Source organism: Geotrypetes seraphini, chromosome 4 (genome assembly GCF_902459505.1).
Source record: "Geotrypetes seraphini chromosome 4, aGeoSer1.1, whole genome shotgun sequence".
NCBI lineage: Eukaryota > Metazoa > Chordata > Amphibia > Gymnophiona > Dermophiidae > Geotrypetes > Geotrypetes seraphini.
Genome location: NC_047087.1, coordinates 291,290,619 through 291,434,797, shown reverse-complemented (window position 1 = coordinate 291,434,797; position 144,179 = coordinate 291,290,619). Strand labels below are relative to the sequence as shown.

At 44.7% G+C, this 144,179-nt stretch overlaps 1 protein-coding gene across 1 annotated transcript; it reads left to right on the top strand.

The window, feature by feature from the left end:
• Positions 1–24,756: 24,756 nt before the first annotated feature.
• KAZALD1 (Kazal type serine peptidase inhibitor domain 1) lies at positions 24,757–92,065 on the top strand. The gene is made up of 5 exons (XM_033942513.1): positions 24,757–24,888; positions 48,337–48,932; positions 64,448–64,608; positions 85,782–85,929; positions 91,071–92,065. The coding sequence occupies exons 1-5, from the start codon at positions 24,815–24,817 to the stop codon at positions 91,163–91,165; spliced, it is 1,074 nt and encodes a 357-aa protein (XP_033798404.1). The 5' UTR covers positions 24,757–24,814; the 3' UTR covers positions 91,166–92,065.
• The last annotated feature ends 52,114 nt before the right edge of the window (positions 92,066–144,179 follow it).

Here is a 144,179-nt window from a genome sequence, read left to right as displayed (position 1 = left end):
CTCTCTGACATCACTTCTGGAACCCGTGCCTAGGAGGTGGCATCAGAGAGAGCACCGAAGCTGACGCAGACAGCAAGTTGGTGGCTGCTCGTGCCGAAGTTAAAAAGGGGGAAGGGTCGCGCACATGGCAGAGGGCGGGAGAGGGGCGCCGCTCATCCTCGCTATGCCACTTCTCCTTCTGCCCACCGGGATCCATCATTTTTCCATGACAAGTGGCCTCTAGAATAGAACCCCCCCCCCCCCCTCTGTTGGATCAAAGTTCCACACATTTGCTGAGTATCTCTTGGGACAAATGAATTATCTATAGGCAATTCCGGTCCTAGAGAGCCACAGGCAGGTCAGGTTTTCAGGATATCCACAATAAATATGCATGACATAGATTTGCATCTCAAGGAGGCAGGGCATGCAAATCCATCTCATACATATTCATTGTGGATATCCTAAAAACCTGACCTGCCTGTGGCTCTCAAGGACCGGAATTGCCTACCCCTGCTCTAGGAAATGGCACATGCCATATGAGAGCAGAAAGGCCTGTGCCACTGATGCTGAAATAAAGCACTTGCCTACTTTTGATATAAGAACATAAGAAGTTGCCTCCGCTGGGTCAGACCAGAGGTCCATTACGCCTAGCAGTCCACTCCCACGGCGGCCCATCAGGTCCATGACCTGTAAGGTGAGGCTTGTCTAAATCATTTAATCCCCCTTGTCCTTCTATCTATACCCTATCATAACCTATCTCTACTTCTATCTGTATCCCTCAATCCCCTTATCCTTCAGGAATTTATCCAATCCTTCTTTGAAACCCGAGTGTGTACTCTGTCCTATCATAGCCTCCGGAAGCGCATTCCAGGTGTCCACCACCCTCTGAGTGAAAAAGAATTTCCTAGCATTGGTTCTAAACCTGTCCCCTTTCAATTTCTCTGAGTGCCCCTTTGTTCTAGTGGTTCCCAGTAGGCTAAAGAATCTGTCCCTTTCTACCTTCTCTATGCCCTTCATGATCTTGAAGGTCTCTATCATGTCTCCTCAGAGTCTCCGCTTTTCCAGGGAGAACAGCCCCAGCCTTTCTAACCTGTCTGCGTATGAAAGGTTTTCCATACCTTTTATCATTTTCGTCGCTCTTCTCTGAACCCTCTCAAATATCGCCATGTCTTTCTTGATATCTTTTCTTTTGTCCTCAGAAAAGCCATAATAAAGTTTCTTCTACCCATCCGTCACAGTTTTCCATACTTTTCCTTTCAGGTACTCCTTCAAACCTCTGAAATTTGTTTTTAATTGCAAAAATCTAAAAGTAAGAAATGCTAAGTCTTGAGCCTGCCATGTTCACCCTGCAACTACTTACCCTTTGCAAAAGATCAGCCCCATATACCACCAGATTTCTGGAATTTAGTTGGGGGAGGGGAGGGGGTTAGCCCTGCAGTACTGGAAGCAGGGTTCTGGGACCTATTACAGAGTGGGTGGCTTTGTGACAAATCCCCCTTCCCTCCACAATATACCAAAAAGCAGACAGTGTTCGACAACAGTTTTACTGGCGTATAATGGTATTTTAAAAGAACATAAAGAATCAGGTTGTTCATTAAACAAACATTAGCATAAAGTATTCAAAGCAGTTTTAAACAGAAAAAGAACTCTGGCCTTGCAGAGTGGAGTGCATTCTTAGCCAAGTTACTCAATAAAATAATTGGCGACCACAAGAAGTGAAGAAAACAGATCTTTCTGCAGCTGAGTGCAGAAATACAAGAGTGCATTAAAGTGGACAAGTCTTGAAGATGAAGTGAGAAACCTTTTAATCATGTGAATGAAAATGTTATGACTGGGTACCTCTGTTTAGGCGCCTTGATGCCATGCAGTGGGAGCTTATTTTATAATGCAGTGTCTCACAAACTTTGTCAAGCCGCAGCACACTAAATGTGGTGGCTGCGGCTCGAGACATCTGGAAGGGAGTGGAGGGTGGGGCAGGCGCCTTCAAGGCAGGAGGCAGTGGGCATCCCTCCTGCCGTTTTATTAGGGGGGGGAGGTAGCGCCTTCGTAGCAGGAGGGAGTGAGCATCCTTCCTGCCATTTGTTTTAGGGTCGGGGGGGGGGGGCGCAATTGTTAGGGGTCATTGTGGGAGGGCTGTTGGCAGAAGTGGGGGGGGGGATCCCCATTTTTTTTATGGGCAAATATTTTGCTTGTTTAATACATGCAAAATATCTGTGCCATTAAAAAAAATGAAAAAACAAAACAAAACCCAAAACCGGCAGACTTGTCGGTAACACAGTCGGGTTTTAGGATCATTAAACCCAATGCAAAATAGCCAAGCAAATGTTAGTGGATCAATCGCTTGGCTATTTTGCATGGGATTTTACAAATTTGCATGGCCAGATCGGGAAATGGGCGATCGAGGGGGAAAACACGCGGTGGGCCGTTCTGCGAATCAGATCGGTTAGCAGTGATCATGGCTAAACCTGTGAAAACAGGTTTAGCAACAATAGCTGACTTTAGTGAATCAGGGCCAAGGTCTTTGTTAAGTAGGAGACAGAGAGGTAACAAAGCAGTTTAAATTTCTTTGTATTTTGAAAGGAAGCTGAGGCCTTTGATATGTCCTGTCTGACAGGTATCAAAATATTTCATCATTTTCATTTCAAAGGTCTTACGTTATTGGATTTTCTTAAAATTTCCTTTTAGTATTCTCCTAATAATAAATTATGGAATAATTTATCTTCGCTTTGGCGCTATAAATCATATATTTTGTTACTTTGTCACCATTTCTTATTTAAACTTCAATTAATATTTCATATAAATCTCTAAATTATATGTGAATTTTTGTGAAGTGCTCAGACCCTCAACCAATAGTGCTTAGTGATAAAACACAGCTCTGGTTGTCAGCGAGACCATCATAGCCTTCACAGTCTTAACCACTGAAATATTATACATCAAAGAACATTCCTATTCCAATACTTTGTTAGCACTTATCTGTGTCTCATTGGCGGCCTTGTAGTCTGCTATGACAACTTGTGCTCGATACTAATATCTTATATGCTCTGTCCCTGTCTGGTCGACCCCCCTGACTTTTAGTATTCTTACCATCTCACCATAAAATCATTGGTGCAGTGATCAGCTTTTCCAAAGTGTTGTCCAACACAGGCAACATCCTGGTTGGTATTTCAATTAGCTTTGCAGCTTGCCACACTGCAAGGATGTGTGCCATTCTCTTCTTTGTGGGTTTGTATAGGGAGTTTGCTTCTTATCGGTTTCTGTTTCAGACTAGGTGGCTGACGGAAGGCCAGCACAGGTGGAGCTGGGAATATTTATTTTAATAATTCATCTTCTTGGAATGATGGTTGTAGATCTCATAATTTTTCTTAGTTTTTCCAGCTTTGGATAGTATGTCACTACCATGGGGGTCCTTTCTGTTGTTTTCTTGTCCTTGTGGTGCAATAGGCTTTCTCTGGGTGTTTTAAGGGATGAGGCAATATTCTTGGAGATTACAGTGGAACCTCGGTTTGCGAGTAACCCGGTTTGCGAGTGTTTTGCAAGACAAGCAAAACACTCAGCAAACTTTTGACTCGCAAACCGAGCACTGCCCCGATAAACGAGCACTTACAGTCCAGGAAGCGCCGCTTCGGGGGATTCCTCTTCCGTCTTCTGGCCAGCCTTCCACATTGGGTGCCTTCCGCAGGTTGGAGGACCTCTGTCTGGGCCTGCGCGGCCGGGTGCCGTCCCGCCTGCGTGTTGCGTGTAACACGCACAGCGTCAATCATCGGCATTGTGCGTGTAGTGCGCGGCGTGCGGGTGGGGCGGCGCTCGGCTGCGTGGGATCGGGTGGGGGCTCTCCAGCATGCGAGGGGCATCCGAAGTGGAGGTCTGGCCGGCGGATGGAGGAGGCATCCTTCTGAAGCAGCACTTCGGGGTTCTCCGGCTGCTGGCAGACATTAGAGGCATCCCCCCCCGAAGCGGCACTGTGGGGTTCTTCTTTGGATGACGGACGGAGGAGACGGCGCTGCAGCACCCCGCACCCAACAGGTACAGACCCTGGGTTCTGGAACGAATCGTTGCTGTTGCCACTATTTTCTATGGTGAACTTTGCTTTGATAAACGAGCATTTTGGATTGCAAGCATTCTCCTGGAACGGATTATGCTCGTAATCCAATGTACCACTGTATTTTAGGGTTGTATTCTTTCTAGGTGTTTATCTCTGTCTCTTGGGTCAGAGCAGATACAGTGGTATCGTGTGGCTTGTTTGTGTATAATGGATCTTTTTATATGTGAGGGGTAGAAGCTAGAGTTCTGGAGGTAGCTGCATCTCTCTGTAAGTTTCTTGTCTATAGATGTTTGGATGGAACCATTGTTGATAGAGACTGTGGTGTCTAGAAAATTGACTTTTTCTGGGGAATAGTCAATTTTGAATTTGATTGTAGGGTGGTATGTGTTGAAAGAGTTGTACAATTGTTTTGAGAATTTCTTCTCCATCAGTCCAAATCATAAAAATGTCATCAATATACCGATAGCATTTCAGGGATTTCATCTGATATATATTTAGAAATGTCTCCTCTAGTTCTGCCATGAAGAGGTTTGCATATTGTGGTGCCATCCTGCTGCCCATAGCAGTGCCTGTGATTTGCAAATAGATGTCATTGTTAAAGCAGAAATAGTTGTGAGTTAGGCCATTTTCACCTAAAGACTAGTGTAACTCAGTTTTAACAGGATTTTGACATAAGTTTGCAGCTCCCAGGTCAAACCAAAGCTGAGATGAATTTAAGTTAAGTATGAAATTCATAGTTTAAACAATATATTATATATTTATCTTTTTGATACTGAAGATGAATGGTCAAAATATTTTAATAGAGAAAAAATAATAATCAATGCATCTATAAAAAGTAAGACTGAATTAAGGCCGGTGAGCAATATTTTACACCGTAATTCCCACCAGATACAAATCTATTATCAATAAATAATAATAATAATAACTTTATTTTTTCTATACCGCCATAATCTTGTGACAGCTAGGCGGTTCACAGTGAAGAGAGCTGTACAATCAGCGAATTACATAGTAACATAGTAACATAGTAGATGATGGCAGATAAAGACCCGAATGGTCCATCCAGTCTGCCCAACCTGATTCAATTTAAATTTTTTTTTTTTTTTTTTTCTTTTTAGCTATTTCTGGGCGAGAATCCAAAGCTTTACCCGGTACTGTGCTTGGGTTCCAACTGCCGAAATCTCTGTTAAGACTTACTCCAGCCCATCTACAACCTCCCAGCCATTGAAGCCCTCCCCTGCCCATCCTCCTCCAAACGGCCATACACAGACGCAGACCGTACAAGTCTGCCCAGTAACTGGCCTAGTTCAATCTTTAATATTATTTTCTGATTCTAAATCTTCTGTGTTCATCCCACGCTTCTTTGAACTCAGTCACAGTTTTACTCTCCACCACCTCTCTCGGGAGCGCATTCCAGGCATCCACCACCCTCTCCGTAAAGTAGAATTTCCTAACATTGCCCCTGAATCTACCACCCCTCAACCTCAAATTATTTCCTCTGGTTTTACCATTTTCCTTTCTCTGGAAAAGATTTTGTTCTACGTTAATACCCTTTAAGTATTTGAACGTCTGAATCATATCTCCCCTGTCTCTCCTTTCCTCTAGGGTATACATTCAGGGCTTCCAGTCTCTCCTCATACGTCTTCTGGCGCAAGCCTCCTATCATTTTCGTCGCCCTCCTCTGGACCGCCTCACAAATAGAGAAAGATGTCACTGAGCAGTCAGTGATTATAGAGTACAGAATAGTAAGAATTATAATATTTGTAAGTTACAATATAATATTAACATGTTACAGTGAAGGGGGCTGGATAGCCAGCGAATTTCAGAGTACAGTTCGTGATGAAGTCACTGAACGTTTAGTGAATACAGGTACAATTAGAGAGAATACGCAGTATCAACATGATGAGTATTAGGTTTAAAAAAAAGGAGAGAGTTGTCTAACTAGGTAATAAATCTATTGAACAGAGCGGTCTTAATTTCTTTCCAGAAAGCGCCGTAGGTCGAACTGGCTTTATCAATGAAGTTGCCTAGCCAGGATTGCTGTCTACCAGTTTGAAACTTAAAAGTTCTGTCCAGAAAGGTCCTGTATTTGCAATCAGTGATCTTCAGATAGGCAAAGAGGTTGAGATTTCTGGTTGTCCTTTTGGGGGTGTATAGTTCGAAGTGAGGTAAGAGATAGGTGGGGGACATTCCCCACACTAGTTTGTAGCAAAAGCAGGGCAGAGGAGGTATTTCTGAGGCTTTTCTTCCATACAAGAATATTGGCACATTTATGAAGTTTGATTGTATAAAAAAAAATAACAAAAATTGAGTTAAATTGAGTAATTGGATACTCGGATGTTGGACTGAGAATTCATGCGTGATACCATCCGGGTAAATGAATTTTTGCACACAAATTTGTGAGACCATCTATAGTGTGAACGTACAGTTGCCTTTAGAAACATGATATAACACCGGTTATTGAGAGTCAACACAGCCTCCTTGACTGATTCAGATTGCAATTTATTAATAATATTTAAGGCAGCCTACTTGGAAGATAGGTTAGCATGTTACATCACTACATGAGTTTATGCAATTATTACAAGGTAATTTGTTGACGATCCCAGCCCCCGAGGTAGGTAAAATGCTGCTGTATGAATAAATGTTCTCAGAAATAATTCTGTTTGGTGGAACTCATTGCCAATTGATTTACATTTTTCTCCTGTTTCTTATCAATTTCATAGAGAAATTAAGTGTACAGGACACTATTTAAACACCACATTTGACATTTATTTTAAACATCCAAAGCACTGAGATCATTCATATACATTCATTACTGTTAACTATGTAGCAAGTGGTACAGAATATATTGTACACATGGAAGTCAGCATCACCGCTGAATGGATAGCACCAATATCCAGTCCACTCACTGTATAGTTATCTGGATATACTTAGGACAGCCTTTTTAAGGGGTAATTATACTGAGAGCGGACTGGATATCGCCTCTCTCTATACCAGCATTTCCGAGCTAACCTCATTGGGTTTTCAGGTTACCCACCATGATTACTCATGAGTTACATTTGCATGAAACTGAGGAAGTGCCTGCAGATCTCTCTCATGTATATTCATTGTGATTATCCTGAAAACCCATTGGAACTAGGTGTGCCCGGTAGACCAGGTTGGGAACGGGTGTTCTACACAGTTGGGCAAAATGGCCACGCTCTATCCTCATTCCAGCCTGGTATTATCTGGATGTTTATATTTATTGGCATTTGATGTACAATCGTATTTTGGAGAGAACTCAGGATTGTATAACATTTTTTATCAGGTGCTCTAAGTATTTCCCTGTATACTCCAGCAGGCTCACATTTTAACTATGGTACTTGGGGCAAGGAAAGGTTAAGTGACTTTCCCAGGGTCACAAGGCGCAGCACCGGGATCAAACCCACAACCTCAGGGTGCTGAGGCAACAGATCTAATCACTAGGCCACTCTGGATAGTGCTGAGGTGGTCTGTAAAGATTTCCAGTGGCAGTATCTACATTGGAGAAATTCTATCAGCAGGCGCCTCTGTTATTGCATGGTGACAGCCTATTCTGTAATGGCATCTGGGTACCATACTCCATTATCAAATACTAGTGTAGCCCAGTAAGAGCAGGCTTTACATTTAGGCATCCACAGTTACAGTACCCAAAGACCTGATGCAGTTGCCCAAATGTGGGAAAGGTGCACGTAACTTGCTGCAAGTTGCATATGCAAATGGAAGCTCCACAGTACCGATCCCATGCTCCGCCAATGCAAACTCTTCACTTGCATTTTTGGACTATTGTATTGATTTATATATATTCCGCATATCCTAAAATTCTATGCGGATCGCAAATTATTCAGGTCCTCAAGCATTTTCCCTATCTGCCCCGGTGGGCTCACACTCTATCTAATGTACCTGGGGCACTGGGGGAATTAAGTGACTTGCCCAGGGTCACAAGGAGCAGTGCGGGATTTGAACCTACAACCCCAGGGTGCTGGAGCTGGAGCTCTAACCACTGCACCACACACTCCCCGCTTAAAGCTCACCCTTACATATTAGTGATTCATTCCGTTTTCTATACCGTTCTCCCAGGGGAGCTCAGAACGGTTTACAAGCATTTATTCAGGTACTCAAGCATTTTTCCCTGTCTGTCCCGGTGGGCTCACAATCTCTCTAATGTACCTGGGGCAATGGGGGGATTAAGTGACTTGCCCAGGGTCACAAGGAGCAGCGTGGATTTGAACCCACAACCTCAGGGTGCTGAGGCTGTAGCTTTAACCACTGCGCCACACTCTCCCCTGTAAGTGTGCGCAAACCCCATGAAAGTGACCGTATTCTGTACACTTATATACCCAAGTGGAATGGGGGAGGGGGGAGGGGACCTGTTACAGAATTAGGCAGACAGTACTGCTGAAAATTAATGGATAAGGCCACCTAAAGTACTTATCTTGATAGCGACTGCTATTATTCAGCTAACTTTCTTTGAATATTGGGGGCTCCCTGGTTCGTTTGTAGTGGTCTTTGGAGGTTAATGCACATATTGTGTGTATTATGAAGATAAAGTCAAGTGAAGCTAAAGCAATATTTGATAACAGATTTTGGCTTGGTAATTTATGGCCGAATAATGGGTTTTAGTCCTATTTGATCATTTAGGGCCTCATCTATTAAACTGTGCTAGCAGTTTCTAGCGCGGGGAGCCATGCTGAATGGCCCGCGCTGCTCCCGACGCTCATAGAGTTCCTATGAGCGTCGAGAGCAGCACGGGCCATTCAGCGCGGCTCTCTGGGCTAGAAACTGCTAGCGCAGTTTAATAGAAGAGGGGGGTTAAAGTATCAATAATTGTTCACCGAGTAAGATGGACCCTAAGCACAGTATCGGCTAGAGCTTTGGATTCTTGCCCAGAAATAGCTAAGAGGAAGAAAAAAATTAAATTGAATCAGGTTGGGGCAGACTGAACGGACCATTTGGGTCTTTATCTGCCGTCATCTACTATGTTACTATTATGATAGATCACACTAAGGGCTCCGTTTACTAAGCTGCGATAACGTTTTTAGCGCGCGCTACGCAGCTAGAACTAACACCAGTTCAAATCGCTAGCGCAAAGGAGCCCTAAATGAAATGTGCTAAAAGCAAACTAAAACTGACTGACATGAAAATGTTCATCCCTACTGAAAGCCAAGCCCATTTCCCCTGCCCCCTCCCCCCCCCCCCCGATAGAATCTCTTCCCAGGGGGTCTTAATCCATGCATATTCTTCAGGCATGTTAATGGCATTCCAGCCCTACACATTCGGACATTTTAATCTGGATTCTGTCATTCTGAAGGGACAGCTGCAACAGCGCATTGCTTACGATTCTTGGCAGACAAACACGTATTTTTTTTTTTTTTTTATTGCTTTTCAAGTCTGGTTTGAGTAGACAAATCCTTAGTTATAGTTTTCTCATATCCCTGTGTGTCTGGGAACATTTATTTCATCAATGTATCACTCAAGTGTGCAGTAACATGTTCTGCTCAGCAGGGATGGTGGGTTGTTGCTTTGGTTCGGTTGTGAGACATACCTGAGCTCTTAAATCTTACATCGTCTTTGTGCTGCTTCTGGGTGCTGGAGGTTTGCTGTGTCAGAGGCTAGCTCTTAACTTTAATATGCGAGTTAACGGAAGAGTAGGCCATAGCAAGAAAGGCATTTAACAAAGTATCTCATGAAAGGCTCCTGAGGAAATTAGAAAGTCATGGGATAGCAGATAATGTCCTTTGATGGATTAAGAACTGGTTGAAAGACAGAAAACAGGGAGTGAGTTTACATGGTCAATATTCTCAATGGAGAAGGGTAAATAGTGGGGTTCCCCAGGGGTCTGTGCTGGGACCACTACTTTTTAACATATTTATCAATGATCTAGAGATGGGAATAAGTAGTGAGATAATAAAATTTGCCGATGCCACAAAGTTGTTCAAAGTTGTTAAATCGCAAGAGGACTGTGAAAAATTGCACAAGGACCTTGTGAGATTGGGCGTCAAAATGGCAGATGACGTTTAAGGTGAGCAAAGGGCAAAGCGATGCAAGTGGGAAAGAAGAACCCGAACTTTAGCCTCGTGATGCTGGGTTCTATGAGTCACTGCCCAGGAAAAAGATCTAGGTGTCATTGTTGAGGATACGTTGAAACCCTCAGCTCAATGTGCGGTAGCTGTTGCGCTAACCAATTTAGCATGTGCTAAAGATTAAGAACATAAGAACATAAGAAGTTGCCTCCACTGGATCAGACCAGAGGTCCATCGTGCCCAGCGGTCCGCTCCCGCGGCGGCCCATCAGGTCTATGACCTGTGAAGTGGTTCCTGACCACTTCTGTAACCTACCTCTATTTCTATCTGTACCCCTCAATCCTCTTATCTTTTAGGAACCTATCTAGACCCTCCTTGAACCCCTGTAGCGTGCTCCGGCCTATCACAACCTCCGGAAGCGCGTTCCATGTGTCCACCACCCTCTGAGTGAAAAAGAACTTCCTAGCATTTGTTCTAAACCTGTCCTTTTTCAATTTCTCCGAGTGCCCCCTTGTACTAAATGCTAAGGCGCCCATTATATTCTATGGGCGTCTTAGCATTTAGCGCATGATAATCTTTAGTATGCGCTAAATCAATTAGCGCGTCTCAGTATAAGGACCCCAGAATGTTAGAAATGATCAGGAAAGGAATAGAAAACAAAGATGGAAATGTTATAAATGCCCTTGTATCGCTCGAATACTGGGTGTAGTTCTGGTCGCCGTATCTCAAAAAAGATATAGCAGAATTAAAAAAGGTACAAAGAAGGGCAACAAAATGATAAAAGGGATGGAATGACTTCCCTATGAGGAAAGGCTAAAGCAGCTAGGGCCCTTCCGCCTGGAGAAGAGACGGCTCAGGGTGAGATGACAGAGGTCTATAAAATAATGAGTGGAGCGGAAAGGGTAGCTGTGAATTGCTTGCTCACTTTTTCAAAAAAATACCAGGACTAGGGGACATGCGATGAAGCTACTAGGTAGTAGATTTAAAACAACAAAATAACTAGTATTCCACCAACAAAGCTAAGAAATTAAAGCACAAAATGGAGCACAAGTTTCCGGGTGTCCAGGAAATATTATTTATTAATCTGTTTCTCAAGACAAAGTCAAGTCTAAAGACAAGTCAAAGGAGCCTCAGGATTTATATAGGTACACACAGAGTCATTGATAGTACATGCCAATGTTGGATTTCCCTCTAATGTCACTTCCTGGCCCCAGGAAGTGACATCAGAGGGGAAGTGATTACTGGCTCCAGGAAGTGATTCAGAGGGGAACCAGGCTGGCACGAGCGAAGATAATACAGAAGTATGGGGTGGGGGGAGGGATGGAATGAGTGTGGCAGAGAAGAACCAGTGCCCCCACTGACTTGGTACCTGGGGCAGTTCACACCCCCTTTACTACTCCACTGTTTCCATTGTCTTTCTGTTCATTCTGGCCAAGCACCTCCACTGCTTCTCTCCTCTTTCTCACATGGATTTTCAATCCATAAGAATTCAACAGTGCATTTTTGTTTCCTGTAAAACCTTTTATCTTGTTTGACTCAATGCCCTCTCTACAATATAGCACCACCACCGGTTTGATCTATCCTATCATTGTGATTTAACTGGTACCCTGGTATCATGGTGTCTCCATTGGTTATCCCCCTTCCATCAAGTCTCTGAGATGCCAATTATGTCTACCTTTTCATTCAGTGCTATACAATCTAACTCTCTCATTTTATTTTTAAGACTTCTAGCATTTGTATACAGCCATTTCAAAGAAAGATTTTGTTTGTATGAACAACCTGCATATCAGTTGATGAGTAATTTGGAATCTTTCAACTCTGTTCTTTACTTAAAGGCACTAGGGCTACTTTTGTCTTTATTGCAACCTCTCAATCAGGAGTCCCTAATTTCCCCTGTTTTGTCAGTATCCTTCACCAGCTAGATCATTCTGAACTACGCCCTTCTCAGTGACTCTCTCTAGTCTCAAATGACGGTGCAAAACGGGGTACCGCAAACTATGTGTCGCAATGAGATTCTGGATGTGCCGCAAGACGTTGGCGAGAAGGAGAGGCGCCGGTGCCGGCCGACTACTTACAGGACATGCCTCACATGGTGAGAGGCACATCCTGTAGCCCCCAACGGCATGGTCGTTGCAAGCTCAGGGCCTGCCTGGAGGGCCTCCGCGCATTCACAGATGTCAACGTGATTTTGACATGTTTGCGCATTGGTTCATAGTCTAAAGCGCGCGAGGACAAAGGCGTGCTGACAACCGAGCACGGACAACTGAGCGCAGGACTTCATTGCGCCGAAGAAAAACCTTATTTTAAAGGGCTCCGAAGGGGGGTGTTGGTGGGGAACCCCCCCACTTTACTTAATAGAGATCGCGTTGGCATTATGGGGGGTTTGGGGGGTTGTAACCCCCCTCATTATACTGGAAACTTAACTTTTTCCCTGTTTTTTAGGGAAAACGTTAAGTTTTCAGTATAATGTGGGGGGGTTACACCCCCCACACTCCCCAACATGGCAGCGTGAGGCAGCGCGATCCCTATTAAGTAGAGTAGGGGGATTCCCCCCCACACCCCCCATCAAAATACAGGTTTTCTTCGGCGCGATTAAGCCCTGCGCTCAGTTGTCCGCGCTTGGTTGTCGGCGCACCTTTGTCCTCGTGCGCTTTTGACCCATCACCGTGCGCATGACACCATTGCATTGACATCCGCCCATTTCTAGATACCCTCCAGCCACGACCCTGCGTTTAGTATGCCATGGCTTTAAACAGTTTGTGGGACACTAGTGTAGACATTACAATATTTTGGTAGGTCCTTCTCTGGACCACCTCCACTATAGTCTAATCTTCAATTTCTGCATCGCACTATACCGATAAAGGTTCAGAGTGATTTACAATAAAAAAAAGCCCATCCAAACAATATGAAAATGTATAACCTAATACCCATCTTGAACAAATCAATAAAATCCGTTAAATAAAAAAGTTTATCATTTCTTAAGAAATCTCATATAGCTAGGCTCTATCCTAATAGTTGTGGGCAAACTATTCCAAACTTTAGTAGCCAAATAAGTAAACAAGGAGTGGAACAGTCACTTACACAGGTACAAGATTCTTTATCCAAAATTCTACAAAACCAAAAAGCTCCAAAAAACAAATTTTTTTGTAATATTCTTCCATTACTAATTTGTACCAAAAAAGCTTACTTTCAGCATCAAAAGTGAAACCTGACACCAGTTCACTATACACCAGTGGTCTCAAACTCAAACCCTTTGCAGGGCCACATTTTGGATTTGTAGGTACTTGAAGGGCCTCAGAAAAAAATAGTTAATATCTTATTAAAGAAATGACAATTTTGCATGAGGTAAAACTCTTTATACAGTAGTTTATAAATCTTTCCTTTTGGCTAAGTCTTAATAATAATATTGTCTTTTATAGCTAAAGAAACATGTAATCAAGAAACGGTTTTATTTTACTTTTGTGATTATGATAAACATACCGAGGGCCTCAAAATAGTACCTAGCGGGCCACATTTGGTCCCAGGGCCGCGAGTTTGAGACCACTGCTCTACACTGATAGTAGGTATGTTTTTTCATCTTACCTCACACTGGTGTACCTCTGAGGTGTTGCCGGTGGCCACAGCGGTTTGTATTCATTGTCTGCTGCAGCCCTTCAGGTTTCTCTGTCACATCCAGCCAGGAAGGAAAGTGGAAATAATGTCAGCAAGGAAGGAGGCAGCAGAGAGAAGCCTGCAGGACTGCTGCAGGCAGTGAATCAGTGCTGTAGTAAGGAGGGGGGTGGGGGTGGGGGGCGGTTTGCCCCGGGCACCGTCTTGGTGAGGGCGCAAGCACCCTTCCTCCTCTCTACCCTCCCTGCTCCTTCCCTCCCCCCACTGCTGCGCTGTGGTGTGTCAGGGCCTTCAGGGGATTTGCCCCACCCCCTAAAGGCCCTGAGGGCACTACTCTGAATTTGATTGGTTGAGTAGGCAACAGGCAGATGCTGCTTAGCCAATCAGATCAGTACTATCAGGCTCTTCAGGGAGTTCAGAGAATCCTCAGCCCAAAACACCTGCTTTTCTATGGTTTACTGTTTTTTTGAAGCAGTTTGACTGGTTGAGCAGGTTGCCTACTGAACCAATCACATTGCATCAAGCAAAAAAGTAAACAAAAAGTAAAAAAGCAGGGTTGTGGAGCCCTCACCGCACACCACTGATTGTCTAATAGGCATCAAAATAAGGAACAACCAATACCGTCAGCACACTGCAAGTGCCTTGGATCCTCCACTCATCCTTCAGAAATAACAAATGGGATAACGAGCCCTGGAAAGGGAAACTGAATGCTGAGTGATAATTGTACTATAGGACACGGGGCACAGTCAAATATGCCTTCCAGAATGTAATATTTTATGGGGGGGGGGAGGGGAAGGCATCTTGACTGGAAAGTTGAATACTGGTCAGCAGTACTTGGAGTCTTGGTTATAACCATGTATCATCCTCATCATGTTTGGCTGCCTAAATGGCTAGCATGATGGTGACTTCACAACCAGCATTTAAATATGAATGACTGCGGTACAGCTCTGGTCACCTTGTTGAGCAGACTGAATAAATTGTAAGGCAAGACGGGATTAATTCTTCGATGGGCCCTAGGTACAAAAGTATACTGGGCCTAGGGTTACCAGATGTCTGGATTTACCCAGACATGTCCTCTTTTTAGAGAACTTTCCAGGCATCCGGACGGCTTTTTCAAAACCCGTCAGCTGCACTGGTTGCCAATGGAAGCAAGAGTACTTTTCAAATTTGCTTGTATTTGCTATAAGATGTTATTTGGATTAGCTCCGTTATATCTCTTCTCTAATTTTGAATTGTACTGTTGTCTACTCAGCGCACTGGTTTATTCACTTTTCCTAATCCCAAAAATTGCCGTTATAAAAAGTGTTTTGATTGATCTTTGACTTATCAAGCAGGTAAAGTTCAAGTATGGTTGGACGATCTGATTCAACAATCTGCATCTTATTGCACCTTTAGAAAACTGGTTAAGACCTATTTGTTCAAAACAATTGTTACTTGATTGATGACTAGTTTCATACTATATTTTTTCATTATTGAAATATTGTACTGCTTTTCTGAGTGCTTTGTAGCATCACTGGAATGTCCAGTCCTTTTTATTCTGTAAACCGCCTAGAATTTTTTAGGGGTCGGTGGTATAGAAAAATAAAGTTATTATTATTATTATTTTGTCTCGGTTTTGAAAAGCTTCCAGCTCGGGACCACGTCAGGAGGGCATCTGCGCAGACATGGATGCAATGCGGTGACATCACTTGCATGCGCATATACATGTGATGTCATCATGTCACAACTGTGGATGTCCAGATGCCCTCCTGATGTGGCTCCGAGCACAAGAAGAGATTGGAGGGATGGGGCTGGGGCAGAATGGGGCATGACTTGGGTAGAACTGGGTGGGGCTGGGGGTGGGGCCATGGGTTCAGAACTGGCCCCCTGGCCCCGCCCTACCATGCCCATGCCACCTCCCACCACCTCTTTGCCCCCATTTATTTATTTATTTACCTGCTTTTCCTTATTTACTTCTTTGTTTACTTCCACTTTTCTTTTCTTTTTTTCTTTATTTCAGAGCATGAGATTCAGCCCCAGGCAGGAGAATCTCATGCTACAGGGGCTGAGAGAGAGAGAATTTCTCTTCTTCTCAGCCACAAGCAGTATGGGATTCTGCCTAAGCCCGGTGTGGGGGGCCAGTGTCTGAATTTGAAAGCTGGAGGGTTTTATTAACATTGGTCAGCCTCTGCAACTGTCTGCGGTCCGGTAGTGCTGCCTCCCTCCAGCTGCTGCCATGCATGATGCATGTGCACTTCCCAGCTGGCTCAGCCTGATCCGGGATGGATTCCAATTCCAACGAAGCAAAGAGGAAGGAAGTGCAGCAAGCCTGCATCAGGGGGTGGGGCTAGAGATCACACTTGCCAATCGCCAGTCACCATATGCCCGTGCCTGATGATTGGTGAGTGCAACTTCCTGGACCATCTAACTTTACTGAGCCTGATGCAGAATTGAAGGGCCAAATGCAGAGTGAGAAACAACCACCATTTGGACTTTTTAATGAAATAAAGGTGGGGGGGGTGGGAGGGGGAAGCACAAAATAAAAAAGCAGGACTTGCTTAGAATTTGGAAACAGTAGAATTCAGAAAATTGGTCTGTCTCAGGCTCCCACAGGTGATGCTGACCCCTCACTGGGCCATCTATCTTTACTGAGTCTGATGCAGAACTGATGGGTCAAATGCAGAGTGAGAAACAACCACCATTTGGACTTTTTAATGAACTAATGGCCTTTTTTACAAAGTCGCACAGCAACAACCCCAAAGTCCTTTAAATCTCTATGGGCTTCAGGGCCATTAGCGCAGCGCGGCTTTGTAAAAAAGGCCGTAAATGAAAAAAGGGAAAAAAGCACAAAATAAGAAAGCAAGTCAAATTCAGCAGTATGGTAATTTAGAGCAGTGATGGAGAGTAGGAAAATAGCTGGGGGGGGGGTTCTTTTTTTTCATAATGGCCCATGAGGTGTCAAATTTTGTAATCCGTTCTGGGCTCCTTTGGGAGGATGGGATAATTGCTTTGTTTTATTGTGTTTTATACTGGTTTTTTGAATGTTTTTATCTTATGATTATGTTTGTTTTTCCTGTAATCCGCTTGGATATAAGTGGAATATAATTTTTTTTAAAATAAATAAATTGATTGAATGAGTGAATGAATTATACTACCTTTTTCTATGCAGTGGCTCTCTGGATCTCATTATAGAGATCCTGCAAAGAAAAATCACATAGGCTAGAGCAGGGGGTCTCCAAACTTTTCACCATGAGGCCCACATTGGACACTTCAGCACTTTTCAGCTGGATGTAGTAAATTAAAAAAAAAAAAAGATAAATAACTCTAGATTTATGAATTTTATTGAAAGCAGAAAATGTTATAAACTAATTACGGAGTATGTGAGATTAAATTATCGTATATTAATGACGACAAACAGTAAAAGCAAATTCTCATATTTTCATCACAAATTACAATAAAACCATTAATGTGAATGATGGAACTGTTTTTATGTTTTACAAAATCTTATTAAACTGAGGTTCAAATTTTGAATTGGCGCATTTCCGCACAATTCTTCTGCGGGCCGGATAAAATCATATTGCGGGCTATACCTTGGAGACCCCTGGGCTAGAGTATAAATGCATCTACCAACTTATACCCAAACGTTCCCAAAAAGAAATTTTTCAAAACAGTCAAGAAGTAGAGCACGGGACACATTAGCCCTTCTGTGAGTGATCAAAACTATTTAAGCATAGGCTTGGAAATTAACACTTTGGTAAACCACCAGTTGCTTCCCTTGCTGAGGAGACAAATCCCAGATAATGATGCAGCTAGAAGGCAAAAGCTGTGGTTCCAGCAATGGTTTTGCTTATTTATAGAAAAACAGCAATTACTCAGTCCAATCTACAGGTGGCTTTGGAGTAAATGCTTCTTCCTCCATGAAGACTTTGAGCTGTTGTCAGCTAAACTGACATCAAAACAGTTCGTTACAACGCATTGCTTATACGTTCTCTGCAGTTACCAGAGCCAGTCATATCTTGGATGTCACTGTCATAACAGGAAATAAAATTTCTGAAAAATCTAAGAAGGTTCTTTAAAATATGAATGGAAGTTCTTGATACAAATTAAAGGACCCTTTTACTACTCCACACTAGGATCCAGCCTTGGCAAGCTCCACTTGCCCGAGTACCAAGGTCAGATTCATCATTACATCATTGCAGGCTTTGGAGGTTTTTCCCACGTGCTAAGGCCATTTTTACTGCAGCTGGAAATGTCCGATTTTTCTATTTTCTGAATTAATGCCATAAGCTAATGTTGCCATTAGTGTGTGGCTATGACGAAAAATTAGCTATATCTTTTTTGAGATACGACGACCAGAACTGCACACAGTATTCACGGTGTGGCCGTACAATGGAGTGACACAAGGGCGTTATAACATTTCCATCTTTGTTTTCCATTCCTTTCCTGATAATTCCTAAAATTCTATTTAGTTTTGTAGCTGCTGTCGCACATTAAGCTGAGGGTTTCAACGTATCCTCAACAATGACACTTAGATCCTTTTCCAGGGCAGTGACTCCTAACATAGAACCCTGCATCACGTAGCTATAGTTCCTCTTTTCCACATGCATCACTTTGCCCTTGCTCACATTAAACGTCATCTGCCATTTTGACACCCTGTCTCACAAGGTCATCTTGCAATTTTTCACAATCCTCTTGCGATTTAACAACTTTGAACAACTTTGTGTCTTCAGCAAATTTAATTATCTCACTACTTATTCCCATCTCTAGATCATTAATAAATATGTTAGAAAGCAGCAGTCCCAGCACAGACCCCTATTTACCTTTCTCCATTGAGAATATTGACCATTTCATCCTTACGCACATCTGAGAAGCTGAAAGCTATGCTGTTGGTAGTTTCACTACCAGCAGGACCTCCCAAGGCAGAGAGGTTTCAGCGGAGATGTCAGCGTTGGAGGCGGAGGATCGCATTTGATGTGACAATGGCGACAACATCAAATTTATACTGTGCAGAATAAAGGCCCGACAATCTGCTTCTGTATTCTGCCATGGAAACTTCATGATGCTCAGCAAGTCGCTAGGACTTGGAACATGAGTCGATGGCACCTAACATCAAGTTCATGCTAGCGTTTACCGTGACTTAGTAAAAGGAGCCAATTTAAGGAACAGAAGTTTCTCAACAGCAAAGAGAGTTCTTCTGATTGAAGAGGGAGAAAATTGCCCCATAATCTATTCACTGGCATACTATTGTATTTAGATATACCCCTCCCCCCTTATACTAAACCGTGATTAGCATAGGGAGCCATGCTGAATGCTCTGCGCAGCTCCCGACGCTCGTAGGAACTCTATGAGCGTTGAGAGCAGCGCGGAGCATTCAGCGTGGCTCCCTGCGCTAATGACCACTATCACGGTTTAGTAAAAGGGGGGAGGGATAGTTAGGAGGCTATTATTTTTGGATACAGTTGTGACTTCATTATTCAGCTGGACACTATGGGAAAAGTCAATTTTAGATCTCTGCCAGCTCAGCAGCTGTCGGTAAAGATAAATTAGAGGACCTGGAAAGAGTTAGTTTATTTGTCAGAATGAGATTTTCTACAACATAAAATAATTGCTTGGGATTCATATGATGTTTTGCAATTAATGAAGAATAATAGCCTTCTTTTAGCTGTTATCAATTGGCTTTTGTCGTTATTAATTGATTTTTTTTACCACAGTGAAGTTATGCCAATGTATTTCTCAGACTCAGAGGATATTTAAGTTCCTGTCTCCAGGAGCTGGGGAGATTTCAGCCTGCCTTTCTGAGAATTCTAGAAATTTCAGTTGTTATAGTTTAAGAGGTTTATATCCTACTCATATGCCAACAACAAAAGATATTACTCACAGTTCTCCTATGCAGACTTCCCAACAGTGGAAACAGTGGCATAGAAAGGGATGTGGTGGTGGTTAGTCTCAATTCATTGGTGTGTGCTGCACAGTTGTCACACAGCATTACAATGTGCCTCCTATGCCTTCTCATCAGATTGTCAAGCTTCTGCAACCATTCAATCCACAGTGTCGCTGTCATCCTTGGATTTTTTTTGCTCTTAGATTCAACAGGCAGGCGTTTAATGTTTTTGAAGCACTGAGGATTTCGATTCTTCCCAATCACCAGTGGCTTAAGCTTTTCACTACCATCCATTTAAAACTGAGCAGCAATGTCAATCGTTCCTTTGGCACCTTGAAGTCAACAGTTTCATTGCGTTTGGAAGCCAATGTTCTATCAGGGATGGCACGCCAGTACAAGCCCATCTCATCAGCGTTGAAAACGTCACATGGTTCATATCCACCAATGACTGATGGCAACACTTCCATGTCCCATCTTTCTGCACCAAACTCATCTGTGTTTTGTTTTTCACCATGCTGCTTCTTAAATTTTATGCCGATACGAACTTTCCACCTCTCTGATTTGAAGTTTTCTATGCCCAGTTCTTCGGATAGCTGTGTTGCTTTCTCCATCAAGAGACACCCACTGATTGGCAGTTGACGACTTCTAGCTTCAGCAAACCATCACAGAAATGCCTGTTCAACATCTCCAGCCTTCCCAATTCTTTCCATTTTCTGGTAGGATTGCTGTTGTTTTGCCAGTCTTTTAATATGGCTTGCTTTTTTTTTGTAAATCTGAGAAATCTGTCTAGGATGAACGCTGTAATGTTTTGCAATAGAGACCTGACTTTCCCATTGGTCAAGTCTCTTTAAGACATGGACATGTTCAGGAAAAGACAAAGATTTTTGACAATGCGATGCCATAGTGCAGTTCCAAAAATTCTGGCCAGGCCTAGACTGCTGATCCGAAACATGTGGTTCATCCATGTGAGAACGTGATTGTTTTTAACTGGAGTGAATGTAACGTCAACGAATAGAGGTGGGACCTATAACATCAGTGCGCATAAGTGGATTGTGTGCTTATCAGAATTACAATTATCCAGTTTACGCCCATTGACTTTAATGTAAAAAAAAAACGGGACCATGATGGTAGGCTGCGAAGTGTGCGCTTAACCGACGTGCACTTAGGTGGAGTCGACTGTATTCACAAATGAATATCTATGAGATAAATTTGCATGCACGGCTTCCATTCTATGAAATCTATTTCATCACCATGCCATGTGACCCTCCCACTCTTCCACGCCACACGGGCGCCCCTTCCCTGCCCCCCATACCTTTCGAAACGTACACCAGGATGAGCAGCATCATCTACCTGCTGCTCGTGCCAGCCCCGGCTCCCTTCTGACTTCATGTCCTAGATCCACGACCACTTAGCGATGTCAGAAGTGAGCTGAGGCCGGCATGAGCAGCGAGTGGAAGTTGCTGCTCATGCCAGTGAACATTTCAAGAGGAGGGAGGACGAAAGGCACCAGCTCCGTTGTCCCCCATGAAGAAGGCGTCCAAGGCATTTCCCCCCCCCACTTACTAGGCAACTGATTATGGGTATCCTGAAAACCTGACTGGCTGGGTGTGTCCCAAAGACTGGGCTTAAAACCCCTTTCTAAGAGGCGTAGGTGCGAGTGCGGCCTAGGAGCGAGATGAGAAGCTGAAATCTTCCAAGATGCAACAGGAGCTGATCTAATGAGATGCTGCTGCTTCAGGTCCCATCTGCAGCGAAAATAACGCTAGAAGTTCCCTGACATGGACAAAAGATCTCTTACTCCTGCTGTATTCTTGTATCTTTTATGGGGGAGGGGGAGTTTGTAATATGGATACATAGTTAAAACCAAAGCCGGGCCGACAATCACGCGCAGGACATCAACGCGCCGGATTTAAACTCAATTTGAAAGCGCTCCGAGGGGGGTTGTGTATGGGGGAACCACTACACTTAACTTAGTAGTGTTGGTGCTGCCGTTGGGGGAGTGTTGTGGGGGGGAACCTCCATTATAGAGGAAAAAGGCTTTTTCCCTATTTTTTAGGGAAAAAGTTCAGTTTCGTCTGTAATGTGTGTGTGTGTGGGGGGGGGGGTTCCCCCCACACCTCCCCTCAGAGTGCTTGCAAATTGAGTTTAAATCTGGCACGCTGATGTCCTGCGCGCAATTGTCGGCCCGGCTTTGCGTGTGGTTTTGATGCGTCACCGTGATATGAGTGCTTTGTAAATCACTGCTGTTAATTGAGCAGACTGGGTGTATGGGGTAGTAAAAGTGGTGGTACCTTGCAGTGGTGTAGTGAAAGTGCATGGCACCCCTCCCCTGCCTTATTCTCCGCTCCCCTCACTCCTTCCCGCCCCCCCTGCCGCGCACCCCTTCTCTTAAGAACATAAGAACTGCCATCTCCGGATCAGACCTTCGGTCCATCAAGTCTGGCGATCCGCACACGCGGAGGCCCAGCCAGGTGTACACCTGGCGTAATTTTAGTCAACCATATCCCTCTATGGTAAGGAGATGTGCATCTAATTTGCTTTTAAATCCTAGAATGGTGGATTCCGCAATAACCTCCTCTGGGAGAGCATTTCAGGTGACCACCAATCGTTGCGTGAAGCAGAACTTCCTGATATTTGTCCTGGACTTGTCCCCGTTAGCTTTAGTCCATGTCCTCTTGTCCGTGTCACATTGGACATTGTAAATAATTTTTTTTCCTGCTCTATTTTGTCGATTCCTTTCAGTATTTTGAAAGTCTCGATCATATCCCCTCGCAGTCTCTTTTTCTCAAGGGAGAACAATCCCAGTCTCTTAAGTCGTTCCTCGTATTCCAAGTTCTTCATACCTTTTATTAGCTTTGTTGCCTGTCTTTACACCCTCTCCAGCAGTTTTATATCCTTCTTTAGGTTGGGAGACCAATATTGGACACAGTATTCCAAGTGTGGTCTGACCATTGCCTGCACGAGCAGCGCTATGAACTTGCTGCTCGCATCATGTCGGCTATCCCTCTAATGTCGCTTCATAGGCAAAGAGCCCGGAAGTGACATCAGAGAGAGGCGACACTAATATGGGCAGCAAGTTCATAATGCTGCTCGCCCAGGGAAAATGAAAGTGGCACGAGGGAAGCGAACGGGTGCACGTGCACAGTAGGGGAGGGTTTGAGAAAGAGCGAGGGCTGGGAGCAGAAAAGAGGATGGATGCCCGGGTCCCTTACAAAGACCACGTCCAGGGAGGACTAACCCCCTCCCCCCGCACCCCCAGTTACTATGCCACTGGGACCATGCAGGTCTTCATCTTCCGTGATCTACTGTCTTCCTTAGGGGCCGTTTTACTAAGCCACATTAGTACATGGGTTTAGCGCCTTCAAGCATGGATCTTTCCAATACACTAAGCCCATTTCTAGTGCAACTGTAAATTCAGTCCTGTTAAATCAGGGTTATCATATGGCTCCAGAAAAAGGAGGATGGATTGAAACAGGTTTGGTGACACCATGTTTCCCAGCCACACTTAAGTTGTTCAAGAATTCCTCTTGCAACTTGCCTTGAGCTGTTGCTTAAAAAATAAGAGCTATATCCAAATAAATGGACGGATGCGGTGGGGCTGAACCAGTCAAGCGCTTAACATATTTATTTAAAAAAAATGTGCAGCCCGTCTAAAACCTAAGTGGGTTCCAATATATATGCATAAACAAATAGTTTTGCATATAAAAAAAAAAATAAAAATGCAAATGCTGCAAGTTATATGATGTTAGTCCACTTGGATTTGTAGAAATAAAGGCCAACATGCATGTGGTAGGTAATAGCCTTCTCAAGATATTTGTGACTAGCGTTGGAGAGCTTGTTCCATGATTTTATTTATTAATTCATTCATTTTTATAGCCTGACCTCCGCAGGAGCCCAGAATGGGTTACAAGGATACATACACAAAGGGCTCCTTTTACAAAGGTGCGCTAGCGGTTTAAGCGCACGCTAAAATGCCGCACGCGCTAGCCACTACCGCCTCCTTTTAAGCAGGCGGTAGTTTTTCGGCTATCGCGCGCTAATCCAGTGCGTGCACTAAAAATGCTAGCACACCTTTGTAAAAGGGGTCCAATGTTTTCAGGAACAGAGCTACGTACATTACAGAGTCAATAACATGCTAGAGGATCAAAAACTTACAACTTATGTAGAATGTGACCAAGGACACATGCTTTGCAGAATCTAAGAAAATAAATCATAGAGTCACGAATGGGTATTAACATATCTGCAGTGAACAGTAGAAGAACTGGTTAGCAGGCTCAGGTGTTCTGAGGTAAGGTACTGTCAAAGTTTTGAGATACTGTATATATATATTACATTACATTAGAGATTTCTATTCCGCCATTGCCTTGCGCTTCAAGGCGGATTACAAAAGAATTACAAAAAACGTATTACAAGAAGATTTCTAGAGGAGATAAAGAGTAGATGAGGTTGCTTTGGGGAATTGGGAAAGTATTGGAAATGGGAAGGAGCTAGTGGTATTAAGTCATTTGTAGGAATTTCTTGAAAAGTAGGGTCTTTATTTATTTTCTAAATGTTTTGTAGTCTGGGGTCATAATCAGTAGATTGGAGATTTCGTTGTCGAGTTTTGCTGCTTGGGTGTCTAGGAGGCCATCATATATATATATGATGGCCTCCTAGACTCCTATATATATATATACATAGGTCTACTACATTTACTTTATGACACTTGTACTGTGTCACAATATAATAACCATTCCACCCCTCAAATGTGTTTCAAATGCTCTTCCACTGAAGGCTACACAGAAAGGAGATGCATCGATACAATCGGTTGTAAAATGTTTCTTGACATGAGGTTAAAAAAAAAGAAAAAAAAAAGATACGGACAGGATTCAGGGGTCTCTGACAGCAGCAGTCCTAAGATGCCTTATTCTAACTTTCATGATAGGGGGATGTTTGCTGCTGGGACTTTTCGCGGTGAAATGCAAAGCCAAGAGAAGAGTAAAGTTGCAAACAAAGAGGGGGAGGGGAGGGGGCTTAAGAATTCACGCGCTCTTGTTTGAAACCGAAAACAAACTGTCAGCGAGTAACTTGAGGGGGCGGAGGGGGTGGGGGAGGCGGGAGAGCAAAGGTTGAGGATGGAAGGCATCATATTTCATTCTGACATCACTGGTCCTCGTGCTGAGAGGAGACAGGGTGGGAGCGCCTTGGGGAAAAAAAAAAAAAAAAAAAAGCAACCTCTTACAGCAGAGGTTATAACCGGTCGGCGGGCGCATCGGCACTTGTCTTGCATTCTCTCTGAGGGTTTTCATGCGAGGACGGCAGCAGGACTCCCCCGATCCCAAGGGCTCTGACTCCAGGAGTTTGCAAAATAAGGTTGCAAGGTAAGCGCTTGCTTTGTTCAGAGGTGACGTGCAGACAGACGAAGTCCCCCGACCTTCCTGCAAAAGACGTGGGATGCTTTCCCCCTGCGATCCCAGTTTTTGTATTTCTTGCACCCTGTAGTAACTGTCACTTATGTCTAGCGTTTGCTACCTGAGAAGTAGTGTAATATGCACGGCTCGCAACATCTACTTTCTTGTTTTCAGAAGCACATTTCTTTACTGTTTTGCTTTCTCCTTTTTTTTTTTTTTTCCTATAATTGACGTGTATAAATTTAAGGAATTGTCCACCAGTAGTTTCTGTATCCCATTGTGTTAGTAAGCATAAACAATCCACAACAGAGCTGCATCATCTGGGGACATCTTGTGAACTTGACCAGAAAACTAAGAACCATGTTTCAAAGTTTCAAGTGAAAAAAAAAAATATTTTTTTTTCCAATACATTAACTTTCTATTGTATCCTGAGATTTCATGTCCTACGGCGATTCAGATTAGATCAGGGATCTCAAAGTCCCTCCTTGAGGGCCGCAATCCAGTTGGGTTTTCAGGATTTCTCCAATGAATATGCATTGAAAGCAGTGCATGCACATAGATCTCATGCATATTCATTGGGGAAATCCTGAAAACCCGACTGGATTGTGGCCCTCAAGGAGGGACTTTGAGATCCCTGGATTAGATGGTCCTAGCCAGTGACGTAGTGAGGGTGAGAGACGCCCCTCCCTTGCCCTCTTCTCTGCATCCCCACCTCCACACTGCCACACGCACACTGCTTCCCTTCCCCCGTATCTCTGTTACATTTTTGGCGTGAGCAGCAACCCCCAACCTGCTGTTGCACCAGTGTCAGCTCTTCCTCTGATGTCACTTCCTAGACGTGACATCAGAAGAAGAGTCAACGCTGACGTAACAGCAGGTTGGGCGCTGCTACTCACGGGACAGGAACGTTACAGAGGTATGGGGGAAGGGAAGCAGCTTGCACATGGCAGTAGAGGTGGGGGGCATGGAAGGAGCGAGGGGGACAGAAAGGAGAACAGGGTGCCTGCAACCTCAGCAGAACCCCCCCTCCCCCCGTCTTTACTATGCCACTGTTCCTAGCAGTTTGTTTAAAAGGTAAAGGGTCATGGATTTGATATATTGGTTTTCTGTGGTTCAATCAAAGTGGGTTACATATACAGTACTCCCCCAATATTCGCGGGGGTTCCGTTCCAGGAACCCCCGCGAATGCTGAAAACCTTGAATACGGTTTTTAGCGGGGAAGATAGGATAGGGCACCCGGAGAGGCAGGAGAGAGCAGCCGGAGCGCCGGCGAGTGAAGGAAATCACTCGCGGTATGCTCCTCCTGCCTCTTCCTGCACTAAAGTCAGGCCTCACCAATCAGAAGCTGCTTTGACACGCAGCTCCTGATTGGTGAGGCCCGACTTTAGTGCAGGAAGAGGCAGGCGGAGCATACTGCGAGTGATTTCCTTTACTCGCCGGCACTCTGGCTGCTCTCTCCTGCCCCTGCGGCTGCCCGGAAATTCGCAGTCAGAAAATCCGCGAATGTCCGGGACCGCGAATCGCGAATGGGGGAACACTGTATTGTTTGCAGTTACTTTTGTCCCTAGTGGGCTCACAATCTATGTTTTGTACCTGGAGCAATGGAGGGTTAAGAGTGGTTGACCGTTGGAATGAGCTTCCAGCGCAGGTGATCGAGGCCAGCAGCGTGCTGGACTTTAAGAATAAATGGGATACCTACGAGGGTCGAACTGGAATATCGGTCGCTAGACTTAAGAGGATGGGTCAGTAGGGTGGGCAGACTTGATGGGCTATAGCCCTTTTCTGCCGTCATCTTCTATGTTTCTATGTTTAGTTATTGGTTTGATAGTTTAGTTAAATATTTCATAAGTTCATATGTCAGCAGCAGTAGCATAGTCTCTAGAGCAGGGGTCTCAAAGTCCCTCCTTGAGGGCCGCAATCCAGTCGGGTTTTCAGGATTTCCCCAATGAATATGCATGAGATCTTTGTGCATGCACTGCTTTCAATGTATATTCATTGAGAAAATCCTGAAAACCCAACCGGATTGCAGCCCTCGAGGAGGGACTTTGATATCCCTGCTCTAGAGGGACCTTGGGGGCCTAGGCCTTCCCCCCCCAGTTTTCAGACCCCCTTAAGAAATTGCAGCGCCAGATTCACAGCTATCAGTGTTCCTCGAGCCCTGCCAGCCAATGACGATTTGTGGCCCAAGCAGCAGGAAACCAGCGGGGGTGCTCCGGCCACTGATGCCAGAACTTCTGCTCGTACTCATTTCATGAACTGAGCACGTGCAGAAATGCCGGCCTCATAGGTTGGAGCATTCTACTGACTTTCTCAGGTCCTCAGCGGCGTGAGTGAGAGCTCTAGCAGATAATCTCCAGCTAACCTAAGAATGGACAATTCCTGCAACCTGCTTATTCCATTCACTTTAATGAATACCAACTGCTTTTAAGAAGCGCAATCCCCCTCCTATGTTTTTCCCTCCCCTCTTACCACCCTTTTTTATTTATTTTATCTCGATGTATTTATTTATTTTATCTCGATGTATTTTACTCTTGCCTCCCCCTTGACCACTTGTTTCTGTTCTTCTATATGCCTTACCTATTGAACTTGTATATACTGTATATATAATTTTTTTTTCAATCTAGTTTTAATATTTTTTAGCATTGTAAACTGTCTAGGTACTAGTTGATAGATGGTATATAAAGTGTTGAATAAACTTGGAAACTTGAGCATCTCTGCCAGCAATGGTATGGTGGTGAAACTGAAGAGAAATGCTTGGTCCCAGGGGCCCCCCCCAAAAAACCAAAAATGAGTTCTGGCTATGCCTCTGATCACTGGGTGAGCTCTCCTGGTCTGAATGTTTGGGATGGTGAAGCTTGCTGTTTACAGGGAGAAACTGTGGCTTTAAAAAAGCTCTATTCCATATGTAAATGTCAGCATGTAGATATGTATAACTCAAACATACCAATTTTAGAAAGCCTCTATTTACTTCTGAAATCTTTATTACATGTAGATTGAAAGAGATTGTGGTTTGGGTGGGACTTGAGCAGAACCAAAGGCTTAAGTGCATTCCCCACTTTACAAAGGGAATACATGTGTATAGGGATAATATTACACAACGGATTCTATAGCTGTTCACCCATTGTCCCCTCTAACCTGATTGGGGGTTCATGAGTTCCCATGAAAGGTCATGGCAGCCATTTTGAAAGACCACCGTGAGGGGGCAGGAGCGAGGATGTTGAGCTCCTGCCCCCAGAAACCCTTGCTGGTCCTCCACGAATATAAATAGGACCAGAGGGCCAACCTACACTGTGGGTGAGTTAGAGGGAGTGGGGGGGCCTTCTTGCAGGGGGGGGAGGGTTGTCACCAGCTGCAGTCTGGGGAGAGGGGAAGGCAAGGGGGCAGCTTTGGGAGGTTTTTTTTTATTAAAGAAAAATGTTATATGGATATCGGCCCAATATTCAGTGCCGGCATTCACATAACGAAGTGGGCAGATTTAGGACAGCTCAAAAGCTCTCCAGTGCCAACCCTAGTGCCACCCCTGACCTGTTCACTTTTTTCTTGGGCAGTCTGAAGGGATATTCAGTGGTACTCTAATTAAGTGCCACTGAATATCCCCATTTCAGTTGGCGCAAGTAGTTTAAGGGGACATAAGAGCCTGCTGCCTACATAAATCACTCTGAAAATTGCCTTCTATGTTTAAGGAAGTCAGACTCCCTAATCCCAGGTAGTTTTTAACCACCTCCAAAATGAAGCCATGTTAGAATAAAATGATAAACACAGTGGACCACTACAAAGAAAAAAGATAATCAAATTAAAACAAAACTTAAATGACCTCATAACCACAGCAAGCTATGATGGCAGCTTCACAGGCTGGGAAGTAGGACCGATGACGGACAGACATCTATGGTCTGGGTCCTGGCAAAAAAACCAAATCAGGATCAAAGCTGGAATGGGCTTCGGTAGCTGGGCAGACTTCTATGGCTTGTGTCCAAAACTTAGGAACAGAAGAATGGGTTCAATAAGGAATCAGACTCCTAGCTGTTGTGAGAACCCGCTGAGAGGCACATTGCCCAATTGTTGTTTGGCAACGAATAATAGAGGTCTCCCTTGAAGAATATCCATGTGATTGAAATGCTGAAGTGCAACCTTCAAAGATAAATGTTTCCATTTTTAAAAAAAAAATTTTTTTTAGAAGTTTTGAAACAGACATTCTTGATACTCTGCTCTCTTGTAATTTTTTTCACTTAATCAAATGGTTGCCATTGTGAGTTAACAAAGGGATTAGGTATTATAGGACTTGGACTAAAAATACTTAACACGACCATTTATTTTTTTCATCAAAACGGGACATCTACTGATTTTCAGTCCCGCCTCCCCATCCTGCCCTAACCCTTCCCCCAATTTCTTCCATTCATTTTTAATGTACACACAATATCTTATTAATTCATAATGGTAACCCTAACATTTATTAAAAAACACAAAGCACTGTATGCAGAGAAAATGTTAATTATCATTTATATTTGGGGGGGGGGGGTTCAAAGATGTCAAGGCAGATGACTTTAAAATATGCAATATCACCTCAGTAACAACTATAGAAAAATAGACAAATATAGTGCAACATATAGACAACAAATATAAATTTTCAAAACTGACACATTTTGATCACTAAATTGAAAATAAAATAATTTTTCCTATCTTTGTTGCACTTACCTCTAACTGTGCATCCTTTCTTTCTTTCTGTCTTTCTTTCTCCCTTCCCCCTTCTTTCTTTTTCTCTCCCTGCCCTCCCCAGCCAGCCTCCCTGCCCCCCCAAAAGCCACCTCCACCACACTACCCTAACTTTTGCTTTCTCCCTCCATGCCTCCCCCACGCCACCGCCGATGACAATTTCTCCCTGCTTCCCAGATGCTGACGCTGACGCAGCAACAAGGCGAGGCGAGTGCAGTGACTGCACAACGGCGGGCCCAGAAGCCTTCCCACGACGTCAATTCTGGCTGACCCAGATCTTCCTCTCCAACATCAGAATTGATGTTGGTGAGAAGACTTCTAGTCGCTGCACTTGCCTGGGGTTCATAGACAAAATCGTGGAAGACAAAGGTGCACGCCGACAACTGAGCGCAAGACGGAGGCGCACGCCAAAGAAAATGACAGTTTTTAGGGGCTCCGACGGGGGTTTTTGTTGGGGAGCCCCCCCACTTTACTTAATACAGATCGCGGCGGCGTTGTGGGTGGTTTGGGGGGTTGTAACCCCCCTCATTATACTGTAAACTTAACTTTTTCCCTGTTTTTAGGGAAAAAGTGAAGTCCCGCTAAGCTGCGCTGGGGTGCGCTGGCGCACAAAATATTACCTCGCAGCGCACAAGTTTCTCGTCTCAGCGCACGTAGTGTAGAGCACAGTTCTTCAACCGCCGGTCCGCAAACAAAATCTTGCCGGTCCGCGAAGGATTCGGTCCCCGCCGCAACGAAAGGCCGGCGTCAGCTGACTTGCAACTTCCTGTTGCAGTCGCTGTGCCGGGACTCCTGCCTTCGCCGGGACTCCTGCCTTCCACCGCGTTTGCCTCCTGCCTTGTCTCCGCACCTCCAGACCAGCAGCGGCAGCTGTGTATGCTTTTAACTTCGGCACAGAGCTGCCCCTAATCAATAGTTTAGCGCGGTTTCATAAGGCAGCCTCGGGGCCTTTGCTAGGCCGGCCCACATCGCATCATCGAAGCGGGCCGGCTATCAAAGGCCCCGAGGCTGCCTCATGAAACCGCGCTAAACTATTGATTAGGGGCAGCTCTGTGCCGAAGTTAAAAGCATACAGAGCTGCCGCTGCTGGTCTGAACTCTTGGGCCGCTGAAGGAGGGCAAAAAGCAGCTGTCCTGGAGGTTTCCCTTCCTCTCGCCTTTACAGGTTCCTTTTTTCCACCTTTTTTTTTTTTCCTTCAAACGGCAACGGGCCCCAGCATCGACATCAATCAAGTAAGTTCCACTGTCAATCAAGCGGTTCTGCTCGGCCAAAGCTTCCCCTGTGACATGAGCCACCCTCAGGGGAAAGAAAGTGACCCACAAAGGTGAGGGAAAGGGGGGCAGATGATGGAAGTTGGGGGGGGGGAGAGAGAGAGAGAGAGAGAAGGGGCAGATGATGGAATGGAGGAGATGAGAGAGAGAGAGAAGGGGACAGATGATGGAAGTGAGAAGAAGGGAGAGAGAGCAGAAGGCAGATGGATGTCAGTTGAGAAGGGAGAGCAGATGCTGAATGGAAGTGGGGAAAGAACACATACTGGATGGAAGGAGGAGATAAATAAAGGGGGAAGAAAATAGTAAGATAATGGAGGGGTGAGGGAAAGGGGTGACAAGCTGTGTGTAGACACAGTGAAAAGAGGGAAACGGGACTAAATAGTAAGAAAGAATTTAATTTAGATGGAGGCAGAAAATAGAGAAGGAAGACCAGAGAAGAAAAGGGAAGAGAGAGCAGAGAATGATCAGATCTGAGTGGAGGAAATGAGAAGAGAGATATGCTAAAAACCACAGGGGGGAGGGAAGGATAGAGATGCCAGACCATGACGGGAACAGAAGGAAGATGATGGATGCTAGACCAAATTGGGGGGTGGGGGGGGGGGCAGGAGGAGAGATGGCAGGGAAAGACAGACAGTGAATGGAAGGGGCAGATGCTGGACTGAAGAGAGAGAAGGTTATCATGCTGCTGTACCGGGCCATGGTACGCCCTCACCTGGAGTACTGCGTCCAGCACTGGTACTTTAAGAAGGACACGGTACTACTCGAAAGGATCCAGAGAAGAGCAACTAAAATGGTTAAGGGGCTGGAGGAGTTGCCGTACAGCGAAAGATTAGAGAAACTGGGCCTCTTCTCCCTTGAGCAGAGGAGATTGAGAGGGGACATGATAGAAACATTCAAGGTACTGAAGGGAATAGACTTAGTAGCTAAGGCAGGGAGAACGAGAGGGCACTCTCTAAAGTTGAAAGGGGATAGATTCCATACAAACGTAAGGAAGTTCTGTGGTAGAAAGCAACATATTTATTTGGCTCATAACTTGCTGGCGCCCGATATTTTTAGCTCACAGTGAAAAAAGTTTGCTCACAACACCCGCCCGCTTAGAGGGAACACTGGTTAAAACCCCTCAACGCCCCCACAACGCGGCACGATCTGTATAAAGTAAAGTGGGGGTTCCCCCCACACACCCCTGTCGGAGCCCCTAAAAACAGTTATTTTCTTCGGTGCGCACCTCCGCGCTGCGCTCAGTTGTCGGCGCGCGCCTTTGTCTTCCGCAGTTTTGACCTGACACCCTCGCCTGGCCTGGCCCTGTTGCTATGTAAGCGGCGGGGAAGCAGGGAGAGAATCCAGGCTCCACAATCGCCTATTCCATTGTCCCCATGCACAGCTTCGGGATGCTGTCTCTGAAAACGGGACATTTTGGTGACGATGAGACAGAGGATCTAAAAACAGGACAGTCCCATTCAAAACGGGACGTATGGTCACATTAAGTATACTGTATATGATTAGAGCTAAGATCCCAACTTGTGAATCTGAAATAACATATGTTATAAGAGATCCTATGATCTGAGTACAGTGTGCACTATGATATACCCACCCTGGTAGCTGATGGTCACCTGTGGAAATAATTTTTTGAAAACAAAGAATTTTTGGGGACTGAATTGAAATCTCTTAAATGATAAATATTTGACATCACAATTAATGCGTGAATTAAGTTTGCTTCTTTGACTGGGTAACAAGAAAGTTGGACTTGGGAGAGTCTTTGGACGTCGTGTACCTGGACTTCAGTAAAGCTTTTGACAGTGTCCCACACCGCAGGCTGCTAAGCAAGATGGAATCGATGGGGTTAGGAGAGACACTAACTGCATGGGTCAATGATTGGCTGAGTGGCAGACTTCAGAGGGTGGTGGTTAATGGTACCCTCTCTAAAACATTGGAGGTGACCAGTGGAGTGCCGCAGGGCTCGGTCCTGGGTCCACTCCTTTTCAACATATTCATAGGGGATCTGACTCAAGGGCTTCAAGGTAAAATAACACTATTCGCCGATGACGCCAAACTATGTAATATAGTAAGTGAATGCAGTTTACAGAATTATATGGCGCAGGACCTGTTTACATTGGAAAGTTGGTCCTCAACCTGGCAGCTAGGCTTCAATGCTAAGAAATGTAAGGTCATGCACCTCGGAAGTGGAAATCCATGCAGGACGTACTTCTTGAACGGAGAAACTTTAACTAGGACTTCAGCAGAACGAGATTTAGGAGTAATCATCAGTGCAGACACGAAAACTGCCAATCAAGTGGAGAAGGCTTCATCTAAGGCAAGGCAGATATTGGGTTGTATCAATAGAAGTTTCGTCAGCCGAAAGCCTGAAGTCATAATGCCGTTGTACAGGGCCATGGTGAGACCTCACCTGGAGTACTGTGTGCATTTCTGGAGGCCACATTACAGTAAAGATGTGCGCAGAATTGAATCGGTTCAGCGGACGGCCACCAGGATGATCTCGAGGCTCAAGGGTCTCTCGTACGAAGAGAGACTGAACAAATTGCAGCTCTACACTCTCGAGGAACGTAGGGAGAGGGGAGACATGATCGAAACATTTAAGTACCTCACGGGACGTATCGAAGTGGAAGATGATATTTTCTTTCTCAAGGGACCCTCGGCCACAAGAGGGCACCCGCTCAAACTCGGGGGCGGAAAATTTCATGGCGACACCAGAAAGTATTTCTTCACAGAGAGAGTGGTTGATCATTGGAACAAGCTTCCAGTGCAGGTGATCGAGGCAGACAGCGTGCTAGACTTTAAGAATAAATGGGATACCCATGTGGGATCCCTACGAGGGTCAAGATAAGGAAATTGGGTCATTAGGGCATAGACAGGGGGTGGGTAAGCAGAGTGGGCAGACTTGATGGGCTGTAGCCCTTTTCTGCCATCTTCTTCTATGTTTCTATGTTGTGTCCAAAACTTGGCAGGGAGAAATAGAGATTAAGTATACCAGTGTTTAATCATGAAGTGGAACCTATGCAGAGTGGCAAATTTAACTCTGACTATCTTGTTGTGCAGTCTGGATATTATTATTATTACTAGTCTTTAAGCCCGTTACATTAACGGGTGCTAGAATATATGTGTGTGTCTGTCTTTCTTTCTCTCTCTCTCTCTCCTTGGATGCTGTCTGTCTTTTTTTCTTTGTCTCTCTCTCTCCTTGGCCACTGTCTGTCCATCTTTTTTTCTTTGTCTCTCTCTCTCTCCTTGGATGCTGTCTGTCTGTCTTCCTTTCTGTCTGTCTCTCTGGCCCCCTGTCTGTCTGTCATTCTTTCTGTCTGTGTCTCTCCCTAGCCCCCTGTCTGTCTGTCATTCCCCTTTCCCTCTCCCCTCGCCCCCTGTTGTGCCATGCCTGCCTGCTCTGTGGCCCCCTTCTGTTCCCCCCCCTCCCAGAGCAAAGCATGATTGCTGTCTGCCCCCCAGCACACCCCTTCACCCAAAGCAGCCCCTTTTCCCTTTCCCTTTCCCTCTCACCCTGGCCCCCTGCCTGCCTGTATTGCTCCCAAACCCGGCTTTCTGCTCTCTTCTGACCCACAAGCATGAACTGCTGCCACCATTGCTGCTCTTCTTCAAACCAGCCTGCTGAGGATCGCTGGCCAGCTGTAGCGAACCTCGCAGGCCGCTCTCCACCTCGGTAGCACGTTCCCTCTGATGTGATCCCGTCCCTTCTCTGACGTACGGGATTGCATCAGAGGGAACATGCTACCGAGGTGGAAAGCAGCCTGCGAGGTTCGTTACAGCCGGCCAGCGATCCTCAGCAGGCTTTGAAGAAGAGCAGCAGCGGCGAATTTTGAACACCCCGTGGGCCTAACAGTGAATGAGGGTGGGAGGGGAAAGTCGTCAGCGTGTTCCCTGCTTCCGTGTTCGAAAATGGAATTCAGCATGGAGGGACACATCATGCTGTCAGGGAACACGCCGTCCTAAGTGCGCATGCGCGCTTAGGGTTTTATTATAGAGGATTATTTATTTGCTGACATTTACTATGTTACTATGTAATTGGAAGAACCTACATGTGTATGTTTGCAAAATGGGGAACCTACACGTGTTTGGGTTGGCGCTTTACATGGAAGTTGTGACTCACCCCTTCTACATGTTTAAGACGCCAGGTCTGTGCCATTCATATTTTCTTAAAATCTGTCTTTGCAAATTGTCTGCTCCTCTGCACGCAGTGGCGTTGTAGGGGGAGGGACAGTCTGCCCCGGGCGCTGTGTGCTCTGCCCTGCTCCTCCCCCTGCCATGCACACGCCTCTTCCTTTCCCCTGTACCTTTTAAACTTCCTCGGCATGAACAGCATCACCAATTTGCAGCCTGTGTCAGGGCTCTCTCCGAAGTCACTTCCGGATCCCGCACCTAGGAAGTGACGTCAAATGGAGAGCTGATGCAGGCAGTAAGTAGGTGATGCTGGTCGTGCTGGGGACGTTAAAAAGGTATGGGTAAAGGGAAGGAGTGTGCATGGGTGGGGGGAGAAGAGGTGGGAGGGGCACCTCTCACCCTCGTTACGCCACTGTCTGCACGTCCTAGAGAATACACATGCAGCCTTGTATGCAGTTTCGAAATGGTTCTACACCGGCAGATCTTTTTCTAAAATAATATGGGAATGGTGCAAATTCTTACCTTGACATCTCAGTTCTATTTAAAATGGGTCTTCACATCAAATTTCTGTCAAGAGGAATTTTATCCCATGGGTTGCAACTAAGTCATGCAGATTCTTCTTCCGAGTCTGTAAAAAGTACTTACTGCTCTCCTGTATTATCTGTGTGTGTAGGTGAGTATTTATTAACACTGTGCTGCGTGCCTAGTCGGTGCTCTAGCATCAAATAGCAACCACAATGCAATCTTAAAACTTCAGCAATTTAGAAATGTTCATTTTTGCTTCAGGCATTTGCTGTTCCACGTCAGGTTCAAACAGAGAGCAAGCTCTGTGGCGCCATGTTCCAACTGGACCCAACAATGTAATATGTAGCAGTAAATCCGCTTTACTGATTTATTTATTTATTTTTTTTCATTTTCACTGATTGTAGGCCATTGGCTTTAAATGCTACCGGACTCTTCCTGTCAGAGAAGCTATGTTACAGACCCCAGCTTTGAATAAGAAGTGCTGCCGTATTCAATAACTTCATGCAGCTTCCCTTTGCTTGGGATCAGAGCTCAGTTAAATATACAGTAATGTAATATATACTGTAAATACAGTGCTTTATTAAAGTGTGAATCACCTTTGCACAGTTTTCACATTCTGCAGTTAGTTTTGGGACCTATTTACTAACAATGTGCATTAACAAATATTGGCAATGTGAAATAGCTGAACTACAAATATAGCCAGGATACACTTTGTAGGTGAACAAAAGGTTTATTTACTGAGCCTCTTTCTTCACAGGTTCAGGTAACAATAATACTTTTCAAGGACCCAAAAGCCAAAAGTAAGGTTCTGAGTTACAAAACAAAAGTATACTTCTTTTTAGCAACTGCCATGTTCCAAACATAGGGTTAGCAGAATTCTTTCTAGCAGCCAGGTCTGGCTTTAGCCTGGCACTGGAATAAAGTTCACAACTTCAAGAAATTAGTGACTTACTTCTGCCAGGCAGTATGTGAAAACAGTTTATAGCCTCCAGCCAGAACCCTCTTCTGCTACCTTTCTCTGGGCTTCCATTTTTTTTTCTCTCTCTAGCCCTGGCTTTTATGTTTCTCAGAGCTACTTCTATTTTCATCCTCCCCTCCCCCTTCCTGAGAATGGCTCACCTTTCCTACAATTGCTCTGTGAGGAATTGTCCAGCAGGGGGAGTCTCAAACTCAAACCCTTTGCAGGGCCAAATTTTGGATTTGTAGGTACTTGGAGGGCTGCAGAAAAAATAGTTAATATCTTATTAAAGAAATGACAACTTTTCATGAGGTGAAACTCGTTATAGTTTATAAATCTTTCCCTAATTGCTTCTGATAATTTCAGCTATACACAGCTGAAAGCAGTGCAACATGCAGAAAGTCGTCTAGGCTTTTTTGTAGAGCGGAGAATCAATATCCAACTTGTGCCTGGAAAACATGTGCCCTAAGTGTCTGGTGGTCACGTCCGCAACCGCCTTCAGCTCTCACCTCCTCCAGCACTGGACACTAGTGCTGCCCGATTCACGATTCAAATCGGTTCACCGATTCACTTCGGATGAATCAATTTGAATCGATTTAAATTTTTTTAAAAATCTGCTTCCTGATTCGGACCCTCCTTCCTCGCCCCCTAAAGCAGGAGCGGCAGCGCTGCTCTTGCTGGTCAGCCACTGCCGCATCTGCTTTAGAGGGCAGGAGGGAGGGTCAGTCGGGAAGTGCTGCTGTCGGCTTCCCCCCTGGCCTCCCCGAAGGACTGCACATCACATCGCATCCCCCCCCCCCCGTGTTCCCTCTGGCCTCCCCGCAGCGTTTACCTTATAGTTGCAGCCTGCAGCGAAAATCGCGGTTACAGCGTCTTTGTAAACTTGCTTTCAGTCGTTTCCTCTGCCCCGATCCTGCCTTTGATGTCAGAGGAGGGGCGGGACCGCAGCAGAGGAAACAGCTGAAAGCAAGTTTACAAAGACACTGTAACCGTGATTTTCGCTGCAGGCTGCAGCTATAAGGTAAACGCCAAGCCAGGGATGGTGGCATAGGCCTTCAGGGGGGATAGGCAGGCCTTAAGGGATGGGGAGACAGGCCTTCAGGGATGGGGGGACAGGCCTTCAGGGGGAGGTGCAGGCCTTCAGGGGGGACAGACCTTCAGGGGGGGGGCCCTGGTGTAGAAGTACACGGAGGGAAGGAAGGGGGGTTCAAAGAGACGTGCATATGCCGGACTTTGGGGGGAAGAAATAATGGGTCTAAAAATAGAGGAGAGGGAGAGAGATGATGGACAATGGGATTTAGGGAGGGAAGGAACAGAAAGGGAGAGAAGTTGGACACAAGGGATGGTGTGGAGGGGGGATAGAGATACTGGATAGAAGGGTAGTTGGGAAAAGAAAGGGAGAGATGGTGGATCCTGGTATGGTGGGGAAGGAGGAAGAGATGCTGGATGAAAGGGTAGTTAAGAAAAGGTGGATCTGTGGATGGAGACGAAAAAAAAAAGAAAGATGCCAGACCTCCGGGGGAGGGAAGGGAAACGGAAGGGGAGATCAGAGATGGCAGATGGATGGTTAGAACAGAGAAAGAAGAAAGAAGGAGATCCTGGCAAGCAAGTTATCAGAAGACAACCAGAGCCTGGGACCAACAAGATTTGAATAATGACCAGACAACAAAAGGTAGAAAAACTAATTTTATTTTCAATTTTATGATTACAATATGTCGGATTTGAAACGTGTATCCTGCCAGAGCTGGTGTTAGACTGCAAACGTGAGCTAGGATTTAAGAGAGAGAGGAAAAGTCTTTTTTTGTTTGTTTATTTTGTTTACACCATAGCGCCAGTGTGTTTAGGAGCAGGCAAAGGGAGTGAAGAGGCTATAAAAGGGGTGAAGAGGCTATAAAAACATCCAATTGGGCAGGAAAATCGAATCGAAAAACCAATTCAATAGGCTGAATCGAATCAAATTTTTTTTCCTGAATCGGGCAGCACTACTGGACCCCGATTGTCTTTTTCACTCCACCTCACAATTGCATATAGACACAGGAAAGCGCTTGCGTGAGGTTACAGCAGTGAGGTGGGCAACGTTCCAGAACAATGGTAACATACTGAGGGCCTCAAAATAGTACCTGGCGGGCCACGAGTGTGAAACCACTGTTCTATATATTCCTCAACAGGCAATTAGACTCCTAAATAAAATATTTGTGGTAGTTCATACTGTTTTGTAAAAGTAGACTTTAACCAGCCAATATTCTAAGTAATTTAAGCTGGTAGGAGAAGTATATGTCTTATGTTCTTATGGTACATGTATTAAACAGAGCTATGCCGAAGAAAAAAAATGTGGTTGTGTGTGTGTGTGTGGGTTAAAACCAGGAAGCTATGTGTAGGGTAGATTGGGACTTCCACTGGCCTCCAAGCCTTGCAGTAAAGAACACTGCCTTATGTTAAAAGGCATGCTTCCTGGAATTTAGGATGAAACTTTTATTTCTTCAATAATATCCACAGTGAATGCTTCTACGGATTCAGGAGAGATTCTCCTGACATATAAACCATTTTTTCTGTCATCAGTACAAGAAGCTTTTCAGTACCTAAGGCAGGAAAAATAAGTTGATACCTTTACAGTGCTTCCAGCTGTGATTGAACTTTGTGTGTCCAATTTAATTCAACAGGACCTTCCAAGGCTTCCGGAATATCTGGAAGATGTTTTATGAGTTTGTGGATATCATTAACACAACGGCGCACAAGTAGGGAGGCCCATGGAAGAAGGGGCCCACTTGCGACACCTTTTCTTTTTCCCTGATGTATTACAACCATTACCAAATGTTTGCCTACCATAGTCATCAAGAAGAATGTTTTAATACTTTACTTTTATTTAAAAAGTCACTTAACTGAATAAGGCCTCAGTGCTGAAAAGCTTGCCATGCAAATAAGACTGGTTAAAGCCTGTCTTACTTGCAAGCTAGCTCAGCCTCCAATGCTCTAAAGCTGTGGTCTCAAACTCAAACCCTTTGCGGGGCCACATTTTGGATTTGTAGGTACTTGGAGGGCCGCAGAAAAAAATAGTTAATGTCTTATTAAAGAAATGACAATTTTGCATGAGTTAAAACTCTTTATAGTTTATAAAACTTTCCTTTAACAGTTAAAAGGAAAGATATATAAACTATAAAGAGTTTTACCTCATGCAAAATTGTCATTTCTTTAATAAGACATTAACTATTTTTTCTGCGGCCCTCCAAGTACACTATTTTTTTCTGCAGCACTCACATTTAAAGTTCAATATTTTTTCTTTCTCAAAACTGGCACATTTCAATCACTAAATTGAAAATAAAATCATTTTTCTACCTTTGTTCAAGTTTAAGTTTCAAGTTTTATTTATATTTGATTAATCGCTTAATTAAAATTGTTTCTAAGCGAATTACAATATATAGAAGTGACACATAAGATACTATAAAACTAGCAATTTATACAATAAATACAATTTTTAAAAAAAGGCAGCGATTGGCTAGCCAGAACGTCCTCTCGATGTCAGAATTGACGTCGGGCCGCGAGAGTTGGTCGGCCCCGCAGGGAAGAGAAGCAGGGAGATCAAAGAACACGGTGCTGGCCTGATCCCCGATGGCAGCAGTGAGAAGGGAAGGGAAGCAGGTTCGGCACCGCTACTCTAGACGAGCCGCACTCTAGGGAGAACAGTGGACTGCCCCCTCCTTGGTACGCCACTGGAGCAGCAGCGTGTCTTGCCGGCTCGTTCGTTCAAAGCCGCAGGTGGCGGCTCCTTGCGAGATCCGTGCCTGCGTCTGAAGCCTTTCTGATGTTGTGACATCAGAGAGGCTTCCGATGCAGGAGTGGATAGCGCAAGGAGCCGCCAACCCGCGGCTTTGAACGAACGAGCCGGCTGCTGCTCCAAAAGGAAGAGAACGATGCCTCCAGACCGCGGGCCGCAAATAAAACCTGGAGAGCCACATGCGGCCCGTGGGCCGCGTGTTTGAGACCGCTGCTGTAAAGGGTTCTCTCTGGGGCTTTTGCCAATCATGGTAGCAGCCCACCGAGAACCCTGTGCAAATGCATTACAAGGAGCTCATTAGTATTAAAATGAGTGTTCCTTGTGATACACAGAAAGGAATGCTCACCTTTCACTCGGTCGTATTTACTATCAGGTCTGAACTCTGAAGCTGCCAGTAGCACTTTGTATGTGTGGATGTTCCACACCTATGGTCAGAACACAGCTGTTAGGTGTGAGACACATACTAAGAACAGCTGCATTCGAATCACTCTAATACTTGCCCAGGATCAAACCCACAATCTCAAGGTGCTGAGGCAGCAGCTCTAACCACTAAGCCACTCCTCCACACTGTGCAGGGCTGTGCTCATGGAGCTCTGGTAAGTAGTAGCAAACAAAACAACATTCCATTCTCAGTTGAAGCCTCTTTTGCTGTGGCAAGCTCGGAAGTCTTGTTTGTTTGCTGTTGATTATCAAAGCTCCTGAGCGTAGCCCTGCACAGTGTGGAAGAGTGGCTGCTGCTTCAACACCCTAAGATTGTGAGTTTCATCCTGGGCACATCACTCTCCATCAAGCCCACTAGGAAAGATAGGGAAAATACTGATTTAAAAGTTGCTGTACACCTACATGCAAGAGCTGTGCCTAACGATCAGCTTTAGTTCCTTCCCCTTTCACCGGCATACTCAGCACAAATAGTGTGCATATAATTTGCCTGCTATTTGTTCTGAGCATCGCCAGAAAAATGAAACTTGCTCCCAACTCAGTGTTTTCCACCAGGATACTGGATCTCTGTGCATCTGGCCCTGAGTCTTTAAGTGGGCAATTCTATAAATGAGCGCCTCCATAGGGGGTGGCCTAAGGGATCTGACCAATCAGAATATTAGGCCACTCCCAGGACATCCCAGAATGTACTGGGAGAGAGGCCTAAGATTCCGGTTGTCCCATGTGCCTAAGGCCCCTCCCATGATGCACTGGGAAGGGGCAGGCCCGACATTCAGTGGAGTCGGGCCTGCCGGCCAGAGGGAAGAAGCATCACTTTGGCCGGCAAACTTAAAAAATGTACTGTGGGGTTCGGGGGGGCATGCCCTTTGGGCGGTTCTGGCAGGAGAGACTGGGCATCCCTCTTGTCGATGATCTTGGGGGGGAAGGGTTCCAGGAAGAGGAACGCTGGGGGGTGGGGGATTTCTGGCAGGAAGGAGTGGGCATCCCTCCTGCTGGGGGATGTTTTTTTGGGGGGAGAGTGGCAGGAGGAATTAGGCACTCCTCATCCTGCAGACATTCAGGGGGGGGGACATTCGTGGGATCTGGCAGGAGAGACTGTGCATCCCTCCTGTCAGTAGTCTTCGCAGGGGGTACGGGTTCCCTGCCATGGCCACTAAACTGATTGTGGCAGGGAAATTCCCTTGCTGCGATCAGCTTGGCGGCAACCTGATTCTCTAACTGGCACTTAGGTGGCGTCCTATACAGAATTGCTTAACACCATGATTCTCGAACCGGCGTCCATGTCACAAGTGCCATTTAGAGAATCAGGTTGCCGCCGAGCTGATTGCGGCAAGGGAATTTCCCTTCCACGATCAGTTTAGTGGCCACGGCAGAGAACCTGCCCCCCCCCCCTTATTGTTCAATAACTCATTGCACCTTATCATTAGCTCTTATCTCAAACCAGCTTTCAACACACCTTTCAACATATTCAAAGCACAATAGTTTACTTTTAAATGTTTTTACTTAAGCATTTTTTAGTCCGTTGGCCAGGGGGAACATAACCAACATGTTTCGCCTTAAAATAGCTTTTTCAAGGATTTCCCCTGCAATGAAACAGAACAGTTATTTCCCTGCTTTTATACTATCTTACGTTTCCTTTCTTCAAAACTTTTTCCCACCTTATCCTGCTGAAAACCATATACCCCAGCTTTTTATGGACCAAAATGGCCCCGCCTCATCTTGCTAAATCTTATGTCCCCTAGTCTTTGTAATTTTTGACAGAGTGAAAAATTGATCCACTTGTACCCACTTTGCATATGATTAATGTACCATATTGGTGGGCAAAACTTTCTTGTTACATTTGCATTAGAAGCCAAGCACTTGGCCATCTTTTTATGGCTTTGAGCATTGGTCCCTGAATTGTACCAATTTCTTAATGTTATGTATATGTACTGCCACCTGTTGTCTTGGGAACTTGGAAACTTCTGCCCAACCACAGCATTTACAATGTCCTCCTTTCCCTAAGAGATCCCACGGATCTGTCCCACTTTTATTTCTAAGAAAAATAAAATCATGAGTGAAGTGAAACGGGGAAACTCAGAATGGTTATTTACTCCTTCATAAAGTGCAAAGAGTAGGGAACGCTCAATGAAATTACTAAGCAGCATGTTTAAATTGGAGAAAATGTTTTTATACTCAACACACAATTAAGCTCTGGAAATCATTGCCAGAGGATATGGCAAAAGCAGTTAGCTTAGCTCAGCTGAAAAGTCTGGACAAGTTCCTGAAAGAAAAGTGCATAAACTGTTTTTAATCAAATAGATTTGGGCAAAGTCACTTTTTATTACCAGGTATAGGCAGCAAGGAATGTATGTATTTTTCGGCATCCTGCCATGTCCGTGTGACCTGGATTGGCACGCTGTTGAAAACAAAATACCGGGTTTGATGGATGTTCGGTCTGACAATTCTTATGCTCGTAAGATTTTGCTGTTTTTAAAATACTGAACAGAAAAATAGAACTCCCTTTTTATAAATTCAAATATGTTTCCAGTTAATTTATTTCCACTTTCAGACAAGACATTCAGGGGCAGACTGCAAGAAAATATCAGCCCAGGGGATTGGGTTTTTTTTTTTTTCATACCTGCCCATGGGGTATTAATTGAGACAGATCTCATAACCCCTAAATCTACATTAATAAAGGTTTTCCCATCTTTTGACTGGATATGATGTGCTTTCAGCAGTAGCCATGAATGCAGAAACAAGACATAAGCACAGTTCATCTACTGAAAGCTATCCAGTGAAATATTGAGTTCACAGAGATCAGTGGATTTAAAAATGTTGGTTGCAGTGGGGGAGAGGGAGGGGGTGGAATCCAGATATTCAGTGGCGATCTCTGGAGAGCAGCTGCCATTGTACATCTGGATACAGCTGTACAGTGCTGGCACTATCCAGATAGTTATGATATTCCGTTGATATCCAACTAATTTATCTGGATAACACGTATTCAGATAAATTCCCCTAGGTTTTATATGACATATATGTCTGCATATGTGGCTGACCTGCACATGTTGGCTCTCCAAGCTAGCAGTTCAGCCGCATATGCAGATTTTATACGAAGTAGTACTTTCCATGATGAGTAAAAGAGCATTGTGATTCTGTCTATCACGATTTAACTACAAGACTCCTGAGGCAGGCCCCTTGTGGGCTGAAACATGATTGTGTCGAGTCAATCGCAATAAAAAGAGACTGAACACCATTGGTCACCTTTGTTGGGTTTTTTTCTTATTGATACATAACCAGTTCTTCCATCTGGTGAGTGACCCTGTGTGCACTTGCAGCTTTCTTCATTGTCTTCGGAACAAGAAAAAGTCATGTCCGCATGTTGTATGTCTTGTGGAGCAACAAAGTAGTATCGGCCCCCTTTTATTTTCTGGGTTCATATAGTGGTAGGGCTACCAGATGTCTGGGAAAACCCGGACATATCCTCTTTTTAGAAGACTGGGTGCCTGGAGGGATTTCCAAAACCCAGCAGTTTTTCCGGGTTTTGGAAGACTCGGGGCTAGGCTGGAGGGCCTCTGTGCATGCGTGGATGTTGATGTGATGATGTCACATGCATGCATGTGCGTGATGTCATTATTCCAATGTCTGTGCGTGCATGGAGGTCCTCAAGATACAGCCTCGAGCTCGGGGAATGAGGTTCATGTTGGGGGGGGCTGGTGGGGGGGGGGGGGGCAGAGTAAGATGAGGCTGGGGAGGAATAGGCCAGGGTCAAGTGTCCTCTCTTTTTAGAGAGGAAATCTGGTAACCCTTTATAGTGGGAGCAATATTCAGCTGGTTGTGACCAGCGGATTTTGTGCATGCGGCTGAATTAGACGAAGATATTCAGTGCTGGCTCCTGCCCCTTCCTTCCCCTTCCATGCAAGAAATTCTTCAAATGTGAACTTTGCTGAGGTCATGCTGAACCGACTGCTGCTGTCTCAGGTCAGACTAGGAAAATGGTGATCTCCCAAGACAGCTGACAGCTGGTATTCCAAGTGGCACGAGGAGAAGAGACCCTTCATTACCTAATGGAGAAGCAATGAGGTCTGGCTGTCGTCTGGTAGTTGCTCAGCTGTTTGGCTTTGCTGACAGCAAGAAGGATTTTAGAGTTAGAACATCTAGCAAGACAGGTGCCCTGATTGTCGGGACAGAAATAATCCAGGCCACATTTAAGGACCAAATAACCACAAGCTCCACAGCCAGCTACAAAGAAAGTACATGAGGTAGAAGACAATTCTATAAATGGGTGCCTCCATCTAGATGTCCTGATGCTGCTCAGTGAAAACCTAGTCCACTAAGGTGTTTGGCTGCCTAGATTCCATTCTAGAATATTAGTGTGATCCAGTGGCATACCTGCGTTTGTCTACGGTTTGGTGGGTGCAACTGTTGGCTCTGCTGGTCCCCTGCCGCGGATCAGGAAGTTGACATCAGAGGGGGCAGGGATTGGTGGAGTCAGCAGCCATGCATACCAGACCACAACCCCGCGGCTTCTCATTGCAAGCCCTTATTTTCTTCCCCTCTGCATCAGGGTATTCTTAACAGCAGCTTACTTTTTGCTTTCGTCCGTGACGCGATCTAATCTAATCCTTAGGTTTGTATACCGCATGGTGCTTTTCTGGTTCAGTCGCCAAAAGTTAAGCTGAGGTAAGAATACCCTGATGCAGTGGGGGAGAAAATAATATCCACGAAACGCAGGCTGTGTTGGTTGATGAAAAGCGGCTTCAAAAGTATAACTAAAGATGAATCAAGGAATCGCGAGAAGCAAACACTAAAGGCTCCTTTTTTCTAAGGTGCGCTAGCGGTTTTAGCGTGAGCTACAATGCCGTGCACGATAAACGCTAACGCCTCCATAGAGCTTGCATTAGTATTTTTCATTTTGTGCGTGCTAATCTTTAGCACGTGCTAAAAATGCTAGCGTACCTTAGTAAAAGGAGCCCTAAAGCGAAGTTACATTTTTTTTCTCCATTGAAATATATGCTTGCTTAATGTTATTTTCTCAACATAAGGGATGATAATATAGGGATTTTAAATAATAATCAAAATATGCATGGATCACAGTAAATGTAGTTTTACAATTATGAAATATTTAAGCAATAAAAGAAAAAAATATATATAATAAAGTTTTTTTTGCCAATGACTGCATTGTGAGCTGAGTGAAATATCACTTATGTGACCTGTATAGGCGAATTGGCTCTGACTCTAACCCCCCTCTTCTACGAAACCGCACTAGCGTTTTTTAGCGCCGAGAGCCATGCTGAATGGCCCACACTGCTCCCGATGCTTACTGAGTTCCTATGAGCATCGGGAGCAGCGAGGGCCATTCAGTGCGGCTCTCTGCGCTAAAAACCGCTAGCATGGTTTCGTAGAAGTGGGGGGTAAGAATTTTTCCCCTATGGAATAAAAGAGAGGATAATAATCTGAATAACCCCCTGTTGAGTGATAACATAATTATAGTGGGTCAGTTTATGATATTATAGTATGATTTTGAGCGCTAGGTCTTATTTACAAGTATCTTTGTGCATGCACTAATGTCACCATTAGTGTGCAGTCATTGATGCGTGAACCCATACCGCCACCCATTTTGTACGTGACAAGGGCTGATGTGGTAATCCTGCGCTAATCAGTTTGGAGGAAATTCTGTAAGGGCTGCCTAAAGTTATGCGGCGGTAGGCGTCTGAGGCATGCCCATCCTAATTGTTTTTAATCAGCTTTAAATGGCACGATAACTGAACATGTTGTCAAAAGTATGTCCTGGTCAATTCTTGCTTGGATTTAGGATCATCAAAGGTGAGCCTCATATATCACATTCACGAAAATCGGTTCACCATTCCATCTTCATTGATCCAATATTTATTACAATAAAGATATTTTTTTTGCTTATTTTTTTATATTGTATTTTTTTATATTGTATACTTATATTTTTTTATACTTATTTTTTATATTTCTTAACGTGCTTAATCTTATTGACTTATAAATGCCTTAGGGGTCTTTTACTAAGGCGCACTAGCCGACTTAGCGCGTGCTAAATGCTAATGCATCCCTAGAATATAATGGGTGCGTTAGCATTTAGCATGCACTAAATCGGCTAACACGCCTTAGTAAAGACCCCCTTAATTCTTTATAAAATTTATCTCATGTCAAAGGGGGTCATCATCATTAATATGAATTCACGTCACGTGGTAAAACTGTTTCAAAGTATAATCCCCTCCTCAATATCCTGTATCATTCTTGTAAGTTCTCAAGTTCCCAATTTACAAGCTTGTTAGCTAGTTCGAGAATCTGTTTTCTTCCCTGACACGTTTTAAACTATTATAATGTGGTTCTTAATGTCCAGCGTATCAGGTGCAACTCGCTGTAAAATAATGATCTATGTCACCTATAAATAGCTGATTAATACGTAAAAAGATGTTAATTCAGCTTGCTTTATCCATGTTACTATGTTCTCCTTTATTTGGAACTTTTGATACCAAGTGGTATGTTCTGATGTACTGCGAGGAGTCGGATGTCGCAATTTTCCAACAGGGGAACACGAGAGCAGGAGGAAGTGGGGGTTCACGTCTATCTGCTAGGAAGCCGTGACTTTTAGGAAGAGTTTGGGGTCTTTGGTGAGAGGGAGTAGAGGGGTCGTGGGTGAGACACTTCCAGATTTTGTAGGTAGGTGGCGGCATCACACACACAGGGAGCCCTGGATAGGGCCTGGGATCGGAGGTTCTTGAGTTACTAACCCACTACTGAGTTGAGGTGGTGGGTTTTTAGTTTCGTGTCACGTAAGGGCATAGGGATGAACTTTTTGCTCTTTACAGACACCAGTCCCCCTTCAAAAGTACCATGCTCCGGGTGATATTCCTGGCTGCAGTAGCTTGCAGTTTAATGATGGGAATTTTTCAAGTACCTTTCTTATTTCTAATCTTAATGTATATTTTCTGTAAACCGCTTAGAACCTAACGGATGTAGCGGTATATAAGAAATAAATTACATTACATTTTATTTAATTTTCTATACCGTTCTCCCAGGGGAGCTCAAAACTGTTTACATGCATTTATTCGAGCATTTTTCCCTGTCCTGGCAGGCTCACAATCTATCTAATGTACCTGGGGCAATGGGAGAAGGATTAAGTGACTTGCCCAGGGTCACAAGCAGCAGCGTGGGTTTGAACCCACAACTTCAGGGTGCTGAGGCTGTAGCTTTAACCACTGTGCCACACTCTCCCCTTAGGTACCACATGTTAGTAAAGTATTCCACATCGGAAACTAGTGATATATTTCTACCTTTTAGTAAATGGGCCTATAAAATGCGTATCTCAGGTATAGTGGAGCAGGGGAGGGGACAATGTATCTTGCCCAAGATCACAGTCTCAATGGGAAACATGGGACTTGCCCCCTAATTCTCGGTCCACAGCTCTAACCACTGAACATGACCAACCTAAATGTTGGTTTTTAATTCAGCTGTGGGATGGCAGCTACCAGATAATTGGGAAGTTTTAGAAAATATTTTCCGTGTGTAAAGCAATTTATAGCGAAAGGATTTGTAGGAAAAACAAAGTAAAAGAGATGAAGCCAATTCTCTGTGTTAATCAGTAACAGATTTGCCTTTCCTTTCAGTTTGGCGGCGCTGCTGACCAGTGGAAGGAGTTATTTTCGGGAGCGGTGTCTAAGTGATGGAGTTTGGGTGCAGAGACCTGAAGAACTCCTGAAAATGCAGACATCTTTTCCCCCCTGGCTCTGCCCTGCACTGCTTTTCTCTTTGTGCTCGATCTGGATTTTTATATCGCCTCTCTTGGCGCTGCCTGGCGCCTCGGAATACCTACATCGTGGCTGGCAAAGACTGCTGGAAGAAGGAGAGAGTTGCGCAGACTGCCTCTCAGAGGAATGCCCGACCCCTCGGGGCTGTCTAGCAGGGGTGGTGAAAGACACGTGCGACTGCTGCTTCGAATGCGCCAACCTGGAGGGGCAGATCTGTGACTTGGACAACACCAATCACTTTTACGGGAAATGTGGAGATAACTTAGAGTGCCAGTTGGATATGGGGGACCTCGGGCACGGCGAAGTTCCTGAACCCCAGTGCATCTGCTTGTCCGGCACGGCCATCTGTGGGTCTGATGGAAAGACACACTCCCAGATCTGTAAATTTATGGAGGTAGTTAACGCTCATCCAGAGGCAAACCTCACGGTGATCCACGAAGGGCCGTGTGAATCGGGTATGGTTGAGCACCCCTTCTCTTTTCGTTCTTTCTTAGCATGCTGAGCTTTTTTTCATTTTTGTATACTATGGGGTCCTTTCAGTAAAATGGGGTGGGGTGGGGGGACTGCCACGAGCGCCATCTTCACGGGGGGTTCAAGTTCAATTTAATATACCACGAATATAATACCAAGGGTAAATCTAAGCAGTTTACAATAAAGTTTAAAATAAGTAAATATACAAATTAAATAGGGTAGGAAACATAAAATACAATTAAACTAGGAAATAAGAGGAAAGAATGGAGTCTGTAGGTTACAATAAGCAAAAAAAGGTTGGGGAAAGGGAAGGAATGAACAATATGGCAAGGGAAAAAACTAAAGTTAGGGCTCCTTTTACGAAGCCGCGCTAGCTGCTTTATCGCACGCACATTTTTAGCGCGTGCTAACCTCCGCACTAGCCGAAAAAACTGCCCGCTCAAGAGGAGGTGGTAGTGGCTAGCGCGGCCGGCAAATTAGCGCATGCTATTGCACGCGTTAAACCGCCGACATGGCTTTGTAAAAGGAGCCCTTAGTTCTGCCCACATTAGTTGACCTAAAGCCAAAGACGGAACCTTAGAGAGAGAGGTTACCTAGAAGATTGAGAACAGAAAGCCGAGGAGAAGTGGTTTGCCTTTAGTTGTGTCTTGAAATTCGCAAATGATTTTTCTGAACGGAGATAAAAAGGCAAGAGAATTCCAGAGAGTGGGAGCCATGACAGAAAACAAAGAATTCCTATGAAAATCGAAGAAGAGTTGGCGGAATGACGGAACGACTAATAACTGGTGCCGGTGCCTCTTCTCCTCCCCGCACCCCCCACATACCTCTTTAAATGCTTGCTGGAGCGAGCAGCATCTCCCACTTGATACTTGCACTGGCGTTGGCTCCCTTCTGATGTCACGGGACCAGGATATGATGTCAGAAGGGAGCCGATGCCGACACGAGCAGCAGGTGAAAGATGCTGCTTGCACCAGGAAACATTTCAAGAGGTACATGGGGGGAGCGCTGAAGGGGCGGGGGTGGGCACTTGCCCAGGCAGAAGAGAAGAGTGTGTGTGTGTGTGTGTGTGTGGGGGGGGAAGGGGGTTGGTGCACATGGCGTAACAGTGCCTGGCGCCACTGCTCCGGGCGCCAACCTCCCTCGCTACATCACTGAGTGCAGTAAGCAGCTAATGCATGAATTAATGCACAGTAACTGTTACTGTGCAAATGTGATGTGTTGCTGTGTCGACACGACAGATGGGAGTAGATTCAATAAATGGCACCCAGTTAGGTGGCAGGATGATCTGTGCTCTGGTGTAGTAAGGGGGGTGCAGGGAGGTGATACACCCTGGATGCCCTTTTGATGGGGCGCTGGAACCTGTCCTCTCCGTTGCCGTCACTCCTTTCTGAACCCCCCTCCCCGCCTTGTGCGTGCATGTGCCCCTTCCTTTCCCCATACCTCTTTAATTTTCCCAGGGTGAGCAGTATCACAAACTTGCTGCCCACAACGTCATTTCCTGGTCCCACGCATAGGAAGTGATGTCAGAGGGAGCCGACACGACGTGGGCAGCAAGTTTGTAATGCTGCTATCCTTGGGAAAATTAAAGAGGTATAGGGAAAGGAAAGGGGGAAGCAAGCATGGCAGTAGGGGTGGGAAGGAGAGCACCATCATCCCAAGAGCTATCACCCTCGCTCCACCACTGCCTGCGCTATGCTAATATTCTGTAAAGGCCACTCCTTGGAGTGTCCATTATAAAAAACTAGCTTAGCATGCATTTTGTATCAAACTTTGGGCACGAGCCAAAGGCTGGTATAAATGCTGGCGCAGAAATGCAGGTATTCGATAACATTGCACCTAATATCTGGGAATGCCCCTGACCTGCACATGCCCCTCTCGTGGCTGCATCCGCTTTAGAGTTGTGTGCTGTGAAATTTACGCGCATTTTCTAGGACAGGGCATAGGGCAGATGCATGTAACTCCTAATTACTGCCAATTGGGTGCTTGTTAACGCTCATAATTGATTGTCAGCTCCTAATTAACTAATTAGTTTACAGGTGGATCTGGGATCCATGTGACCTATACAGAATCCGGAGGTTGGCGCATACTGACTCAAGAAGCTGCATGTTGTGTTAGTGGGTGTGTTAGCATATGTGGGTGACAGGTGGTAGTTGTCACTTGCGCAGTTAGCATGGGTTTACATACTGCTTCCCCTTCATGCTAATTGCAAACAGGTTTAATGTATCCTAAAGGTATGGTTACCAGATTTTTGCCCAGAGAAACCAGGTTACATGGCCCCACCCTGTTCTGCCCCTAGCCTTGCCCCCCACAAAGCCTTGTCTTTGTTTCCCAACCTCTGGGCCGCATCTGGAGGGTATCCTAGCACAGTGGTTCCCAATCCTGTCTTGGAGGACCCCAAACCAGTCAGTCAGGTTTTTAGGATAGCCCTAATGAATATGCATGGATCAGATTGCATGCCTGTCACCTACCATTGGCCCGGAGCCCTAAATGCTCTGACGCTCATGGAATTCCTATTGAGCGCTCCAGGCTGCGGTAGAAACCTCTGCTGCAGCTTAGTAAAAGAGGGCCTTATTTATTCATATTTTTTACATATATAATTTATGTATGTATTATTTATTATAATGCCAATTTATCTGGGAAAGTGAACAGGAATAATACACCTTTGATCAAAACTTCGACAATTGTCTTGAACATATTTGCTCGTCTTGACTTTTTCAGTTATCTGATGAATTTAGTCTTTGTTTCTTCTTGGCATCCCGAACTTGCCAGTAAAAACAGATATGAAAAAAGATGACCGCCCATACAATTGGCATCATAGTACGGGAGACGTCCTGGTATCTGCTGTTCTCATTAAAAAGAGATCAATGAAGTTTCCAGTTAAGCTCTTTGTTTCCTGACAGGGAGTTCACTATTTGTACCAAGCCAATTTTCCTGGGAATGAGAGAAGTTGCCTTCCTTTTTCCAACTGTCATTTTCCTTCTCTTTTCGCTGACAAGTGTTGCCTGCTGTTTTTACCTCCATACAGAAATAGAGCTTCCTCTGAGGTTTAAGGAATGGTTAACCGCTCTACTCTGAGGGTTCATAAATTGAAAATACATGAACGCACAAAGACATTTAAAAATGGATGTGTTTAGATTGCATTTTTAAAACGACCATTACCACCTATGATGTCTGCCTGCGCCGCTTTAGAATTCTTCAGTTCCTTCTAAAAGTGAATTCTGTTTCCAGGATTGCTTTGGTCTGGTGGCCTGATCTCATTAACACTGTCAGATATTTTTCCACTGGATGCCCTCGCATAGTTTAAAAGCAAATTTAACAGGTCAAGAAACTTATTGCATTTTAAGCCCCCCCCCGGACCGCTATAAATGCCGGCTTTTCCTTATTATGACCGTGATAGTCATGCAAATGATTACTCGCAATTGGAAGAATTGGGAACACCGTAGTTTTCCTTTTTGGTGGGCGAGCTTATGTTTAACTTATAAATATGAGAAAATGAATGCTGACATGCTGGGGCATAATAAGATATTCAAATTAGTTTGGGGTCCATTGACGTCTTTTGTAGATTTGTTGATTCAGGGAATACCTATTTCTTTAGTGTTAATAATAATAGCTTTATTTATATCCCATCATGCCTTTCAGTTCAAGATGGTTTAAGACAGTGGTTTCAAACTCGTGGCCCAGGAGCCACATGCGGCCCGCCAGGTACTATTTTGAGGCCCTTGGTATGTTTATCATTATTACAAAAGTAAAATAAAACAGTTTCTTGATCAAATATCTCTTTAGCTATAAATGACAATATTATTATTAAGACTTAGCCAAAAGGAAAGATTTATAAACTATAAAGAGTTTTACCTCATGCAAAATTGTCATTTCTTTAATAAGACATTAACTATTTTTTTCTGAGGTCCTCCAAGTACCTACAAATCCAAAATGTGGCCCTGCAAAGGGTTTGAGTTTGAGACCACTGGTTTACAAGAGAGGCTGCAGGAATGCAGCGAAGTTACATCATGAGCATGAAGTAAGAATAAACAAACAGGCGTATAACATAATTATATATATCAGAGGGCAGGAGCAGCATTAACTATTTTTGGTACAGAGAGAGATTTTCTATTGGGTGCTTCATTTTTAAGAAAATGTTGTGTTTGTATCATTGAAAGCTCTGTTATTGTGTTTTTCTTATAAGACAAAAGATGTTAATATATGAGTTGTTTTTCAGTGTTCAGGTTAAATTGCCGTTTTGGCACTTTGCGATAAATAGGTGGGTTTTGGGTTGCCGTTTGGGCACTCTGTCTTTAAAAGGTTCACCATCACTGCTCTAGAGGGATATAATAGAGACATTTAAATCCCTAAATTCATTAATAATACTTAAGAAGCAAATTTTTTTTTCAATGCAAAGTAAGTTTTAATATAGTAACAGAGCAGGTGATGACAGATAAAGACCAAATCTGTCCTATAAGACGATGTGAGTTGTAACTGCCACTCTGTGTTGGGCCGCAGTCCTGTTTTCTTAGAAGTGCAACAAAACTCAGCTCACTACTGTTTTGAACCAAAGCGCTCAGGGTCTGATTCTTGAAACACACGCCCCAGTTGCAGGCAGCCGTAGTGTGTCTATGGAGACGCACAGGGGTGCTTAAGCACATCCAAGGCAGGGCGTGGGTGTGATTTCGCCCGGAAGTGGCCTCGGGCGTGTTTAAGTGTCCCTAAGCATCTCCGCAGGTGCAAGACAGGCATCTTAAATGCAGGCCTGCAAAATGCTGGCCCACATTTAAGGCATCTGTTCAGCGACATAGACGTGAGTTTTCTTGAGGACGCCGACGCGTGGTTGCCACGCAATCAGCGGCGGCCTTGCAGGCGGCCATTGAGATCAGCATCCTATAGCACCAACATTATGGAACTCCCTCCCCATCAATTTAAGACAAGAACATGGCGTTTCTAAATTCAAACCAGCTCTTAAAAGCTTCCTATTCCACAACGCCTTGGCTCCCATTTGATGTCATGTCCTGGTCCTGTGACCGAGGGGTGGCGTCGGAAGGGAGCCGGGGTCGGCGTGGGTTGGAGTCGGAGGTTGCTGCTTGTACTGGTGAACATTTCAAGAGGTACATGGGGATGCAGAGAGGAGGAGAGGCTCCATTCCCCCATCTGCCAAGACAACGCCCGGGGTGGTCCGCAACCCCATCCCACTTACTTCACTACTAGGTATACCTCTATTTGAGTCAAGCTCAATGAATCTTGTCTAACCATTGGACTCGGTATACAGGGAATCTCAGGTCTTTTCTGTTTTAATGAAGTTCTTTTCTTTTAATATATTATGTTGTAAACCACCATGAACAGTGGTATGCTTTGGCAGTATATCAGATTTTAATAAAGAAACATTTAGGCCCAGATTCTGTAAACTGTGTCCCGATTGTAGGCAGCTGTAGGTGTCCTACAGCTGTCAAACCAGTCAATCGGGATGCGCGTTTTTTTTAAAAAAAGATCCCCAGGCAGGCCGCCTATATTGGAGGCGCCTCTGGGAGCATAGGGAGGCCCGCAAGCATGCCTAAGCTTACCTAAGGCTAGGCGTAGCCTTAGGCGAACTTAGGCGGCCGTATGTGTCTCCCTAGGCCAGCAGGAGAAGCGTACAATGTAGGTCAGCAAAATGCTGGCCTACATTGTAAGTAGACACGGCCGCTACACTTATTGTGGCAAGGGATCACCTTGCTGCGATAAGTATAGCGACCGCAGCTGCCAGTCCCCTCCCCCCCCGAACGAATGCGGCAGGAGGGCTGCCCAATCCCTCCTGCCAGAACACCCCCCTGAAGATCGTGGAAACTCCCCCACCCTCCCCGGACCTCCCCAACAACTCCCCCCAACCCCCCTCCCTGGTCCCCCTGCTAATCTTTAAAGATGGCTGGCCGGCTGGCAGGCCTACCTCCGTCAGAATGAGGCAGGCCTACCCCTTTCCAGTGCATTGTGGGATGCATCGGGGAGGGGCCTAAGGCCTGATTGACCTAGGCGAACTTCAGTGGGGGTGTTCCGGCAGAAGGGATTGGGCACCCTCCTGCCGGTGACCTTCGGGGGCGAGGGGAATGTTCCAGCAGGAGGGTTTGGGCATCCCTCCTGCCGTGTTCGTTTGGGGCAGATGGGCTGGTGGGGGTGTTCTAGGCAGGAGGGATTGGGCATCCCTCCTGCCGCATTCATTCTGGGGGGGTGGGAGGACTGGTGGCCGCAGCCACGGCCGCTATACTTATCGCGGCAGGGAGATCCTTTGCTGAAATAAGTGTAGCGGCTGCGTCTACAATAACCTGATTGTCTAACCGGCGTCTGTAACCTGGATTTCGGTTACAGAATCAGATTTATTTTAGGCGGCCTTAGGCCCGATTCTATATAGAACGCCCGTCAACTTCTGAGACCTGGCGTCCTATACAGAATCCAGGCCTTAGTGTTTAAAGTATGTTTCCCCCACCTTTGAATTCTAGTCTTAAGTATTTGGTTCAGTCACGCTTGGCCTTAGCTGCCTTCCCCTTTATCCCTTCCTTCAGATATCTTTACCACCCTCTTGGTTGGTCCCTTCCCCCTTCCTAAATTTATATGATGTATCCTTTGACCGTGTCTCCTTTTGTATACAATGATACCCTATAGTGTGTCATTACTTCTTTGTATTTTTATTAGAAACATTTGTACAAATGTTTTCATTTTATGTAAACCGTCTAAGTTTATAGGTGGTATATCAAATGCAATACACTTCCCCCTCCCCATTCGCGGTTTCTCCATTCGCGGTTTCATATAATCGCAATTTTTTTCTGGGGAGGGGGAAAATTAAAAAAGCAGTCTTAATTTTAAAATAACCCATATTTTTTTCCTCCCTGCCACCTTCCCAGCCTTACCTGGTGGTCTAGAGGGCTTTTGGGGCAGGAGCGATCTTCCTACGCTCCTGCCCTGTGCAGATCGCCATGAGGAAATGGCTGCTGTGAGTTCCCGTAGTCTCTCGAGACTACGTCGGAAACTCCCTACAGCCATTTCCTCATGGCGATCTGCACAGGGCAGGAGCGTAGGAAGATCGCTCCTGCCCCAAAAGCCCTCTAGACCACCAGGTAAGGCCGGGAAGGCGGCAGGGAGGTGGGGGTAGGTCAGAGCCGGATAATTGCGGTTTTTCACCATTCGCGGTCCGGCTCTGCCCGTATCCCCCGCGAATGACGAGGGAGAAGTGTAAACTTGAACTTAGAATCAGGTCCCCAGTGCTTGGGTTTGATCCTCTTGTGATTAAGAGAATTATGTGTGATTATTCCAGGCCTTTTTGAATTCCATTGCCACTTTTGTCTCCCCCAGTACTTCTGAGAAGGCATTCCAGTAACGAATCACCCTTTCCACATTGCTCATGAGTTTACCTCCTTGAAGCCTCAAATCATGCCCCCTAGTTGTAAAGCTTTCTTTTCTTGGAAAGGAGTTGTTTCTTCTACCCCAATGTGTTATTTCCCATGAGCGTCGGGAGCAGTACAGGCCGTTCAGCGCGGCTCTCTGCGCAGTTTCGTAGCAGAGGGGGGGTCAGCGATGAACTGAGATCACAAAGGAGACGAAGTGGCTTTTTCTCAGCATGCCCTGCTACCAGCATGGCGAAACCATTAAAGCAGTTTGTACTTGTAGCCCCACTGTGTAAATGCCCTATTTCCATCCTGCCATAATTTGCGCTGTCCTCCAGTCATCACCAGCTGCAGAGCTGGTGTGTGAGTCCCTAGGACTGGCTTTCCCGTGAAGTAGTTTAGCAGCCCAGAGAACCTTCTCCCTGAGGCTTATCCCACTGCTGTTCACGGATCCTCACTGACAGCGCTTTTGCCCCTGAATGTTTCAGGACTCTTATTTCTGGCATCCGTACGGTGTTATTTGATGCGGTTGGGATTTTGCTGGGCACAGAATAGCAATTAAGAGTGGGACTAATTTCTGTCTTCAACTATTGTGGATTTGAAGGCCCTTATATTCATGCTGTACAGTTTAGGGTATGTAAAATGTGGTCTAAGATTCTTACAAAAATTGTTTAGCTGTGTTTTTTAAAAGAACACCACAAAATATAGCATTCTGTTTCGTCTTTGTGATTTATATATATATAAATCTCTAAACCAAACATTAGTCAAAGTCATTTTGCTGCCCATTTCCTCAAAATGGGTACTTGGCCTAGTTGTTGCTTCCTTAGGAAGGGCTGTGGCTCACTGGTTAAGCTGCTGCTGTTGCACCCAGAGGTTGTGAGATCAAATCCCAGTGCTGCTCCCTGTGACCCTGGGCAAGTCACCCAATCCTCCAGTGCCCACCACTTTGAATGTCAGCTTTGAAATGCCAAAGCAGTATACAATTTCCTTCCCTTTTAACTAAGGAATTGTAAGAACATAAGAATAGCCTTACTGGGTCAGACCAAAGGTCCATCAAGCCCAGTAGCCTGTTCTCACAGTGGCCAATCCAGGTCCCTAGTCCCTGGCCAAAACCCAAAGAATAGTAACGTTCCATGCTACCGATTCAGGGCAGCAGAGGCTTCCCCCATGTCTTAATAACAGCCCATGAACTTTTCCTCCAGGAATTTGTTGGTAATTTCTTTGTTTTCACATGCTAAGCACACATTAACTTTCCCTCCCCCCCAGTGTCATGAGAAGAGAGCATTACAATTACTGCACACTATCACTCAAATTCTATAAAGCCCGCCTAAAGTTAGTTGCCTACATCGGCACAACTAGGCTTAATCGGCACTGATAATTGGCAATTGTTAGGTGCCATCGACTCGTGTTCAAGTCCTAGTGACTTGAAAATGATATCAAGTTTTTGTGGCAGAATACACAAACAGATTGCCGGGCCTTCTGTGCAGTATAAATTCAATGCTGCCACCGGTGTCGCATCAAATGCGATCCTCCATCTCCAACACTCCTCATCTGCTGCTGCCCAGATGGGCGGTACTTCGTTAGACTGATATCTCTGTTGAAACCTGTCCACTATGGGAGGCCCTGCTGGTAGTGAAACTACCAATGGCATAGCTTTCAGCTTGTTAATTTCAGTCCAGGATATACAGTAAAGTAGACCCAACACAGTACAGTGCTCCCCTGTGAATTTGCGGTCGGCAGTTTGCGGTCCCAGTCATTTGCGATATTTTCCAACCACGAATGGCCAGGCAGGAGAAGGCAGCCGGAGTGCCGCCGAGTGAAGGAAATCACTAGTTGTATGCTCCGACCGCCTCTTCCTGTACTAAAGTCAGGCCTCACCAATCAGGAGCTGCTTTGACACGCAGCTCCTGATTGGCAAGGCCCGCGAATTTCGGGGGAGTACTGTACTGTGCTTCGGCGAACCAAACCGCCTGCATCAGGAGTCACTAATATAATCAAAACAAAGAAAACTAAATTAACAATCTAATAAACATGCATACAGTAAACCAAAATTGTATAATACCTAGATACCCAGAAATAAAAAAATTAAATGCAAACAGAGGAATAAAGAGCAATAAAGACAGCAAAGTGAATACCATAGACACACCTGTATTTGGGACTTCAATGAATAATAACATCGCATAAGAATAAATCCAAAAAACAAGCACCGTGTGTGCAAATATCACTATAAAAACAGTTTGGCTCGCTGAAACAGTACTGTGTCGGGTCTACTTTACTGTATATCCTGGACTGAAATAAACAAGCTTTGTTTTATCCTGCTGGCTCCCATAGATTGTTCATTGTCCGTTCCCACTTGTTTCCCTGTCTGCTTTGCTTCCGTGGGTTCGTGTCCTGTTGGACTTCTGGTGGTGGTTTAGCTTTCAGCTTCACAGGTGCACGCAAGCCCCAGTGGCATGACAAGCCCATGTCGGGGGTGGCTGTGTACTCAGCGTTGCTCTTTGCATTTGGGTTTGGCTCCCTGCCTGTTGCTTTCTTCCTCTTGACAAAGATTTCATCGAAACACGGCCTGTGTTGAGGAAGTGAGGAAGTGTGAGGAGATGTTAGAAGATTGGTTGCCTGTTATGGCATTTCACCTCTGCTTGTGAAGACTTTGAAAATGCTCTCTGTCTTCTTGGTTTGAGACTTTTTTGATTATTTTACTTATTATACTGTTTACTGACAGCATGTTTGCACTAGCACCTGCATTTTGTGATATGGAAGTTGGATTTGAACTCTAATCTGTTTGGGATGTTGGTTTTTTGATTTTTTCCTTTCTGGATGGCCCACAATCATCTTGCTTGCTTCATTCCTCGTGGACACTGTTCCAGGAAGACTTCGAACTCTCAAGCTACCATATTTTCACGCATATAACGCACGCGTTATACACAATTTTACAAACCGTGCACGTTATACGTGTGAGCGCGTTTTACAACTTTTTTTTTCAATCCGATCGGCATCCCCCCTGCAAACCGGCATCCTCCCCCCCCGCTCGCGTCACCCCCCCTTCCCCACGATCCTACATCCCCCCCAGCACCGCAAAACATGTCTTACCCGATTGGGCACTGGCACCAGCACCAATGCACAGGATGTGCCAGTGCCAGTGCCCGAAGATCCTCCTGGTCTCGAGACCAGAAGGCTTTGAGCATGCGCAAATGCTGAAAGCCTAGTCCAGCCCGGCGCAGGAAGAAGGAGGATCTCTCCTGCACCGCACCGCCCAGCCCAGCCCAAACCAACCCAAACCAACGAGGGAGAATCTTCGGGCACTGGCACATCCTGTGCATTGGTGCTGGTGCCGGTGCCCAATCGGGTAAGACATGTTTTGCGGTGCTGGGGGGGATGTAGGATCGCGGGGGAGGGGGGTGACGCGAGCGGGGGGGAGGAGGATGCCGGTTCGTAGGGGGGATGCCGGATCGGATTGAAAAAAAAAAGTTGTAAAATGCGGATAAGCGAGCGGGTGGGAGGATGCCGGTTCGGAGTAGGCGGGAGGAGGTTTTAACATGCGCGGTATACGCGTGTGCGCGCTATATTAATTTTTTTTTACATAGATTTGTGTTCCCCGTGCGCTATACCCATGTGCGCGTTTTACACGGGTGCGCGCTATCTACGTGAAAATACGGTAAGTGATTTATGAACTTTTGAACACAGCTATATTTATATATCATTGTATGATTTTTTGTGTGGCCTTTTCCAGCTTGGTTTGATAGTGCTTGTTATATGTTATATGTTGTTATACCTTGTCTGGTTTGTTTGGTTTGTTTGTAATGTTTGTATGGTGTTCTTTGTGTGCGATTCTATGAAAATTTTGTGACAGTTTTGCAAATTTTAAATTAATAAATATGTATAATATTTCTAACTTTGTAATTTGAGTACATTGCTCTGATATTATAGTATTGTTCTGTGGTATATACCCTTCAGGGATTTCTTTTTCTTATCTATGACAAGCCCATGTACCATAACAGGAGCATTTGCAATTAACAACTCATAACTGATGTTAATTGGACTTAATTGAAAGGTAGGCGCATAACTTGGCAGGTGCATTGCACAAAATGGTATGAGGCTAGTCTAGAGCGCCTTCCTAAAAATGGGTGAGTTTCTGGGTTATGCACCTGTTTTTGACGTAGGCGTCATGTGCACAAGTTAGGTATATACATTTAGGCCAAGAAAACCCTGGTATAAATAGGCTGTGCCTACAAGTTAGTGTGCATAGCACTGCCTAATTCCGCTAAGCAGCGCTAAGCCGGATTTCATATGGCGCATCTAACTTTTATAGAAGGCGCCAATTTTTTTAGGCGCTATATATAGAATACAGAAAAAACAGGGGAAAACAACACCACAACCTCAAATATGCACAAAACAGAGTGTATAAGAAGACGAAAGGTGGTAATAGAAATCTCCCGTATGTATTGTGGGATGACATTCCTTTCTGATTGATTGTTGGTCATATATCTTCTTGAGTATCAGTATATTTCTTATTAGATCATCATTCATACTTCTAAGACTCCTGAGGCAGGCCTTGATGGCCGAAACATATACATGTCGTGTCGATGAATGTGTTTTATTGATGTTTGGACAATAATAATAATAATAACTTTATTTTTGTATAACGCAGTACCAGAATAGTTCAGAGTGGTTTACATGACATCTACAGCGAAATTTACAAATAAGTCAATCAATCAATATAACAGCGAGTCGGGAGCAGGCAAGAAGGAGATAGAGAGGTTATAAACAAGTCAATCGGCGTGGCTTAGGAAGTCGGGTGCAGGTAGGTGGGAGGTGCAGGTAGGGAGAAGGCAGGTAGGTGGGAGGTGCAGGAAGGTGGGAGGTACAAGGCATAGTTAAAAGTAGAGTTACAAGGAGGGCGGGAGTCAGAGATATTTGTCAAAGAGATAAGTTTTGATTGACTTCCTGAAAGTTTGGTAGGAGGGAGAATTAGAGATGAGAGTGGATAGACATTTGTTCCATTTGCATGCCTGGAATGCCAGGGATCTGTCGAGGAATCTCTTGTAGATGCAGCACTTTAGGGACGGGAAGGCAAACAAGTGGGCATTACGTGTGCGGGTGGGTCCCGGACGGACAGTCATCAGACACATTGGAGGATACTTTTTTAGTGCACATCATTTTCTTCTGGACAATTCCACTCTGTTTTGTGGATATATATAGAATTGCATAACACTAGGGTAAGCTAGGAGCACTTAACACCCCCTAAATAGGAATTAGATACCACATGCTACTGGAACCATTTCCACACATGTAAAAAAGAAAATGCCTGAGTTTAATGCCATAGTAAATCTGGGCTTAGCATGTAAGAAAGTCCCGTGATAGATACGTGCTAAGCCCAGATTTCCACCATAATGTAGTGGTTAGAATGTCTTAAAGTAGGTTTACTAGACGTCTGGACTTCCCTGGACATGTCCTCCTTTTGAGGACATGACCGGGGATCCGGACGTCTATTCAAAACCCGGCACTTTGTCTGATTTTGAAAAGCCTCCTCAAATCGCGTCGGGCAGGGAGGAAGTCCGCGTGACAGCATCGCGTGGCATCCGTGCATGCGCGGACTTCCTCCCTGCCTGAGAAGAGCAGGGCTAGGGTGGGACTTGGGGGCAGGATTAGGGCGTTACAGGGCGGCAATGGGTGGAACTGGGCGGGCCTGGGAGCGGGTCTAGGGGTCCAGATTTGCCAATTGGAAAATCTGGCAACCTTATCTTAAGGTCCTGACTCCTCCTCTTTATGGCTCATTAGCTCATCCACCAGGCTACTTAAAACACTTAAATGATTCTCTACTAACCTTTTTTATACCAAATGCTGTTGTTCTACAGACAGGTTGTAATGTTTTATTCAGATTTTAGGAGGGTGTGAGTACACCAAAACGCACCAAAATCCTACTACTGCCATATAAGTGCCACCTGCAGCCATAAGGGCTATAGGGGTGGTAGATAGGAATATAGTAGGTTTGGGGGGAGTTTGGGAGGGATAACTATGCATTTCACGGTGATTATGGTGAGATGTACTTCTGGCACCCTTTATGTGAAGTTCACAGCAGTGCCCTCCAAGATGCTAGGGTTACAAGACATCCGGATTTCCCCGGACGTGTCCTTTTGAGGACACGCCCGGGGGTCCGGATGGCTTTTCAAAACCTGGCACTGTGTCTGGGTTTTGAAAAGCTTCCGACGTCGGGACGGCATCCGCGAACGCGCGGATGCCATGCGATGATGTCACGTGCAGATGCGCAACATCATCACATTGCATGCACAGATGCCGTCTCGATGCACGAACAGGTTAGGGGGGTGAGGCTGGGAGCAGGACGCAGGCGGAACTGGGCGGGCCTTGGGGGCGTAGTCATGGGCCTGGATTTTCCTTTGGGAAAATCTGGTAACCTTAAAGATGCCTATCGGGATGTCTCTGTGGCTGTTCGATTACAACACTGGCCCCTCCTACAGCTAAATGGTCTAGATTTGGACATTTCTAACTTGGACGTTTCTGTGGTCTAAAATAGCGAAAAAAGTTGTCCAAATAGGCAATTTAAAGAAACAAACAAAAAAATCGGGACGTCCAGTTCAAAAATAGCCAAATTCTCTGCTTCTGACTGGATGTTTTGTGAGAAATGTCCAAAGTTGGACATAGACGTCCATTTGAAAATGGCCCTCCACATGTTAGCTGGATCCACAAACCAAGAAATTCCAGTAACCAGAAATGACATAGCATCGAATTTCCAAATTTAGCACCTGCAGTGTTCAGGTTTTTGGTGCCAATATAATCTGTATATTAATAATAATAATAATAATAATAATAATAATTTATATACCGCAGGACCTTGAAGTTCTATGCGGTTTACAATGATTAAAAATGCTACAAATTAAGTGGAACTAACAAAGTTAAAAGCTAGTGACTAACAGCTTTAGAGATCAGTTATTGTGGAATAAGATTGTACAGGTCAGTTGCCTAAATACTTCAGGAACAGATATGTTTTTAGGTGTTTCATAAATTCCCCATAAGTTGTGAGCATAAGCAATTGTTCCAGATCTTTACCCCATAATGCTGCCTGATGTGAGAAAAGATGTTGATGACTTTTGAATTTATATCCACTAACCAGTGGAGAAACAAAATTCAAATGTGAGCTTCTCTTATGTCTGTTTCACAGTAGTAATGTTCTTATCTTCTCTTGATATACTACAGGCTGGCAAAAATGGCATCATACAATGAAAAGATAAAACACAAGTTTACATCAAAACAGCAGAATACATCAAAGAAAACAACATAAGTAACAATAAACAGTGGTATCTAGTCAACTAGGAGACACAGATTACATGAAAGAATTGACAAGTAAAAGACAACCAAGAGCAAAATTTTGCAGCTAATTCCTTCTCAGGTTTTTTGTTTTTTTGGTGGGAGGGGGCGGGTGGGAGAGACTCATTAAAGTGTGGGATAAAACATTAACTGAAGAAATGGTATTACAGAGAGATGGTCAAACCAGGGCTGCCCAAGTCCGGACCTTGAGATCTACTGGCAGGCAAGGTTTTCAGCATAACCACAATGAATATGCATGAGAGAGATTTGCCTGCACTGCCTTCTTGGTATGCAAATCTCTCTCATGCATATTCATTGTGGATATCCTGAAAACCTGGCCCTGCCAGTAGATCTCAAGGACCGGACTTGGGCAGCCCTGGTCTATACTCTTTCAAATGAAAAAAACTATATGATGGCCTCCTAGCCACTCAAGCAGCCAAACTAAACAACCAAATTGCCAATCTACTGATGGCATCCCTAGACTACAAGACTTTTAGAAAATAAATAAAGACCATACTCTTTAAGAAATCCCTGAAAAAAGAAATAACACAGCAAGTTTCAAACACTACCTCTCACTAAAGCCAACTACCCCAAACAAATAACCATACTCATTTCTTACTCTCTTTGAAAATGACCAAATTTCTTTTTTTTTTTTTTTTGTAAGTTCTTGTTGTAATACTTCCTTGATAATTCTTTTGTAATCCGCCTTGAACTGCAAGGTAATGGCGGAATAGAAATCCCTAATGTAATGTAATATAATATGAGGGAGAGAAAATGTATGTACCTCACTGTGAATGAACTTCCTCCTTACTCCTTTCCGTGCAATATTTCTACAGCACCTCAGATCCTGTCCCCTCCCTACGACATCTGGAACGTCACTGGGCAGGATGTGATTTTTGGCTGCGAAGTCTTTGCCTATCCCATGGCATTCATTGAATGGAGAAAGGATGGGACTGACATGCTCTTACCAGGCGATGATCCCCATATTTCAGTACAGGTACAGTAGTGGTTTGTTAGAACATAAGAATTGCCCAGCAGTCTGCTCCCGCGGGCGGCCCTTTGATCAAAGACCAGTGCCCTAACTGAGTCTAGCCTTACCTGCGTACTTTCTGGTTCGGCAGGAACTTGTGTAATTTTGTCTTGAATCCCTGAAGGGTGTTTTCCCCTAGAACAGCCTCCGGAAGAGCGTTCCAGATTTCTACCACTCTCTTCTATCAAACTGTGCTAGCAGTTTTTAGCACGGTTAACCGCGCTGAATGGCCTGCGCTGCTCCCGATGCTCATCGCAGTTTGATAGAAGAGGGCATTAGTGAAGAGCAATGCAATCAATAAGTATGTTCTCTACAAAGACTATGAGCTCCTTTTACTAAGCTAACCCCCGCGCTACACGGAAAAACTAACGCCAAGTCTATGGAGGCATTAGCATCTAGTGTGCGCGGCATTGTACCGCGTGCTAAACCGCTAGCGCAGGTTAGTAAAAGGAGCCCTATAGTTGCTTGTCGTTAGGTGAATTTAGGGCCTATTTTATAAAGTCGCGCTAGCGGCTGCAGCATGGTAACAGCCCCGAAACCCATAGAGATTTAAAGGGCTTCGGGGCTGTTGCCGCACGGCATTGTAAAACAGGCCCTTAGTATATATTTTTATGTTTATTAAAATCTTTATGTACCGCATATACAGCCAAGAAGGATCAAAGCAGTTTACAATAAAATTTAAATCAAAATTATGAAAAGAACTCCATTTAAATAGAAAAGAAAAAGAAAAGGAATAACATTTCTAAAACATAACATCCAAATTAATAAAATTAAATTAAAAATTAGTTAATATATTAATTAATACAAATAAAAAATTATAAAAATGTATAAATGCAGACTGCAGTCCCGAATTCATATCCTGTCATACACAGTAACATAGTAGATGACGGCAGATAAAGATCCTAATGGTCCATCCAGTCTGCCCAATTTCAATTTCAATTTTTTTTTTTTTTTTCCTTCTTAGCTATTTCTGGGCAAGAATCCAAAGCTTTACCCGGTACTGTGCTTGGGTTCCAACTGCCAAAATCTCTGTTAAGACTTATTCCAGCCCATCTACACCCTCCCAGCCATTGAAGCCCTCCCCTGCCCATCCTCCACCAAACGGCCATATACAGACACAGACCGTGCAAGTCTGCCCAATTTTAAAAGGCCAGGTGAAAAAAATATGCCTTTAAATGTCTTGAAATTTTGAAAAGATTCTTCCTTTCTCAATTCTACAGGCAAGCTGTTCCATAATATTGGGTCTGAATTAAAAAAAAAAATGCACTTATACAAAGTGATTGAAGAGAATAGGTCAGGGCAGTCAGGCAGAACCAATGTATAGAACTGTACACATTGAGGTACATTTTCAAAGATTTAGGTGTCTTTTTTGTAAACCACGTTAGCGGTTGGCGAGCCCTAACAATTGAAATGAGCATTGAATTCATCATCACTGGGAAGCAAAAAAGTGTCATATGTGAAATATTAGCAGGAAATGAGACAGACATATACTTCAGCACACTGCTGTAAAAGCTTCTTAAATGCCAAATTCAGAGGCCGCATCGCAAATTAAAAAATGTAAATGTCATATTATTGATGATTTATAATAAGCACATTAAACTTCAGTTCTCATTTTCTCTGTTTCACGTCAAGTGCACATATAACATTATTGCTCTCAGGCGATGTAATAGATAACACAGCATCTTAGCATATGCTAATTTCAGTGTTAAACTCCTAATACGAAAGAGATGGGAAATAGCTGTAGGGTTACCATATGGCTCCAGAAAAAAGGAGGATGGATTGAGACATCCGGGTTTTACTCCCATTGCTTTCAATGGAAGTAAAATCCAAATATCCCAATACATAGAAACATAGGAACATGATGGCAGATAAAGGCCAAAGGCCCATCCACAGTAACCATTATCTCTTCTTTACTCTAACAGATCCCAGGTGCCTATCCCAGACTTTCTTGAATTCAGACACAATCTCTATCTTCACCAGTTCCTCTGGGAGACTGTTCCTTGCATCTACCACCCTTTTTGTGAAAAAGTATTTCCTTAGATTACTCCTGAGCCTATCACCTCTTAACTTCATCCTATGTCCTCTCATTGCAGTTTCCTTTCAAATGAAAGAGACTCAACTCATGTGCTTTTACGCCATCATCTCTATCATATCTCTCCTCTCCCGCTTTCTTCCAAAGTAGAGAATGACACGGGGAAAAAATCTGTCCCTGTCACTGCCCTCTCACCGGACCACCGTCCCCTTCACCGCTCCATCCCTGCTGTCCCCTTCACCGCCCCGTCCCCGCAGCATCCTCCCTTCCCTCTCGCCACCTCACCGCCCTTAAGCAGCCCGAGAATCTCCCTCCATCCCCTTACCTTCGCAGTGCGTTAGTAATACTGTATTTCTAGCACTTGAAAATTGCCTTTGAATTCCCTCCTCTCTGAAGTAAAAAGGGAACAGACATGTCAGGCTGGGCCCACAAAAGCGAGAGAACAACCCCCCCCAACATACACACAAATCGAGGCGAATTTGAACCTGCCTTTGTGTAACTGCAGCGGCAGCACCAGGGCCTGAGACGCGGCGAGTAAACGGCGGTCTGAGGAGGGAGCGGCGAAAAGAGAAGCCTTTATGTGAGGAAAAAGAAAAAGATCTTCTCGGCCCATACTGGTTGTTGTTGTTTTTATTATTTATTCTGGATTTTTGTCCTTGTTAAACACAGTTGGGTATTTTTTTTTTCTTTCCTCCTCATTGGGATTTACCGCGATTTTGTCTAAAAAATGTGAAGCCAGAAGACGACTTCATCTCGGCCACGTCTTGATCCCTGTGCTTCAGTGTGAAATTTGTGTTAATTGTCAGGGGGGGATCAGAGAGGTGTTTGGCTTTCTCTCTCTTTTATATATTTTTTTTTTTGCCACTTCCCCCTTTCTTCCTCAGTTGTCTTTGCTCTCACCCCCTTCTCTTCTGTGTGTTTACTGAGGAGTTGCTTTTTTTTATTACTATTTTTTATTTGTCTGCTGGTTTCTACCTCTTTTTTTTTTCTTCTTTCCTTTCCTCCATGCTGGATGTGTTTGGGCCTCAGGACAGAGCCTCCTCTTCTTCCCACCATAACAGCCCACCATAACAGTATTTTATTTAACAATTTATTTTAGTCTTTACTGAAAAGAAAGAAAGAAAGAAAGAAAGAGAAAACACAAAAAGGAAGGGAAGGCGCGCAGTCACCGATCGCGCGCGCGGCCCCCCTCCTTTCCTAACTACCTATGGCCAAATCTATCTCCCTTCTTCCCCCTTACCTTTGTGGCGCTTTAGTAAAAAAAGTTACTGAAGCCGGCGAAGCCTGCCTGTGCCTGCAGTTGCGTGTGTGTGGGCGGAAGCTTCTCCTGTGATGCAACTGGAAGTTGTGTCAGAGGAGAAGCTTCCGTACACACATACGCGACTGCAGGCAGGCAGGCTTCGCCAGCTTCAGTGTTTCTTTACTAAAGCGTCGTGAAGGTAAGGGGGAGGGATGGAGATGGATTTGGCCATAGGTATGTAGGGAGGGAGGGGGCCGCGCGCCTTTTCTCCCTTAATTGCAGGGACAAGGCCATTCACCACTCCACGGGGCAGTGGATGGTCTTGTCCCCGTGCCCGCAGTGAGCACTTTTTTCCCTCTACCGTTTTGACGGGTTATCCGCGACTAGCCACCATGCCACCATGTCATTCTCTACTCCAAAGTATATAGATTGAGATATTTAAGTCTGTCCCCATACGCCTTATGACGAAAACCACACACCATTTTAGTAGCCTTCCTCCGAACTGACTCCTTACTTCCTTTGCTTTCAGTAGAAGTAAAACCCGGATGTCTCAATCCATCCTCTTTTTTTCTGGAGCCATATGGTAACACTAGGAATAGTTGGGAATTGTGCTTTAGAGTTCAATTCCACTGTAGCTCCTTGTGCAAGTCATTTAACCTTTCATTGCTCCAGGTACAACACCCCCCCCCCCCCCCCCCGTTAAGATTGTAAGCCTACTAAGGACAGGGAAAGTACCTGCATATAATGTGTACAGCGCTGTGTACGTCTAATAGCACTATAGAAATGATTTGTAGTACTAGTACAGTTAACATGAAGGTAGATGCCACATTTTAAGGGTTAACGCAGATAACATGGTGCGCTTAGCTAGAACAATAACAATTTTTATAGCACTACAAGGTGCACACAACACTGTACATTGTACATGCAAGAGACGGTCCCTGCTCAGGAGAGCTTACAATCTAATTATGACAGACACACAGAGGGGGCTAAAAGGTGGTAGAGGCCTATTAAAGGAATGACAGACCTGAATAGATGTAGCCAGTGAAATAGTAAGGTGGTGGGAGGGGTGGTCCTCCCCAGGCATGGCACCCCTCCTCCTTTCCGCTCCCTCCACTGCTCCTCTCCTTGCCATGCGCACACCTTGCCTTCACTCATACCTTTTTTTTACTTTCCCAGTGCGAGGTTGCTGTCCACATTGGCATCAACACTCTCTGATGTCACTTCTGGGACCCACCCCTAGGAAGTGACATCAAAGGGCGAGCTAACACCAACATTGGAGAAGTTAAAAAGGTATGGGGAATGGGAAGTGGGCGGGGAAGACAGCGGGGGAGCAGCACCACTGGATGTTGCTAACTCCACTGATGTTATCTAGAATAGAAAATGCAGGGTAAAGAACTTTAACTCTGTGCCAAACAAATGGCCAGTTCTTGGGATCGCCTCCAATAGTTAACCCAGATCATTTTCATCTACTGCATATCTGGCACCAGATTCAGTAAATGGTATTCAAATTTGGGCCAGTAAAAAAATCAACGCTGTATATTGAATAATGAGTAGCGCCATGTCCTGTGCCTAAAATTAGGTGTCAGGACTTATCACGGTGTGCGCGTTCCCACGATTCTGTAACGCTGCATGTCATTTTTAGGAACGCTCATGCCCTTCCCATACCCTGCCCCATTTTGGGTTGCAGCTACAAATTAGTGTCAGTTGTCACCAATAATTGACTGTTAGCAGACAAATATTGAGCGTTAATGGTACATTAACTAATTTAGGGGCGTTGCTGTTATCCGGGTCTCACCACGTCTGGGTAGGTAGAACCGACGGTTCACGCGAGGCCCAGACAACAGCAACAATCATGATGCCAGCAGTGGAAACCTAAGAGAACATAATTTAGGGCCTCTTTTATCAAGCTGCACTAGAGGCTTTTAGCATGAGCCGGTGTGGTACATGCTCCAATGCTGATAGAATTCTTATGAGCGTTGAAGCACTTACCTCGCCAGCCTGTGCTAAAAACCTCTAGTGCAGCTTCAGGATCGGGCCTAAATCTGGGCACCCAAATTTGGGTTCATAGAGAACGACGCGAAAGACAGGCGCGCCCAGACAATTGAGCCCAGCGCGGAGGTGCGCGCCGCTCTAAATTACTGTTTTTAGGGCTCTGACGGGGGGGGTGTGGGGGGGTAACCCCCCCCACTTTACTTAATAGACATTGCGCCGGCGTTATGGGGGGTTTGGGGGGTTGTAACCCTCCACATTTTACTGTAAACTTAACTTTTTCCCTAAAAACAGGGAAAAAGTGAAGTTTTCAGTAAAATGTGGGGGGTTACAACCCCCCAAACCCCCCACAATGCGTTGCGATGTCTATTAAGTAAAGTGGGGGGTTCCCCCCCCACGCCCCCCCCGTCGGAGCCCTAAAAACAGTAATTTAGAGCGGCGCACGCCTCTGCGCTGCGCTCAATTGTCTGGGCGCGCCTTTGTCCCGGCGCACTTTTGACCTGACACCCAAATTTGGATGACATGTATAGAATCTTGGGGTAAGAGGCTTCTGTGGATTGGTGTTAATCTAATCTAATCTTTGGTTTATATACCGGGTCATCTCCCAGTGGAGCTCGACTTGGTTCACATATAATTAAGACTAGAGTACATAGCAGAAAACATAGGAGAAAGAAGAACTAATTAAAAACTAAAGTACATAAGAAAAATAACTATAATATTATCATTTCGTTGAGACTGTAGTTAAACCATTTAAAAATTGCGAGAACAACAAAGTTTTCAGGAATTTACGAAATAATTGCAGCTGGCCTAAAAGCCTAATGGAGTCAGGAAGTTCATTCTAGATCTCTACAAGCTTGAAAACAAAAGATCGACTGGTATTTTCCTTGTTTGTGTGAAGTACCCTGGGCTGAGAGTGGGCATTCTTGCACGATCAAGCTAGTGCATTAGGATTAGCTCACGCTAACTAGATCAGGCAGGATTAGCAAGGAGCCTCTTTGAGCCTCCTAAATTGGAGGCAGTAAGTGCCATGTTAATTTTTTGTAGGTACTGCGAAAAAATAAATAAAAAAGCCATACAATAATGGCTTAGAGCACAGGAAAATCCTGTGTTAGAACACGATAAACCCAGGTTTTGCTACACCTTAGTAAAATGGCCCCTAATTTTGGTTATTAACCCACAGTAGCTGTGAAACATTACTGAAAGTAGCAAATAGACCCTTTAGGGGCCTTTGTAGTAAACTTTAGCTGCACATTAAGGTTTTCTTTTGCATACTAAAAAATAGTAAGTTCTGCTAAAGAAAACAATGGAGGCCATTGTAAAAATATCTAGCTGTCTAAATGGTACAAACTGAAAGTCCAGACCCTTATATTCAGATCCCTCAAGAAAATGGAATTCATGCAGATTTAAATTGGAGTTCATTTAAGAAACCAAATTGGGCAGATTATAGGAAACTGTATCAAAAGTTTACAAATTCATTTTGTGTTTTGGATCCTTGTCCTCCAACTACATTTTCAACTTGCTCTGTTGAACTATTTGACTAGTTTACTAGAATCTGGTCAATTCACTTTAATGGAAGGACACATTATAATCACGCCTATACCTAAAAACCCTAAAGAATCCATAGCAACAATCACAAATTAAAGGCCATTCCATTCCTTTTTTTGTGACAATATTGGAAGGTTTAGTTCATTCTCAGTTATTAGAATACTTGGAACATCACTCCCTTCTGCATGAAACGCAATCAGGTTTTAGACAGAACTGAGACAGTGATTGTTGCAATCCTAGACAATTTGTATAAACTGTTCAATAAGGGTTTTAATGCCCTTATAATGCAGTTTGACCTGAGCTCTGCCTTTGATTTAGTTGATCATGCAAAGTTATTAGAGTGTCTGGCAGCTATAGGCATTTGTGATAAAGTTTTGGATTGGTTCAAGGGTTTTCTTACATTGCACACCTATTATCCCAGGACAAGCAGGCATGATATTCTCACATGTGGGTGACATCATCTACGGAGCCCCGATGTGGAAGCATTTTCAAGCAAACTTGATTGAAGATTTAAGTTTGCTCTGCTGCTCCACGCATGCGTGCCTTCCTGCTCCACTAGGGGGCGCATCGCCTTGTGGTCTCCAGTTCAAAATTTTCCGCTGAGCCTAGAAGTCGTGTTTTTCAGGCTCTGCCCCAACTGCCTTCTAGCACCGCGATTTTTTCTTGTTTTTTCTTGATTAAGTCGCTGTGCGCGAATTCTTTACTTTTCAACTTGATTCCTGCTTCGTTTTTGACGACCCGGAGGCTTCCGGGTCCCCGTGGCCACATGGCTACTCGAGCTGCGGCTACTTTCGATTCTATGTCCCGGCCTTTGACCGGCTTTAAAAAGTGCACCCGGTGTGAGCGGCTTCTTTCCATCACAGACCCGCATCGCCGGTGCATCCTCTGCCTGGGGGCGGCTCATCCAACCGACTCCTGCCCCCAGTGCGCTACTTTCCAGAACCGGGCCTTCCGTCGAAGAAAAGCCCGCATGGCGGACCTTTTCGCCCCGGACCAACCCTCTACCTCGGCCTCGAGGTCGGCCCCGGCCTCGGCCCCGGCCTTGACCTCGGCCCCGAATACCTCGGCATCACCCCGAGACCCGAATCCGAAGCCCTCGGGACAGCAGAAAGCCTCGGCCCCGGGTAAGTCCCCTCTTCCTTCTTCAGGTTCCGTAACATCGAAGAAGCCAGCCTCGGGGACACCGTCAACGCATGGCGGAAGCCCCATGCTTACAGCCCCGGCTAAGCCCTCCAAGCCTTCGGGCCGTGCGTCCACCACACGGGAATACTCTGATACGAGGTCGCCCCCGGTGGAGTGCACCGAGGCAGTGGACATGCCTTCGATGCTGTCCGTGCCCGTCTTCCAGGACCTACTCCGAGCGATGATCTCGTCGGAGCTGTCCGCTGCAATGGCCCAGTTACAATCGGCCTCGACCTCGACCCCGCAGGTGCCAGACCAGCCTGAGCCTCGCATTGAGCAACCTCGGGGAAAAGTGCGCAAGCTTCGCCGCATCCCATCCTCCTCGGACTCCTCACCGAGGCGCCCGAGACGCTCTCCCTCCGCAGACCGCCGCGGGGCAAAACGTTGTGCTAAAACGACAGAAACCTCGAACCGCCGTACCTCCAAGAAGGCCTGAGGTTCACCAACTCTACGAGGCCGTTCTCCTACACCTCGTACGGGACCACTAAGGGTGGCTGAGTTATCACTCTCCAACCCGCACATCCTCCGAACCCCCCCTCGGACCGGGACCCCGACCCAAGGTTGCAGGTATTCTCCGAGGGAGTCCGGGTTGAGGTCTCCGATTCGACATCGATCGGTACCCCGAACCCCGGCATCGTCTCCAAGGGGCTCCTCGAGATGCCGAAGATCGACGACCCCGGAACACTCCCACAGTGCTTCCCCGGTCTCGGAGCGTGGATCGGAGCAGGAACCTCGATACTCGAGGGAAGCCTCCCCATCCTTCTCCACCCGACGGATGTCTCATTCACCGACCCCGCACGGGGCCCCGGGAACATCCCGCCCATCCTTCACTCGCTTTGTCCAGGACATGGGCCACGCTTTGGACTTAGACCTCCAGTCCGACTCCAGATACTCTAAGGCAGTGTTTTTCAACCGCTGTTCCGCGGCACACTAGTGTGCCGTGAGATGTTGCCTGGTGTGCCGTACGGTCAGGGCCGCCATCAGGGCAGTACCACCAGTCTAGGGAGAGGGGCTGTCCGCCCCACGTGGACAGGAGAGAGCTGAACGGGGGACCCGCGGAGTTCAATACATCTCGAGCCGCGAGGCTCGTCTTCTGTTCCTGCCTGCCCTAACATATAGCCGATCGCAAGCGTTCCCCGATGTCAGCGCTGACGTCGGAGGGAGGGCTTAAGCAAAGCCTGCCCTCCGACGTCAGCGCTGACGTCGGAGAATACTTCCGTTCGGCTATTTGTGTGCGGCAGCGCAGGCAGGAAGCAGAAGACAAGCCTCGCGGCTTGAGCTTCGTTTTGCTGAGAAAGTTGCAAAGATGGGCTGGGAGGCAAACACGGAACACAAAAGGGGGGAGGGAGTGCGTTTTGGACACAAGGCATGAACTTGGGAGAGAGGAAGGGAGGGAAAGAGATGCTGAGGTGGGGGAGGGAATGGGTTTTTGGACACAGAAGGCATGGACTTGGGAGAGAGGAAGGGAGGGAAAGAGATGCTGAGGTGGGGGAGGGAATGCGTTTTTGGACACAGAAGAAATGGACTTGAGAGAGAGGAAGGGAGGGAAAGAGATGCTGAGGGGGGGGAGGGAATGCGTTTTTGGACACAGAAGAAATGGACTTGGGAGAGAGGAAGGGAGGGAAAGAGATGCTGAGGTGGGGGAGGGAATGCGTTTTTGGACACAGAAGAAATGGACTTGGGAGAGAGGAAGGGAGGGAAAGAGATGCTGAGGTGGGGGAGGGAATGCGTTTTTGGACACAGAAGAAATGGACTTGGGAAAGAGGAAGGGAGGGAAAGAGATGCTGAGGTGGGGGAGGGAATGCGTTTTTGGACACAGAAGAAATGGACTTGGGAGAGAGGAAGGGAGGGAAAGAGATGCTGAGGTGGGGGAGGGAATGCGTTTTTGGACACAGAAGAAATGGACTTGGGAGAGAGGAAGGGAGGGAAAGAGATGCTGAGGTGGGGGAGGGAATGCGTTTTTGGACACAGAAGAAATGGACTTGGGAGAGAGGAAGGGAGGGAAAGAGATGCTGAGGTGGGGGAGGGAATGAGTGTTTGGACACAGAAGGCATGGACTTTGGAGAGAGGAAGGGAGGGAAAGAGATAGTTGTGTACACGGGGAATAGAAGAAAGGAGAATTTTTGGTCATAGGGAGGGAGTGAGGTACAGATAGTGGCATACCAGGGTGGGGGGAGGGCGGTCTGCCCTACCCCGGGTTTACGTCCCAAGGGGGTGCACAGCTGGCCACCCTCCAGTGTTGTCCCTAGGCCGGCAAACTGCGGCTCTTTAGCCACTTGAGTGCCACCGCCGCCAACGGTGTTGTTGGCGGTGGCAGCATTATAAAATACTTTCTTTGTGTTTATTTGATTCCTATTCAAGAGAATTACTTTATATATAGTCAATATAGGCACAGAGTTAAATTTTTTAACATTTTCTAATGGTGGTGTGCCTCGTGATTTTTTTCATGAAACAAGTGTGCCTTTGCCCAAAAAAGGTTGAAAAACACTGCTCTAAGGAGTACCTAGCGGAGCTGGATATGCCATCACTGCCCAGAGAGTCCCTCCGCTTACCACCTAACCCGGTACTCCAACAGGCCTTCTTCAGGAACCTGGAGACCCCCTACATGGTCACAGCCGTACCCTCCAAAATGGAGGCCAAGTACCGCACAGTACCCTACCCGGGATTCGAACAACCACAGCTCTCCCATCAGTCGCTGCTAGTAGAATCCTCCTTGAAAAAGGCTCACCCATCCCGGGTCTCAGCTGCGGTCCCCCCCTGGACAAGTTCGGCAGGAGACTATATCAAAATGCAATGATGGCCTCCAGGGTGCAAAGCTACACTTTCACCTTCACATCCTACCTCAAACACCTCATTGGACTATTGAGAGCCTTTGAGACTGACCTACCGGCCTCCCGGCAAGGAGCGTTTGGCCTACTTTTAGAGTCCCTCTCCAACCTGCGCCTCCATTTATTCCACGCGGCCTACGATGGCTTCGAACTCTCCTCCAGAGAGGCAGCCTTTGCTATCGCCATGCGCCGACTAGCTTGGCTGCGCCTGGTCGACATGGACCCCAACTTGCAGGACCGGTTGGCTAACCTCCCCTGCGTGGGAAAAGAACTGTTCGATGACACTATCGAGGCGGCTACAAAACGCCTCTCCGAACACGAACGTTCGTTCGCCTCCCTCGTCCGGCAAAAGCCTAAACCGCCCGCGTCCAGGCCGTACATGGCCCCTCCGCGCCGCTACCCACAAAAATCCACCCCTGCCTTCTCGCGGCCTCCACCCAGGCGTCCGCAAGCCCACCACCGGGCCATGCCCAAGTCCCAACCGCCTGCGACTACCAAACTATCCCCGTCCTTTTGACGGGATATGCGGAAGGGGGCGGGCCCCCTCCGCCATAGTCCCAGGCCTCCTTCCCTTCGGGGGTCGCCTCAAAGCCTTTTACCCTCGCTGGGAACAAATCACGTCGGACGCATGGGTCCTTGGCGTGATCTCATCAGGATACTCTCTCAACTTTCGGGCCATTCCTCCGGACAACCCCCCAAGGAATTGCCCTCCCAACCGGACGCAGCTACCCCTGCTCCTCTCCGAAGCCCGAGACCTGCTTCGCCTGAGAGCAGTGGAGGAGGTTCCCCCCGACCAACGGGGGAAGGGCTTCTACTCCCGTTACTTCCTGGTACCGAAAAAAACGGGAGACCTACGCCCGATACTAGACTTGAGACGCCTCAACAAATTCCTAGTACAGGAAAAATTTTGGATGCTTTCCCTACCGACCCTCTACCCCCTGATCGACGAGGGCGACTGGCTCTGCTCCCTCGATCTGAAGGAGGCGTACGCACATGTCCCAGTGCACCCCGCTCACCGCAAGTTCTTGCGTTTTCAGGTGGGGGACTGGCACCTACAATACCGAGTCCTCCCCTTCGGCCTAGCATCATCACCTCGGGTCTTCACCAAGTGCCTCGTGGTGGTCGCAGCAACCTTACGTTCCCAGGGCCTCCAGGTATTCCCCTACCTGGACGACTGGCTGATCAAAGCCCCGTCCAGGGAAGGGGTTATCTCAGCGACCCAACAGACTATTACCTACCTACAAAGTCTGGGGTTCGAAATAAACTTCCCAAAATCCCAACTACGCCCTTCGCAGTCCCTACAGTTCATCGGGGCCACGCTGGATACGGTTGGCCTCCGTTCCTTCCTCCCCCCTCCGCGCCTAGAGGCGTTAGTAAGTCTGAGTCGAAGGATCTCTCTGCTGACCTCGGTATCAGCTCGACAGATGATGACTCTCCTAGGGCACATGGCCTCCACCGTCCATGTCACACCCTTCGCCCGCCTCCATCTGAGAATCCCTCAATGGACCCTGGCCTCTCAATGGCGTCAAGACCGGGACCTGATCGACCGCCCCTTGACAGTGACTCCTTCCTTGCAGAGATCGCTCCGCTGGTGGGCCGACTCTTCAAATCTTTCCAAAGGTTTACTCTTCCTCGCCCCTCATCACAGCAAGGTACTCACCACGGGCTCATCAGAGTACGCTTGGGGAGCCCATCTGGACGGCCTACGCACGCAGGGGATGTGGTCAGCGGAAGACCGCCGCTGTCACATCAACGTGCTAGAGCTCCGGGCCATCTATCTCGCAGCTGTAGCCTTTCAACATCTGCTCCACGACCAGGTTGTCCTCATCCGAACAGACAACCAGGTTGCAATGTACTATGTAAACAAACAAGGAGGAACAGGGTCTTGGTCCCTCTGTCGGGAAGCCCTGCGCCTCTGGAAATGGGCAATCTCCAACAACACCTTCCTTCAAGCGGTGTACATACAAGGAGAACAAAACTGCCTGGCGGACAGACTCAGCCGCCTCCTCCAGCCACACGAGTGGTCACTGCACTCACAAACCCTACGACAGGTGTTCAAACAGTGGGGGACACCTCAAATAGATCTGTTCGCATCCCCCCACAATCACAAACTGCCTCTCTTCTGCTCCCGGATGTACTCCCCGGACCGGCTCGAGGCCGACGCCTTCCTCCTAGACTGGGAGGGAAGGTTCCTGTACGCGTTTCCGCCGTTTCCTCTGATCCTGCGGACGCTTGTCCACCTGAAAACAGTACAAGCCACCCTGATCCTGATTGCTCCTCGCTGGCCACGCCAGCCTTGGTTTTCCCTTCTACTTCAACTCAGTGTCAGAGATCCACTGCCTCTGCCTCTGTTTCCCTCTCTACTGTCACAAGGTCAGGGTTCGCTGTTACATCCCAATCTTCAATCTCTTCATCTGAATGCTTGGTTTCTTTCCCCCTGACTGCTCTCCCCGTGTCTCAATCAGTCAAGGAGATATTGGAGGCCTCTAGAAAGACCTCGACGAGAACCTGCTACTCCCAAAAGTGGACCAGATTCTCAACCTGGTGCTCCGCCCACAGTCAGGACCCGGTGTCGATCCCCGTCCCTCTAGTCCTTGACTATTTACTTCAATTATCTCACTCCGGCCTAAAGACCAACTCCATTCGAGTACACCTCAGTGCGATTGCGGCCTTTCATCAGCCCCTGGAAGGGAAAGCCCTCTCGCTCCATCCCTTAGTCTCTCGCTTCATGAAGGGTCTTCTGAATGTCCACCCTCCTCTCAAACCCCCTCCGGTGGTTTGGGACCTTAACGTGGTTCTGGCTCAACTAATGAAACCTCCATTTGAGCCCCTAGACAAATGCCATCCAAAATTCCTCACTTGGAAGGTAATTTTCCTGCTCGCGCTCACTTCCGCCCGACGGGTTAGTGAGTTACAAGCTCTGGTAGCAGACCCACCCTTCACGGTATTCCATCACGACAAGGTGGTACTCCGCACCCATCCAAAGTTCTTGCCTAAAGTAGTGTCTGATTTTCACCTCAATCAGTCCATTGTCTTGCCTGTATTTTTTCCCAAGCCCCACTCTCACCCCGGAGAGGTGGCGCTCCATACTCTTGACTGTAAGAGAGCATTGGCCTTCTACCTCCAATGCACTCAGTTACACCGGAAAGTCCCACAATTGTTTTTGTCCTTCGACCCAAACCGGTTAGGTCACCCAGTCTCCAAGCGCACCTTGTCCAACTGGTTGGCCGATTGCATCTCCTTCTGCTACGCTCAGGCTGGTCTCACACTGCATGGTCGAGTAACGGGACACAAGGTCAGAGCGATGGCAGCCTCCGTAGCGTTCCTCAGGTCCACACCTATCGAGGAAATCTGCAAGGCTGCCACATGGTCTTTGGTTCATACTTTCACCTCCCACTACTGTCTGGACTCACTGTCCAGGAGCGATGGCCGGTTCGGCCAATCGGTTTTGCGAAATCTATTTGCTTAAATTGCCAACTTCCCTCCATCCCTTTTCAGTTAGCTTGGAGGTCACCCACATGTGAGAATATCATGCCTGCTTGTCCTGGGATAAAGCACAGTTACTTACCGTAACAGGTGTTATCCAGGGACAGCAGGCATATATTCTCACAACCCGCCCACCTCCCCGAGGTTGGCTTCTTTGCTAGTTAAGTGAACTGGAGACCACGAGGGGATGCACCCCCTAGTGGAGCAGGAAGGCACGCATGCGTGGAGCAACAGAGCAAACTTAAATCTTCAATCAAGTTTGCTTGAAAATGCTTCCACATCGGGGCTCCGTAGATGACGTCACCCACATGTGAGAATATATGCCTGCTGTCCCTGGATAACACCTGTTACGGTAAGTAACTGTGCTTTAGGTCTGTTCTAAGGATGTTTTTTCTAACGGTTGGAGTAATCCATGTGGTGTTCCACAGGGTTCTCCTCTTTCCCCTTTACTTTTTAATGTCTATTTGGCTTCATTGGGTAACAGATTATCGTGTCTAGGAATTAAGATGTTTAGTTATGCTGATGATATCATCATAGACGTAATAATAAACTTGAAACTTGATTTTTAATTCCTACTCTGAGATCCATATTGCAGATCTCTCCTTTGATTGCTGAAGTCTTCTCAATTATTGAACAGTAGATGAATGAATTTAAATTGAAGCTTAATCTGGAAAAAACAAAAAAATTTTATGCATCCCCATGCTAAAATAGCACTGAAATATCATTAATTCTGAATTCCATAACTTATCCTGTCCAACAGACCATTAAGATCTTGGGCTTAATTTTAGATCAGACATTAACTATGAAGAACCAAGTGGATTTTTTGGTTCGAAAAGGCTTTTCCACATTATGGAAATTGCGGACTATTAGAGCGTATTTCGATGCCTCCTCATTTACATTGCTGGTTCAATCTTTAAGTCTTGAGCCAACTGGACTATTGTAATATTGTCCATCTGGCTGGCACACAAAAAAAACCTGCGCAGATTACGTATTATTCAGAATTCAGCGGTTCGACTTATTTTCAATTGGAAAAAGTATGATCATGCAATCCCTTTTTTTTTTTTTTTTTGCGAACTCCATTGGTTGCCGATGGAAGCTCAGGTCTGCTATAAGATCTTGACTGGCTTGGCACCTAACTATCTTTTAGATTCATTCACATTTACTAATAACAAAAATTCCAGATGCTCACTTGCATTATTTATCTTTCCATCGATTAAAGGCTGTACATCTAAAAGATACCATCATCGCCTCTTGTCATACCAGGCAGCAGCTTGGGATACAAATTTAGTTTCTCTAATCGCAACATCTTGCTCTTACCAATTATTTAGGAGACATCTGAAAACGTTCTTGTTCTCTAGATACTTAAGTGATTAAAACTTTTCATTCTTCTGTATTATTTTTCTTATGTAAACCGCTTAGAACCTAACGGTGACTGTGGTACAGAAGTAAATTTTTATGTTATGATATGTAAAGATCAAGATTGTGATTCTAGAATGTTGCTATTGTCCTTTGAAGACCCCACTGTCAATCACAGAAATGTAAAGGGGAGGCATGGCATGGGAGTGGCAGGGGTGTGGTTTGGCCAAGCCTACAAATTAGGCATGTAGTGGGAAGATATGTCTAGATTTGTAAAAATTGACATTGGCTTTTGCACATGTCCCCAAGGCATGCTCAAGTGACAGCTTCCATTTGAGACTTGGGATCTCGGTCAAAGGCCTGCGCCACCACCTTACTGCCCTCACCCAGATCCCCCTGACATGCTCGAGTGTGTTGCAGTTCGCAAAGTTTGCGAAACACTGCTCTAACCCATGTCCTAGGCGCCGCTTAGAGAATCGCGCTTGATCCCTTGCCATCTGCTGATCGTGGCATGGAAATCCTCCTGTAATGTCCATGCCTTTTGCCATCTACACTTACCCACAAAGTGCCCATATTCTGTATATTTATGTGTTCCAGTAGTGTGTAAATGCAGGCATCCAGATATAGAATTGTCCTTTATACAAATAACTTTACCCACATATAGGGTGGGCAATTTTATACAAGTCTGTCTCTCCCCAGAGATAAATGTATCCAAGGAAATCTCTTTGAAAATGACCCTCCTTGTGCGACTGTGCTCTCCTTACTTAAGAAACAGGCACAAGCCAGTTCTGCTACTGCCGAATGCATGAGCACCACCATGAGGCTGTTTCCTGCTTCACAGCTCCTAATTCTTTGCTCAAGAACTGGGATGGGGGGAGGGGTCCTCTTGGAACAGTGTACCTGATGTGCATTGCAAGGTTAACGCTCACCTACTGACAGACTATCCTTTCACCCCCTTGGACCATTTTAACCCCATTCTTATTTTCTGTGGCTCTCAAGTTTAATTTAGAACTTAATAAAATCATCTCACCAGTCTTTGCTAAGGTTTCAGTACTGTATACCCGCCTCTCTGGCAGTTTTGACACATTGCCAGAGGCTGCAGAGAAAAGTAAATAGGTTTTTGATGCTTTTTAATTGCCTTTTTTAATGAACCTCTTGTAGGTTAAAGGCAGCAGAATCATTAAAACTGCAGAGAGGGGCTGGCAAGCTCTGCACTGTTATCTCTGGCTGAGAGATGGGTTCTTATCGTAATGTGATCTTTAATGTTTTCCCAAATAACTCACAAAATTGGATTTTAAAAAAACATTCCTTAAAACTAGTGTAACTAAGAGCAAATGGATCAGATGCCCATCATGACAGTTTTTCTGTAAAAATGTCTTGAGTGTTTCTGAAATTTTGGATCATCACAGTGTCTCTGTTATGTCTCAGAGCAACCTTTAACAAGTAAGGGCTGACTGAGCTACCATGTTTCCCTGAAAGTAAGACAGTGTCTTATATTAATTTTGGGTCCAAAAAACACACTAGGGCCTATTTTCAGGGAAGCCTTATTTTTATCATGTGCAGCAATCATCTCTCCCTTCCTCTTCTCCACCCCAATTCTTCCTCGCTCCTTTCTCACCCCCTCCATCTTTCCTCCCCTCTCACCCATTCTCTTCTGCAGCATCTTTCTATCCCTCCCTCCCATCTCCATGTGCAGCTGAACCCCGCCGATCCTCCCACCTTGAGACTGACATACCTCCATTCCGAGGCCTCGAGAAACAGCAGCGGCGGTACGCTCTGAACGGGCTGCTTCGTGGCCTTCCCCACCGGGGCCTTCCCTCTGCCTTGTCACTTATGATGTAATCAGTTATGCAGAAGAGGGAAGGCCCTGGCAGGAGAGGCCGCGAAACAGCCTGTTCAGAGCGCTGCCGCCGCTGCTGTTTTTGGAGGCCTCGGAGGTATGGTATGTCAGTCTCATGATGGGAGGGTCAGTGGGGTTCTGCTGTACAGGGGGATGGGAAGGAGGGATAGGAAGATTCTGAAGAAAGGGATGGGTGAGAGGGAAGGAAAGATGCTGCACATGGGGGGTGTAGAAAGTGCTGCTGCTGGCGAATCAGGCAGCACTAGTGTCAGGGAGTGTCGGGGACATTCGGGAAGGGTTTCGGGGTTTGATCTTAACAAGGGATTATTTTTGGGGTAGGACTTATATTAGGACACCTTTAAAAATCATGCTAGGGCTTATTTTCGAAGAAACACGGTATGTTTCTTTATAGTTTAGATAGGTTTCTCTAGAACTGGGATCAAATTCCATTGTCACGGGGCCTGGCTAGTATGTATTTCTAAGGGAGCAAATATTTAGGAATAATATATCTCGGAAAAAAATTAAATGATCCTTAGCAATCAAAAGAATGTGTGAAACCCAATTTTGCATGGGTCATTACGGCAGGATAAAAGATGCTCAGGCCTGGACATCTACAATGTACAAAATGTTTTACAAAAGGAATACTGATTATGGAGTCTTTTGTAAATACAAGGGGGTGCTGAAAAGTTCTTAGCCAAACCAAGAAGAAAATGGCGTGGATATGGTTTAATCAATGATCTGAAACAATGTCAAAACATAGAATTTCATTTCTGCAAACTGGCACTTAATGAAATAAAATAATACTCTTTTCAGCTACAGTGGCAAAGTAACGCTCAGAATTTAGGAAGTTGATTGGTTGGGCTGAGAACTTTACAGCATCCCCTCGTACTTATAAGGCCATGCAGAATACACAATTGGTGGCATCCACAGAAAAGGCACATCAATTTTGGAAAATAACATCTGTAAAAAAAGTGTGGCATCATGTAGTGCTTTGAGGGTGTTTTCAGAAGCACCGTTCAGGTTTAAGTAGCTGACTTGGTTATCAACGGGGTTAATTTAAGAAAAAATTCTTTATATGTAAAGCCTGTTTTACATATGAAAAAGGCCTTTTATAAATGTATCTAACTCAGCTGTACAGACTGCTGTACTGTAATTCTAATGACAGCTCAATGTCCCCTTCTTTTGAATAATTACTAGATCTCCTATCTCTGGTAACTACCTCATAGGGCTAGATTCACTAACCTGCCCGAATCGGAACAATCTATTTCCGATTCAGGCAGGTCCGAAAAATTCATTAACCTAAAATATGCAGATGGGGGCGATTGGAGGAACGCCTCCATCTGCCTGCACGGATCGCGCATACACAATCTGCGCGCATGCGCAGACCCGCCCTAGCTGCAACTTTTTTTTTAAACTTTAAACTTTTGCAAGCCCGTGTGTTTAATCCGCTTCTGCTCTCTTGGCAATGCTGCTCTCTTTTCTACTCTCTTTTCTCCTTTCTGCTCTCTTGGTAATACTGCTCTCTTTTCTGCTCTCTTGGCAATGCTGCTCTCTTTTCTACTCTCTTTTCTCCTTTCTGCTCTCTTGGTAATGCTGCTTTCTATACTCTTTTCTCCTTTCTGCTCTCTTGGTAATACTGCTCTCTTTTCTGTTCTCTTGGTAATGCTGCTCTCTTTTCTACTCTCTTTTCTCCTTTCTGCTCTCTTGGTAATACTGCTCTCTTTTCTGCTCTCTTGGCAATGCTGCTCTCTTTTCTACTCTCTTTTCTCCTTTCTGCTCTCTTGGTAATGCTGCTTTCTATACTCTTTTCTCCTTTCTGCTCTCTTGGTAATACTGCTCTCTTTTCTGTTCTCTTGGTAATGCTGCTCTCTTTTCTCCTTTCTGAGAGGGTGGTAGGAGGTGCCTGGGGCGGTGGCGCCCACCCCCGCCTCTCCTCTCCGCTCAATGTTCCTTCCCCACCCTCCACACCACACTCATGCCCTCCCTTTCCTTGTACCTCTTCAAATCTTTACTAGCGCAAGCAACTTCTCCGGCCTGCTGCTCATGCCGGTACTGGGCTTCCTTCTGACATCAATTCCCGACCCCATGATCTAGGAAGTGATTTCAGAGGGGAGTCAAGCCAGTATGAGAGGTGAGCTGGGGAAGTTGTCCGTGTTGGCAAAGATTGAAAGAGGTACAGGGGAAGGCGCGAGCATGGAGTTGGGGGGTTGGGGGCTTGGAGAGGTGCCAGCATCTCCGCCAAAATGGTGCCTGTGGTAGTCTGCTCCTCCCTTACTACGACACAGCTTCTACCTGCTGTTTGTGCTGGCTTCGACACCCCTTCTGACATCACGTCCTAATCCCATGACCAGGAAGTGACATCAGATGAGAGCCGAGGCCGGTGCGAGCAGCAAGTGGAAGATACTGCTCATACTGGTAAACATTTCAAGAGGTATGTGGGAGGGAGGAGAGGAGGAGAGGTGTGGTCCACCCCAACTTTACTATGCCACGGTCGAGTTGCTGTTGGTCCACTGAATAGCAGGGCTGTTCTTGGGTCCTTACCCAGGTGTCATTTCAGGCAAAATATCTTCAGTAATCTCAGCATTCATATCACCTCTCTCTCCATGTCCTTCGTCTTCAGAAGGCATGTCCTATATCTGCCTCTCCCTCACTCCCCCTCCAAGCACTCTCTTTGTTTTCTTCTTTCTTCAGGCGCTCTCATTCTCCATTTCCTTCTACCCCTCCAGGCATTCACACTGTCTCTCCCTTTCTCTTCCTCACTCTCTCTTCACTCAGGCACTTTCTCTCTTTCTCTGCTTGTTCTCTTCTCCTCCTTAGGCAGTGTCATTCTCCATTCCCTTTTGCCTCCCTTTCTTTCTCTTCCTTCCTTAACACTCATCTCCTTTCTTCCTTTTTTTTTGTGCTTTTCTCAGGTTTTGCATGCCACGGCTATTATTTGCCAGTCGATCTATGTGGAAGAACAGAGAGATTTGTCTGGTACATAGATATGGATGTACAAGACTGCTGTTTTTTTCTTGGGGAGGGGGTGGTGGATTTCCCTGGACACGGCATCCGCGCATGCGCAGATTGCCTCCTGCCCAACGCGATTTGTTGGAAGTTTTCAAAACTCAGACAAAGTGCCGGGTTTTGAAAAGCCATCCGGACCTCCGGACATGTCCTCAAAAGGAGGACAAATTCAAGGAAATCCGGACGCCTGGTAAACCCTAGTGTGAGTTGCCCTGTGGAGTTCCTGCTCCTTCTAGCTATGCTACAGATATAATTCACAGCTTTCTCTATCTCAGTCCATATTGTGATTCAAGGCAATTTTCCTGAGTCACAATGATGGGTTTCGAAGTGCTGAAAATCAGGACAGATTCATTCTGAAAAGGATTTACATCTCTGACCAGCATACTGTAACTCAGACCAGGTCAGCTGAGATTCACGGAATATAAACACACTTGTTTGCGATCCACACCAGAATTAAATCCAGATCTGAAGTTTTAGTTTATTAAACGTTGATGCCAAAACCCTGAAGCGTAGAAACGTTCCATTTCTGAATAAACAAAGTAAGATGTGCCTAAATGAATTATGCCTTCAGATACAGCAGTTATTATTGTTTATTCGGTTAAGTATGTAAACATTAACAGAAGTATTTGGTCCCAGTTTAGGGGAGGCCCACAAAAATATGAAGTGACTGGATGGCTCCAGATTCAAGAGGTCCGTACAACAGACGAGGGAACCTACCACTGCTTTGCAAGAAATAAGTTTGGGGAAACCGTGGCCACTGCCAGCCTCACAGTGCTCACGCCAGGTGAAATGCACATTTCTATGTACCATACATTATTATTTTAAGACATATCTATAGACCAGTGTATCACAAATTTCAGGTGTACTGCGAGATGCAGGGGAGGAAAGGTGCCAGCTGACTACCTCCAAGACGTGCTTCACGCAGCAAGAGGCACATCCTGTAGGCAATCAGCCTGCCCCAGTGCCTCTCCTTCTCTCCACGTGGCTTCCCTGCCAGCACACCCCACTGGCGGCTCAGGACCTTTCTGGAGGGCCTTCGCGCATGCGTGGACGTTGACATGATGATGTCACACATGTGCTTGATGTCATCACGTCAATGCCTGCACACATCCGAATGCCTCCAGCCTCAGCTACTACGTTCAGTGCGCCACAGCTCGACAAAGTTTGCGGGACACTGCTGTAGACTTTGGGCTGATTCTATAAACAGGGCCTAAATCAGCTGGCGCTTAAAAAAAATGATGCCAGTTGCATGTCAATCACCCTTAGGCGCCGTTTACCGAATCGCGACTAGTAGCGCCTACGAGAGCTATTGAATTGAAATTATAAATCCCGTTGGTGTTTAGTATGTAAAAACTTAGGCGTCTGAATTTCAGGTGCCTAAGTTTTTGGAGAACCGTACATAGTGACTCCTAAGTCACTCTACGCCCATAGAAACGCCCACTTAGGTGTTAGGCACCGCTAAGCGCCATGCGAGAGGTGCCATTCTTTTATTGAACCGGATAGGCACCTATTGTCCAATTCAATTTTTTTTTTTAGCAATTATTGAACCTATTAAAGATATTTTGCCAATTAACCCCCTTTTGGCTCTAATTCTGTAAAAGATGCCTAAAGTTAGGCCAGATTGGCACGTATAGCCAATCTAGACACCTAACTTAATTATTCAGTTAGGCTTAATTGGCACCATTAAGTGAAAATTGCAATTAAATAGCAATTAAAAAACAATTAATTAGATTGTAGGCAAATCGTGAGCGTATCTTGGGCATGTTTTGCCTCTAGGTGCTAAAATTGGACTTAGGTGAAGGTATTTAGGCCAAGAAAACCCTAGCCTAAATAAGGGGTGCCTAACGTTTTGATGCCTAAGTTCAATTTAGGTGTCGCTAGGCACAATTCTATAAACAGTGCCTAACTCAGCTGTGTTGCTTGGCGCCTAGGTTTTAGGCGGGGTTTATAGAATCAGAGCCTCTGTGTCCAGGCCACCACTCCAAGGTCCAGACGTCTGGTAACCCTAGTCAAGACAGAGAAACTGGACAAGAAGGTGCATCTAAAAAGTAAATGTATAAATTTAAATAAGTGACAATTTTGGAAAAGACTCCCAAAAGGCCCAGAGGCAGCAAAGTAGGCTTCCTTCTTTGTCGGGTTGCTTGGGCAGAATTTACGCCACTGCTGCTCAGTGGCATAGCCAGAGCTGTCATTTTGGATTGGCACGCCTTCCAAAACTCTTCCACTCCCTTGTTCCTGCATCTCCCCTTCATCTTTGAGTCTAACAGTGCCACTTTTACACCTCTTCCTATCACTGATATATCTAAAAAAAAAGTCCTGTCGCCCTGTTTTACCGTGTCAGCTATTTTTTCTTCCATCTGTGTCTTTATTTTCCTGACCACTCGACCAGCCTCTCTTAACATAAGAACATAAGATTTGCTGCTGCTGGGTCAGACCAGTGGTCCATTGTGCCCAGCAGTCCGCTCACATGGCGGCCCTTAGGTCAAAGACCAGCGCCCTATTTGAGTCTAGCCTCACCTGCATATGTTCTGTTCTAGCAGGAACTTGTCTAACTTTGTCTTGAATCCCTGGAGGGTGTTTTCCCCTATGACAGACTCCGGAAGAGCGTTCCAGTTTTCTACCACTCTCTGGATGAAGAAGAACTTCCTTACGTTTGTACGCAATTTCTTCCCTTTTAACTTTAGAGAGTGCCCTGTCGTTCTCTCTACCTTGGAGAGGGTGAACAATCTCTCTTTCTCTACTTAGGGCTCCTTTTCCTAAGGTGCGCTAGTGTTTTTAGCGCACGCAGGAAATTACCGCGTGCTACACTGCCAATGCTCAATGCTGGCGTTAAGGTCTAGCGCGCGGAGCAATGTAGCGCGCACTATTCCGCGCGTTAAAGCCCTAATGCGGCTTAGTAAAAGGAGCCCTAAGTCTATTCCCTTTAGTATCTTGAATGTCTCTATCATGTCCCCCTTTCAATCTCCTCTTTTCAAGGGAGAAAAGGCCCAGTTTCTCCAGCCTCTCATTGTACGGCAACTCATCCAATCCCTTAACCATTTTTGTCTCTCTTCTCTGGACCCTTTCGAGTAGTACCGTGTTCTTCTTCATGTACGGCGACCAGTGTTGGATGCAGTATTCAAGGTAGGGGCGCACCATGGCCTGGTACAGCGGCATGATGACCTTCTCCGATCTGTTCGTGATCCCCTTCTTAATCATTCTTAGCATTCTGTTTGCCCTTTTAGCCGCCGCCGCACATTGCGCGGACGATTTCATTGACTTGTCTTCAAGTACTCCCAGGTGCTAATGTTTGTTTGCATTAGAGTGTGTAGCCTGTAAGTAATTGAAGTGGGAGTACTTAGGGACAGATTCTGTGTAGGTGACCTAATCAAGGACGCCTAGCGAGGTGGTAGAGCAGAGTACGACTTTGGGTTTCAAAATGGGATTGGACAAGTTCCTGATACAATTAGAGGGTTACTATACAGTAATAGATCACTTACAGGTCATTGACCTGGGGGGCCGCCGCGTGAGCGGACTGCTGGTCATGATGGACCCATTGTCTGACTCGGCAAAGGCAATGCTTATGTGACACCTAACTTTGGAATCTGCGTGCAACTTTTTAAAAAAATTGGCTTAATTGGCATAGTAATTGATCGTGCCAGTTTTCAACCAATCAAAAAAAAAAAAAAAAATTAAATTACCAATTGAGTTCCGCGTAGAACTCTTAGAATGCCTAAGTTGAGGCGCCCTCTGACGCCTACTTGAAAACTAGGTGTGGTTAGGGGCAGAGAATAGGCGTAAAACTTGACCTAATGTACCTGTACCTACCTCTAGGTTGCCTAGCGGGGTTCTATAAAGGACGCCTAGTGGTTGATTGGCAGACGTGTGGTGCACCGCCTACAATGTAGGTGTGCTTAGACGCCATTTCTAGAGTCTGACCCTTACTGCCTCAAGTTCAAGTTTATTCGTTCTTAATGAATCGCTTATTTAGATTGCTAAGCGATGTACAACATAATATAAATGTGCAGATAAAATATTGGTGTTGACATACAAAATGACTTTTATATTGTGGGTTAAAACTTACAAGAATTGTGTGGGAAAATGGGGAGAAAGTTACAATCTTTAAATAGGAGAAAAAGAAAACCATAAAAGGAATGAACAAAAGGGGGGGTAATTTTGGCTACTTAAATAAAAATTGTTAATTTGAAAGCTAAAAATCATATGCATCTTTAAAAAGATATGTTTTTAAGGTTTTTTTTAAATGAGGGTAAATCTTTTAATTCTCTAATGTATTGAGGTAGGAGGTTCCATGATTGGGGGGCCATTACAGAAAACATGTCGTGCCGTCTAATTCCGATAACTTTCATCGAGGGAACGGAAAGAAGATTGTGGGAAGTCGAGCGGAGAGATCGTGAAGTGCTGTATGGGATTAACCACCTATTAATAAATTGTGGTTCATTATAACTCAAAGCTTTAAAAACTAAAAACAGTAATTTAAAAGTAATGTAGTGGCTTACCGGAAGCCAATGGGATTTAATCAACAGAGGGATAACATGATCATATTTTTTCGCATTGTGGATCAGTTTCACAGCAGTATTTTGGATTAATTGCAGCCTTCTTTTTTCTTTTTGAGTGATATTAAGAAGGAGGGAGTTACAATAATCTATTTTGGATATTACCAAGAATGTATTAAAATATTAATAGATGTGAGACTCTAGGAATTTGGCAAGTGAATGAATTAAACGTAGTTTAAAAAAACATGATTTAACAATATTGCTAACATGATCATGATAGGTAAGTTTATCATCAATGAAGACGCCTAAAATTTTTATAGTGGTGACCAATTCCAATTCGGTGTTGTTAATGGAAAACGGAGTGCTTAATGCTATATCCCTTTTCCAAGAAAAAAGCATCGATTTCGTTTTTTTGAGGTTTAATGCCAATTTATTTGTGTTGAGCCAGTTTTTTATGATTACAAGTTTATTGTTGATAGATGTAATGTCTTCTTTGTTTTCAGGATCTAATGGATGGAGGAGTTGAATGTCGTCAGTGTATGCAAATATTGTGAAACCTAGTGATTGTGCTATAAGTGGGGAAAGGAATATATTGAAAAGAAGGGGAGATAGTATTGAACCCGCAGGATACCATATCCAAGAGTAAACTTTGGACTTGCTGTCATTGAAGCTGACGATAGATGAGCGATTCAATAAAAATAAAACGAACCATGTTAAAACTTGGTCTTTGATCCCAATTGATTCCAGACGATCGATTAATAGTTCATGATCATGCCTCCTATTTAGGGGCACTAACGGCTCCCGCATTATGGATGCATTAACCAGTTACCATGCATATCCACACCCATTCCCCACCCGTGACATGGGCCATCCAAAAAATAAATACAAAAAAATACAGTTAACTCATGCTTAGCACGCGCTAAAAGGTTATTTACTGCAAAACACTTTAAAGCATTGTTGGAGGGACACTAACCGATTTAGCACTTGTTAAATGCTAAGACATCCTTTATATTCCTATGAGCATTTAGCGCGTACTAATCCGCGATAGCAATTATTAGCTCAGGGAGCTGCGCTGAATGTTCCACATGGCTCCCGACACTCGTAGACTTCCTGTGAGCATCGGGAGCAGTGTGGAGCATTCAGCGCGGCTCCTTGCGCTAATAACCGCTATCGAGGTAAGTGCGCATTAGGAGCAGACTGGATGGATTATTCGGGTCTTTATTTGCCGTCATTTACCATGTTACTATGTCCTTTTAGTAGCTAGATCCCTTAGTGAAATACCTATTTTATCTGAATGTAATTCACCAACTTCTGAAAATTGGTCCCAAGTGAGTACAGCAAGACATGATTTATGTCTTGAGTATTTTACCTTCCGAATGATGTCAGTTTCAGATTGCTGGTCTGAAAGCTCTCTCTTGCTGCTCCTTTTCAGATCAGCTCAACATGACCGGGCTGTCCTTGCCAAAACCCCGCCATCAGCTGTTTGAGGATGATGAGGAGAGTGAATATGGGGATGATTATTACTAAAGCTCCTCCTTTGAAGGACAGATATGTACGGAGGCTCTGACAAAAGGATTCTGACATTGAAGCATAAATGTTTGTTCAGTATTGTTCTGCTTTTGTTGTGTGTATTTTTTTTTTCTTCAAAGGAAACTGGTATGCTCATTTCTTTTGTCATCACGTTCCAATCAATGAGTATAGCTGTGGTACAATTTCCACTGTGTTTACACGTGACTTAGGGCTCCTTTTACGAAGGTGCGCTAGCGTTTTTAGCGCACGCTAGCCGAAAAACTACCGCCTGCTCAAGAGGAGGTGGTAGCGGCTAGCGTGTGCAGCATTTTAGCGCGCGCTATTCCGCGTGTTAAGGCCCTAACGCGCCTTCGTTAAAGGAGCCCTTATTGTAGGTTTGAGATCTAGCGATGTCGTAGGGGCATAGCTATCAATGTGGGCTACTGTTAATAATAATAATAAAAATTTATTCATATATACCGCCAAAGCCATAATAGTTCGAGGCGGTTTACAATAAGAAGTGCTGGACAATCAGAGAAATAGTGTGGGGGTTTTTTTTTCCATTAATTCATTTTAGATTTAACACAGGTCCCAGTTTATGCAATGAGACCTATTTACTAATAACTAGGGTTAACAATAAAATAAAATATCTTCATGGTAGCCCGTGCTGATAACGTCCCACCTTGATTAAAGAAAAAGAGAAATGTTTGAAACTGAAATTAGAGAATGACACGGTAACAGAATTTGCCACTGTCACCGCGGATAACCGCAGGAAAATATTCCGTGTCATTCTTTGGTGTCTATCTCAACCTCAATCCTTCGAAACCAGCATTCTTCAGTGCAAGGCTTGAGAATCAGTGGCTGTGCTCATTCATACTCTGATTCTTATTTGAGCCAGGTATAGGATAATGAAGCCATTGTGACATCACTGATGAGGCTGGCTCTTAGGCATTAGTGGAATGACATCACAATCTCAGCTCTGAAATGTTGCTACTCTTTGAGTTTCTGCCAGGTACTTGAGACCTGGGTTGGCCTCTGTTGGCAACAGGATACTGGGCTTGATAGATCTTTGGTCTATCAAGCCCAGTAAGGCAACGCTTAAGGTCTTTTGTTCTAACCATCTGGTGTCATTCTTTAGTGTCTATCTCAACCTCAGTCCTTCGACACCAGCATTCTTCAATGCAAGGCTTGAGGGTCAGTGGTTATGCCCATTCATACTCTGATTCTTCCATCTTTCCTTAAAGAATGACACGGGGATGGTTTCCCACTGTTAACTGCGGGTGCGATGATGGTGACAGATTCTGCCACCATATTGTTCTCTAATTGAAATCACTGCTATATGTAATAAAGGTGAGCCACATATAGGGAATCAAGCCATTGTGACATCACTGATGAGGTTGGCTCTTAGGTATTGGTGGAATGAGGCATTATGACATCACAATATCAGCTCTGGTTATTAGAGACTGAAACTCTTTATACTAAGGGGGTGGGGGAATTATCCATGTTAGGTTACTGTTAAGATGGATTATTTTACCACTAACTAGTTCTGTTTAACACAAGTCCCATTTTATGCAATGAGACCTAAAAACTGGGGTTAACATTAAAGTAAAGTCCAAAATTCCACAGGAAAGGACCAAGGTTCCACAAACCAAATGAGATATTCAAAGTCTCACACAGTGGAACAGGTTTCTGGAGTGCCAGGAGTATTAAAATCAAATTTCCATAGGTACAGCAGTCTATGTCGAGAAGTATAAAGGTAATGGAATTGTCTCTGGTGCTAACAACCTGGAAACATGACCCTACACGGACCATGTTTTGGCAGTGAATTGCCTTCCTCAGGGGTCCTGAATCCTTTAATATTATTATTATTATTATAATATTATTATTATAATACTTTTGAAAGATACTGTAGAATCCGAAACAGAAATATCTATAACTGTAAAATAACCCATTTTAATGGTAACCCATGTTAATAACTTCCCCCCTGCAGTGCTGAGCCAATCCAGCTTCAGAACAGTCCTCCTCCCATACCTGGATTACTGCAACTCCTTTATACACCGGTATTGCACAATACGATTACAAAAGATTGCAACTGCTCCAAAACCCAGCAGCTAGATTGATTTTCCAAAAGGGCAAACATGAAAGTGTCTCTCCACTCCTGAAGGAATTACACTGGCTCCCCATGAAGAGAAGAATACAATACAAGATAGCTTGCATGGTCCACAAAGTCATGTTACAGGGATAACTCCGCAGGACATAGTGCAGACATCACTGTTACGTACTCCTTCCTCAATGCAAGGACACACCGACGGTACAAACTAGCCTTCCCCCCACCCCTTTACACGTGTGTATAGGATGAAGCTGCATAAATCAATGTTTGCGTACCAGGGACCCAAGATATGGAACAATCTCTCTGTCCACCTACGACAACCATGCTAGTATTACATCTTCAGGACCCACCTGTTCTCCTTGAATCTATAACGAAATCTCAGGAGCCTACCTCCTATCCTACATTCGATGTTCATGTCCTCAGTTCTTAATCTTGTTGAAAACCACATTGAATCCTGGCTGAAATTTGCGGTATAGGAGAAAAATGTACGGTATGGTATGGCCATTAATGTATACAGTATTCTGGCCTGCTATCCCTACAGATCTTGCATATTTGCAAATCTGAACTAGGATAAGAGCTCAAAATCTTTTACAATTTGGACACAATAGAAAGATAAAACTATTCAAATTATACATGCAGTTCTCACCATGCCAGATTGTCAGTGTTACCAAATGCTGGCAGGGTTGGTACTTCAGTTTTCTGTGTTCAAAGGTGCCTTAGGGGGATCCTCTAGGGGTGTATCATTCATGTTTGCTCTATATAGTAAATAAAATGAAAGTTGATGTATATGTGAACTTGATTAAAAATAAAATGGTTTTCTAGCCCCATGGATACAAGAGCATTAAATGCCCAGAGCCACTTCCAAAGGTGATACATTCATTTCTGGGTCCTATCAGGTGTGAATCTTTTAATAATAAGAAGAAAATACTCATATCACTTGGTACTTATTTGTAATGTTCAGGCTTATCAGCCACAGCTCTAGCACCTCTTTGATTCCCCGATGAAGCCTTGATTGAAACAGATCATGGGATCATATGGAACACGGGTGGTGCATAAGATAAGTTTTATGTGCTACCCTGCTGCTATTTAAATATTATATATGAAGATTTTGCATTTAATTGCATCTTATTTATTGAGTGAAGGTTTTTAGCCTTCTGAGGGTTTTTCCCTCCATTCTTATTATTTCTAGATTATTTAAGTGTGTCATTGTTGAGCACAGTTGTTGAGTTTTTTTGAAAAAGGATAAAGAAGACATTGGCAAAAATACATTGATCCTTTATGGAAAATATTTCAGATTCTGCAGTTATAATGTAAGGATTATTATTATTATTTGAGGGGTTTTATAGTGTCCTTATCTAATGTGACTAAAAGAGGGAAGACTGTAGGCAACGTAGGGGCTGAGCAGAGACTAATGGATCATAATAATTTTACAAGGAATTCCAAAGAAAAAGGAGGGTTTTGTTTTGAAAAATGGATGAAGAGTCTTAAAGTCCTTGAGGAACTGGTTGCAAATAAAGAAGTAAAGTCCCCCAATGGGAAAATAACCTATATAATATTACCTAAATATTCCCATATATAGAGAAAAGAGAAAAAGTGTGATGTTAATTCTTGACTCTATTTAACATGTACTCTATTTTATCTAGGGAGAGACCTCAGACACGGAGCCCACGCGCAGTCGTTATTCACAGACCAGAAAATTCAGCGTGGTTATACGCTCCCTCGCTCCAATCATTGGTCTTCTTCCCTCCTAATCTCTTATACCTATGTATATTCTAAGAAGATATAATTATTTTTTTGAATTTTTTTGTTTATATATAGAAATGTCTTAATAAATAACTTCTAAAATATTCCTTTTAATCACCATGTTGTGTCTACACACTCGTTCCCTTGAGACGTACTCGAACAACAGCTTTCAAATAGCTCGCTCGCTCAGGAAACACTGGGCCATGTTAAAAATAGCGGGGACATTCAGAGACCACTCTTTAAGAATAGCTTACCGCCGCACCAGGAATTTGAAGGAGATTCTTTGTCCTTCTCAACCTCCTCAACAACAGATAAGTGAAGCGGTAAGCTATTTGGGACATCAGGAATGTGGAGAATGTTCCATGTGCCATATAATGGACTGTACCAACACATTCGTCGATCCAAGGGATAAAAAAGAATATGTTCTTAAACATGATTCAAATTGTAAAACTCAGGGCGTAGTTTATATCTTGAAATGCCCATGTGATCTGCTCTATGTTGGGCAGACGTCCCGTAAACTAAGTACCCGACTGATTGAACATAAAAGTACAATCAAAAACCATAATTTGGGGGCCCCGTTAGCGAGACACTGCATAGCAAAGAATCATGACTTTTCCACTTTAAGAGCAGTGGTTATTGAGGTGCTTAAACCAAATATAAGAGGGGGAGACTTTCGTAGAATTCTTGCTCAACACGAACAAAGATGGATAAACCGTTTGAATACTCTATATCCCAAAGGGTTAAACAAACATATAGAGTGGCAGCATTTCTATTGAATAAAATCATTGTAGGTGTGTGTAATTTTACTATCCCACGATTGGTTACGTAGTCCTGTCAGTAGTTTTTTCATCTGACGTAACCACGCTGAAAAGTTAGTTAAATAGAGGCTGGCGCCATTTTGTACTTTGTTGAGACGGCTGGTAGCGTACTTGAATTAAGTAAGTTCACAACTGAGAACACTAAGTTGTATACTGGTATGACTCTGTGTTTGTGATTTTAACTTTTTTGTTTTAATTTTTTGTTGCAGTAGCTTGGTACATATGTGAAATGGCCCTGAGGCAGTGGATATAAAGTCAAATCCACGAAACGCTGGCCACGTTGGTATCGGTTGATACATGAGCACTGCTAAAGCTAAGTACTTTTGCTAAAATAAGCTAAAAAATTAATGCTAAGTACTTTTTCCTATTAGAATACTGAGTAACCAACACAAATCAAACATGTTAAATTGTTGCTAGTTTGAGTCTCAAGGGAACGAGTGTGTAGACACAACATGGTGATTAAAAGGAATATTTTAGAAGTTATTTATTAAGACATTTCTATATATAAACAAAAAAATTCAAAAAAATAATTATATCTTCTTAGAATATACATAGGTATAAGAGATTAGGAGGGAAGAAGACCAATGATTGGAGCGAGGGAGCGTATAACCACGCTGAATTTTCTGGTCTGTGAATAACGACTGCGCGTGGGCTCCGTGTCTGAGGTCTCTCCCTAGATAAAATAGAGTACATGTTAAATAGAGTCAAGAATTAACATCACACTTTTTCTCTTTTCTCTATATATGGGAATATTTAGGTAATATTATATTGCAAATAAAGAAGGCCAGAAAGATGGATGAAGATCATTTAGAACAAGTTTGAACATGAAGGAAATGACTGGTTGATATACAAGAAGAACCTTGGACATTCTAATTAACAACCAAAATAAGGATTAATTGGATATTTACGATCTATCAAAACAATATCAATATCTAAAAATACAGATCAATAGCACACTGGGGATACATCAAAATATGGAGAGAAAAAAGGCCTCAGTGCAAAAAGAAAAATGCCCAGTTCTGAAAAAGCCATATTGAGAACCAGAGGTGGTGGTAAGAGCAGATAGCATAGTTGGTTTTGAGAAAAATTTGGACAGTTTTCTGGAGGAGAAGTCCATCATCTGTTATTGAGAAAGACTTGGGGGAATCCACTGCTTGCCCTGTATCAGTAGCATGGAATGTTGCTACTCCTTGGGTTTTGGCCTGGAACTAGTGAGCTGGACTGGCCACCGTGAGAATGGGCTACTGGGCTTGATGGACCATTGGTCTGATCCAGTATGGCTGTTCTTATGCTCTTATGTGTGCCAAGTATAGGACAATCAAGCCATTGTAACATCACTGATGAGGTTGGCTCTGAGGCACTGTGGAATGAGGCATTATGACATCACAATCTCAGCTCTGGAATGTTGCTCTCATTGGGGTTCCGGAATCTTGCTATTCTTTTGAGATGCTGGAATTTGGCCAGGTACTAGGGACCTGGATTGGCCACCGTGAGAATGGGCTTCTAGGCTTGATGGACCATTGGTCTAACCCAGTAAGGCTATTCTTATGTTCTTATTTGTCCTTGCCTTTCCTAGAAGCAGCGATTATTCATCATGAAACAGGATTCCTGTTGGGAAATGTAAGACTGCATCTCAAGATAAGTGCATCTATACAGTATGGAGATTTTTGACAATTGTTTTCTTGATTGAACATTGCACGATATTGAAGAGACTGGGCATTCTATTATTCATTGTTGAAACGAGCACTAGCACAGTTATTGGGAAGTTAATAAATATTATTGAGACATTCGAGTGGATTTAAAAAAAAATAATAAAAATTTGGCCAATGATAGAATGTGAACTGGCCCTTTCTCAGAATTGGACATTGTTCTTTTTGCACCTACTGGCCTGTTTTACAAAGCCGCGCTAGCGGCTGCCGTGCGGTAACGGCCCTGAAGCCCATAGAGATTTAAAGGGCTTCTGGCTGTTGCTGCGCAGCTTTGTAAAACAGGCCCTAGGTCTTTTTCTCTCCACATTTTAACGTATCCCTGCTGTGCTATTTGATCTGTATTTTTGGATACTGATATTGTTGTGACATTCTAATTAACCTTATTTCAATTCTACAGCTGGGAACCACTTTAGGTGCCTAAGATACCACGGGCTGAGCTTTACTTCTGGAACAGAATCTAGGTGCCCAGATTCCATTATGGAGTACTAGCTTAAACTAAACAAACAAAAATAATACTGCAAGAAAATGTACAGGGTCCCGGAATTTATTAAAATAACAAAAACTAAAATCTAAAACCAAAATACGTAAACTGCATAAAAAAATATGTATCCAAAACAGCTGGTCCCAATATTTACTTTAATATGTGTCATTTTCCTTTCCTTTCTGCTCTTTTGGCTGTAGCTTTAACCACTGCACCACTCTAGAAATCAAAATGTAGCAAACGTGAGCCAAGTATAGGACAATCAAGCCATTGTGACATCACTGATGAGGTTGGCTCTTAGGCATTATGATGTCATAATACTTGCTCTGGTTGTCAGAGGCTGAAATGCTTCACACTATTTATTTATTCAATTTTCTATACAGTGGAGTTCAGAATGGTTTGCATGAATTTATTCAGGTACTCAGACATTTTTCCCTGTCTGTCCCAGTGGGCTCACAATCTATCTAATGTACCTAGGGAGGGAAGGATTAGGTGAGTTGTATAGAGCCACAGGGAACGGTGTGGGGTTTGAACCCACACCCTCAGGGTGCCAAGGCTGTAGATCTAACCACTACACCACATTTTCCTCCAGCAGGGTAGAGCATGCACTGAATAATATGCACATGGATTTGACTGCTAAACATGTCTTTTGCTTTCCTTTAGCTATATGTAGCCACCTTGAGAAACTGTTGAGCCTCTGAGGGGAGGAACAATTTTCAGTCTCTTGGATTTCAAGAAAGCTCATTAGTTGCTTAGGTAAATCCCTTTCAAAATTGTTCTCTTTGAGTGCCATTTTCACCAGGGAAAGACTATACCAGATATAAAGTCATCCAAGAAGCATCAGACAATACTCTTCATGGGGCAGAAAATGAACGTCCCCAAGGGCTACATCATTACTAACACAAAATGCTTGCATAGAGTGTTAGTGACAGTGAATCAGAGAAACAGCTAAAATGGGAATATTTATAATAAACAGCTGAAATGGTGAAACAGTATTTTAAAGACCAGTGCACTAGGGTTCATACAGGGAAACATATATAATGCAATAATAGAGAATTAAACTGCATTTTCCGAAAGCATTTGACAAAGTAACTCATGAGAGATTCTTGAGGAAATTAAAAAGCCATGGGATAGGAGAACTGGTTAGAAAACAGAAAACAGGGAGTAGGGTTAAATGGTCAATTTTCTCAATGGAGACCACTGGGTTTTTGGGTTTTTTTTTACATACAAGGGTTGATTCTTAAGTCATGGCAACTATTTTTTTCTCTCAAAAATGCACCAACACTGGAAATCTAATGTATAATTTTGAAAGTGTGTGACAAGTACTTTTTAATTTTGCCACCAGATGAGAGATGAGTGCATTGGTCTCTGGTAGGGGAGAAGCAAAAAAACAAAACAAAACCAACAAACCAACAACAACACACATGACATTTGAAATTACTGTTTTATTATGGCATATAGTGTACATCATGAACAACAAAGTACAAGTACAAACTGTTTAACTGTTAACATCCTTCAAAGTAGTCTCCCAGGTTGTCCATGTGACTTCGATCTGATTCCTAAAGTGAAGAAGCCATTGTGTGGGAAACGCTTTCCTAATAAGCAGGACATTTTAACTGCATCTGGGCAAGAGGTGGCAAAGACTAGTGAATCACCCCCCCCCTTTTCTAAAAGCGTGGCGTCGTTTTTAGCGCCGTCCACGGCAGTAACAGCTCAGACGCTCAAAGGAATTCTATGAGCGTCTGAGCTGTTACCGCCGTGGCTGGCACAAAAAAACGTGCTATACTTTTGTAAAAGGGGGGAGGGGGATGGTATACACGCTTTCCCCATCGATGGTAATGAAGCATGGACAACCTGGGAGACTACTTTGAAGGATGTTAGCGGTTAAACACTTTGTACTTTGCTGTTCAAACAAAACCAAAATTCAAGGGCTCCTTTTATGAAGATACACTAGCGTTTTTAGCACACGCACAAGATTAGCGCGCGCTAGCTGAAAAATTACCACCTGCTTAAAAGGAGATGGTAGTGGCTAGCGCGCGTGAATTTTAGCGCACGCTAAAACCGCTAGCGCGCCTTTGTAAAAAGGAGCCCCAAGTGTGTCTGCAGTAAAGCACAATCGAAACGAACAAAGAAAAGACTGCAGCCAAGAGTACAAGATGCAGGCTGAGTTTATTGCGGCTAATATCACCACCTTTATATGAACCGGGGGACCTGACACGGTCCGTGTTTCTGTTAACACGCCTTCATCAGGGGTCCTAACAAGTAATGATGAAAATAACCAAAACTATTTTTAAAAAATTACATGAAAAGACAAAATAAACTAACGAGAATGGGCAACATAAAATAAGTGGTCAATAATAACCAGAAGTGATATAATGTGTGCAAAAGCGAAAAGACATGTACATAAGTATGGTGCATATGCACTTGAATATCTTCGTCCTTGCCCACAATTTACTGCTTCTAATTTATGCGTTTGCATATTTCTATCTTTGCCTGCAATAAACTGCATTCACTGCCATTAACTTTTGGTTTGAGTAGATTACACTATCATCACCATACTTCACTTATGTATCACATCTATATACACTGTATGAATATGCCATCATAAAATGTACTTAGCTTGAAAAAGTAAGTCCCTTATTAGACACGGGCCATGTTTTTAAAATATAAATCTTTATTCATTTTCGATCTTACAATAAGTGTGTCAATATGTTAAAACAATTAACAATAAGTATATCACTTACTAATCATCAATAGTACAAATGATATATTCTTATCTCCCACCCTTTCCTATTATATAATCAATACCTTGTACAATACGTAATATTAAAATTACCCCCTCCCCCCTCATAACTGAACCTGTAAATTTAAGGGAAAAAATGTCATCTAATCAGTACAATATTTTGTTAATGGCTCCCACACATCTTGAAATTTCCTAAAATATCCTCACTGTATTGCAATAAATCTTTCCATTTTATAAATATGACATAAAGAATTCCACCAGAAATTATAATTTAATTAAATTATAATTTAATATAATTTAGACACAGACCATGTTAACGGCCAAATCCCAAAACTGTGAAAAATCTCGTTTGCCTCAATATTCTAAGATCCACACAAGGTAAACTTGCTGAAAATAACTATTGTGAAGGAAAGTGGCTCAGAGCACCACTCAAAGGATGTCACGATTTTCACCCTGGAATATCGTGGTGATGGATATCTTTCATCGACCAATGCATCACTTTTATTTTAAAGCTATTTATTTAGCCTAATTTAGGGCTCCTTTTACGAAGGTGCATTAGGGCCTTAACACGCGGAATAGCACACGTTAAAATGCTGCGTACGCTAGCCGCTACCGCCTCCTCTTGAGCAGGCGGTAGTTTTTCAGCTTGCGCGTGCTATAGCGCATGCTAATCCGGTGCATGCGCTAAAAACGCTAGCGCACCTTTGTAAAAGGAGCCCTTAATCTTTCTTATCTGTTCTTAATTTCGACTTTTCAGAACTACAAATATATTTTATTAATATTTTTTAACCTTTTCTTTTGTTATTTCTTTAATAATTCTAATAAATAATTCTTGCTTGTTTAGCATGGGAGAACATAGTTAACGCAATCGCCATTGTTGTACAATATGCCATTGATGAACTTAGATTATTCTGATACCAGATTTTATACTTATACTCCAAACACAACTGTTTTCAATTTCCAAAAAGCATGTTCTTTTACTTATCTTAAATGTTCTGCTTGATCAATTAACTTTTCATGGCCAGAACTACATTTGTTCAGTAGTATCCACGAACTCACCAGACGCTCACTTATGCTGCATTAATCAAGTCTGACGGGACCCGTTTCACCGCTCAAAAGCGGCTTCGTCAGGGATAACAGCCGGAGCTCTATTAGAAAATATAAAGGCATGTTACAACATGCAACAGTTCACAGATTTTATAATCTAAAGAGATACAACAAAACTCACAATGCTCCACTCAAATAGCCAAGGGTAATGTCTTTTTAACGGAAGAAAAAGCCTCAGGTTTATCTAGGCAGAGCGTGTGCTCAAACCTCCTCCTCCCGCATCATTGGCTATAAAAACTTCCGTGAAGACTTTACTCTTGCCACTAGGCCAAATGTTCTTTAGCTAGGGACACTAATCGCTTGGTTAGCAATGCTATTATGTGTTGAAGTATAAACGTGGCGTCTTTTTAAAGCCAACGTTTCACGGTTCACTGCCGCTTCTTCAGGGCTTGCTGACACCCCGCTTCTTCACACTGTTCTGTAAAACAAAATATAATTCTGTCTTGTCTCCAAAATCAACTCACTCCACTTGCCAGGAAGAGAATAGTGCCAGTACTCACTGTGCTACTTGCTACCGCAATCTCCTCCGCGTCCTGTTTCACCAGCGGCTTACTAAGCTGTTTTAAACCAGGGATCCTCCAATAATTCACCTCAGCGTCACTCGTGCAGAGGGAGTTCAGGGCTATCCTCATTGGATGGTTTACCTCATCCCGCCAGTACTGGATTGGCTCCCTAGTAATGTGGCCACACCTCCAGGAAGTCAAAACAATGTCAAGTTAATAGAAATGAAACCAATCGATGCTTGCATTAAGTCCTGATGGAGTCCCTCAGCGTCACTCGTGCAGAGGGAGTTCAGGTCTATCCTCATTGGATGGCTTACCTCATCCCGCCAGTACTGGATTGGCTCCCTAGTAATGTGGCCACACCTCCAGGAAGTCAAAACAATGTCAAGTTAATAGAAATAAAACCAATCGATGTTTGCATTAAGTCCTGATGGAGTGACAGACCTAATCTAAAGAGAAGCACTTATTTGAGTTCAGGCATTTCTTGTTCAGACATACAGAAATTTTTTTTTTCAAAGATGGCGCTTCTATTCCACAGACACCAGCGCATGCGTGCTGGTTATAACTTACGTCTAGGCACTCGATTGGTGCAACACTGCCCCATTAATCTTTTACTCAACAAACTATTTCTTCGCAAACAAATGACATCACATAAAAACTGACTGACCAATCACATGAGAAAAGAAAAGAAAAAGGATGAGTTGTTAGCAAGCGTGGAAAACAAGGTTATCTGACCCAAATCTCTAATAAGTGACGCACAATTTCAAGCTAAGTACCTTTTTGCATATGGATTTTTGTGAAAGATTATTTTTTTTTTCAAAAATGTATGTTTCATGAGCATTTAACTAAACATTTAAAGCCTATGAAGAGTTAGGCGAATCATGGGCACAGTGGCTTATGTGAAACTAGTCACCACTGAGGCTTCTGAAATCACTATAAATCAATGGCATTGTTCACGGCTTTGGTCCAATATGCTTACAGCAAAACTGTGGGTTAAGAACTAATTGCTATTTCTGCTCTCTATATATCAGTAGCCAAACCAAAAATTAAGATGACGAGTAACTTAGAAAGAAAAATGTGCCTTTTGGATTGAAACAGAAAAGTTTTATGGCGTGCTAATTGTTCACAAAGCTACTGTACATTTTCAACTTCCAAAATTGTAGTGCAAGGGGGAATCTTCCACCTCAGGTTGCTGTGAAAACGCTTCCACACTCTGTCTCTCTCTTTGCACTCAGCACATGCACACTCTTTGCTAAGAAAGCAAGTTCATTCATGGGGGAAGAAATCTCCCTTGAAAGCCCAGCGTAGATTTCCCTCTTAACCACCATTACTCAGAGACATGTCAAAAATTTTGACTCAAAGGCCCTGATTCTATAAATGGCATCTACCGAGTTAAGCACCTAACAATTTTCTTAAATTGGTTAATTGGTGCTGATAATTGAAAGTGCCATTAAAAAACAATTTTTAAAAACATGTATTTTTGGGTAGTCGCCTAACTTAGTAGACGCAATGTATGTCTACACCAAGGCACCTACATCAATTCCTAGCAGCACCTACCCAAAATGTAGGCTTGGTTAGGAGCAGAGTTTGGGCATGGACTGAGTTAGGCACTGGTATTTTAAGCCAAGAAAACCCTGGGATAAAATAATGGCACCTAAGTTGTAGACGTCTACAGCGAGATTCTATAAATGGCACCTAACTTTGACTGAAATGTGGTAGGTGCCATTTTCCTAGGTACTTCCCAATTTAGACCCTGTTCATAGAATCAAACCTTTATTTTCTTTCTTAATATATTACTCTTCTGTGTGTACAATCAGGTGGTTCACAGTAACATAGAAACATGATGGCAGATAAAGGCCAAATGGCCCATCTAGTCTGCCCATCCGCAGTAACCATTATCTCTTTCTCTCTGAGAGATCCCAAGTGCCTATCCAAGGCCCTCTTGAATTCAGACACAGTCACTGTCTCTATCACCTCTTTCGGGCAACTGTTCCACGCATCTACCACCTTTCTGTAAAAAAGTATTTCCTTGAATTATTCCGGAGCCTATCGCCTCTTAATTTCATCCTATGCCCTCTCATTCGAGAGCTTCCTTTCAAATGAAAGAGACTCGACTCATCTGCATTTACATTATGTAAGTATTTAAACATCTCTATCATATCTCCCCTCTCCCGCCTTTCCTCCAAAGTATAGAGATGGAGATCTTTAAGACTGTCCACATACTTCTAATGACGATGACAACGCACCATTTTAGTAGCCTTCCTCTGGACCGACTCCATCCTTTTTATATCTTTTTGAAGGTGCGGTCTCCAGAATTGCACACAATATTCTACATGAGGTCTCACCAAAATCTTATACAGGGGCATCAATATCTCCTTTTTCCTACTGGCCATACCTCTCCCTATGCACCCTAGAATCCTTCTAGCTTTCGCCGTCAACTTTTCAATCTGTTTGACCACCTTAAGTTCGTCACATACAATCACACCCAAGTCCCGCTCTTCTGTCATGCACATACGTTCTTCACCCCCTAAACTGTATCCTTCCCTTCAGTTTTTGCAGCCCAAATGCATGACCTTGCATTTCTTAGCATTAAATTTTAGCTGCCAAATTTCAGACCATTCTTCAAGCTTCGCCAGGTCTTTCTTCATGTTATTTACACCATCCGGAACTACAGTTGTCTGAGTTTTAGAGGGGGGCCAAGGCAGTAGAGATATGGGGAGGAGGTCTAGGCTAAATCATCACTGCCCAGATCTTACTACTTCAGGGAAAGTCATGGAAAAGAGATGGGTTTTGAGGGACAATTTAACCTTAGGTAGGAGAGCTTGCTTCAGATGTAGGGATATCAGTTGGAATTTGACAATATGTCTTTGTTATGGATGTTGATACTGGTTAAGCTGATTCAAAGAGTTCCTTTAGGAGTGTGGCTCTCCTGATGCCCAGTGTGTCTTCTATTTTGCCTCAATTTCTCTTATTTCACCTATTCACAAGGGTCATGGGTTCAATACCCAATGAGACTCATTCTAGATGTTCAAGAAGCGATAGACCAGTAGTTCCCAACCCTGTCCTGGAGGACCACCAGGCCAATCGGGTTTTTTGGATAGCCCTAATGAATATGCATGAGAGAGATTTACATATAATGGAGGTGACAGGCATGCAAATCTGCTCCATGCATATTCATTAGGGCTATCCCCAAAACCCAACTGGCCTGGTGGTCCTCCAGGACAGGGTTGGGAACCACTGCGATAGGCCATAATGACATTGAAAACAAATTGTTATTCAGGACTATTCAATTTGTTTTAAAGTAGCCAAACTGAAAATCACCTTCCCGTCCCCCCCCTTTTTCCATTTATATTTAAATACGTACTCATTTTTATGGCGTGAATATTTAAAGGTTAGCAATGAGACTGGGGAAGGGATCTAGATTAGCGCCCTATCTGGACACAACTCTTCAAGAAGTCCAGGTATGGCTTCATTACGCTGGGCCAGTGCCGCTACATCTGGCCTGCAGAAAGGCAGAATTTCAGGCACCATCTCAACTGGCCAAGAAAGCATTTACTGCGATTCATCAGAAGTCCTCCAAGACACATCTAGTCCTGCCAACATTCTCAAGTCATAATGAAGCCATTTACTGTTCTAAACAGGCCTAAACATGCAGTCACTTAGCAATGCTTTCCCAATTAGCAGCAGGCAATTTCGCTTTGCTTTTACATACTTTCCATTTTCTCGGCTACTTTAGACTTAATCTGATTACTAAAAGATGTAGTGCTGCGCCCTTTTTCATATTTAAAACAGTCAGTGGGCTGGGAACTCTAAAACCTCAGACTTTCAGTTTAGCATTCATAAAGGCAGATTAAGAATAGTTCTATCACTTCATTTTGATGTCAGTTATTTTTAGTCTACACGGGCCTTGATTTATGAAATTTGTTTTCCCACTCCGTGTCTGTTCAACAAAAGGCTTAGTAAAATGCCCCAGTGCAGTTAAAGAAATGCAAATTCTGCTTCCAAAAACAGCTGTAAAATGTTCCCTGTTATAAAAATTCAGTATGAAGCCAAATATTTGATGTGTTTGTCCGCTTAAATAAGAGGGGGGGAATTTCATTTCTGCAAATTGGCACTTAACGAAATAAGATAACACTCTTTTCTGCTACAGTGGCAAAATAACACTCAGAATTTACCCTTCCTCCCCCTTTTACAAAACTGCAAAAGCATTTTTTTAGCGTAGGCAGGCTGAGTGCGCTGCTCCCAACACTCATAGAACATTGGGAGCAGCGCAGAGCATTCAGCCCGCCAGCTGGTGCTAAAAAAAAAGTTGGTTGGGCTGAGAACTTTTCAGCACCCTGTCATACTTATAATAGAGCAGATGATACCTTTTACCTGGACTCACAAATCTCGTCAAATATAGTAACAACTGATGGTGAGACATGTAACATCTGTTGGCTGTTTGCTAAAGTGTATTTTCAAGAAATCCACTGTGTAGCAAAGAAAGAAAACCATAAAAATAGAAAACATGGGGAAAATAAAAGTCTAGTGGTATATACCGTACATCAAAACAATAGCAGTGTACTTGTCTCCAAGTCAACCATGTAAAAGTTGTGGTTTTGAATTCTGGAAAGATTTTGAACTTTCATGGAAAATAGTCCTTTATGGAAACATAGCTAGAATGAGTATCAAGTCTACTTGCCCGATTTCCTCTCTGACTGTAATACATAATCTTCACTGCTGCTCTCACTTCCCCACCATTAAAGACCTTCTGTACTTGTTCAAAGATATGACATAAGGTATAAGAATGACCTTGGAAACTGTTTGATCAAATACCGTGTTTCCCCGAAAATATGATAGTGTCTTATATTCATTTGGGGCCCAAAAAAGACACTACGTCTTATTTTCGGATAGGGCTTATTTTTTCATGTACATGATCATCTCTCCCATCCTCTCCTTTACCCCAATTCTTCCTCTTTCTTTCCCCCACATGTGTAACATCTTTCTTCCCCTCTCACCCATCCCCTTGTGCCTTCCCTCTGTAGCATCTTTCTATCCCTCCCATCCCCCCATGCAGCAGAACCCTTGCCCAACTTCCCTCCCTCCCCTCCCTCGTGCAGCAGAACCCTTGAGCACCCAAGCGTAGCCGAATCGCCGATGACCCTCCATCCTTCCCTCCAAACTGATCGCCGCCAACCACAACCATAAATATCTTGCTGCAGAGGAGTGTCGGGCCAGCATCACTCACAGGCTGCTTCACGGCTTTCTTGCTGGGACCTTCTGTCGTGCCGGGTTACTGATGATGTCATCAGTACACAGAAGGCCTCAACAAGAAGGCCGCAAAACAGGGCTTATTTTCGGGGGTAGGGTTTATATTAAGACCTACCCCGAAAATCATGCTATGGCTTATTTTCCCTAGCAACAGCAGCAGATGAATCCAGAGACCAATGGGATATCCCACATCTACCAGTAGGTGGAGATAGAGAAACTGATTAACAGGTGGTCTTATTGGCTGGCATTCCTCCTGTATATCTAGTATTCTCTATCTCCCAGCAGGGGATGATCGCTATTCAACTAGCTCCTGGATTCTGGCTGTGACTGGGCCTTTCTTTTCTCCTGTTGAGGCTTTTTCTCTTCAGTGAGCTGGCTAATCCATTTCTCCTGTTGAGATTTTCTCTTCAGTGAGACAGGGGTGTCCGGCTGAGCGGTGCCGGCTTTAGAGGTTACACTTGGGCCCCCCCTTGTCCCTGCCTCACCCTCCCTCCAATGATAGAGGGTCAAACTTAGTCCCTATATTTTTTCTTCTTTCCCATTAAAAAAAAAAAAAAAAGGACTCCACAACTCCACAGCTGCATTTTTGCCCTGCAAGTGCGGAGCTACCGGCGTTTCCCGGCATCTACCGGCCTTGTTCCATAAGTTGTGAGTATGTGTACATTCTGCTTATTTTTGTGCTTTGTGGTTGTGTGAAAGCTGCGGGCTCTTATCTAAAGCAGATTTATTGTGCGGTGGAATTTAAGTTTTTCTGGGGTCGCTTCGGTGCAGGGCCTCCGTTGCGATTGCAGGAGCCGGTGCCTTCCCGCGCATGTGTTCGCAAAACTTCTGTTCTTTCCCTGGCTCTGGTGCTGCGGCATTGGTAGTTCCTGAGGAGTGTTTTTCTTGGCGTTGCCGTGGCCCATGGGGAAGTGCAGGTTTGTGCGGCTCACGGTGTGGCCTAGGGGAGGTGAGGACGGCTCCGGGGGCGTTATGCAGTGCCGGGACTGGAGCCGGGTCTTGCCGGAGCACAAGTGGCACGTGCTTGTTCTCCACTGCTGTGGAGAAACGGGCGCCTTCATACTTTCCCTCCCCGAGATGTATTTTGGCATGTGTGGGCTGCAGGCTTCTATATATGCCACGGCTATGCGCTCCGAGTCTGTGGCAGCATGGTTCTCGGAGCCGACCTGTTTTGGCGCGAAACAGTCGCGCGCTTGAGTGGCCTGCCCCACGTTGCTCGAGGGATTATTTTGGGCGGCTGATTTTTCCAAGCGTCCCTCGACTTTTCCTTTGTGGGCTGTATGCTTCTGTTTGGGCTAAGAGCTCCAGGTCTGTTTTTATAGCTCGGTTCTTGGAGCCGGCTGGTTTTGCCGCGAAAAGGCCATGCGCTTGAGTCGCCGGCGCCACGACATTCAGAATGTTCGGTTCTGCAGCTGACATTTTCTTTTCATGGTCAGTCACGTCGGCCCTGTTGAGACTGGCTTTGTCCCGTTTTGCGGGGTTCATGGCTGGGTGTGAATATTCCACGGACGTCTCTTGACGAGAGGCGGCTGATTGTTCTTGGGGCTGTCCGGTTATGTCCCTATGCCATTCCACAAATGGTTCTGCCATGGGTTTGGCCACCTGTGCTCAGTTTGGCTACGTCATGGGTTGGCTGAGGCACGGTGCGGTAGGTGACTCGAGCGTGCCCATATTTTGGGTAGTGCGTTACCTCACAAAAATGAAAAAAAAAAAAAAGTTCCCTATTCCGGGACGCTGTGCTGGAGATTTCATTGGTCTTTTGGCCTCTGTGCTGTGCGGCGTGTGTCTGGTAGTGCTCTGGGCGTTATTTTTTCACGGTAGTATGTCGGAATTCCGAGTTGGGGGACTCTCTTGGGGCCTGATGGTAATTCTCTTCTTCCGGTGGGCCAGAGTGGCTACAGGGTCTGCCGATTTTTCATGCTTATTGCGTGGCGGCCGCCTTCATGGGGCGTACTGGCCAACCCTACAGTATAGTAGAACGTTCTTGGAGGCTACTGTTACATGGGGACGTGTACTGCTTCTTCCATATTCTACGGCTAGCATGCGCTGTATGCCTGTTCGGAGTCTTACCTTAAGCTCTCTTTTGGAGTGGAAACAGGGTCTGTTTTCCAGCCAGGTGCAGGTCATTTCTATGGATTGGCGCATGTTTCTGGATTGCGCCCAGTATGTATTGGCTTCCTTTTCTGTGCATGCGGTTCATGCGGATTGCAGGGTGTCTTCATGCTCCCTTTTACTCGCATGCCTGGGTTTTTCCAGGTTTGCATTTTGCACTCATCCTGTTCCATTTCAGATTCTTTCTTTGTGTCCCGAGGTGTGGCTTTTTCAAAAGATTTACATTCCTTTTAGACTGTTTCCGGTACTCGGGGCTGTGGATTTAATGCTTCCGGATCTGAGGGAAGTCAGTCCCTTTCTTCAGGAGCCTGCAGTGGGGGAATTGGTAGGACGGAGGCTGGATCTCGTTCTGGTCTCTTGGTTTCTCAGAGTTGGTATTTCCTGAGCAAATCGGTGAGATGATATACAATTCCCCATGGGACACCAATTTTACCCTATCTTCGCTCTCCTCGAGCGGCACTTTCAGTTTTCCAGATGCCTTTGGACTGGCCACATTTTGGAAATGGGGGCAGTAGTGGCATTTTGACTCTTCCATGAGATCCGGGTACTTTTCCTTCTTAGCCAACTGCTTGATTCGGATGTGTTCCAGACAGTCTCTTAGTCAGTCTGCTGCTGGTTTCTTTCTATGAGCTTCTCTTCTTCAATCAGTTGGGTGGCTCTTCAAATTTCCTATGAGCTCTTTTCTCCTCTTCTATGGGTTGGCATTTCAGGGTAGGTTCCTCACGAGAGGGTGGAATGCGTTTCTTCCCTGTGGCTGGGGCGACTGTGTACAGTTTGTTTTCTTCAGTCCCCTAATATAAGAGTGTGGGATCCGGTACGAGTTCGAGGGTCTATGGAGGTAGCTCCACTAGGACCTTCGTCTCACTTTCACTTGAGACCGCTTTTGTTCCTGTGGTTCCCGGTATCTCCTGACTCCCATGGAAGTTTCTAATGGGCTCCTCCAGCTTCGCTCACTTTTATTGGGTGGCCCAGCGAGTTTGCCTTTTTTCTTAGGCATTCCTTGTTCTTTGCTGGACTGACTCAACCTTGCCTCCCATCCCCGGCTGTCGGGTTGGGGGGGCTCCGGACCTTAGCTCCTCAGCGCTTGGGATCAGTACTCATTCCTTCTTCTGGGTTGAGCCTCGGTCGGGATGCCATTTCAAGAGTTTCAGCCGCTCTTCATGGCTTGACATTACAAGGGTCTTTTGGGCCAGAATTATGATGGTGGTTTTTCTCTATGCACTCATTAGGCTGCACTGGACTACGTCCTCTTAGTTTCCATCATACACTGAGGCAAATTTTTTTCTCTGCGGCCCGGGCCGTACTTGAGGTCCTCAGGTGGCGAGTGGAGTACTGGTGCTACTTCGATGGGTGGAATCTCTTCTTCCTCTTCTGTCAGCGCCTCATGTTGCAGGCAGGGACAGGGGTTTCAAGGGACTTTCTCTTCGCCAGCTCTGAACATGGGCCGTATACCGAGCGGTGTCCGCCTTTCAGCTCTTTTGAACAGTTGGTTGGTAGTAGTTTCATCTTCTCCATCCCGGCACTTGGGAACTGTTTGCTCGGGAGTTCCAGCCCTTTGTATAATCCCCTGGAGCTGGACTTAATGACCTCGTCATTCAGAGCATCCTAGCTTCTTCGGCTGACGCAGGGAGTGGCAGTCAGAGGGGGTAGCTGCGTTGCTTCTTTCTCTCCTCTGGATTCTCTTTTTGAGTATTTTCCCCTGGCTGATGATTGGATGGGTGGCCCTATCCAGCTCACTTTCAGGACCCAGTATTTGAAGGTCCTCCGGCTCGGCGGCGCCGTCCTGGCTATGCGGATCTGGTGAATCCTTATGGTTGAGATTCTGGGTATTGCCAATATTACTCACCTGAGGTCTGCTCCTCTTGGATATTCATCCTCTTTTGATATTATGACCTCGCTTTGGAGAATAATCATATAAAGGATATAACCCACTAAATATGGAAAGTGCAACACAAACTTAAATCCTAATCCAGGAAAAGGCCTCAGAATTGGAGCCTACGCGTAGTCCTATCATGGACTGAACTGTCAGCGTAGTAAAGCACTCCACACTCCAGTCATAGGCCAAAAAACCTGGAGTCTATAAAGTTTTTTTCTAACTAAATATTAATTTTTGTAAACTTTTTTTCTTTTCTCTCTCTAAGTTAAACCCTAAAAGTCCATATTAAAATATTCATATCAAAAATGTTCAATTAAATAATGTTTTAAATAAACCTTCAGGGTGTATATTCTGCAGTTACTTTATTAACGTAGCCTCACTCTAACTAAATGTAGACGTTGCAGTTTCTTAAGGTTAGAGAAATGAAAGGCAACATAGTAGCAAATGGTCAAAAAGTCTCATAATTATTTTACAATTCACTTATCTTAAACGGTGTTCATATGTAGCTTTAGGAGACAAGTCGCAGTCTAATGCCTGTGCACTGGCTATGCCGCTTCTCGCTTTGGAGAAGTCATGTCTGATGTGAGCGGTCTATGCAATGCAGAGTCTTTCTTCTCTTCTCCCAGCGCTGCAGCCATCTGCGCCGGTGGCTTATGCTTCCGTTTGGCGGCCTTTTCTTTTCTTGGGTACTTCTCTACGTTGTATACCTTCCGAAAGTGTGTGATTTATATTCCTTCCTTTTTGCCGCCTGCGTATTGCCCTGGTCTTAACATTCAATTCCCTTCAGTTTCCGGTTGCACTCTTGGCTTGTGTCAAGGGCAATGTGTCTCGCTCTTCGCTGTTTTCTCGGCTTTCTGTAGTGCGGTTCCTAAATGGGTGTTCAGTTTATTCATACATCTCTTACGCAGCCCTCTCCGGAGTTCGGTCTTCGGGTTCTCCTTCGCAGTTTCCAGTGGGCTTCGTTTCAGCCTTGTCTTTTGGGATTATAAAGGGCTGTGCCTTTGGCTCACGGGGTTTCTTGTGTCCATGGCTTCGGCTTGGCGGTTTCTGAGTTGCAGCCTTGTTCGGCAGGGATCCCTATTTCTTGTTTCCAGTTTTGGGGGGGGTCGGTTCAGACGGTGCCTCTCTTTCTGCGGAGGTGTTCTCCTTCTGTTATGACACTCTCACTTTTCCTTCCTTCTTCCTGGGAGGTGAAGTGGGGCGACGTGTCTTTATTCTCTGCTGTTTCATTTTTGATAAGCACGTAGCGGTCTCCGCGAGCTGCCTTTCTGTCGACCTTTGGTGGTTTAGCTCATCTTTTGGTATTCTTCAAGGGGCGCCTCCATCGTATGGCGGCGTTGGCTGCCTCCATCGCTCGATGAGTCCAGGAGGATATTCTTTACGCTTACTTGATGGCGGGGAAGCAGGTGGCAAAAGACCTTCCTGACCATTCCACCGGAGCGATGGCTGCTTCTTGGGCTCAGTCCAGAGGTTTTCCCTGGAGGGGTGTTGTCCCTTGGCTATTTGGTCTTTCGAATGTGCTTTCTCTCAGCCTTGCCGGTTGGATGCGGGGGTGTTTACGGTGGATGCGTTTCGTACTTCGGTTGTTGCGGAGGCGGCGTTTGCTTCCCACCCAGATTGAGGATTGCTTTGCTACATCCCATTGGTCTCTGGATTCATCTGCTGCTGTTGCTAGAAAAGGAAAAATTATGTTCTTACCTGTTAATTTTCTTTCCCTTAGACGCAGCAGATGAATCCAGAGCCCCACCCTTTCTGGATATTGTCTCTCGGTTTTTTCTTGTGCGACTTTCGCAGTTTGTTGTTATGGCGGGTTGTTTTCTGTATTTTTGCGTTTTGAGATTTGTTATGGGAAAGAAGTTTTTTATATGCTATGCCTATTGATGGTTTCGACTGCTTGGGCAAGGAGCGATACTAGATAAACAGGAGGAATGCCAGCCAATAAGATCACCTGTTAATCAGTTTCTCTATCTCCGCCTGCTAGTAGATGTGGGATATCCCATTGGTCTCTGGATTCATCTGCTGCGTCTAAGGGAAAGAAAATTAACAGGTAAGAACATAATTTTTCCTTCAGGGTAGGTCTTATTTTGGGGGAAACACAGTACAAACTGAGATGCACACAAAGGAGCATGAACATTCATGAAGATTACCTCAACAGCAGCACACATCCCACACATCTCATGGCGACAATTCAGTGTGCACAAAAATATATGCATCCTGCCACAATCCTTTCAGCACCCTGTAGGCCACCTGCAATTTTGCAGCCTGAGGCATGGCTTTCATTTGAAACCCTATTGCATAGCGTCATCATCTTTTCATAGTGCAGTTTACAAGATGCCTGACCGTGACTCACATGACTTCTTTCACACCCAACACGTTTTTATGTTGCCTGGGAGAGCAGCAGTGAAGAGGAGGAGGGAGATGAGGGGGGAAGGTGGGGGAGGGAAGAAGAGGAAGTAGGGCAGGGGTGTCAAAGTCCCTCCTCGAGGGCCGCAATCCAGTCGGGTTTTCAGGATTACCCCAACGAATATGCATGAGATCTATTTGTATGCATTGCTTTCATTGTATGCTAATAGATCTCATGCATATTCATTGCATATAATATAACTAGACAGGTTTTTTTTAATTTAAATATACTGTATTTTTATTAAATAACACAAATCTTAACACTATATTATACATTGAAACATAAATGAATCCATATTGCACTTCCAGTTACTAAAATCTGTATTATCCCACAATACAGTAGAAGAAAACCTGGAGCTTGTACTCAATCCATGCACAAGCCTTTTCTGATGAAAATAAAGCTGTTCCACATCATAGTCTGTGTGTATTATTTCATTTCTCCAGTATTCTCCAATGTTCCAACAAGCATATATTGATTCTTAGACAAAGCCGTTATAATGCCTTCTCACTCCAATTCAGACTATGTCCAGCCAGCCCGACGTAGCACCACGTTTCGCTATTATAGCATCTTCAGGAGCTGAAACTGTGGCAGGTTTTCAACTTCTTTACTGCTTCATTTCATTATAGATTAACAACTGCACGGGTACACAAGCCCACTCTCCCCTCAGACAGGATACAAACAGTTGAATTCATTGGGGAAATCCTGAAAACCCGACTGGATTGCAGTCCTCGAGGAGGGACTTTGACACCCCTGAAGTAGAGGATGGAACGCTCCCTGTCCCAACAGACCCCCAACTGGGGAGTGGTCATTTGAGGGTCCCTTTAGTTCCCCTGCTCAAATCAATATCCCCACAAATAGCAGGTGCGGAAGAGGATCCCCCAGCACAGTGGTTCCCAACCCTGTCCTGGAGGACCACCAGGCCAATCGGGTTTTCAAGATAGCCCTAATAAATATGCATGAGAGAGATCTGCATAGAATGGAGGTGCCAGGCATGCAAATCTGCTCCATGCATATTCATTAGGGCTATCCTGAAAACCCGACTGGCCTGGTGGTCCTCCAGGAGAGGGTTGGGAACCACTGTGCTGGGGGATCCTCTTCCGCACCTGCTATTTGTGGGGATATTGATTTGAGCAGGGAAACTAAAGGGCCCCTCGACCACTCCCCAGTTGGGGTCTGTTGGGAGAGGGAGCGTTCCATCCTCTACTTCAGGGGTGTCAAAGTCCCTCCTTGAGGGCTGCAACCTAGTCGGGCTGGGAACCACTGCCCTAGCAGACATTCTGCCAGCTGCACTGCAAAAACATGCAGACATTTTGGCCCTCCTTTACAAAGTAGCGTATTTAGCACTGGCTACGGCGGTAAGAACTCCGACACTCATAGTAATTCTATGAGTGTCGGAGTTCTTACCACCGCGCCCAGCACTAAAAAAGCTAGCGAGGCTTTGTAAAGCAGGGGGTTTGTTTCTACCTACAAACGAGGACATTTATGCTGATATGTCCTTAGACCCAGATTCTATAAATGAAGCCTAAAGTTGGGCACCTAGATTGACGTGCCTAACCAATATAGGTGCCTAGTTAAATTTTCTTAATTGGTGCTGATAATTGAAAGCACCATTAAAAAAACCAATTAAAAACAATTATCTGGTAGGTACCTAACTCGGTAGGTGCCTACCACTCAAAGTAGGTGTCTACACCAAGATGCCTACCAGCAAGTAGGCATAATTAAGGGTGGATTTGTTGCAGGTTTTGGGCATGATTTGACTTAGACACACTCATTTAGGCCAAGAAAACTCTATACCAGGGGTCTCAAAGTCCCTCCTTGAGGGCCACAATCCAGTCGGGTTTTCAGGATTTCCCCAATTAATATGCATGAGATCTATGTGCATGCACTGCTTTCAATGCATATTCATTGGGGAAATCCTGAAAACCCAACTTGATTGCGGCCCTCAAGGAGGCACTTTGAGATCCCTGCTCTATACCTACTAGTGTCTAAGACTGCTTAGGTGCTGCTGGGTGCAGTTCTATAAATAGTACCTATCGGATGATTGACAATCATGCTCAACAGTGCCAAGGAGCTAGGCACTGTTTATAGAATCAGGACCTTACAGGAGAGAAAGGAGTTTGAGGAGGGTACCAGAGGTAGACCACCAACTTTGTAGCCCAGCAGGTGGCTTGTAAACATGACACTTCCCTGCAGCCTATGCCAGATACACCTGCATTGGGGGCTGCAGGCGATCATTTAATTCTGAAGGCCTACTGCATTATCATGTGAAATGCACAAAGACGAAGGAGGACTTCAGTATGATCTTTGATGCACTGGGCCTCCTGCAGATCCAGATGAATAAGGTAAAGGCAGAGCTGTGTGCAGTCAAGGAGGCACAAACCCACATAGAGGCACGTAGCTCTTCCCTACCAGCTGACAGAGGACCTAGGAGCCAATAATATGGGGTTGGGGTGGAGGAATGTTGTACAGTTGGGGACAGTATGTTGGGGTTTACATATACTGGGGGGGGGGGGAGCAGGAGGATTATTGTAAATATTATATATAATACCAGTATTATTAGATGTAATACCAGTACCATCTATACAACATGGCTATTACCCAGTCGATCCTACTAAGGCCACATTTCCCCACCCTTTCGTCTAGCAACACACAATATCACCTCTGGAAAGGTGACAGTGATCAATAATCTTGGCATAAGGCATGATGGCACCTTCCCCAAACAGATTCTGCCATATGTCATGTCTGTTTCCACACAAAATAGCTGGATATCCTAATCAAATGTACATAGAGAGACAGTATACTACGGCCACCTCTTTCATGTCCATATTATCGATTATTGCATTGGCTTGCGTTGGAAGCAAGAATACTATTTAAGTTTTCTTGTATTTGTTTTAAGCTGATTTCAGGAGAGTCTCCAATTTATTTGTTCCCTCACTTTGAATTTTATAGACCATCAAGGATTACAAGAAACTCTAATTTATTTACTTATCCTAGGCCAAATGGTGAAAGGACCTTAGCATTTCAGGCAGGCAAACTTCAATGTTGGCTCGGTGAATGTCTTCATCAAGCCATGTCTTACTGTTCCTTTCGAAAATTAGTAAAGTCTGTTTTGTTTGATAAATTTATCACATAATTAGGCCTGTATTATTTTACCATTTTTAATCCCGGTCTTTTAATTTTAGGATATGTATGTACTTCGCTGATTGTTCAGTTTCTTATGCTGTAAACCGCCTAGAACTCTTGGGTAATGGCGGTATAAAAGAATAAATTTATTACTATTACTATTATTAACTAAGAGCATAATTATAGCCTTATTGGGTCGGACCAATCGTCCATCTAGCCCAGTAGCCCATTCTCACGATGGCCAATCCAGGTCCCTAGTACCTGGCCAAAACCCAAAGAGTAGCAACATTCCATTCAGAATTCTAAAGAGTAACAAAAGATTCCTGAACCCCAAAGAGTAGCAACATTCCATGCTACCGATTCAGGGCAAGCAGTGGCTTCCTCCATGTCTTTCTTAATAACAGACAATGGACTTTTCCTCCAGGAACTTGTCCAAACCTTTCTTAAAACCAGCTATGTTAACCGCTCTTACCACATCCTCTGTCAATGCATTCCAGAGCTTAACTACACTAAAAGTTCCCTAGAATGCTGATGCAAACAATGATTCAAAAATATCCTTTTTCTACATATGTTCAGAAATATAAAGTTCCCCCAGGGTGTTAGCCCTGTAGGGGAACCAACAGCCCAATCACCGCATATGTGTTGCTAATTAAAGAATATTGTTAATAAGTTCAGCATATTTTTTTTAGAACTTATGAAACTTAGCTTGATATTAAACTTAACTTGTAAAGTAAAGGGGTCCCAATGCAAACCAAGTTTCACTCTCTTCGTCAGGAGACCTGATCAATGACTTTATGTAATAACACACTGTTAAGCTGTCAATATTTATTCATTCAAGACGCCATCCTCACGCTCTTAAAAGGGGTATTAGCGTTCCTCGTTAATTTGGAAACACCATTTGAAATGGCAAGCAACATCAAATTTAAAGCACCTACCAGAGCCTAAATAAAAGACACTGTAATTGCGCCTCTGGAGGCATTAGGTGTGGCTAATGCTGGAAGTGACGTTAGCCGCTGTATAATGCCTGCTTAAGCAAGATTCACAGCAAAGATAGGCACCAGAATTGTAGGCCTTAAAAACCCTGGCCTACATTTCTGGTGCCTATCTTTCCCAGAGGCACAATTCTCTAAATGTCGCGTGATTGGCATGCAATTGGTGACCGCTTTAAAGGCGGCTGCCTATAGGTGCCATTTAGCAAATCCAGGTCCTCTTATCTGTTTTATACTTTTCTATTTTTTACTCTGTCTATTTTTATTTGTTCCATTTGCCGCTCAGTCTTCCCTTGGGCCAATATATGAACAGAAAGCTTCTGAATCACCTCCACACAACTGCGGTATTCCAGAATATCAGGGAGACCGCAGAACCGAAGATTCTGCCTTCTACTTTGGTTTTCCAGATCTTCAATTCTGTCTGGCAACGCAGAATAATGAAGTTTCAAGTTTCTTTATTTTGGATATACTGTCTATCATAACAAGTATCTAAATGGTGTACAATATAATGAAATAAAAAAGGTGAATAAAAGCAATATCTTATCAAATATTAAAAATGCTAAATGAGTTCACATTGACGTACATGGAACAAAAGGGGAGGGGAACTTTTTAAATACATCGAAGTAAAATTAATCGAAGTAAAATTAATAAAAAAGGGAGGTAAATGGAGCAGAGGCGTACCTAGGGTATGTGGCACCCGGGGCCCATCATTTTTTGACACCCCCCCATGTAAAAAAATATTTTTTGTAATGACCATGAAATGGAATAAATGGTCAGAATAGAAACAGGCAGTGAAAATTTTCTTATATTCCAAACATAACATAACATAAATTATGTCTGAATTGTCATGACATCAGAAGTACATATGGAGTAGTTGCAGGTGATGCTTGGGACAGTTCTGATTGTGTTAGTTCGGTTTTATGTGTTTTTTGAATAGAAGGGTTTTTATTTCTTTTTTGAAGGTTTTGTAGTTTGTGGACGAGGTCAATATGTTGTAGAGTTGGGGGTCGAGTGTTGCAGCTCGAATGGCTAGGAGGTTGTCGAACTGTTTTATTCTTTTGACATTTTTGGTTGGAGGGTGTGTGAATGGTGCGTGAGTTCTCCTATGTCTGGTTGAGGTGGATTGAATTATTTAGCTGAAGAAATTAGTTGCCCCCTCATCCCACACACATTAATTCTCTTCCATTTTTGTTCCCATTATAAAAAACACTGATAAGTTCTCAGAAAAAAAATACATTAAAATAAGAAGTGAAAACAAAGGCCCCTACAGATGAGAACATAACATAAGAATAGCCTAACTGGGTCAGACCAATGGTCCATCATGCCCAGTAGCCCATTCTCATGGTAGCCAATCCAGGACACTAATACCTGGTCAAAACCCAAAGAGTAGCAACATTCCATGCTACCGATCCAGGGCAAGCAGACACTTCCCCCATGTCTTAATAACAGATTATGGACTTTTCCTCCAGGAATTTGTCCAAATCTTTCTTAAAACCAGCTACACTATCTGCTTTTACCATAACTTCTGGCCACTTCATTTTTAAGTTTAGATCTTTCCTTTCAAACAGAGACCTTGCTAGATGTCAAATACAGCACAAGGTAACTTCACATGGACTTAGTTGTGCAGGAAATGTGAATCTCCTCATACACCCACCATATAGTGCAAAAATGTGCAAAGGTCTGTTTTTTTCTTTCGATCACTACATAGCCTAATGCCACACAAGCAGCACTGTTACAAACATATTCTGTAGGTCAATGCTAAGGATAACAAAGTTTCTTTCCTTGGACCAGAAGTAGATACTGATAAACCACTGGAAGAGATCCCAAAACAACACCCAAAGACCCACTCAGTGTGTGAACCAATTGAGTGGAGTGGACTAACTGGGGGGTGGAAATGGGCCCGGAGTTTGCTCAGCAGAATTTCCCAGACCACCTCTTCCACTCAACACATTGACACGCTGCCACCACCACCACTAGGAACACCTCACTGGGTAGGCCAGCTATGCTATAAACTATATAAAACACATTATTATATTTTCTTATAAAGCACATATTTTAACTGAACTCTCTGACATCCTCAGCCTTTCCATTCACAAAAATAGAGGGAAGAAAAGTTCCCATTTCCTGCTGTCTCATATCCCCGGCCTATACAATATTTTTTTTCTGCAGACCCTTCAAAAGTCTGACCGAATCCTCGTTTCACTTGCATTATAAAGTACTGAGGATGCCATCTCTCCCCAATCCCAGGTCCTAAAGTCTAAGACAGTAGCGCAAACTAATGCTGCCAGATTCAGGAAAAAAAATTTCGATTCGATTCAGCCTATTGAATTGGTTTTTCAATTCGATTTTCCTGCCCAGTTGGGTGATTTTTTTTCAAAACTCCTGGTGGGTTTTATAGCTTTTTCACCCCCTTTGGCTTCTCCTAACCATACTGGCGCTGTGGTGCAAATAAAATAAAGAAACAAAAAGGACTTTTCCTCTCTCTGTTAAATCCTAGCTCACGTTTGCAGTCCAACACCAGCTCTGGCAGGATACACATTTCAAATCTGACATATTGTAATCACAAAACAGAAAATAAAATTAATTTTTCTACCTTTTGTTGTCTGGTTATATTTCAAATCTTGTTGGTCCAAGGCTCTGGTTTTCTTCTGATAACTTGCTTGCCTGGGTCTCCTTCTTTCTTCTTTCTGCATGCTAACCATCCATCTGCCAACTCTGTCCTCCCTTTCCATTTTCCTTCCCTCCCCAGGAAGTCTGGTATCTTTCCTTTTTATCATCTCCCTCCACAGATCCACCTTTTCTTAACTACCCTTTCATCCGGCATCTCTCCCTTCTTCCCCACCACCCCAGAGTCCACCATCTCTCCCTTTCTTTTCCCAATTACCCTCCTATCCAGTATCTCTATCCCTCCTCCACACCATCCCTTGTGTCCAATTTCTCTCCCTTTCTTTTCCTTCCCTCCCTCCCTAAATCCTATGGTCCATCATCTCTCTCCCTCTCCTCTATTTTCAGACCCATTATTTCTTCCACCCCCCCAAAGTTTGGCATATGCACCCCCTTCCCTCCGTGTACTTCTAAACCAGGGTCCCCCCCAAAGGCCTGTCCTCCCTTAAAGGTCTGCCTGTCCCCCCTTGAAGGCCTGCACCCCCCTTGAAGGCCTGTCCCACTCCCTTGTAGGCCTGTCCCCCCCCTTGAAGGCCTGTCCCCCCCCCCTTGTAGGCCTGTCCCCCTCTTGAAGGCCTGCCTGCCTGTTCCCCCCTTGAAGGCCTGTTCCCCCCTTGAAGGCCTGCACCCCCTTGAAGGTCTGCACCCCCCCAAAGGCCTGTCCCCCCCTTGAAGGCCTGTCCCACCCCCTTGTAGGCCTGTCCTACCCCCTTGTAGGCCTGTCCCCCCCTTGAAGGCCTGCCTGCCTGTCCCCCCCTTGAAGGCCTGTCCCCCCCCTTGAAGGCCTGCACCCCCTTGAAGGTCTGCACCCCCCCGAAGGCCTGCACCCCATCCGAAGGCCTGCACCCCCCGAAGGCCTGCACCCCCTCCGAAGGCCTGTCCCCCCTTTGAAGGCCTGTCCCACCCCTTGTAGGCCTGTCCCACCCCCTTGTAGGCCTGTCCCCCCTTGAAGGCCTGTCTGCCCCCCCCCCTTGAAGGCCTGCACCCCTTGAAGGTCTGCACCCCCCCCCCAAAGGCCTGTCTCCCCCTTGAAGGCCTGCCTCCCCCCCTTGAAGGCCTGCCTGTCCCCCCCCCTTGAAGGCCTGCCTGCCTGCCTATCACCCCCCTCCCCCTTGAAAGCCTGCCTGCCTGCCCGCCCCACCCTGAAGGCCTGATGCCCCGACCCATCCCGAAGGACCACTCGTCCCCCTGGCCTCCCCGCACCACCTATGAAGCAGCCGCAGCAGGATCGCGACGTCAGCGATCCCTGCGCTGCTTAGGTGCTGCTTCCTGCACCGCGGTCCCGCCCCTCCTCTGACGTCAGAGGAGGGGAGGGACTGTGGCGCAGGAAGCAGCGCCCAAGCAGCTCAGGGATCGCTGACGTCGCGATCCTGCTGCGGGCTGCTTCATAGGTGGTGCAGGAAGGTCAGTGGGGCGAGCGGTCCTTCGGGGGTGGGGAGGGGACTGAACGGCAAGGCCGGGAGCACCCCCTTAGGGCTGGCACCCGGGGCGGACCGCGCCCCCCGTCCCCCCCTTGGTACGCCACTGAAATGGAGAATGGTGATACATTGAGGTGGGGATCGCTTCAAGAGAAGCGTTTTGGTGTTTCAAGGCTTCACGAGAATTGAGGGTTTGAGAAGCGAAAGCTGGTGCTAAAGAGTATAGGCGACTTTAAAGAGAAAAGTTTTAAGTTTAGCTTTAAATTTTTCAAGAGAGTTCTCTAATCGAAGATCTCATGGAAGGGCATTTCACAGAGAGGGAGCGGGGACTGAAAAGATGGATTTGCGAGTGGTATCGTAAAACAGCTCGCGTATTGATGGTATGGAAAGTAGGTTATGATTGTTAGATCGGAGGGCCCTGGATGATGAGTAGGGGATCAGTAGTTCATCAATGAACGCCGGTTGGTTAGAGTTTTTTTTGTTTTAAAGGTGAGGAGGAGTATTTTATAGGTGAGGCGATGAGTGATGGGTAGACAATGTGCTTTACGGAGAAGCTGGTCCACCATTGCCTCGGCTCCTTGTTCCACCTCCTCCACTCTCTGGCCCAGCCCCTATATGTCCACCTTTTGAACAATTATGATTTCTGAGTTAGAAATTTATTACGACAGTGTAACATTTTTTCCTGATTGCCCATTTTCAACTAACATCTTTTAAACAAAATCCCAAAGTTCCCACAGACCTTTGACTTTGTTAGGGAGATACATTCAGATAGTTTTAGGGCTATTTGCTCCAATAAAATATAGTCAAGCCCCTTCTTCTTCTTCAAAGTCCCTTTAGATAATCCATTTCCTTCTCTTTAGTCCTCCCTCGGCTTAAGGTCAGTTCCAGGCAATGTTCTTCTGTCACATGCATAATGGTTTCATTTATATTATTATGATGCATGATATCCTTGCAAGCTCTCCAAAATCATAGTAAAGAGGATCCAAAAGATTACTGAATTTAAATACACTGCTCGACCTGGAAACCATCCGAAGTGACGGAAAAGAACCAAATGTTTTTTTTTTTGTTTTTTAAGAGGCATCACTCTTCTCTCCCTTTTTTTGATTTTAGTTATATTTCATACTTTTATAGCTGCAGCTGCAATTAATATGCGCCAAATGCTTTCTTCTGGTAGACTACAAGTTTAACAGATGTCTCCATGTTCCTGCATGTGACCTATCCTAATCTGAGTTAGTGCTGCCATTGTCAATTAAGCAGACTTTACCGACTCCTGCATTGGTTGCCGATGGAGGCGCGTGTGAAGTTTTAAGTTTGGATGTTTTTGCTTTAAGGTACTAATCAGTTTAGCCCCTAAATATGTAACTGACCTTTTCTCTTTCTCAACCAATAAGAGAAGCTCACACTTGAATTTTGTTTCTCCACCGGTTAGAGGATGTAAATTTAAAAGACATCATCAACATCTTTTCCCACATCAGGCAGCATTATGGGTAAAGATCTGGAACAATTGCTTATGCTCACTACTTATGGGGAATTTAGGAAACACCTAAAAACTCATCTGTTCCTGAAGTACTTAGGTAGCTGATTTGTACAATCTTATTCCACAATAACTGATCTCTAGAGCTGTTAGTCACTAGTTTTTAACTTTGTTAATTCTACTCAATTTGTAGCATCTTTTAATCATTGTAAACCGCATAGAACCTCACGGTCCTGCGGTATAGAAACTGCTATTATTATTATTCATTTGCACTGGGGAAAGAGAGGGACAGGGGCCACTGTTAATTCGGCTTGCTTATTTTGACATCAATGAGGTAGTCAGCAGTAGACTACAAAGTCCTAATCACTGATCCGTTGTTCATTTCTCCTCGACATCAGAATAAGTGATACGTGGATAGGGCTTTTATTTTGTTCCCCCATTAGCGTACTTCCTTCCCCAAACAAACGCACACACGTGCATAAGTTGATACGAAGGATATTCTTTTGTAGCTCTCATGCTTGACCTGGACAAAGATTTAGAGCTCCTTTTAATAAGCTGCATTAGCGTTTTTAGTGCACGTAGCGTTTTAGCGTGCACTAAACCCAGCTAGAACTAATGCCAGCTCAATGCTGACATTAAGGTCTAGCGCACATGGCAATTTAGCGTGCGCTATTCTGCATGTTAAAGCCCTAACGCGGCGTAGTAAAAGGAGCCCTTGGTGAAAGTTATTATGTATTTATAGTATTTATATACCACTTATAGCATGGTTTACGTACAGGTACTTGACGCATTTTTCTCTATCTGTTCCGGTGGGGCTCACAATCTATCTAATGTACCTGGGGCAATTGAGGATTAAGTGACTTTTCCAGGGTCACAAGGAGCAGCGTGGGATTTGAAACCCCAACCTCAGGATGCTGAGGCTGTGGCTCTAACCACCGTGCCACACACTCCCCTTATAAATAAGAAATGTGTGAGAAATAATAGCAACAAGCAAAAAACAAAAGGAATTGACCCCAAAATATCCACAAAGAAGAAAATCCAGAGAAAACCAAAAAAAACTCTGTGGAGTGACGATGTTCCTAAATGGACTTTATTTGAAAGTGTCAAAGTTCCAAAGGTACACTGAAATCATCCACATAAAATAATTCCATCCACATAAAAATAAATCATCCACAGAAGAGCCTTAAAGGACCTAGTCCTCTAGGGATACAGGACCCAACACGGTCTGCGTTTCAACAAAAAGTCTTCTTCAGGGGTCCCTGGGGGTCCTATAAAGGTGAATACGTGTGTGGTGAGCCGGAAGTGAGACACTTTCAAATAAAGTCCATTTAGGAAATCATCACCCCACAGAGTTTTTTTGGTTTTCTCTGAGAAATAATAGGGCATTTATGTGAGAAGTCCAAAAGGGTGCCTGTTTGAAGCCTCCTTAAATGCAGCACTGGCACCCTAATTCCTTTTTAAAACAGGCTTCCAGAACCAGCCCAAACCAAGAAACCAATCTTTAAGTTAAGCAATTTTGGGATTTTCTAATATTTATTTGGTATGAATTTGGCACTATTTAATGCTTTAAAGTATGAAAGATTCAGCAATGATTGAGTGGTGAGGTGGCAAAATAGGGGGTTTCTACCTTCTGAAAAAGCCCCTCCATGTCTCTGAGCTGATCTTTACATATGTATAGCATGATTTAAGCTTTATTTAGGCACATTTTTTGGGTAGTGCTCTAAATCCATCTTTGGCATTAACTTTTAACATTCCACTTTCTTCTCAAAATCTACTTTTCCATGTCTTTCCTTCCAATCTATTCAACTATGGGGAGATATGATTAAAGTCTACAAAATCCTGAGTGGTGTAGAACAGGTACAAGTGGATCAATTTTTTTACTCCATCAAAAATCACAAAGACTAGTGCAGGGGTCTGCAACCTTTAAGACATAAAGAGCCACTTGGACCCATTTTCGAAAAGAAAAAAAAAACTTGGAGCCGCAAAACCATTATAAAACAAATCTAACACTGCATATATTGTTTCTTATCTTAATGCTATATACAGGATCACTAAATTGAAAATAAAATCATTTTTCCTACCTTTGCTATTTGGTGATTTCATGAGTCTCTGGTTGCACTTTCTTCTTCTGACTGTGCATCCAATCTTTCTTCCTTTCTTTCAGCCTCCTGTATGTTTCCTCTCCTCCAGACCTCATTCTCTCCCCCAACTTTTTCTTTCTGTCTCCCTGTTCCCCCTTCTTTCTGTCTCCGTGCCGTCCCCCAAGCCACTCGGTTTGCTGCCACCGCAATCGGGGAACAGCCCCCAAGCCACCACCGTCCCAAGCTTTCCCTGCAGAAGTGTTGCGCTGACCAGCATTCCGCTCCCTGACGTCAATTCTGACATAGGAGAGGAAGTTCCGGGCCAACAAGGCATTTCTCCTCATTCCATCCAGCCTGAGCCCCATCTCTCCTTGATCCAGCATTTCCCTTCTGTGTCTGTCAGAATTATCATTCCACCTATTTTCCAGCATCACCCTTCTTTGTGTCCATCTCACCTATATCCCTATCTCACCACTTTTTCAGAATCTTCATTTGTCTCTGTCCTTATCTTTACGCCATGTTCACCATTTGCCCTTTCAATGTCTTTATCTCCCCCCCCCCCACTTTTTCAGCATTACTTCTATGTCTCTATTTCACCTCCTCTTCATGTCCCCTCTGTATCTCTATCCTTGTTCAGTAGATCCTGCTTACTCTTTCTCTTCTTTGTTTCACTATCTCCATTTTCAGCTTTCCCCCCCCCCTTTTCCTTTGTTACTGCACCCGGTAGCCAGAATCTTTGCACCCTCCCTCCACTCCGGCCCAGCCCAGTATGAAATATTTCCTTTTGTTTCCCTCCCCTCTCTCTTTCTCTCTCTCTTCTGCTCCCTCACCCACGAGTCCTGCATCTGGCCCTCTCCCTTCTACCTGCACCTGGCAACACCCCCCTGCTCCGCGGCTCTCTTCAGCAACTCGTCAGCAGCAGTGATCAAGACAAGCTGCCGACATCGAGGCCTTCCCTCTACGAGTCCCGCCTTTGTGGAAAAAGGAAGTTGAAACAAGCGGGACTCGCAGAGGGTAGGCCCCGACGTCAGAAGTTTGTGTCGATCGCTGCTGCTGACTTGCCAAAGAGAGCCGCGGAGCAGGGGATGTGGCCGGAAGCAGGTAGAAGGGAGAGGGAGATAGGAAGGCTGTAGATCTCCGGAGCATGACACCGACCCCGGCCAGGATGATTTCTTTTTCAGGCACCTTACAAGTCCAGCGTCGCGGCGGGAAATAGCCATGCTGAGCAGTGAGCTCAGCACTACACGGATGAAAGCCTTGCTTGCTGATTGGTCCGGCGGCACGGCGGGGCGGGGCCGCCGGACCAATCAGCAAGCAAGGCTTTCATTTGTGTATGTGCTGAGCTCACTGCTCAGCATGGCTATTTCCCGCCGCGACGCCGGACTTGTAACTGCATGCCTGCGTGACACACTACCGGAGCCGCAGCAAAAGTGGAAAAGAGCCGCATGCGGCTCTGGAGCCGCAGGTTGCCGACCCCCGGACTAGTGGATACTTGATGAAGTTACAGGGAGATACTTTTAAAACCATAGGAGGAAATAATTTTTTTTACTCAGAGAATAGTTAAGCTCTGGAACACGATGCCAGAGGATGTGGTAACAGTGGTTAGTGTAGCTGGCTTCAAAAAAGGCGTAGACAAGTTCCTGGAGGAAAAGTCCTGGAGGAAAAGTCTGCTATTGAGACAGACATGGGGGAAGCAACTGCTTGCCCTGGGATCAGTAGCATGGAATGTTGCTACTATTTGGGGTTCTGCCAGGTACTTGTGACCTGGATTGGCCTCTATGAAGGTGGGATACTGGGCTAGAAGGACCATTGGTTTGACCCAGTAAGGCTATTCTTATGTTCTTAATCTGACTTGTCTAATCTAATCTAATCCTTAGGTTTGTATACCGCATCATCTCCATGTTTGTAGAGCTCGACGCTTTTTACAGTAGCCAGCAGGAAGTATGTTTGTATGCCTTTTATATAAAACATTGTTATTGTCTGAGATTTAGGAGTAATCATCAGTGCAGACATGAAAACTGCCAATCAAGTGGAGAAGGCTTCATCTAAGGCAAGGCAGATATTGGGTTGTATCAATAGAAGTTTCGTCAGCCGAAAGCCTGAAGTCATAATGCCGTTGTACAGGGCCATGGTGAGACCTCATCTGGAGTGTTGTGTGCAATTCTGGAGGCCACATTACAGTAAAGATGTGCACAGAATTGAATCGGTTCAGCGGACGGCCACCAGGATGATCTCGGGACTCAAGGGTCTCTCGTATGAAGAGAGACTGAACAAATTGCAGCTCTACACTCTCGAGGAACGTAGGGAGAGGGGAGACATGATCGAAACATTTAAGTACCTCACGGGACGTGTCGAAGTGGAAGATGATATTTTCTTTCTCAAGGGACCCTTGGCCACAAGAGGGCACCCGCTCAAACTCAGGGGCGGAAAACTTCATGGCGACACCAGAAAGTATTTCTTCACAGAGTAGTTGATCATTGGAACAAGCTTCCAGTGCAGGTGATCGAGGCAGACAGCGTGCCAGACTTTAAAAATAAATGGGATACCCATGTGGGATCCCTACAAGGGTCAAGATAAGAAAATTGGGTCATTAGGGCATAGACAGGGGGTAGGTAAGCAGAGTGGGCAGACTTGATGGGCTGTAGCCCTTTTCTGCCGTCATCTTCTATGTTTCTATGAGTCCTAGATATTAATGCTATGCCCCCCTGCCCAACACACCACAACCCCATCCCCTTACATACTGTACCCGGATATCCTTCAGTTTTCACACATATAACCAATGTTCCCCCCCCTTTCCACTCTCTGAATGGAGCTCTGAAGGGGTGTCCCTCCCGGTCCCCACTATCTTGGCAGAAATGGTGTTAGAGGTACCCATTTTAATTTTTCTGCCAAGGGCCCATTCGATCCTAGCTAAGCCACTATATGAAAGGCAGAGCTGAAACCCCCTTCCTTCCACACCTCATTAGTGGAAAAATTTTATTCATAGTCTGTGTAATAATTGCAAGAACATTTGTAGTTTCCATGTCCTTCTAAATATAAAATAATTGGGCTCCATTCTGATTTGTAATGGAAAACCACTGCAGATTTGTGATGCAATACCCGAAATTGTCCATGCTCTGGCAAAAGCCATCCCTTCTATGTTAAAGGCATATATCTGGCAATTGGGCTCAAGAATCTAAACCAGCTCTATAGCTAGGGTTACCAGACATCTGGGAAAACCTGGACATGTTCTCTTTTTAGAGGAATGTCTGGGTGCCCGGATGAACTTTCCAAAACCCATGTTTTGGAAACCCATGTTTTGGAAAGCCCTGGCTGCGTCTGGACAACCTCTGAGCATGTGCGGATGATGCCACATATATCCGCGCATGCTCGGGGACCCTTCAGATTCAGCCCAGAGGTCATAAAACAAAGACAAGGCTTTGTGGGGGGGGGGGGGGGGGGGAGGAAGGGGTGTGTGCTAAAGGTGGAACATGTGGGCTAGAGGCAGATTGGGGCAGGAATGGAGGTGTAACAGGTGGGGGCTAGGGGCAGACAGGGCATGGCCATGTGTCCAGGTTTCTCCGGATAAAAATCTGGTAACCCTATCTATAGTAGAGGTCTGCACGGGAACGGGGATCACGGGAATCCCGCAGGTCCCGTGGGGTTCCTGCGGGAATCCCCCCTAACCCATGGGATTCCCACGGGGACCCCCCTCTGGCCCACGGGACTCCCACGGGGACCCCCCTCTAGCCAACGGGACTCCCACGGGGATGGAAGGCTTAGGAAACAGGGTTCGTCCACTTCAAAATCACTGAGCTCTGGAACAATCTTACCTCCCCTCTTCGGAACTTGAGCTCTCTCCAAGTTTTCCGCAAACATCTGAAAACCTGGCTTTTCTCAAAAAATGTAAGTCTCCCTCCAACTTAGGAATCAAGGAAACTCTTATATCTTGGCATCCCAAGCCCTCAAAATTTTCTTCACACTTCTACCTCTAACCCTCTGTTGTAGTTCCTTCCTATTTCTCCTACTGTAAACCGCGTCGAGCTCTACGAACGTGGAGATGATGCGGTATACAAACCTAAGGATTAGATTAGATTAGATTAGATTAGATAATATAATATAATAGACATGTCAGCCTTAGTAAAAAAAAAAAGGGGGTTTATAAGTTAATTACCTGAACAGAAAACAAAAAAAGGGTTCCACCAAAGAGATTCCACAAGGAAAACAGCAGCGCAAACACAAAAGAAACTGTGGCATTGATCATCCTGTCAGAAGTAATTGCTGCTTTTTATGGGGACGGGCGGGAATGGAGGTAATTCCTTGCGGGGGTGGGTGGGAACGGAGAGGATCCTGGCGGGGACGGGCGGGGATGGGTGGGATTTCTGTCCCCATGCAACTCTCTAATCTATAGCTGTCATAAGTGCTTGTGCTTAAGGGCGTACCTGGCCTGGTATGCTAGTATTTTACAAAAGGAAACAGATGCCTGCATTCCTTTATAGATTAGGCTTCCAATAGGCACCTTCTAGGTACAGTCGACTCCACCTAAGTGCACGTCGGATAAGTGCACGCTCCGGTTATCTGCACCCTACCACCGGTTTTTTACATTAAAGTCAATGGACGTCAACTCTGGATATTTGCACTTCTGATAAGCACACAATCCACTTATGCGCACTGACGTCATAGGCTCCACCCCTATTCTTTCACATTACATTCACTCCGGTTAAATGCAATCACGGGTCCTCTGCATTTACTATCCTCCCCATCCCCCTCCCTGGAACATCACAGCATTGCGAGCTGTCCTAGGCAGCAAGTAGACGGGAGACCTACGCCAGTGCGCTAAGCACTGCACCTGCACCTTCCTCAGCACTGCTTGCTGTTGCCGCCATCACCCCAGGTATCTTCCGATACTGGCTGAACGACCGCCTGACTAAAAAGTGGTACTCCTATTAAGTGCACACTCCGTTTAAGCGCATGTTGCGGTCCGGTCGGAGGCCTTGCACTTAAGCGGAGTCAACTGTACTAAAAAAATAGATGCACCAGTAAAGAATTACACTTTTATGTCTATATCACCATTATTTTTCTTATTAGAATAGTCTCACCAGTGTCCAGGTCTGACATTCACATCAAAGATAATAAGTTATTCACATCAATGATCAAAAGTTTCCACCCCCCTTCTTTTCTGACAGAAGTTTTATTTTTTAAAGTGACCACAGACTTCCTTCCCCACCAGAATTCAAACTTGTGTTACCAACGAACTCTCCCGCCAAAATTCAAATCTGAGGCCAACAAACTTTCCTGCCACATTTCAAATTTGTGACCAATGAACTTTCCCACCAAAATTCAATCGCTCCCTGTTCTCAATCAGCTCAGTGGACCCACTATATATAAAGACAAACTGCAGACCTCACAGTGTACCCTGAAGAAAGTCACAGAAGGATGGCTAAAACATCGGTTCCTTCTACCTACTCAGATGCGGCAAGATTTGGACAACCTCAACAATAATGATGCCAGCCACGGAGCTTAAGAGAACATCATAAGTTATTCATTCCCACAATCCTGGTCGTTTCCTTCATTTCTCGGTCTTCTTCCTTTTTCAGTTCAGTCTAAAGCTTTTTCCTACTTGTAATTGTATTTATAGGATTTCCAGGAGGCCACATTTGAATGATGGCTCTCCCCAGGAACAACTTCTCACTAACTATTTGCTGACTCCGCCTTTGGAAGAGACACTCCTCTGTGATAGGCTCTGAAGAATAGGGTTATCATATGGCTCCAGAAAAAGGACAGATTGCGACGTCCGGGTTTTACTCCCCTTGCTTTCAATGGAAGTAAAACCCGGATGTCTCAATCCATCCTCCTTTTTCCGGAACCATATGGTAACCCTACCGAAGGACATAGGGCTCCTTTTACTAAGCTGCGTTAGGGCTTTAATGCGCAGAATAGTGCGTGTTACAATGCCACGCGCGCTAGATGCCAGTTCTAGCCGCGTAGCGTGGGGTTAGCGTAGCGCTAAAAATGCTAGCGCCCCTTAGTAAAAGGAGCCCATAGTTTCAGGTCTACCTCTTTGGTACATTGGTATCTGGCTGGCTTTTTGGCCGTGGCGCTTTCTCAGTTCATCTTATGTCTTGATCCCTCGTGTGGTTCTGTTTTTGTTTTTCCCTTATCTGTTGGCTTTATCTCCAGTGACATTCTGAATCCGATGTTGCTCTGCCTTTTGGACATGGAGTTCTACATCTTCTTGAGTAAATTACTTTTGTCTACCTCTTCAAAATTCATGAGGGACATCATAATCTTTATTGCTCCGGCCAAATTACAAATATTTGTGTAAGATATTGAACTGTTATTTTTTTTTTTTTTTTAACAACCTGCATTTTATGTTGTTCTACTTCTAATACAGTTCAAGTGTAGCTCCATATTTTGCTGCCAGCTCACTACAAGCCTTGCCAGCTGTTTGGTTTTTTCCTGTAACACAGTCTGAGAGATACATAACAGCACAACTTGTCCTATTTTGTTTGTGTCCTAGGGCTCAGATCAGTCTGGTTCTGTTGGTAGACATAACATAACATGGGATTTCTAGACCGCATAACCTTGAAGTTGTTTTCTAAAATATACATAGGAGTGAGATGTCAATAACAGCTGTCGGAAATCCTTATCTTAGAAAGCTGCCTGAAATGAGAGAGTATGATCGCGATATTTCTTGCTTTTACAACCCTTAACGGAGGGAAATACGAAAAGGGCATGAGATTTTTTTACTGTTCCTTTGAGACGCTACTAAAAATCTGTCAACTAAGTAAAACGGAGCCAGGCCAAAAGCGACCTTATAGCATAAACAACTCAATTTAAAGATTATACGGGCCTCCACAGGGAGCCAATTCAAGGTAGAAAGGGGTTATGCGATCGAAACTTCTTCAACATAGCTATTTGAACATTACTTATTCTACCTGCAGGTAAAAATACGTGCATTGCACCTCAATGGACATACAGTAAGACCTTGGTTTGCGAACATAATTCGTTCCAGAAGCACGCTTGTAATCCAAAGCACTCGTGTATCAAAGCGAATTAATGAAAACTCAGACACTCGTTCCACAACCCCCAGATTTTAATACAAAATACTATATGTACTCGTAGTGCAAGACCTCGCTCATTTAAAACAATCACATCACTCCCGCAGCGTCAGAGAGAGAAGAACCATCGGCTCAGTTGTGATGATATGACGCGTGTATACTATATGTACTCATATTGCAAGACTTTGCTTGTATATCAGGTTAAAATTTAATAAAATGTTTTGCTTGTCTTGCAAAACACTTGCAAACCAAGTTACTTGCAATCCAAGGTTTTACTCTATTTTATTTTCATTTTATTTTTTCAACCCAAAAATGTGCATATTGATCACCACTATTTAACCATCACAGTGATTGCTTACAATCAGTATATAAATAGACTAGTATTTTAGCCCGTTACATTAACGGGTGCTAGAATATATGTCTGTTTGCCTTTATTTCTGTCTCTCTCTCCCTTCCGCTGTCTGTCTCTCTCCCTGGCCCCCTTTGTCTGTCTGTCTTTCTGTGTCTCTCCCTGCCCCTGTGTCTTTCTTCTTTTCTTTCTATCTGTCTCTCTCCCTGCCTCCTATGCAGCAGCATTTCTCTCCCACCACTTCCCTGTGCAGCAGCCACAGCAGGATTCCCTCCCTCTCCATTTCCCTCCCCCCACACCACTTCCCTGTGCAGCATCAGCGTTTCCCCTACCCCCCTTTACCTTCCCGCGGTCTGGCCAGCTTCCTTAGTCCCTTACTGCCCCCCCTTCCCTTTCCACGGTCCTTACTAACCTTCCGATTCAAGCAGCGTCTGCAGCACTCTACACACGCTGCTTTGGGGCCTTCTACTGAAGGCCCCGAAGCAGCGTGTGTAGAGTGCTGCAGACGCTGCTTGAATTGGAAGGTTTCAGGACCCGCAGCCCTTGCCAGACCCAAAGCGAGCTCTGGAGTTTTTGGTTTTTTTTATGTGGGCCCAGTCGGAGCAGGAGGAGAAGCCTGGGAGGCAGCAATTAAAGTCCGTTCCGGCCCCCGCTGACGTCATCCTGGCCAGTTCACATCCTTAAGTTCAGACTGCAAGAGCCGCTGCGTCCGACAGGCTCCTCACCGCCGCGCGCATGTGCACTCCTACCTGCGGGTCCCTACAGCTCACGGAAAACGGGAGCACGCAGGTGGGAGTGCACATGCGCACTTAGGGATTTATTATATTAGATAACATGCTCAGATTCTATTGGTACCCTTCCTGAAGCCGTAGCATGCTTCAAACCTCTTACCAACTCTCGGATGGGCTCACATTGTAGGATGGATTATATACCAAAGATATTTCTCTTAGTAGAAACATGAACGAAAGAATCTGTGTTTCTACTAATAGAAATATCTCTGTTATAAGGCAGGAGAAAAAGTCTCCCCTAACCCGAATCGAGTGAGGGGGAGAGACAGCTCTGGCAAGCACACCTAATAAATTGTTGGGTGTGAATGGGGAGTCCTCAGTCCCACAGCCCGCAATGGGGAAACACAGCCCCTAATCATACACCCAATAGGGTATTACATGTGAAACATCCTAGGACATCCCTTCTTTATGTGCAATTTGTGAAATAACTAGTGCACAAACCAGTGTGCTAAAAGTGATAAATTAATACACAGCAATAACAAAAAAGAATAATAAACTTCTCAGGCTGTCTCTGCCCCTCACCCGAGGGTGCACAGCAGCCAAAGTTCATCCGAGCCAAACAAAATCTCAAGCTGGACACAAATAGTGCCTTATTTCAGTACTCCGACAATTGGGTTTCTTTTTGCTATAATCTATTGTACAATATATTACTATTACTACTTAACACATATAGCATTAAAAGGCATACGCAGTGCTAATATATGTCTAGGGTTACCAGACATGTCCTGGGGCTTCTGATGGCTTTTCAAAACCTGGAACTTTGTCCGGGATTTGAAAAGCTTCCTGTCAAAATCAGGTCGGGAAGGAGCATCCGCGCATGCACAGATACAACGCAACATATGCATATGACAGTGTGTCACATCCACGTATGCACGAATGCCGTCTGGTGGTGGGGGGCATGATACAGGGGGAACAGAGCGGAACTGTGCGGGCCTGGGGACGTGGCCATGGGTCCGGATTTTCCTTTGGGAGAATCTGGTAACCCTATATATGTCTATATCAGGGATCTCAAGTCCCTCCTTGAGGGCTGCAATCCAGTCAGGTTTTCAGGATTTCCCCAATGAATATGCATTGAAAGCAGTGCATGCAACTAGATCTCATGCATATTCATTGGGGAAATCCTGAAAACCCGACTGGATTGCAGCCCTCAAGGAGGGACTTGAGATCCCTGATATAGATCTTGAAAGTTGATCACAAAATATGTTATTAATTGAGTAAAAAAAGAGTATTAGGTATTACTGTATCTTCAACTTGTTTATTGGCCTTTTGTTCCTAATTTTGTAGATCTTCCTTCAGACATTTTGGACTGTTTTGCTGTGCTAAAGAAGTTTCCCTTGAAGCCCCCCCCCAATACATCTTTTTCTTTAAAATAATTAGTCTTTCTGCCTTGAAATGAATGAATAAAAGAACTTTCTACATATTGACACAGAACGCAATTAAATGAAGTTGTACAAACTTACCTAAGATACTGGCAGTATCTACAATAATTAGTTATCTAACTAGACAAGTAATCAGTCACAATATTAGAACAGTTACTTTAGAAAATGAATAATTATCAGTTAATAGTTAAATTAATTGTAACGCTTGTAAGCAGCCCTTCCCTGTGTGAGGCTATCTTATTAAAGAACATTCCACAACAAAGGCTGGATCATTTCCCACTCTAAACAAGCGCTCAGTACTCTCATTTGCCAACCTCATTCTGCCAGCTCACCGGATCAGTCACTTAAAATGGCCTCCTGCTATCTGAAAACTCATTGGATTCCAGAGTTTGCCAAAAGACCTCCATAACACTGTAATTTAGATGCCTACTGCTGTGTGTGCCAGACAGCACGAATTGATCTTCCTAATGCTGGCTCGAGAAATTAGGATTGCAGTCGCGCTGGATGGATTGAGTGTGGATGGAGGTTTCATCTGTTCCCTCGCAGGCTGCAGGATTCGAGGCTGTGTTCAGTAGATCTCGCATAGAGGTAGCAGGTTTATTCGGAGGGGCGCCCTGCCATTTGCAACTGTTGCCTCAGCCGCCGCTTTTATGTTATCTGGATAATGCATTGGGCAGATAAAATTTAGGGCTTATGTTTAGGTATTTATTCATTTCCCGCCTTCCCAAAGAGCTCAGGGCGGGTAACAGTAGAACGAACACAGATTCAGAGAGCGGGGTAACAGAAGGGCTGGTGGGGTTACGGAGAACCGAGGGAACCTAGGTTCAATATTAAAATAACGTGACCATTTATTTTTTTCATCAAAACGGGACATCTATTAATTGTCAGTCCCGCCCCCAATTTATTCCATTCATTTTTCATGTATATATAATATCTTATTAATTCATAATGGTAACCATAAAATTTTTTTTAAAACCCACAAAGCACACTATACGCAGAGAAAATGTTAATTATCATTTATATTTGGGGGGGTTTCAAAGATGTCAAGGCAGAAGACTTTAACTATAGAAAAATAGACAAATATAGTGCAAAATATAGACAGCAGATATAAATTCTCAAAACTGACACCTTTTGATCACTAAATTGAAAATAAAATCATTTTTTCTAACTTTGCTGTCTGGTGATTTCATGAATCTCTGGTTGCGTTTCCTTCTGACTGTGCATCCTTTCTTTCTTTCTGCACTCAGGCCCAACAATTGTCCCTTTCTATTCCCTCTCTTCTTCCTTCCTATGTCCTTAGTGCCTCCAGTGCCTCCTTCATGTGTCCTTAGTGCCCCTTCCTGTGTCCTTAGTGACCCAGTGCCTCCTTCCTATGTCCTTAGTGCCCCTCCCTTGCCAAAGCAAGCCAGCCTGCCTCCCCCTCACTGCCTTCCAGCCTTTGTCCCACCCCCTCCCCCGAAGCCAGCCAGCCAGCCAACCTTCCTCCCTCCCTGCTGCGCTGAATATGAGAAAGCTCAGCAACCAACAGCCTGCCTGCGTGTCTGCCTTCCTCCCTCCCTCCCTCTGAAGCCTACCAGTACCCGATTCTTCTGCTCCCTCCCCCTGATCTGTCACTACCGCTGCCGCCACCACCCGCTGCTACTTCCTGCCCTTGCTGCAACAACCGCAGGAAAGGCATGTCCAGGCACCAGCCCAGAAGCCTTCTCCCTGACATCAATTCTGAGGTCGGAGAGGAAGTTCCTGGCCAGCCAGGCAGCGATTGGCTGGGCCGGAACTTCCTCTCCGATGTCAGAATTGACGTTGTGGAGAAGGCTTCTGGGCCAGCGCATGGACATGCCTTTCCAGCTGTTGTTTCAGTGGCGGGCGGGGAAGCAGGGAGAGAGCCCATTCTCCCGCGATCACCTGTCCCATTGTCCCCACGCACAGCTTCGGGATGCCGGCACTGAAAACGGGACATTTCAGCATCCCGAAGATGTGCGTGGGGACAACGGGAAAGGGGATCAGAAAAAGGGATGGTCCCATTCAAAACGGGATGTATGGTCACCTTATATTAAAGGCTATCAAATTATCATCAAGGAGAAATGTACAGATTCTGAAAGCAGTGGGTCTAAGTACAAGGTGAGGCTACCATGTTATCATGTACAGAGGGGAACCAGGAGGGACAAAGGGCATACATAGTTTAGGGGGAGGGGATTTGGTTAATATAGGGGGCATAGCAGGGCATGGGCTGAAAAGCATGTTGGAGGCATATAGAGGGGAAGTCAAGCAGTAGTGTAATCTCGTTCGTATAGCTGTTCATAGAGCTTGTGGACAACTTTTTCACAGCTCCTCATAACCCATTTCTGGTCTGAAGCAGTTAGCAGAAGAGGAAGGTCTTTACTGCCTTCTGGACGTTCGTCAGGGAAGCCAGGGATCTGATTTCTGTGGGCAGATGATTCTATAGCTTAGGGAGGAAGTGGTTGTAGGAGCGTTTATGTGCAGTTCCCATCCCCGTCCTCAGATGTGCGCGGAGTAACCTAGTGATTGGAACAGTGGACTGAGAACTGTGAAAAGGCAGGTTTCAGATTCCACTGATTCTTCATGCAGGCCTGGGCAAGCCACTTCCTTCTCTGTTTCCTCAGATACAAGCTGACTGTACAGTCTCTGGCATAAGAGCCAGTTCTGGAAGGGGGTGGGGGGAGTTGCCAAGCACCCCAAACATCAAGTAAGCTCCTTCATTGTGTCCACGTAGACGTAATTTGCATTGTGTTTGGCACTCTCTGTCGTTCTGCATTGTGACATCTGTGGTCTCCTGGAAGAGTGAAATGCTTAACTTACCTTGAAATGCTACAGATAGGCCTCAGCTAAATTCCACTCTTCATACTCCCCTCCCCATAAAAATGTGCAAAGGATGAAGACTTTTATACACAAACAGCAGAAACAGAGACAATATCTAAGGTAGAACACATACATCCAATGGTGTAGTGAGGGAAGGAGGGGGGTGCCAGGCTTCGCTGTGCAATGTGCTCCCCCCCAACTCTTACTCACCATTCGAGAACCCTCTCTCCACTCTTCACCCCTCCCCCCACTCAAGCTCACCTGCGTACCTCTCAAGCAGCATCTTCCATCTCCTGCTCGAGCTGGCCTCGGCTTCCTTCTGACATCATGAGGCTGGTATGAGCAGGAGGCGAAAGATGCTGCTTGCGCCTGTGAACATTTCAAGAGGTACACGGTGGGAGGGTGGAGAAGAAGAGAGGCACCGGTGCCCCCGCCAATATGGTGCCCCCCTGCCCCCTTAATAGGCTGCTACATACATCTCATTAGAATCCACTATGTCTTCAGATCTACTCAGCTGACAAAGAACATAAGTATTGCCCCTGCCGGGTCAGACCAGGGGTCCATCATGCCCGACAGTCCGCTCCTGCTGCGGCCCCCCAGGTCCATGACCTGTTAGTGATCCTAACCTAAAACGCTCATACCCTATTCGCTTAATGTCCTGTAAAGTAACCTGCAATCCCTTTCACTTCCAGGAAGTCATCCAGTCCCTTTTTGAACCCCAGTATTGTACTTTGTCCTATCACCTCACTTGGAAGCGCGTCCCAGGTGTCCACCACCCTTTGAGTGAAGAAGAAGCTGCTGCGACGCCCCCAGTCGATGGTCAAAATCTTATAACTTAGATTGGGATAGTCTGGAATTTGTCAAGAATTCTGTTGGCTTCCATGTTAACATCTCCATGACGTCTGTCTCTTCTTGCAATAGAAACACCATTGTGGGAGGGGGTAAAGGGAAGGGGAGGAGGGGGCGGTAGCAAGGTCATTGCTCCCTTTCCTGCTCCTGTAGCCATTAGGAGTGTCAGCGCTGCCTTCATCAAAGGGAACCGGCAGCAGAAGCAGTAGCCACCCCTGCTCAGGATGAAAAACTGCAGCTGCCACTCACTGGTCACGTTCCGACCCTGCTTTGCCACATGCCACAGTCTTAAAGAGCACAGTGACATGGAACAGCTGGCTGAAGTCATAGATCCTCTTCCTCTGAGTGAGACGCATGGGTTAGTTAGGGCACATCAATGGAGATATCTGTTTTTTACACTAACTGTAAAAAACTACATTAACCATTCTCACCATATCCTCTGGCAACGTTTTCAAAAGCTTAACTATTCTCTGAATGAAAAAAATATTTCCTTCTATTGGTTTCAAAAGTATTTCCCTGTAACTTCATCGAGTGTCCCCAAGTCTTTGTCATTTTTGATGAAGCGAAAAATCGATCCACTTGTACCCTTTCTACTCCACTCAGGATTTTGTAGACTTCGATCATATCTCCCCTCAGCCGTCTCTTTTCCAACCTTTTTAGTCTTTCCTCATACGAGAGGAGTTCCATCCCCTTTACCATCTTGGTTGCTCTTCTGTGAACCTTTTCTAATGCCGTTATATCTTTCTTCAGATAAGGAGACCAGAACGGAACTGATCTGTGCAGAGCACCATTTATTGAATACTAGCATAGTACAGACCTTTCTGGCACCTAATGCGTTTATGCCTGCCAAAACCTGATGTAAATGCTGGGTCCCAATTTGTGGCAATTGAACGCATTTTTTTATAACATCATGCCTCACTTCTAGGAGTGCCTCCAGGTCCACTCGTGCTCCTCTCATGTCCAAGCCCCTTTGGAGTTTCGAGTTATAAAATTTAGGTAAATCCTATATGCTTGGTCAGAACAATTTTTAAAAGAATTTATTTATTAAAACTGGTTTATATCACTACCAAATATTATAACAAGTAACCAGCATTAAATAACTTTTCAGTTTTTTTATCCAAATCACCTTATTTAAAGAGCTTTCAATAGTGGCACTCAAGTGGTTAACAGTTCTTACCGCTGAGACAGACTGAAGGTCCATCAAGCCCAGTATCCTGTTTCCAACAGTGGCCAACTCAGATCCCAAGCACTAAGGCATCCATGATATTCCTACGGGCATTTTAGCATTTAGCTGGCGCTAAATCGGTTAGCACACCTTGATAATAGGACCCGAATAAGTGCATTTATATTATTGATTAAGTAAAGGGGGGGGGGGGGGAAATGATTACTTTGAATATCTGTAAGTTAAATGTGCTTTTCTTGATTTGTTATATGTTCGGATATACTTTTACTGTAAACCCACATCTAGAATGTCACCAAACTCTGTACAAATATCCATGTACTCAAAGACTTCATTGTTTTTTCACTGTATGTCCAGCTCTTCTTTATTGTAAACCTCCTCGAACTACTTTGGCTTTGGCGGTATATAAACAATAAATTATTATTATTATTATATACAGTATGTGTATTGCACTGTTAATACTTGAAAATCAATAAAGATTAAAAAAAAATAATAAAAATAATAGGACCCCTTATTTTGACCTTTTGTCTTTTTGATTGATTGTACAGTCCTTGATTCTGAGTACTTTGGACCAGTGTAACATCAGCCTCCTGGGCAGCCTTCGACAAACACTCACATGCTTCCAATTCAAGAAAGTACCGAAAACTCACCTTTCTCCTTCAATGCATTGACCCTTTCCCATGTAGTCCCCTGCATGATATCTTCCATGCAATTTCTATATAATATCTATGTCTCTGTAGCAATTCTAATATGGTGTAAGCCGCAATGATTCTTAGCTGACATTTGCGGGATACAAGCGTAGGTATGGTATGGTGTCTAGGTTCTTATTAAAAAAATCATTAAGAGAATGTGAATCATCCAAAATCTAAAAAAATCAGAACGTGTAACATCATACTATCGAAAATTGCATTAGCTTCTGATAGAGGCAAGGATAATTTTTTAATTGGCCTCTTTCTGTTATAAAACATTATATGGTCTTATACCAAGTTATCTTTTAGATCATTTGGAACTAGTAGAAAGCAGACGTTCTTCATGAAACACAACCTTATTTCCCCCCCCCCTCAATAAAAGTGTGTGTATACAAAAAATAATAGAACCCTATCCTTTCAGGCAGGACTTTGCAACAAAAGTTTTAGTGGGTTGATCTTAAATTCTTCTTCTTACCAGGCCTACAGAAGATCGTTAAACACGTATCTGTTTGATAAATGTATTTAATTTTCTATACCATTCTCCCAGAGAGCTCAGAATGGTTTACATGAGTTTATTCAGGTACTCAAGCATTTTTCCCTGTCTGTCCCGGTGGGCTCACAATCTCTCTAATGTACCTGGGGCAATGGGGGGATTAAGTGACTTGCCCAGGGTCACAAGGAGCAGCCTGGGTTTGAACCCACAACCTCAGGGTGCTGAGGCTGTAGCTTTAACCACTGCGCCACTGTAGAAATCAAAGTGTAGCAAAAGTGAGCCAAGTACAGGGCAATCAAGCCATTGTGACAGTCACTGATGAGATTGGTTCTTAGCCATTGGTGGAATGAGGCATTATGATGTCACAATACCTGCTCTGGTTATCAGAGGCTGAAACTTTTCACATTATTTATTTATTCAGTTTTCTATACTGTTCTCCCAGGGGAGCTTAGAGTGGTTTACATGAGATTATTCAGGTACTCAAACATTTTTCCCTGTCTGTCCTGGTGGGCTTACAATCTATCTAATATATATGGGGCAATGAGGGGATTATGTGCCCAAGGTCATAAGGACAGTGTAGCTTTAACCACTTTGCCACACTCTAGATACGCAGGTTTTTTTGTGAATCATTTTTATTTTCCAAAATAAATATACAAAGTATACAGATAATTATTATAAATATACAAAAGATAACTCAAACATGAAACAGACTAGTTGGCCATATCACAGTTAATAAGCAGAGAGATTGTATTAATTGAAAGCCAATACAGCCAGTGTCTCATGTAAACCAAATCCAGCAGGGCCAGTACATATAATTTCAGATGAGAGTATACGTGTGAAATGGAAGAGAGTTCCCAATGAGCATCATAACGAGCATCCCAATCGACTTAATTAAATGATATGAAGTGACTCTCTCAATATTTTATAAATGTTACATTGAGGTAATTTATGTCAATGGTCCAAGTCACAATAAAGTTGAACAGGTCTCCATACTCTGAGAAAAGAACTAATAGAACGATGTTACTAGATAAGTTAATAATTTAATAATGTTATATGTTACATATAATGTACTGTGTTTTGTGGTGTAAATTTGCTGTGTTTTTACAGTTCATACCTCTTATTGTAAACCGCAATGAACCATGAGGTATTGTGGAATATAAATAAATGTATTATTATTACTATTTATAAACTAGGCACCTTGTTACCCCTATTTTATACAAAGTTGTGCTTGGAATTTAGTATATTTAGGTGATGAACAATTCCAGTTCTGAAACAAACACAGGAAAGTGTCCAAGATCCTGCCAGCACATGACACAACTTACTTCTGTGTCTGTCCCAAGCCAGGAATTTTTCATGAAAGAGCACCACCTGCTGGCTAAAGTACAAAATCACACTATGTACGGCACAGTTTGAAACTGTATCATGGCTCTTTTTTTATCCTTTGTCTATGGGGGTGTCAATATATTAAAGAGCAATTCAAAAAGCTGTATCTGTGCATAACATACTGGTCTATGTTTACGTTTATTTCAATTTGCTATATCGCTCTTCATATTGAATACCAAAGTGGTTTACAATTTTTAAATCATCAGAGAGAGGAAAGGAACTCATATGCACATAAAAATTGCCATACTGGGACAGACCAAAGGTCGATCAGGCCCAGTATCCTGTTTCCAACAGTGGCCAAGCCAGGTCCCATGAATTCAGAGAAGGAAAATTAAACAATTAGAAGCATAAAACCAGATTTTATGCTGCATATCCTAGAAATAAGCAGTGGATTTTCCCAAGTCTATCTTAATAATGGCTTTAAACATACTTTTTTAAATCATGCTAAGCTAATTGCTTTTACCAAGTTTCCAAGTTTATTATTTCTTTGATATACTGTCAATCAAATGTTATCTAGACGCAGAGGACAATTCCGCTCCGACAAATGCGCCCCAGCAATTGCGCACATGGACAAGTGCGCGCGGGACAATTGCGGCCTGTGAAGGATATCTGGAAGGCCCTGATCTACTGAGACTCCTCAGGCCCCTCCCAAGGGACGGGGCCTGAGGAGTCTCAGCAAATCAGAGCCTTCCAGATATCCACTAAAAGGGTTCCCATAATCATGCCATGAACCTAACCCTAACACTACTGTGTTTCACCAAAAATAAGACTCTGTCTTATATTAATTTTGGGACCAAAAAAATGCACTAGGTCTTATTTTGGGGGAAACACGGTATTTCAGCAGCCATTGCAAAGGTACTGCAATTTTAGGTGAATCAGGACCCATTTGTGACTCTCCACTACCTCAAACGCCCATACCCCCCCCCCCTCCAGCCTTCAATCCAGTGTCTCTATTTCTCTCATATATACCCCATACCTTCACCCAGTCTGACTCTCACATCCCCCTCCAGTCATCCTGTTTCGCTCTATTATAATTTCCTTCCAGTGTTTTCTTTTTGCGTGCGTCTCTCTCACTCACACATCTCTGCTCCAATTGGCCTGTCAGTCTCTTATATCGCTCTCCAGTCTTCACTGTCTCTCACACACATATCTCCCCCTCCCTCCAGTCACCCTGTCTCATTCTCATCTCCTCTTCCTGTTTGTACTGTGGTACTTACTCTCCTCATCTTGCAAATAACGCATTTACTACCTTCTTCTTGCTGCCATTCTGCTCCCTGTTAGCTTGAGTAGCGCAGTGCGAGAATTTAAGGCAGGTCTCGTGAGATTCTAAACCACGAGACCTGCCCGAACTTCTCATACCGCGCTACTCAAGCTAACAGGGAGCAGAATGGCAGCAACAAGAAGGTAGTAAATGCGCTATTTGCGAGACTTACCGAACTTCCTGCAATGAGCGGCTTAAG

Bases quoted from the DNA above. Each gene is read 5' to 3' on its own strand.
- KAZALD1 (XM_033942513.1), top strand. From the start codon at position 24,815: ATGCGAGGACGGCAGCAGGACTCCCCCGATCCCAAGGGCTCTGACTCC. The intron at 24,889-48,336 runs GTAAGCGCTTGC...CTTTCCTTTCAG, and splicing joins TTGCAAAATAAGGTTGCAAG to TTTGGCGGCGCTGCTGACCA. The intron at 48,933-64,447 runs GTATGGTTGAGC...ATATTTCTACAG, and splicing joins CGAAGGGCCGTGTGAATCGG to CACCTCAGATCCTGTCCCCT.